The following is a 144,179-nucleotide window of genomic DNA, read 5'->3' on the forward strand; positions in this document are numbered from 1 at the left end:
TGGGTTTTTGTTGTTGTTTTTGGCTTGTTTTGTTTGCTGCTATTGTTTTTGTTGTTTGGTTTCTTGTGGTTTGGTTGTTTGTTTGTTGATTGACTGATTGATTGATTGATTGATTGACAGATTGAATGAATTCCTGATATCCTATTACTGATTTGGCATGGATAGAAAATCTATGCCAGACTTAAAAATAGGGATGCCTCTTAGAGATAATTATCTGTGCTCAACTTTAGAGCTAAAGACACAAAATGAATGTTTCAACAATGCCACTAAATGGTCCTAGGTTAGTTAAGTTAATCACAGCAAAAATAAGACTGTTGAGATCTTTTGTGGAAAAAAAAATGAAACTGTGGCTTCATGTGTGTGTAGTAAATGTTTCCCAGACAAATGCACTGAATACCAAGGGAGGTACCACACAAAATACTCCTCATACCAAGAAATCGGGTCACTTTGTGTTGAGCCCATGTACCTGAAAGAAGTCACACAAGATTTACTTTAAATTTCTAAGTTTTCTTAAAAATTTGGAAGATTATTTTGTAGTCAACAGCCTGAATATTCTCTCTGATTTTTCCAAATCATTTGTCTTCCAAACCATTTGCTGCCTTCAGCTCAGCTCATCATCTGTTGCATACATTGATCTCACAGCCAAATCTCCTTAGTCTGCTATGAAAGCAGGTTTATTTCTTCCCTTCATTTGCTTAGGATTTCCCATGTGTCTCCGTGAGTTCCACCTTGATTTCTTTGATATATTCTTTTCACTGAGAAAGTTACTGCAAAGTATACTGTTGTGAATTTATAACACAGTCATTCTTCTGCACTAAATCCCTCACAATGCTGATGCTCTAAGGACAGAGGCAGATCATTTCTTTTTACAGCAGCTGTGCCAGAGGAAGGGATCCCTAGGTACCAAAACTTTCTAGCTATTCCTCTGAATGAGGCGCTTTCATGAGTATGTCATCCTGCTCTTGCAAAATGAATGGGAGCGGGTTATGTCTAAAATGTGGTTGTTTTGGGGCTTTTTGTTTTGCAATTCAACCTACTGATCTGGTGATGGTAGGTATCTGTCCTTATGGTGCAGTTGTATCAAATGGTATAACCCAATTTCACGGTTTACTGCAATTAAAAGGGGTTGTCTTGCGCTGTTCAGGCCTCAGTTTCCTTGCCCTCACTCCCACCTAAACTGTATGGCACCGCTGAGCTCCTGAAGGGGTGACAAATTTGCTCCTCTCTGACTGCAGAGTGCACTCATTCAGCTCGCTGAGCAAGCAGCAAACCAACCCCACAAAACAGTCAACAGTTTTTGTTGGCTTAACAAACTCCACCGACTCACTTAGGGGTCAAATGACTGCCACATCTGTGCAATGGAGAGGATGAGACCACACAACTTGAAGGGCTGGAGAAAAAGTGGGAAACCCGGGCCTTAGAGAAAGGAACTTCCTCTCTTGGCAGCAGCAAGCTGTTAGAGCAGCTGAAGTGTCTGTCTGAACTGCACCCTCACCGCGCACAAAGGATGCCCATACGAGAAAGAGTGCGGTGGTGTGCTGTAAAGTCACACCCCTGCATACTTTGCAGTAACTTCACTTGAGCCGTAACTCTTTTGTTCTGTGTTTGTTCTCCAAATTCCCTCCCTGCAGGCAGGTAAGGGAAGTAGCTTCAGCTAATCCCCTTAGCATACCTTTTGTCTGTCTAAAGTACAGTCATTATGTTCAACAAGCCTCCATTGTAACGAGTCTGGGAGAGAGAAGACACGATCCACGTGACCTGGATACCCATTTGCCAGGGCATTCAGAAATACAGAAAACCTGCAAGCTCACCACACCAACCAGAAATCCTAAATCTTACCCGTTCACCCCATCGCTGCATTATGTCAGAGTTCAAATTACTAGACATTGATTAGGTGGGAGAAAGGTTTGCCAGAAAACTTTTCTGGCTGAATGCACATACATTGCATAGCAGAACATGTCGGGCCCCTCATCTAATTAATTCTGTAATTAACAGACATTGCCCTGTTTTGGAGAGATCAGCCTTTTTGTCAACGCAAGTAATGTCAGAGACTGGGACAGAAAATGTGGGTTTGAATTAAATTTTCAGTGACCAGTTTTAACCTATTCCCTTCAGTAATTAGCAAGAATATTCTACAAGAATCAATGGCTGAAAACAATAGAGGCAGCTCCAGGATATGACTACTGGGCTGTAAACAACCACTGCAGATGAAATAGAGTTATTTTCTACGTCTATTGTGACTTGTTTATCACTGCACTCCCATGTCTCTTCCTAGAAGTAACTAAATAGCATCTCTTCCAGGAAGAGCCCCCTCTAAATCACTTCTGGCGAAATGGGTTCGACTGCTTAAGCAGTGGGGAAAATAGTTTTGCTAATTTGCCTCATTTTGGTAGAAATGATCTGGAGAGTGCTCAGGTGGAGGGAATAGGATGTACTGTCCCCAGGCAGATGATGAGCTGTACGTCTTCGCTGGCACAGCTATTTGCGGAGTATATTGTTTATCTCCACTGCTGCAGCCTCCCAGGGAGACAACAGGGATATCTTCAGAGTAAGAAACTTTTAAGGTGCATTTAAACATACATCGGATAAACCATGAAAACATTATTTCATTTTAATGATTTGTATCTGCAAGAGGACATAAATTAGTAATGGCTTATCAAACTTTACAGTCAAAGTTATTTTAAAAGGTCTCTGAATAGTAGGTGTTAAAAAACCCCATATATATATATATATATATATATATGTGTGTGTGTGTGTATATGTATATGTATATGTATATGTGTGTACATATATGCATATACATATAGTCTTACACTTATATTACTACAGAAAGAGCTAAAACCAGCTATTTTTTTTGTCTCTCACAAAAGAAATGGCTCGCACATGTTGACCAGTTTGAAAGTTTCCAAGAGAGCTGATTGCCAGCAATTATTTTATGATGCATTCTTTCACTCTATATTTGGTTTTGCTCATATGGAGTGCTCAGTGCAGTACAAAGGTTTGTATAGGTTTGGAATTCCTAGATTTCTCTTCAAGGCTTGCTACTGCTATCAGAGATTGCTTAAAAAAACCTTTTCCATAGCTACTGGCTGCTCCTAAAATGCATAACAAGATTTCAAGGAAAAAAACTCAACCCATAAAGAGAAAAAATAATGAGAGGACACTAATTTTACTCATTCTGAGTAGGAGGTATAATGTCTTTATAAAGTAATAATTAAAAAAAAAAAAATACAAAACAATGACTGGTGGCTTATCTGGACCTTCCAGCTGTACTTCCCCCTTTTGCATTAGCAGTATGTTTTCTAAGGTTATGAAAAACCATGAAAATTGCATCTTAAGAGGAGTTTTATTCTTTTTCCTAGGATTTGATTGAAACAGACAGCTACATTTTGTGTATATATAATTAGGCAGTAAAATAGGCTTTGAAGGCAGATTTCTGTTTAGTATGTGAGTCACACGCACAACAGTCTTTCATTCAGCAAGGAAAGACTGATCTTTTTAATGCCTCAACTCGCTCAACATGTTTTCTGAATGCTACATCTTGCAGGAAAGAAAAAAAAAAAGGAGAGAAGGAAAAAAAAAAAAAAAAAAGACAACCCAAGCAGCTTTAAAGCCATATTTCTCTCTTTCTTTCTGTTTTTTTTTCCTTGTTTCCCCAAATGAAAAACAATCTGAAAAGCCAATCTAGCTAGTCTCTAGTGATTTAACCTTATGACAAACTGATTTTTATCGTCTTTCTTTCCAGATTGTTGTCCAGGGCAGCAGTGAATGCTGCACCAGCTCTAGGCGTATCTAATCCCTCTCATAAAAGGCCATTGTGGTAGTAAAACTGAGACCAATGGCTTTTTCATTCTCCACATCTCAGCTCTCCAAAGTAATGGCAATGGGGTCTCCTCTTCATGTTTTTCTTTTCAGATGCATAATTTCTCCTTTTAATAAGGCTAAAATAGAGAGAAATAAAAGGAATACAATCACATTTTCCTCAAAGCTCTTTCTATAAATACCTTCTGGGTAACTGAACTTAGGAACAATTATCTGTATTCTGAGTTGTCAGGACACTGTGTGAATATAGCAAACTATTCATGAAAGTTTCTGATCACTATGAAGTATGTGAACATATTCAAATTTTGGGCACTATGACTTAGGGCTTAATATTTTCTGATCAAGGTCACCCTGGCCTTCTTCATCATCCTAAAGCCTAAAGACACAATAAAAGCAGTGCTCAACACCAGGACAGTTCTTGTACTTATTCCTTGCAAAGTAATAATGTAAAAGCAATTACCCACTGATTTTGTGCATTTGCAATGTATTCCTCTCAACAATATTTTCCCTAAACCATAATCCATGTATTTTTATGAAGAATAACTAAGAAGGCTAGACAGCGAATATTCTCTGGGGAAAAAAAAAGTGTATTTTCCTTTTACTTCCCCCTCCCCTAAAAAGCCTTGACCTCGGTGCTAAATGTTTTCATTAACAATATGTTAACAGATTATATTTCAGAACTAGTTCACCATTTTGAACAGCAGTATGAGAGAGTTGGTCTGCATTTGATTACAATTTTTTATTTGACCTCAGAGGAATGCTTTTAACCAGCAAAATACAAAGTGCTAGATAAAAAGATTTAGAAACAGAAACTTTTCACATAAACTCATTTCTCCAAATAAAAAACCACTGCATTTTAATACACCTGATTAATTTTAATACACTTGTAGATATCTTTTTCTATTACCATTAAAATTAAAACCGAACAAATCTGTTTAAATAATATAAAACTTTGATTTGGGCATATTTATTTTTTAATTTTGAGAGCATTACGTTTGTGGTCTTAAAATTATAGAAGTGTAAAGTGGAAAAGTAAAATTTTATAATAAAAATCATATAATTTATTCCTAAATTTCAAATCGGGACAAAAGGCAGGAGAGGTATTTAGTCTGCAAAATAATATTCCATGGGCCAGAGCATGGAACAATTCCTAAGTATCCTTGTTGTTTAAATAAAAGAAATCTTCTGGGCATTCTTGATGAATATGCACTAGAATACGCTCTGTCGAAGCAGAGATCCTCACAGGATTTCTTCCAGGTTCTTTTATAGTACATCTGTGGGAAGATGGTTGAAACAGCAGTTCCGGCTCCGGGACACCACAGGTTTAGGCTCCAGAACAATTCCTAAACATCTCCTAAGGGCTCAAGACTTCTTTCACGACAATTACAAAAAGCACACCAGGTTTTTCTTTTTTTCCACATCCCCGGTGGAAGTTCAGAGAACTGGACAAAAAGTCTGCTTGCATCCTAGCTTAAGGGCTTGAAAGCACAGAGGATCTTTACATAAGGCAAATAAAGCTGACACCCCTGTGTGATTCTTGGGACTTCTTTTCTCTGGTCCTAAAGAAGAGAGAAGTTGCAGTCACTGGAAAGTCTGCCTTAATAGCAGCTATTTGCAATACAGGTCTAAATCTAATGCAGATGTTCTTAATCACATTACACTTGATCTCAATATGCTTAACAAACACAGTCCTCAGGGCACCCTGTAAGGTAAGTAATCACTGTTACACTAAATTACAAGTGAGGAAGCAGAAGCTTTGTGATGAGAAGACCTCCAGATTTCAAAGTCCAGATTGTGCAGAGGCTCATCAGCTAAACAGACTGCCTCTGCCCTGTTGTCTGACACAAACGGTGCTAGGTGCTACGTTTAGTTCACACCACTGCTCTAAAACAGACAGATGTGAGGAGCTCAGTATAGCTACAGTCACAACTTCCTTCCATTAATACAAAGAATGATCAAGCAGATATGATTATATCACTTGGTGCATTCCCTGGAGTTTTGGTTTGTTGTCCTTCGCGGTTTTTTTCAGTTTTGGGTGTTTGGTTTTGGTTTTGTTTGGTTTGTTTTGTTGTTTGTTGTTGTTTGTTGCTGTTTTGTTTTTTCATTTTCTCTTTTATTTACCAGGCTTCTTTTTAAATTAAACGTTTGCAACCATACTCCTAAAGAAAATGTCTAAAATCTGGATGGGATTTCTCTTCAAATGTCAATAGTGCAGTTCAGCAATGTTTCAGGTACATTTGAATGTAATGTACCTGGAGAATGTAAACCTTGAAATGAGTAATGTCTCACCTGATTGTATTTCATCATCCACTAAAAAACATAGCTGTGTTACTTTTGGCTAAAGGAATCCTTGATGCTTTTACATTCACTTGTTGCTTTACTTAGTATTTCAAGGCAAGATGGCCAAATCACAGAAGTTGTCACATAATGATTGAGACAGCTGAGACCAGACTGCCCCAGTTCCCCATCTTCTGTACTAATCTTCCCTTTTTGTATTTTCATCGCCGCCTTTACTGCCTCAGTCTCTTGGTCTCATCATCCCCTCTCCTTCTCTCCTACTGTCTCACTCCTGTTTCCTCATGCTGCTTTTAGAGCAAGTCCCTTCTTGTGTAGCTGAGGGTACAAAGCTTTCTTTGTGTTCCTCTCCTGCCCCAATACAGCAAAGGAAACAACAAAAGAGCAGCAAGGACAGTCAGGAAAGCAAGAGGTCACAGTTGCTTGCTCTGGTACACATAGAGACGTTCCTAGGGTTATTCTCTTCACTTGCAGCTCTAGCAGCTAACATATTTAGTTTGTTTAAATGCTTCTTATCAGGATTATCAAAATCTTTGGTATTTGTGTTGTCCCAGAGCATAGGTTTTCTCCTTCCATAGCTCTGCAGTTTTTAAAACTACTGGGTTCAAACCTACATACAAACAGACTCTTATTCTTCTCTCGTGGGTTTTCAAGGGTCATTCATCTTCGAGCTCCTTTCTGTCAAAAATGTAGCAGCATGTTTTCCTCACTCTTCCCGTGAGGATGATACCTAGCCCAACCTTGGCTCTGAAAACTTTCGGAGTCATTCCTCACTTTACCAGACAGTGCACATTCTGACTGTTAGTCACCTTTATCTTATTCCTGGTATATGCTATCAGATCTTATATCTGGCCTATTCCTTCTGCTTATTCAACATCATTCTTCTTGCTCTCCTTTCACATCGGGAAAGTCCCTCTCAAACCTGCTTCTGCTGCAGACTCCTTAAGCCTAACTGGCTACTCCTCTGCAAACTCCATTTCAAGATTCATCTTTCCTCTCCCTGGCCTATGACTCCTAGCCTTTCCTCTAAAAAACCAATCCAATCCTATTCACTAAGGCTCAGTTTCATTTCCCCACACTCATTTGTTCTCTCTGAAAATGTGAAGTACTGTACCCGGCCACTGGCCTTTTGTACATTTTTCACCTTGGCAAGACTAGAACATCGACACACTGTCCTACTAAAATACTGAAACTGCATCTATCATTTCTATTACAAATTATAATGGACTGTGAAACATTAAGCTTAGGCTATGACAAGACTGTAACAGATTTCAACATGTATTCCTTGTTTCTCAGAACACACTCTTTATTATGAAAGAAAAAAATATTTTTAACATTATCAGAATGTCTGCACAAAGCATTACATAAATAAATATGCTGTTTAAATTACTTGAAAAATTGACCATCTATACAATGAACTGAAGGCTATATTCATGTCTAGGTAAAAGGTTTGTAATTCAAATTCTACAGCAGAACCTGGGAGAGCTGTTAATTTATGGAATAGAAAAAACTTACTGGGTCATTCAGTCCACTCTAATGCCAACATGGAGTAATTACCCATATTATTTATTTTTAGTGCTCTTTCCAGCCTAATTTTTAAGTTCTATGCTACGGTACTTGGGAACGTCTCATTTATTCCTTCTGTATTTATTTCACTGATTAGCACATTACACTGGTAGGATATTTATTTATTTTTTGTTTCTGTTTATTTATTTATTTATTTTCAACTGTTGCTTTTCTCTTTTGCTCTTTTATTTTTTTATTTTCCTTTCCTTTTTTTTTTCTTCTTCTACATTTCCCCCCACTTTTTTCAGGTTTGTTCTCTTTCGTCTCTTTCTTTTTTTTCTTTTCTGCCTCTGTGCTCTCAGAAGGAAAGTTTTTATCTGTTTACTTTTTACACTCTCTCCGTACTCCAAAATAAATATACACATGCACATAGAGGCTCTTTCATAAATCATTCCATCTAGTTGTCAGGTCATCTTTGTTGCTCTTCAATAAACAACATAGCAGCACTTTGCTTCCATGTAGAAACTATATTTGTATGCTGAAACGTCAGAGACACTGACCACTAGATTAGGTATCAAACTGAGACTCCTTGTGAATATGCAGATAAATGTAAAAGAGTCTATGGACTGCTCTAAAGAAGAAGGAAACATTGTCAGCGTTGCCTTTGGGAAAAAAAAATTGTATCTAACAGAAGTATCTGCCAAGTGTATAATGACTCCTCTGTAGTTTGTATCATCAGTTCCCACACTCTGGTCTATGGATCACTGGCAGTCAGCAATGCTGTAATAAATTACCCACAACTAATCTGCAGAGCCAGTAGTTTGTGCACATCAACTAGAAAGTTCGCCCATAATACTGTGGGATGCTCTGAAGGTTCTAGGATGCGCTAACCCAAAATTTTCGAATCAATACAATTTCCAATGCACTGCTTTCAAGTCTTGTTATGAGAAAACTTTTATGCGCGAAACGTTGTACAGGAGAGAAACGCCACTCATTGTTTACGTAATTACTGTGACAAGTAAGTGCTGATGAGAAATGGATTTTTGCCCTCTCTTTGGTGCAAGTTGAAGAGAAAGAGAACGATGGGTTTATCTTTGCAGACAGGCTGTCGATAATGCCGAGATCGGAGGTACGGACCTGTACCCGTGCTCCTGCAACACCGAACACGGGAACAAAGGGAGAAGTGGAGACAGACTGAATGAGGGGAGGCAATTAAGGCTTTGCTGCTAATGACAGTAAGCCTAGGTGGCATTACTGCGGTTCTTCTCGACAAGTTTAACCCCGGCGCTGCCAGCGGCGCCGGGCCAGAACGCCGGGCCCGCCCCGCTCCCCTCAGGCGCGGAGCCGCTGCTCCCCCACGGCCCGCGCGCGGGGCCCCCGCCCCGCCCCGCGCGCCGCCGGCCAATGGCGAGCCGCGAAAGCGATTTCTCGCGCGCTGATTGGGCGCCGCCCGCTCAGCGCTCGGGGAGCGGGCAGCGCGCGGGGCCCGCGGCCGCGGGAGGGGCGGGAAGGCGCCTCTCTCCCCTCACGGCTGCGGCCCGCCCGGGACAGCGGGAACGGCAGCGCGGGCCCTCCGCCAAACAAAGAGACCTTCGACGGCGATCTTCGTAGCGTGTGCGATGCATATGTCTGGCAAGGTTAAAACAAAACAAAACAAAACCGACAAAAAACGAACAACCCTCCCAAAAAACCCAAAACAAACAAAAAAATCCGGACAGAGACCAGGATGGGTGAATGGTGATCTCTTGGTATTATTAGCGGTCCACAGCTGCACCAATTAAGTACGGATTTTCTATTTTAGACAATCACCGCTAATTTATTGGCCTTCTGTCTGTCTTGTAAAATGCACAGAAATACAAAGTTGTAATCTAATTTGGAGAGCAGGTAGAAATTAAGGCGGAAAAGTCACTAAATCACACACGCCGCTTTTTGAAATACCGACATTCTTAACCTGACAAGACAATGTGAGTTCAGTGATCCTTTTGCATCCACTCATCGGAATCTGCGGCTGCAGATGCACCCAGGGGCCGGCAAGCAGTCTTGCTCTAATTTCTGCCACAGAAATGGGTAAATAAAACCCTTCTTTGGCAACCATGTGGTACACTGGGCAGGCTCCTTCCCTGTAGACTCATACACAAATGCCAGGAGGGAATGGGGTGAGAGGCTCCCCTCCAAAATTTGTAATTTAAGGAGGTTTTTAAGGATACTTTACCCCCATCAGTTGGCCTCTGTAGTTAGTAACCCTCTGTGGCTGGCTCTTCCCCTGACCGTTTCTTTCAAAAATTAAAATGATGGTGTAAGGCAGATAAAGCAGAGGCATTTTTGTAATCTCTCCCAGCGACTGTTCCTTGGCTAGTTAACAGACCATCTATTCAGAAGCAATTTTCTTTGGGCTGAAATTATGTGCTGACCGTAGCAGATCACTTCCCATAATACCCCTTCCCCCACCCAACGCTAAATACAAACCGTCTCCTACTCACTGTATAATAATGTGAAAATGACTGTAATTTTGCAGACGAGAAGCAGCCCAAAGTGAAACGTGTCTAAACAGAGGTCAATACTGAAAAATTCAGGGCCATTACCTAAATCTGAAAAATACATACTGTAAGGAAACAGGAATAGTGATCCATGACTAAGTAGACCAAAAGCTTGGTGTTGCTGATCTTAAAATTTTGCTAACCAGTGAGTGATATCACTCAAGAGCTACCCCCGGGGAAACTGTGATTTTCGGTACCTTGTGACATTATGCATGCCCACTCCTCCACAAATTGCTCATGCTGGGCATAAGTGTCCCCTCCCTGGGGTGAGGGTGCCAGTGACTCCAGCCGTGTCCGCTGCCACAGCGCCTGGGAAGTGGCCGCTCACAGGTCCTCCTTGCCATTATCCCTGCGCTGTCCCACCAGCCGGGCGGGATGGCAGGGATGTGTTCACTGTTCACACCTCAGCATTTCTTGTTTGTGCTGCACATATGCCATGAGGTGTTTTTTTGTTTTGTTGGTTTTTTTTTTTTTGGTTTGGTGGGGTTTTTTTTGTTTTTTTTTTTTTTGTTTGTTTGTTTGTTTGTTTGTTTTTGCTTCCTTCTCCCACTTTTTAATGGCTTAAACATTTAATGTGATCAAGGGCCTCCTTGACAATGAACATATCCCTGCTAATAAACCTTTCATTATCAGCCCTTGAAGGGTAAGTATTTTTACACACGAGAAACGGAGCAGCCTCAAGGCCTCCCAAGGTAGCTTATGTTGGTGACCCCAATGTCCGCGGGACTCAGCACCTGGAGCGCAGCCTTTTCTCCTGGGGCCCCTGGTGACCGGCTGGCCATAGCGCGGTCGAGTGCCACGCCACGGGCGGTTTTTACCCCCACTAGTCCTGTTTCACCTTCCGCAAAGCCCCCGCAGCAAAGCCGGGTCTGGGGGGGTTTGCTCCTCTGGTACCTCTGCACTAATCGCCCCTTTCATTGGGAAGCCTGCAACGCGGGCACGCTGACGAGCGTGATTTGCTCAGCTGGACGAAATCCAAAGAGGTATTTTGTCACCCTGTCATGGGTGTGCAGGACATCGTAAATGCCACGCTTTGACTTCTTGCCGGAAATCTTGACTTGGGCGTAGCGTACGTTTGGCAAGAAAAACATCCCGTATCGATTTTCACAGGGAGATCAGTCCCAGCGAGATCAAGGGGAAGAGGAAGGGGGGGGGGGGGGGGAAAGTCAAAGACAGGGAATAGGGGAAAAAAAAAAAGAAAAGAGTAGATCGTGCTTGAGGATATTAAAAGGAACAGGGTGTCTGCGGGGCTAGTGCCCCCCACCTCCCGACCCTCCCGTGCCCGCGGGCGGCGGCCGCCGCCGTCCCCATTCCACCCCCGCCGTCCGCGAAGGGTTAAACGCAATTTAACGCAGTGGTGTAGCATAATGGCTCCCAACGTAAACAAAAGGAATGATTAAGGGGGATATTTTCGAGCTACACAAAGCCCGATAGGGAAGATTTGTGTTACTAATTCCTGTGAAAGGATGTTCACGTGGTAGTTATAGGGTCGCTGGCATTCACACTTCAGTGCGTGCGGCAGTAAATCAGCAGTCTGGAAACAAAAGGGTTATTTTCTGCTCCCCTTCCTTCCGAAAAAGAGGAAGAGAAAAAAAAAAAAAAAAGGAGAAAAAAAGAATAAAACCCGACCTGTCTAACTTAAGCCATATTGTAAAAATGAACATGTAATAAAATACATGAGGAGCTGTAAAAGTGAATGCAAGAAAGAGGGCTGGTCGGGGAGCGGAGCAGCGCCACGGTGACCCCCAAGCAGAGCTGGGGGTGCTGCCCTACCATGAACCTCCCCTCAGCCCCTTCCTCCAGACACTGTTTGCTTTTCTCCTCCACTAAGCACGAAAATAATCGCACATGTGTATCAGCAACCCTCTCTCGCTGGCTTCAAGCTGTTATAATTTTGAATGAGGGGGCATTTAAAAATTATGACTGAGATTCTAAATTGCCTCTTTGAAACCGGCACAGAAAAATCATTCATCATGGCTTCGAAAACTGCCCTGAAATTAAATTAAAACGAAATGAGGGAGTCTTCCTCCCTACGTGTGAGTCTTGGCAGAGCTACACTCCACCTTGGTTTTCTATTTTTTTCCTTCCCCTCCTCCCCCTCTCTTTTCTCTTTTTCTTTTTTTTTTTTTTCCTTTCCCTCCCCTCATTTATTTTTCTCTCCCTCAGCTTTAAATGTTATGTAGGATAATTGAAATGGGAAACACGATTTTGTATCTGGCTGCAGCAAGGAGGCTCGGTGTGGGCTGCGGGCTGCAGAGCGGGGGGCTGCGTGCGTGTGCGTGCGAGTGCAGAACGTGTGAGTGAGTGTACAGTGCGCGCGGAGGTGGGGGCGGGGGTGCGGCGTGCGCGGGGGCGCAGCGTGTGCGGGGCCGCAAGGCGCGAGCGGGTGCCGGGGGTGTGAGCGAGCGAGCGGGTGCGTGTTTGTGTCTCTCGCCCTCGCCGGCAGGCAGGAGGAGCGGCGGGCCAATGGCAGGGCCCGGTTTCATAAAAGCTGGGTGCTGATTGGCCGGCAGGGAAAGGGCATCGCGAACAAAGAAAAGTCCCTCTCAGGTACCGCGCGGAGTGAGGCTCCCACTCCCCCGCCTCGGCCGCTGCTGTGGGGGCAGCGCCCCTGTCCCCTGTGCCTGTGTGTCAGCCTGTGAGGGGACAGACACACATGCCGGGTTTGCCTTCTCTGCCCAGTTTTTATTTTATTTTCTTTTTTTTTTTTTGGCGTTGTTGTTTTAATTTTGTTTCTAGAAAGAAAGAAAGGAAGGTTCATGATATCTGGTGCTCTCTTCCTCCAAACACAATAAATCTGTTGAAGACATTAGATTTTTTTTTTTCCTAAAATAAAAAGCGGCTGCAACAAAAACACACTCAATGCAGTTAGAAGGAAAAGGTCAACTCGATCCAATACAGACCGTAAGTACGGTTGCGTGGTGTGTCTATAGCACTTAGAGGGGATTTTCTTTTTTTTTCTCTCCAAACGGGAGTGTTAAAGAGTTTTGGGAGTTGAAATAACTAGGGTTCTTGGGGATTTTTAAAGGAGGAAGAAAACCCCAAAACAACCCCCCAGACAGGGTGAGTTATTTGAGGGAAGTAAGAGGGTGAAAGCACTGTAGCCACACAAATCATACTTGACGGTGCACTTGGGGAGCGTTAAAGCGTAGTGCCTTTTTGGGTTTTAACTAACCCACGGTGGGGGAGGGGGGGGGGAAATAAAAGTGACACCATTACAGCCAAGTCTGCATTGCTTCCCCGCCCCCCCGGGCCCCGAGAGCACTGCGCTCGTTAGCAGGAGCGACGGGGCACCGACAGACCGGGAGGCACCTCGCATGTCACACCGAGACACCAGAAACGCGAGGCTGGAGCCGGGGGACGGGGGTGGGATCGTCCCTCGGCGGCTGCCCGCTTCCATCGCCGTCTCGGTTCTGCCTGCCCTGAGGCACAGGGAAGGGAAAGCCCTGAGGTAAACGGGCCCCCCCACCCGGGGAGGTGGCGGGGGGCTCGGCGAGGCGCTCCTGGGGGGCACTCCGGGACTCCAGCCCAGGCGGCGGGCCGGCGGCGCGGCGCGGGGCCGGGGCAGGGCGCGGCCCGCCCCGCCGGGTGTGTGAGGGGCGGCCCCGGCCCCGCTCGGCGGCGGCGGCGGCCAATGGCGCCCGGCGGCGTCACGTGACGCGGGCGGCGGGCCCGCCGCGCCTCCCCCTCCCCCCGCCCTCCCGCCACCGGCAATTCATTACGGCTTTTAGCTTCCCATCGCTGGCTAATTAAAAATACTAAGCTAAAGCTCCGAGACCGTCTGACTTGGAGAGGGGGGAGGGAGGCATCGGGAAGGGGGAGGGGGTGATAACGGTAGACTGCGAGGTTTGCTGAGACAATAAGGTGGGAGCGATCTGTCCTGACAAAAAGGTCGTCTGCTTTATCTCCTCGGACTCTAATTACTGAATTACTTACCGCATGACTGACTAGCCCAAGCTCACGGGTTTTTCGTTGTTATTATTTTTTTTTCCCCCCGAGACAGCCATTCGAAACTGATACGTGCCTATGCTGGTGGTTTGCTTTTTTTTTTTTTTTTTTTTTTTTTTTTTTCCCCTAATTCCTATTTTTAAAAAGCGCTGATCTAAGGCTGGTGGGGGAGGGACGGACAGACGAAGGGACGGGGACAGGCACCCCCCTCCCCGAAATCTTACCCCTGGGAAAATTTAGTTCGTTTGAGAGTACGCAGTCCTTCCTCCACTCCCACAAAATGTTTTGATAACCGGTTTATCAGATCAGTGATTCCCCCCTCCCGCTCCTCCTCCTCTTCCTCGCCCCCCTCTTCCCCCTCCCCCCGCCTCCCCCGCCCGTTTCCCCTCAAGTTACTTCAAGAAATCAGATCTGTCAGGACGGGCGAAAAAAATGCCACTTCCCAACTAACAGGCGGAATCCAGCCCAGATTTTCAGTCCTTTCTTCTTTTTTTCCTTCCTCCCTTTCACTAATTTATCCCGATGTTAGCACATTCTGTCTTGTAACACCCGGGCGCCTGTAGGTTTGTTTCGTGGGATCATTACTTACTGATCGGGATGGCTCCCAGGTCCGGGGCTGAAGACGGAGTGTGAAGTTGGGGAAACATTTTTTTTTCTTTCCTTTTTTTTTTTTTTTTTTGTTCTTTTTTTGTTCTCTCTCTTTTTTTTTTTTTTTCCTTTTTTGCTTTCTTTTTAATATTACTGTGGTGTTTATTACCTCTCGGTGCTTATTCAGGAAAAGCAAACAAACAAAAATCTGGTCCTTGATGCTTCACTTCTGAATGTGAAATATTACCTCCCAGCTCGTAAAGTTGTGAGGCACAGCATTTTTTTTTTTTTTTTTTGCTTTTTTTGCTTCTTTTTCTTTAAGCAAGGACGAAAAAAGCCTAGACAAACAAACAAAAAATGGACTTCTGATCCGTGTGCCAAAGTAGGGGGAGATATGTTATTGACCGATTTATACTGGCTGAGATGATACTTGCTTTCTACTTCTTGATCACTTGCTCTTTAAGTAAAATGAGGCACAGAGTTGTTGCTGAGACGAGTGGGAACAGCATTATGATTTGCTGGTTTAATTAAAAATGATAAAGGATTAAAGGTAAGCATTATGCGTATATATGTATAAATATTTCGGCAGTCGACTGTAAAAGGGAGAGATCCCTTTAAAAATCGTTTTAACTAAGCTTTGTCAAACACACACTCATTTGCGGTCACTGAGGCCACCTTGGTGCAGATCACTTAAAGTGTATGTCTTAATCAGTTTCCTGTACAGTCAGTAATACTATATTTAACAGACCTAACAATTGTGTGACCTAGGAATACATTAGAGCTGCTTTTAGAACTGTTATCTTAAGAATATTTTTTTAAAGGAATGAGAATTTTTATTTATTCTCACTTTTTTTTTTTTTTAATTTTAACCTATGGATTTTAATATTTTCCAGTAAACATTTGGGTTTGTAGGCTGTTGTTTTTAATAGAAGGTGTATTGTGTCAGGGAAAATGAGGTTTCCCACTTCCCTTAGCACTCTCCTCCCCCACCCTCCCAAGAGATTAAGGGGAAGGGGGCTAAAAGATAATACAGGAGAGTCACAAAACTTCAATGGTCTGGTTTAAAAAAAGCCACAAAATCCATGGAATGCACTGAAGAGTGAATCCCTGTCCTTCCTTTTCTCCTTTTCGTGCCTAGGTGGTGGTCCAAGGGGTTAGATTACAACATGTGCTCCAACAGCTAGGCACCACTTCTCTCACTGTATTTCCTGAACTTTGTGGATTTAAATCATGTAGATAAATTTTTTCTTCCTTTTTTTTTTCTTCCTTTTTTTTTTTTTTCCTTCTTTTTTATGGGCATGGCTCTTAAAGAGAGGTTGTGGATGTTGGTATACAAGTAGAATAAAAGTGCTCATTGTAAAAACACAGCCACTGTCTCTGGCTTAACAAACTTAAGAGCGTGGCAATGCTGAATGTTTTTGCTCCCCCCTACCTTGCCCCCTCTTTATTGAGTGACGTTATATTGTGGTAACACCCAGACAAGAAATACTTGACTATTTCCCTCCTCACAGGACAACGTGGATGTGGACTGCAGGTTGTGAGCCTAGACACACCTAGGGGAGGGAGACAAGAAGAGTTGAACTTAAGAGAGAGCCCAACGGAGATAAACGAATGTCCCCACATCTCCAAAGAAAAGTTCATCGGATTTTTACTCTAGAGATCTTATCTTCAGGATGTCATTGAACACTTCCACTGCAGGAAAAGGTGTGGATCCAAACGCAGTTGACACTTATGACAGTGGCGATGATTGGGAAATCGGTGTTGGGAATTTAATAATCGATTTGGACGCCGACTTAGAGAAGGACAGACAGAAATTTGAGATGAATAATTCTAATACCACCAGCAGCAGCAACACCAGCTCCAAGGATTGCGGGGGTCTGGCTTCCAGTGGGGTTAATGCTACCTCAGCCTTAGCTGATGGCCTAAAATTCGCTTCTGTTCAGCCCTCTGCTCCCCAGGGGAATTCCTCTCACAAAGAGACTAGCAAATCAAAAGTGAAAAGGAGTAAAACTTCTAAGGATGCTAATAAATCTCTGCCTTCTGCTGCCTTGTATGGGATTCCTGAGATCAGCAGTGCTGGCAAAAGGCAGGAAGTCCAAGGGCGCCCTGGAGAGGCAACTGGCATGAATTCAGCACTGGGTCAAAGTGTGAGCAGTAACCCAAACGGCAATAATAACAACACCAGCAACACCACCACCGTTGCCTCTTGTGGGAAAAACAAAGAGGAGAAACCAGGTAAAGCCCCAGGCAGCAGAGGCTCCAAGCGGGATAAGGATGCAGGAAAATCCAGGAAGGACAAGCAGCATGACCTGCAGCAGGGCCACCCCAATGGCAGTGGGGGTGGCAATAGCCAAATTCCCTCTGGGCACCTCTATGGCTTTGGGGCCAAGGGAGGCAGTGGTGGAAGCACCAGCCCCTTCCACTGCACCTCCTCTGCTGTGGGGGAAGTGAGCAAAAGTACCCCGGATTCAGGGTTAATGGGGAACTCTGTTTTGGTAAAGAAGGAAGAGGAGGAGGAGGAGAGCCACAGGCGAATCAAGAAATTGAAAACAGAAAAGGTAGGACAAAGCTCCTCTCCACCTCTTCTGTGTTTCCCCATGTCTATAATAAGTGTCCCATGAGTGTATGTCTGGCTCCTCTGTCCTCTCTGCTGTGTATTTGTGACATGCGTATGTCCTTCCTCCTTCCCTTAAAAAAAAAAAAACCAAACCAAAAAAACCAACCCAGAGACCTCTTCCCTACATGGAAGATACCAGTATGTTTCCAGTATGCTGCTCTTCCTTGTGATTTCCTCTCCTGTCATCAGACCTGCAGAACCTTTCTGTTTTGTCTGTTTGTTTTAATTGCACTTGCCCAGAAGGAGAAACGCAGCAATGACCCTGCTGCCTGAGCTGTCCCCAGTTTTAGCAGAGAGCAGCAGTACCAGTGGGATGGCATGTGTTCGCAGGCTGGGGCTGCAGAGCTCAGGCTCCAGGCGCAGCAGGTCTTGTATGTGCTGACTCTTCCACAGCAGGCATTCATGGCCATTCCTCTCCCAAAGTCTAAAGGAACCCCTCTCCCTTTCTCTGACCCTCTGCCTAGAGCTGGGATTGTGCCTGGGGAGGAAGCAGGAGCTGTGGGCAGAGACCGGGGCTCTGCCGTGGCGCTTGGTGGAGACGCGGGATGCTCATTGTGCTGGGCGCTTCCGTGGCACTGCAGCCCAGAGGCCCCAGAAGCTGGTGTGGTGACTGGGAGGAAGGAGCCAGCAGACAGGCAGTGCCTCTTGTCTTCCTGGAAGGAGGATGCTGGGAGGAGGGAAATGCACCTTGTGCTGACAACTGTGTGTGCAAAACAGCTTTTGGAACAGAGTGGAGCGGTTTGTCTCGTGTCTGGAGGAGTTTTCCTCTCTGAGCCATGCTGGCTCTTGGATTTGAAGTGCTTGTTTGTTGAGAGGTTGAAATGGTGTGAAAGAAATCGGATGGGAGCGTGTGGTTTTATTCCTTTCTATTTTGGATGCTTTCTGTATGAATAGATGGCTGCTACTCTATTATTTGTGAAAGGTGGAGTGAGACAATGTTGTCTTTGTCAACTGCTGGTTCAAGGATGTTCTGGTGTTGGTGGGAGTTCTGTCCATAGGGCAGAAGCCATCTTCTGGGGGGCCAGAGGGCGAGTGTTGGCCCAGGATTACAAGTATGGTAAATTCTACAGGTTGTTAAACAAAGGGAACCTGCTCTGCTTGAAAAATAAAGCAAACCAACACCCTCCAGATGAACAATCTCAGGGTGTTAGTATTGTGACTGTATTGTCAGCTGTTTGTCCTAAATTACCTGCTTTTACAACTTCCCCAAGTGAACATTGCAATGGGGAGACTTTCGGGAAGGCGTTAACTGTATGGTCTGCAAGTGCCTGGGAGGGCTGAAGGTCTCAGGGAGCGGGAAGTTACGTCTTATGACTGGCTAGTAGCTTTTTGTATTTCAGTCATGAAGGTTTTTGTAATACGAAGTAGACTGGAGGATTAGATTTGGGTGTTTGTGATAGCAGATATTTGTTAGTACTGGGAGATAATTCCAAGGGATTTGTTCAAGGCAAGGAACAAATTAAATTTTATATTGTATGCATATTATTGCTTTTAAGATAGCATATCTATGGATGAATTTGAATGAGCCTTATGACCTTGTCTAAATGCAGATGAGAAAACCAGATTGCTATGTAATTCATGTGTATATGTTTGCATTTTGATTTATGGAAAGTGCTGTTCATGGCAGAAAGGTGTCCAAAAATCTCATGGTCTCTTTATTATCTTAGTACAGTAGGCATTTACTTCTGTTGCCAATAGTCTTCAAATTGCAGTTCTCTAATCTGTTTTAACTATCTAGATAAATTGCCCTAATCCGGTCCTCACAATGGCTGTGGTTAAAGAGTCAGAGCCATTTGATTGGATTCAGTGGCTGCCTGGAATGTGGGAGGTACTGCCCTTTTGCAACCCCCTTAGCCTTTTAATCTCTCAGCCAAATGTTCACATTCAACAATTTTGTTTAGCTGGCAATCTGAACATTTCAGTATCTCAAAGGCTGCTGCCATGGCAACGGAGATTAGAGGGTGGTGTGGTTTCTCCCGTTTTTTGTGTTCTTTCAACTCTCTAGTCACACAGGAAATTGTATGAAGAATCTATATATACGTGCGAGTAATCTTATGTGCTATGTAAATGGGATGGCATGCAAATTCAGAGCAAACACGTATGGAGGAGTTGAGCGTCAGTGGCACACTCTGCGTGTTGTAGATGTCGCTCCAGGAGGAGGTTGGAGCTTGCATTTCCAACAACAGCCGCTGCTGTTGGCACACACCGGCTTTAATACGGGCTCTGCGCACCAGAGTCGTGCAGCCTTGGCCATTGTCTGGCACAATGGTGTGCTTGCTTGCTATCTCAAGTAAAGTCCCTTAGCGTTTTTCTTAGCCAAGGATATTCCCTTTAAATCATGACAACGACAGCAACAGCAACAACAACAATAATAATAATATGTAGCTTGTTGCTGATAATGGTTGATACTTTCCAAGTCCAGCCAGTGGCAACATTAGCAACATTGTAGTTTTTATGTTTGTTGTTCTGCTTTTTTTCTTTTCTTTTTCCGCAAATGATTAATCATCATTGGAAAGAATTTTTAAAGGCTTTAGATGGTTGAAGTGTTATTGCTTTGACTGTTTATATGCTAGAACATATATGCCATACTTGCACGAAGCAGCTTGTATCTGTAGATAAATACATAATTTGCAGCCTGCATGTTGAAATCAATATTCAGTTATCTTGCTGTTGTGCAAGACATGCCTCACGAATTTGGAAGCTTCCTTTTAGAATCAGATGAGTTCATTTCTGCTGATTAAAAATCTACATGTTTTTATATGTGGTGTGGAATATAATACTGCATTTGTTTACTATTTGTGGAAAGCTTGGAGCAGATTCCCAGGAGTTGTAGTCACTGTTTAGCTTTCACAGCATGCTTCATTCTATTTTTAGTCTATTTATTATGTTTCCTTGCTGCAGAAAGTCATGTAAAACATGATAAATTGGATCTTACGAAGCCTAATTAAATAAATGACTCTGTTCTGCTGGCTCTTTTATGCAGAAACCACAAGTATGTTGTAAAAGTCGCCACTCCCCTAATATGTGGATAAAGTCAAAGTGTGCTGTAATTCTAAAATGTTTGAGCTATACTTGTGCAGTCCATTTTGTGGCTAAGCCAACAGTGACATGTCTGAATAAGTAGCTTTGACAGGTAGGCTAACCACTCCTAAGATTTTTGGTGTTAAAACCTGTCTCCATTTTCCATTTCTTATCCATACTGTTTTTAGCACAGTTGCTGATTGTTTGTCAGCATGAGCTCTTCATCTGTTCCAGCTAACATTTTTTTGTTTTTTAACAGCTGTTACATTGAAAATTGTTCAGAATAGCTACAAAGTTTGCTTTGTATGCTTGTGAGGAGATTTTGGAATTAATTCAGTCATAATTTACTCTGAGATACAGGAAAACTTCATTTGGTATGTGAAAAACAGTATGTTTACATGGAATTAATGCAGAAGATACAAAGCTGCAATCAGAAGGGTTTAGTTACAGTTCTAAATGTATCAGTCTAGTGATACTCTAGAATGGAATTTTTGTCCTTTTTTAGCTTAGTGCTTCTCATTAAGACTGCATTGCATGTTTGAAAGTTGTCTTTAGCAAATTAGCATGTTGGCTACTATTATTTATTTTATCTTCACTTTCCTTGTTGTGTTTTAGTGTTAGGATTTCATAGTGTTTTGTATGCCATCAGGAATCTCTGGGTGAAATTTACCTATTGATGTAAGTAATTTAAGTACATGCTTTGATTAATGATGTTATGGAGATATGCTCTTCATGTACTTTTCTTGCTGGCCTTGTGTGTAGTTTATTCACTGTGAAATAAAAGGGCAGGGAGGTCACTTGCTGTAATTAAAGAACAAAGTCTATTGTTGTTTGACAGCAAACTGTTTTGAAAGCTACATAAGGGATTTAGCTGTTAAAAACATTGATAAGTATGGGTGTCTAACAATAAGCACAGCTCAAGGTTCTTAAAGTTCTGTAGTGCTGTCTAGTAGTGTGACGGTGCTTTTTGAGCTGGGTGAAGAGGTGTTGCCCTTTGGCCGAGGAAAGCTTTCCGTGTGAACCTGCTGACCTCTGCCAATATGTATGACCAGATCTTCTATTGAATTCCTGTGCAAAGCAAGAGTTAGTGTAGCACAATGGAGGCTGGTCTGGAGCATCTGTCAAACAAAGCAGGGAAGCTGATAGCCATATTCGGAACTACAGGAAAAATATTTCACTTTGGGCATTAGTAATTTTACAATTTTAATAACTTCATAAATACCCAGTAAAGAGGAAAGGATTGATTGTCCAGATGTCATGAGGTTAACCGTGTTCTCCATGTTAAAGGGCTTTCCTGCAAGGCTGTTTTAATTATAGCTATATAAAGACTTGTTTTTCCAAAGTAGCATTTTATAGTCCAATAAATGAAATGTATGTTAAAAGTGCTAAGCAAAATCTCCCGTAACCATAGAGGTGTTCAATAACCAGATTCAAGTAACATGGAAAGTACCATCTGTTTCTAGTTTTCAGCATAAGCCCAGGAATTGAAAAGCTGAGATTTGCTCGTATTTTTCTGACTCTCTTTCTTTTTTTAATTATTATTATCATTATTTTAAAAAGTTCACCTGGCACTTTATAGAAGCTTTCTGAAATGCAATAATACGGGAGAGACTGTGAAAACACATGTTCATACATACAGTTAACCAGTTCCACTTTCATTTAAAGAGGTTTCCAGAAGCTCAGTCATTGAAGAATTTATAATAGTGAATCACCTCCTGCAGACAAACACAATAAGGGTCAGTTCTTCAAAGGTCTTGCTATTGAGGTAGAACCTGATTTACTCTGTCTTTCCTTACGAAGTAAAATGAAGGAGGAAAAAAAAAAAACCCCACAACCTCCCAACAACAACAACCAAAAAAACCCACCCCAGCCTCTCAAAGGATAACTTTAGCAAGCTCTTATCAGGCACCTAATTGCATATGATAAAACCATTGACTAAAATTTTCCATGCAGACTTTGCTGCTCTTCAGAGAAGTGTTCTAGAATTCTTGATAGGGAGAAAAATCACTCTTTTAAAGATAAGTTGTTCTAAACTGTTAGGCAATGAGATTCTTGGCTGCAGCCTATGAGCCCTGGATAAAACGCCATCCGGCCTTTGTTTGAGGTCTTTTACTGAAGCTAATGACTGGTCTTGTGCCGCCCTGAGATAAATGACATTATCTCTGAGTGGTCTGACAGGAAACAGACATGTTAATGGTGAAGCTGCGGGGAGGATCTGCTGTAGTTCTTACAAAAGAGTAAAGCTTGGACCCCTGGTTGTGATCATTAACACAGAATGCATTCCTTCATAATTGGAAAGCTATTTTATCGACAACAACGTAAATCATAAATCTGAAATCTGAAGGGTTTTTTGCGTGCTCAAACTAGTGCCTTTTTTTCTCCACCGTAAAAAAAATGGGTTATCTCCATAGCACTGACACTAGTGAGAGGGCCTGGGATCTGCTTTCTGTTAAATGGACACATCCTTTGCACGTTGAATGCAGGTTCCCCTTTATGTGCCCTGTGTTATCCATGCTATTTGCATTTCTAAAAGAATAAAAACCCCTGTTTTTCTTCACGTCTCACACTATTACTGATACGTGTGTTATTGAGCATGTTTCTCAAGCTTCATCAGGAGTATCGTGACAGAAGTACTAACATTTCAGCTATCCTTCACCTTTACTTCCATCTTGGATAAGGATGTAGTTATATTTTAGATTTCTGTCACCCACCCTTGGAAAAGGTTGGATTTCTTCTGCAGCAGTTCAGGCCGTTTTGTGCTACTGCCACATGGTCCGTATTTCTCAAACACAGAATTCCCTTTGTGAGTGGCATGTTCCAGATTTGTTGCATGGTATGCAGTTGGAATTGCTGAATGTAACCTGTCTGCTGTGGTCTGAGCTAAGATACTTTGTACAAATGATCCAACAACCAGGTTCTTGTTTTTATAGTATTCTTAACATTGTACCTTGTGTGATGCTCTAATTCATAATTCCCTGAATGGCTGAGGATTGTCCGACTTCTTACGTGTCCGTCATTTTTTACACCAGAAATACATCTTGCCCCAGTCCTCATATAGGCACCTGTGGATCTGTGGATTGGGTTCAGCTGGCCATATTTTTTTGCTAAAAACTAGTGTTTGTTTTAGTGTGCTTACATATCAAGGAGTTCTTTTCTCTCTTAACAATCAGAGAATATACATGGATTTTTTTTTTAAAAAAGTGGTCTGTATATAAGATTTCCTATTGGGTGGAAGATGGCAAAGCAGTCTTTCATGAAAATTTCTGATGATGTCATAATTGCAGAAAGTAAATACCTTTCTAAAAATAAAGTTATATATATATATATATATAAAATTAATACATTGTATATATATAATATATATAGAAAAAAATTATATATATATTCTGTTTCATAAACCTCTTTCTTTTTCTATTTTTGTAGCGCTATTTCTGCCCAGTGCAGCTTTTTTCAGTGCAGCCTATCATCAGAGTGAACAGTAACACAATCTATCATTTTTTAATTTGCTTAAAAATATGTTTGAAATGTGATAATTTTAATAAACATAATTACCACTTGTTACCACATGATTTGAGGGATTTTCTTAAATGAGATTTTAAATCATGATTTAAAAAAATTATTATTACATCCTTGATTTAATATGACAATTTACTGAAGGCAATGAGTAGCCATTTGGACAAAGAGGAAGGTCAGAGAATGACTTTTGGTTGTGCAGTAGGATTTCAGTAAGCACCCTCTGTTGCACTTTCTCTTTTAACTCTTACAAAATGGTCTTGGCAATTGGAACAAAGCCTTTACATTTGAATGAAAGGTTGTAAAACTATTCAGAGCAACTTGACTGACAAGCAGGCTCTTTGTAATTTTTTTTTTCCTTTTTTGAAAAAGCTGAGAGAAACATCAAGGAGTGGAATAGGTAGCTTGCTCTGACACCCACCCCATGTACGTGCAGGGTTCCATAATATATATACTTACATATGTGTAACGCTACTTGATTAAGCAGTTCAATTGAGTGTTCAGGGGAAGTTGCATGCAATGAAGTAGGAATCGTGTCTGTAAAGATTGGTTTTCCAGCTCTAGGGCTACTATGGTGTTGTTCTGAAATCTGAAGCCAACACTGCAAGTGAGAAAGTTGCATTTAGTGACAGAGATTTGTAATATGTCTGCTTGTATGGTCAGTTGACAAATACTGCTAAATCTTAAGGTGAAAGGATCAACTTCTCTAGCTTCTGCCTGTAATACCTGTTAGGAATTAAATGTGAAGCTCTTCGTTTCACTAATTTTGAAGTGAAATTGTGCTACATTCAGTTGTATATCCTTTATGATAAGTCTTCGTCAGCTGATCTTCAGAAAAAAATACCAAACTTTTGGTTCCTTTCTCTTCTCACAGCTTTTGATTCTTCCTAGCCTAAATCTCACATTTGTACGCAAACACAGTTTGAGGTGTTTGTCTCCAGAGAAACTCCACCAAATAATACTGAAAGGGAAATAACCTCATGAGGATGTTCGAAGCATATGTCAGTAGTGGCATGTGAATGCAGTTTTTGCAGTCAAAAGAGCAAACTAAAATCTATTGATTGTGGTTACTTGATGTTTTCAAAACACTAGCATTCTAGTTGTTGAGTTGTCTTGTCATGTTAACCAAGAAGCAGATGGCATAACACCACAAAAGTGTACTTTTACTTAAAGAAACTTTAGAGGTTTTGATGTGTTTTCTTTTCCTCTTATTTCCCCGATGGCTTCTTTTTATTGAAGAGTAACATGAGGAAACCTGGTAGCAATTTTATTGCGTTCCCATAACAGTTTGAAATAATAGGTTGGTCTTTGGTTGCCAGTCAAATTTCTACCAGTCAGCTTGATTCTGTTTTTTATCACGTGGCACTGGAATATAAAAAGTATATGTTTGTAGTTTGCCCTCAGAAACTGGCTTTTTTTTTTCCATGCTTCAATTAGCAACAGAAGACTAAGCTCCAATTGGTCACACTTTGGTAAACTCTGAGAGCTTGCTTTCTTCATTCTGATAAAAGAAAGCGCCAAGTTTAGGTTGTGTTTCCCAGGAAATTTTGAGGCACATCTGGCCTCTTTAACTGTGTTCACTAGACAGTTTGATTTTGCACACATTTAGTCATTTGCATTATCCATTGAATTAATTCAGGGGTTTTGTTAAGCCCATCCCCCCTGCAACACAAGTTCATGCTATTCAAGTGCCACCTTTATTGATGAATTTCAGTGATGCTGTGCTGAACTCTGGTAGAAATAGGTCTGTGGGTACCATCATTTCTTGTTACGTAAGCATAGCCTTCATAGTTTTCACCACTTCCCTCAACCAGTAAGAAGAGTGAAAAGCAAACTGTAATCTCCTTTCTCATAGTGTGCAGGGCCAAACCAAATTATTTTTGGATTTCCTGTCACCTCCTTGGCTGATTTCTGTGGATGGCTTATGTTAAAAGTAACAATAATGTTTGAATTGGAAGGGTTTGGTCTTTGGGTTTTCATTCTTCATGGAGAACTGTTTATTTGAATGTGGTTCGCCGCACTACACGGATAGGACTATCAAATCTGTGCTTTATTATAGGCTTGTAGCAGTGAAGTAATGGCAGTATTTGCATGTTTCAGGGTTTCATGTTCTTGCCAATCCTTTCTTTTTGAAGGAGTGAAATGAAACTAGATCTGTATCTCTTCAACAAAAGGTAATAGTTAGAAGCAAATACAATTAGAAATGGACCTCGTTACTTCATTGAACTTTGTTTTGCTGGTAGGAGTTTTAAATCTGATTTAGTAAACTTCGAGGCATTTGTTTAGCTATCTTGTCCTGACTACAAGGATCCAATATTCCAGGAGTATTTATGGATGTAATGAACATATTTGACATAAAGTTTTGATAGTTAATTTTTGCTCTGGGTTTAATGTTAGGCGCTATATGTGCTCCAGAACTCCAGTATTGCATTGGAGTTCTGTAATTTGAAGGAAAAATACTGCTGTGTTTTGAAAACAATGAAGGTGGTTGTTCCACACCCAGTTTTACAGAAAACATAAATTGATATTTTTGTCCACTTCAGCCAATAGTAAGGTGCAATATTATGTAATAGTGTTACTAGTTGCTGTTTAAGGAGAGGATTATGCAAACACATGCATGCACACATATATATCAATATAAATATTCACAGATATATGCTGGAGGTATATATATATATGTGTATATATATATGTATATGTATATATATACATACATGTAAAGAAAAAAGAGCTGCTACTGTTTTATAAATACAGCAACTGAGTTTTGGCTAATAGTTTTATTTACATTTCATGTCCAGATCTTTTAACAGTCTTTCCTGTGACGCTGCAATGGATGCCAAGCACTGAAGGAGAAAGCTAGCAGCTGTTTCCATTACAGCATTGGTACATTAGCCTCTGCACTTTATTTTCATTTTATGATCTCCTCCAACCTTTTCCTAATCACCCCCTAAAAAGGCTTTTCCCCTTCTGCCTCTGATTTATCTGTCTGCAGGGTTCTGTGTTTTTCTTAGCTTTAAAAATGTAAAAATCTGTGTGGTTTTTGTTTTTTTTTTTTTCCTAAGAGCCTAATGCTTTGACTCTTACTCACACTGAGCAAGGGCTTACTGTCCTTTTTCAACTCAAGTAAGTAGTTCCTTGTGTTATGTCTCTGTAATCCCTTACTTGAGATGAGTCCAGGTTGCAGAACTGTACCTACTATGACCAATTATATTATTCTTGTAACAACTTGAGCCACTGTAGGATTTATAGGTTTTTTTGCACGCCGCCTGAGTAGTGTTTTGTTCACTCTTGCTCTTTCCTTCACCATCTCTCTGAAAACAATTGTTTCATGGCTGTATGCTCTTATTGCTGAGATATGACTGAAAACTGCATGCAGTACAGTGAAGCACATTCATTTTCATCTAGTACCCGTTTATTGCCTTGAGCACTGTAAATCTGTCAGCTCTTCACGATGCTTTCACCTCTTTCTTCATTTGCTCCAGCTTCTAGTTTGACAATGTTCCCCTGAGGCAGAATTCTAATCTGCTTCCAATTAGTTGCAAAATGTGACTCAAATTTCCACATTATGGCTGCTGTTTTACTTGCACGCACACATCTAGAAACAAATTAATGCTCTTGAATATTTATTTTTGAGCCTTCAGATTTACTCTAGGTGGAAAATTTGCCAACTACATTCAAACTACATCCAAGATTTATATTTTTTTCTCAAAGTGAAATATTTCTTGAAAGGCTTCAAATGCCTCTTACTGCTTCATTTTCACAAACCCTTTTCAACTGGTTGGTAATCATTGAGGGTACTTTGTATTGCGATAAATTAAACAAGTTAACAGTACACATAATTAACATTTAAATATGGATGTGACTGCTGTGTCAGTTCAGGATAAGAGGCATTTCTTTTCTGCAGGGTTAGCACAATTTTTTTTGGAACCTTTAAGTAGTTTTTCAGGATGAGCATGCATACCTGACACCTGTCTGGCTGCCACCTCTTATCTGCAACGTCAGAAGTTGTGAAGTTGTCATTTGGATGTCGGGGGAAGGATGGGGACAGAGCCTCATTTGATCTCTGGTGCGTGTTAATAGGTACAGCTCATTAAAATCTTTTTGTGTGTCCTTTTGCATGGACCTGTGCTTGTGTATGCATCCATATTCATGAGTGCATGGGTGTACATTTAAAATAAGATACCTTAAATTAAGAGGGTTTTCCTGTAGCGTTCATTCTCCCATGAGTAGCTACAGTAGGAGTATGTTATACTCAGTGGGGAAGAAGTGAGATTTTGAGTGGAAAGTGTGGAAATCAGGACTAAAACCCTGAGGAGAGGACTGGAATCTAAGGGGAGTTGGAACTTCATTCCTTATTCAGGCAATACTAGCATCAGGTGCTCTGTGTCAATTCTGCCCCATTGCCCATCCACCTCTAATGCCTTATGTCTATAGTTGCCTATACAGAGAAACACTGAGTATTTAAGTCAAATATACCAGTGGCTAAACTTGTAGGTGAAAATCTTTAGTAGAGATTAGCACTCTAAAGCCTGGCAGATTGATGTCAGCAGCCGTAATAGACTTTAAATAGGCTTGCAGAATTTCATTGGAAGTATATTGCTGAAATTGAAATGGCTAAGTACCTGTCATTTCTAAATGAGATTTACACCTGTAAATTTATCTATCTACTTACAATACTTTACTTATTTAACATATTAAGTATTGAAAACATACAGACATGTTTTTTAAAAAAAATATTTAATTGTCTTTACTGTCGCACGTTGAGGCAGTAGCCTGCTAATCCTGTGTTGTATATAGAAACATCTCCATGAAGACAAACATATACACGTTGTGTTCTGGTTTTAACCTGAGAATGTATTTTCCAGAAAGAACAAAAGCTTAAAAATAGAGGTAAATGAAAATTATCTCAATGCTATTTTCTCTTGAGTCGTCAGTGACTTTTAACTGCAGCAATGAAAAAGCTAACATGTTACTTACTTCTCTGAAGCTTTCACTTACTCTGCCAGACTCTTGTGATTCCCAACATCATTCTATAAAGAAACTATATTTGCAAACATTGTGAAATGCCACAGTAGCATGGCTTTTTTTTTTTTCTCATACAACATCAAAGTATTTGAGGTTCAGCTTTGTAGCCATGGTGAATCACAGTTCCTGTGATTGTCAGTTGTTGATAAAAAAAGTACACAGTCAATTAAAATTCGAGGGAAATATATGTATTTGTAGTTTACAATAACTGACTTTTTAAAGGCATGCTGAGTGAATTACCAGGCCAGTGCATAAAAAAACACCCCCACACATCATCCGCATGTACACACATATAAGCATGCAACCACACATTATTAATTTTTCAGGCAAAAAATCACAGTGCTTCAGAGAAGCATTAAATGCTTTTGTTGATAGCTTATAGTTTTATAAACTCTGAATGAGCTTATTGCCTTTTAACCAGCACTAAATAATAGAAGAACCTATGAGCCTCCACATTGGACAGCAGCCAAGCAGCCAAAGAAAGAGAGGGAGGAAAAAAAAAGCAGTGAATGGCTTAATTGTAGAGCAAATCATTTGTTTACAGATTAAGACCTATTTGGTAGCTAAATCCTATGGACAAGGAGGTGAAAGAATGAGGCAGTAAGGTACAGGAAATGAGCTTTATATTTTGTGCCTAAGTCTTGCTATTTTTGCCTGCTCCTGAAGCAGAGGAGGCAAGGAAAAAAATGAATTGTTTAACAGCAAAGACTGCTGAACAAACCACACATATTAAGTAGGAACAAAAGAGTGGGAGAAGGGAAGTGTTGGTGCCCTTCCGTGCTGACAGGAACCTGACAACTGGGGCTGCTTCCAGCTAAGGGGCATCACTCTGTGGCAAGGGAGCTGCCCTATTCTGTTTTCCGTTTGAATGGCGTGGGGGAGAAATGCTTCTATTAATTTGAGCAAATATAATACATTTTCTTGAACCTCTCTCCCCAATATGCCATTTGGTTTGCTCACTAGAACTGCCTAGCCCCTTTTTTTCTGAGTTGCTTTTTGTCCTCTCTCCTTTTTTAGAGAAAGTTTTTTTAATAGGCTTTTGTTTCAGTATAATAATTAATTAGTTGACAGTTCAAATGGTTAAGAAGTGCTTGTGCTTCCTGCTTTATTGTTGTACAACATTTTTTTAAAGACCCACTTACTGGTGGCCTGTAAATTTGAAGATATCATTTTCATGAGTCATTGGTTTAAAGATCAAAGCCAAGAAAGCATTATAGCAGAAATGGAGTAACCTCTGCAGTAAACGTTGTTTAAGCTTCTTCAGTTAAAACTCACTTTTTCCGTAATTTATAGCCTTCCAAAATTCTTACCTTCTGAGTTGAATTTTATATGACTTCTTCTCTTTGTCACTGCTGTGAAAATGAATTTACAGAGTTAAAATAAGGAAATAGGTCCATAGGTCATTGAAAAGAAAACATATTATTTTACAGAATATCCCTGCTGTTGGTATCTTGGTTGGCAAAGCCTTCTGAGAAAACAAGTCATGATTACTTGTGTGGAAAGAGGCTTTGATTTGATCTGATTATGAACCATCTGAACATTATGTTTGGCCTCTGTAAAACAACTGTTCCATTTTTTGTCTTCAGTGGCTGTAGTAATTTGCATGGGGAAAAGAGTAGATAAGCTAAGTTTGGTAAGTTGTGTCTGGTCATCTCTAGTAGTAAAATACATTTTTAATTTGACTTAACTTATAATAAAAACTTAGAATAAAATGGACAATTTTTTTTCCTTTGGCTAGTGGAAAGTTTGTGTAAAGAAAAATCAAAATATGCATAAAATTTTTTTTTCTCAGTTCTTTGAAATCCAGTATGAGAACAGGAGAGTTTTTAGTGTGTAATTATACTGTGTAACTTTTGTAAGGAGACAAGAAAAAAGTTAATGAGTTTCAGGTGTGACCTTTTTAAGTGCTTGGCAATGCTGTGCCTTGTTTCTTTACATATTGCTTGATTGAAAGTCACTGATGGATATAAAATGTTGCACTCTGCTTATGTTTAAACAAATGCAGAGTGTATTGCCGGTAGTTGTGCTATTCAGAATCTATCTCCCTCAAGCTAGAGTCTACTAAGCAGCAACCTCCAGGAAAGTATTCTTAATAGTGTTTCTTGTTTCAGATTTAGTTTCTGTTGCATTTCCTGATCGCAAGAATGAGAGAGAGAGCACTGAAAAGTGCTCCTAGCTGCATTCCCTACCAGCAGGCCACTTCACCCATCCCATTTTTAGGCATAGAAGGCGATGGCTTTAAAATGAGCAGCAACATAAGCATTGACATCTCTGCAAGAAGAATGCTGCTGTGGAGGTTATGGAAGAATTGTGTCTTTTATATGCAATATATTAATTATAAACATATTTGTGTATGTTTACGCCCCTTTGGATACTCCCTAGGCTCTGAAATGACTGTGTCAGTGGGAACATTAAACCAGGCTGTTATCTGATATCTGTTTGGTAAAACGAGCATTGACATATTTGAAGTGATTGAAAGCAGTGTTCTTAGTGACTATTAAAGAACTTTACATTATGTGCATGGTACTGTGATTTTGTTCACACTGTACTTTAAAACCTGTATAATTGACTGGCAGAACTATAAAACCAGTTTGTAATAAGAAATTTTCTGTAGGAAAATTTAAGGCAAAATGGTAGTAATTTTTGCATCTACTTGCATGTATAAAATTTCCTTATTATTATTGCTTCTATTAGATACCCTGTTGGTAATCAGACTACAACTCAAAATTATAACATTGAGATAACAAATGAAATTTCATAAATTTTCAAAACGAAAGTACTCTTGTGTGTGTGTGTGCGTGTGATGTATGTCCGTATGCAAGCTTAACTACCAGTAGACAAATTCACTCCAGGGTAATCAATGCAGTGAAGTAGGACCATATTTTTTTTTTTTTTATCAGTAGTACCTTACCCAAGTGCTTGATAGACTTAATAAACTTGTTTGTCTCCTTGGCAGAGTAAAACAAGTTTATTAATTAAACCAATGATTAAGCAATGTTGCCCTGAATGTGAGTCTTAGTAAATTCAAAAGGAAATTTGCATTCTAAATCAACAATTAGACAAAGAAATAATTTAATCTTAGGATTTGGAGAAATTTGATAGAAATTAGTTTTAATTTTTCCGTTGTTGTTCTTATACTGGAAGCCAAGGAGCTGGTAAAAAGGAGCTGCTGGCACTTTAGCTCATTAGGATAACAATAGCTCTGGATAATATTTATGGTGTCATAAGAGCTCATCTTTCTTATAATTATGTTTATCAACTTTTAATTCTTTCTGGAAGGGCCATGCTAATACAATATTACTTTCAAAATGGAATAGGCAGTGAATGGTGTAATTTGCACTACCAGATTTCAATATTTTGTAGGGAACAAGCCTTTGCTAAGTTTAAGTGTAGAGGTCAGAGCAGAATTTTCTCTGTCCTGTTTGTCTTGCCATTGTTGCACAATAAGTCACTGTGTTTGCTTTGTGAATAAAACTCAGCTCTGTGGATGAGGAGTGTGAGGCTTCTGTTGTTCATTCCTGTACTCTCAGCATTTTCAGCGTTTTGACTTAGAGAAGGTCAGTTGATATGGAAGCTTCAAGTCAGTGTACCAGGTTTGTCAAGTAATTAGGCTAATTTATTTTAGTCATTACTAAATTTGTAAAGCTTTTCCTAACAGATCAGGCTATGAGAAGAGAGGAAATATTACTTAGAGGTCAGATTATTCTCCTTTAAAATTGCAGCTTTATTTAAAATCAAGCTTGTAGCCCACTTTAGAGTTGAATTACTGCATTTGTTGGTTTGGAGTGAGAGCAAAGCATCATTACATGTCTTTAGAGTAAGAAAAGATATTTCCTTTGATTTGATCTAAGTTAGGCTGCACTCAGAGGAACCAGTATATCCAACAGTAACTCCTCTTACAGCACTACAGAAGTTCTTCAGTGTGGCTTTTCCTCTGTGGAAGTGGGTTGTAATAAATCTTGTTTTCTTCAGTTCTGGACAAAAAACATTGTGGTTTTGCTCAGTTCTCCCACAAAAGGTTTTGCATAGTGCTCATGCAAGAGTGTCTGCACCGGTCTTGGCTGTACCTTAGTCTTTGCATCTGGCTAAGCAGTGAAGCTGTATCTGTGGTGTGGGTAGAAATGGAACAGTACCAGGACAAAACTGGAAGCTGATGATCAGAGCATGCCTCAGCCTGCAGGTATCAGTGGAACAGTTTTGTTAGGTTTCTGAAAATGAAACTTGAGCTATAATCCCATGTGGGGTTCTGACAGCATCTTCCCAGAATACTACCAATGCATATCACTTAGGAGTATTTCTAAGAGGTGGAACAGTCCCTAGACTGCTTCAAGAAAAGGTCCAGGTGATCCACAATAGTGTGTTTTCTAACCTAGTGTCCATGTTGACTGTGGTGAAAGGGGAGGGTACACAGACAATGTGAAGGGAAAGGCAATGATCTCCAGAATAGGTGTGGTGGGGCTGGTGATAATTACCTGGCTTAGATACCCTCACTTCTATTTACATCTGCTGTTAAGGGATATGTGACTGCAACTTAAGTCTATTGAGTTTATCTGGGCATTTAGACTGAGGTTTGGGATTTCCTAGATAAACAGAAATTTACTAAAAAAGCAAGCATTACATTGCATGCTTTCTTCATGAAAGGCATCACTACTTTGTGTATAATTCTTTCTCCTCTTTCCCATAAGATGAATGATTATTTGGCCTTTTTCTTGAATTTGCAAGATACTTTTGTTCCTTGCACATTGTAGTACCTTTTAATATTTTTCCTATCTTATTCTACATTCAATGTTAGTAGAAGGGGTGGAATGTAAGGTGAAAAGTTTCCTCAAGACTCCCCTCTTCATTTGACAGGTTGTATATGGAGTAAAGTCTCTGGTTCTATGTTGTACTCTGTCTGTCTCCCCTGTTGTTTCTGTGAACTTATCAGTTGGTTACTGAGAAAAGTATTTCCATATTAATAGGAAAGTGTGTTGTGAAACCACAAAAATGTACCGAAGTCTCAAAGGTAAGCTGTGTATCTGGAACACTTTGTCAGGGCTTTCCTGTTTTAAAAGCTTTCATTAATCTGCAGGGATGGTACTTGTAGAAACCTAATTGCTGAAATCCCTGTCTCTGTTTGCTGTCCTGCTTTGGGACTCTCCATTTCTTTAGCATCATCTCTTTAGCAACATTTGAAATTCTTATCTGGCTGTCTGATGGCTAGGTGCTCTGGATGTAACCAGGAAGAATGTCACAGATGGCGAGAAGGACAGATTTTTTGGGCATAATTGTTGGAGCTGTAACTAAGTCACTTGAGTCATTTGGTATAAGTGAAGCTCACTCAGATGGAAATTCACACTAAGTTCTTCAGGGGAACCTTTTTTATTTTTTTTTTTGGCAGAGGTGGAGATTGAACATCCGGTCATGTGGAATTTGGGATTTGTTATTGTTGTTGTTTGGTTGTTGTTTGTTTTGTTGTTGTTGTTTGGGTTTTTGTTGCTGTGGCTTTGTTCTGTTTTTGTTTTCTGGCCACTGTTTTCATACCACCAGACTCTGGAAAACATTTGCTGTAGCTGGCTCGAGATAGGAACAGCCTTTTCTTTATGTTTAACAGTCTGTTGCTCCTTCATTGGTCTGTCGACTGTCTTCTGTAGCCAATGAATTAATTTATGATTAACCTATGGAAATAGGTAAGCATACAGTTACTAGCACAAGGAACTGCAGGCTCCAGGTGTGACATTCTTTTCCTCTGCATTTAATACATGTTGGGTAGCTTTTCATAAGGTATTCAGTGATGAGGAAATTAAAAATCACCTCTTTGTAAAGGAATAGGATGCAAGTGAGTGTAAGCCTTTGGCAAGGGAAAGAGTCTCCCCACTGACTGTGTTGCCCATCTTGTGCAAAAGCACAAAAATTACTCTTGCCTTATTTCTCTCTGTGGCTGAGGCCAGATACTATTGATGGTGCTGTGTTAAATGCTGAAATGTAGCTTCTCAGTAATGATTATAAATCAACAAACATTTGTAAGTTCCTTCCTGTTAGATGTGTTTTCATAGTGCAGAAAAAGCTATGGCACTAATTTCTGAAGAGTTAGTTTTTCCTTCAGTATGCCAGCCTATAGAAGCTTATGGGTGTAATTACCTGGATTTCAAGCTACTTTACTCAAGAGAAGCCTAAGAAACACAAGAGATGTGTATTGACTGTATAAGTACTGGGAACTGAAATCAAAACATTATCTTTCTTTCCTGGCTACAGTTAACCTCTGGTTGAACTCTTAACTACTCAAACTGGCACCAGCCCCATTTCTTCCAGTGCTTCCTTATCCAAATTTGTACATACAGATATGTGGGAATTACTAGGACGATGACAGATGCCATTTACAGGGCAGCGGAGGGGTAGCTTGATTGACCTGATCTGAGAAATGCGCTTTAAAGTAGTTGTAGAGACAAAGGTATTTAATGCGTGAGCCAAACAAGCCTAGCAAGCACTGACAGCAGCTTCCAGACGGTTCTCCTTTGTCTAGCCTAATTAAAGATCCAGAGAGTCGTTTTGTACGCCGTATATTGTGCTGAGAGCCACAGTTACTTCCATAAAACTAAGCTTAAAGAAGTGTGCATAATTGCAGGAAAGATTTTCGTGGGATGGGTGTGGCTGCGAATCTTGAGCGCAGGGAAAGGGAGGCTGTCTCTGGTCTGCCTGCAAAATCTGTGGTTAATCTAGGGGATAACAATATAGCCTTTGATTATCAGTTTCAAAGTACGGTGACGTACTGTTTGCTCCCAAGCTGTTAACTTTCTGAAAAGTCGCTGCATCTCAGTTAATTAATGATGTTTATAGGATCAGCATGTTGTTCAATAAGCAAATCCTTCACGTTAATTAAAATGTGAGTGTTATAATCTTAAAATGCAGTTATCTGACCTTTTGAAAGAACGGCTCGTGTGCGCTAGTCTGTGCCACTGTTATATTGAATTAGAAATCAAAATCTAATAATGAGTATGTTTTCTCTCTAGTGAAACTAGATGTGGAGCTCTTTTCCCTGTGTGTCACTGCTGCTGCAGTCAAGCATGTTGTCAGTATTAAATTTTAAATACCACCTCCTCCTCAGCGTGATGACCCACCCTTAAGGGGAAGGTGGGTCATCACATTCACTCATCACCGCCGAATAAAGTTGTTTTTGATTGTAACTTTACAGATTAGCAGTTCCTTAGTTCCCATATTGCACTCCAAAGCACAGGGGTAGCCTAAAATGGCTGCAGATTATGATGTATGACTGCTCTTGTGAAGCTGCAGCTGTGAATCTCAAAGAGGATGTAACCATGCAGAATCGCTCTTTTAGATGGTCATTAGCGCTGCATAAGTACAAGCCTCTTTTTCAGACAGCATTTATTCTTCACGGTTCTTCTACTAGTATGTGATGGCAATGTCATTTGCCAAGCATTGAATAACAATGAATGTTTTATTGAAGTACAGTATTCTGTACCAGTGCTTTTTTTAAGCTGTTTAAGTGCTTAATTTTCGTTTGACTGCTCCTTTTCATGCAAATGTGAGTGTAGCAGAAAAATCCAATACATCTTTCTCTCTTGTGCTTGTGATGTATTGGACTAAGCTGAAGGCTTGTGTGAGGCAAAAGGAAACACAGCATAATTTATCAGTTATCCATTGGCATCCTATCCTATTCCAGTTTAATTGTCTTTATTTTGTTTAGAACAAACACGTGCAAAAAACCAAGCGGAACAAAAAACACACGAAAATTTTCTGTGGGATACTAAGGAAAAAAACAAGTCAAGGAACAGTCTCTTCCTTGCCCCTAAAATTGCCCTCAAACAGAGGGAAAATGAAGCACAATATTCTTTTTTTTGGAGTGAAAAGTGGAATTTGGTCTAAATATTTCGATGCATGATGATTTCACTCGTCTTCCAAGGACCAAATTGCATTTGGAAGCATTATGACTTCATTTATGAAAGACAGGTTTTTAATGTGGTTAACACCTACAACTTTGGCAAGATTTTTTTGAACAGGCTAGCACCTCCTTTTGTCATTATGAGGATCTGAGGGAAAGCTCATGTACCCAATGTGCTTTGTCCTTTGGAACATCTGGCGCCTTGTTTTGATTTGTGAGCTATCTTGAAAATCTGGCATCAGTTCTGGGGTTTAAGTTCTAATTAAATAAAGTACACCGTCTGGCCATAAGCTTTGCAATACACTGAGGAAAGGAAGAAGGGGGGGAAAAGTTATCTTCATTTTATTGTCAGTGGAATTGAGATGGTGAGACCATAGAGGTATTGAAAATGGTCAATATATTTTGATACTGAGTATTTCCTTCAAAAGTAGCTTTTAATGCCTACGTACAGATCAAACGAAATGTGTCTGTGATCTCAGAATTCCTAGGTTTTAAGACCACAAAGCAAGTTCTGGCATTACCCATTCATGATATGGGCATGAATATTAGCCATGCCATGCCATAGTGCAATGCATGATTGTATCTATTCCTGTATTATCATGACTCTTTACCGTGATTTGGGAATGCAAAATCATTTTCAGCTGTTTGAGGGCAGAACCACAGATACTTTGTTTGTTCTATGGAGCAGTAAACAAATACTATCAGAATTCAAGTGCTGTTTTAATTTTACACTAATTTTAATAAAACACATGATCATTCTCTTCTAATTATAAACAATACCGAAAGCAAGTGGTCAGTCTTCAGGAAATATTCAAATTAATCCAGTCTAGGGTAGCTTAAATATATATTTCGTTACTGCGTAAGAGAGGAGAACTTTCTATATCATGCCTATTGAAATCAGAGAAGGTTGTTTGTCCGATTCTTTTTGCTATTTTTTCCTCTATAGAAAAGTTAGGTTGAAATATAAGAATGTGTATGAAGTTCTTTGTATTCAGATATCCACTAATTCTACCTCTGTATCTTGGGCGTATGATCTTTCCAATATCTGTATGTGTGTGCCTTCTTTCTCCTCAAACAAGCAATGCATCTTCAGGTATCTTTGATCCAGTCTTTTGTGGTTGGCCATTAGTCATATTGATTCTCTAGTGATAAAGGAAGCTTTGTTCTCAATGCAGTTTTAACAGTTCAGCATCAAGGCCTGTCACAGAAACACTGTTGACATCAAAGAATTCGCAAAAATGTGTAATTTTGCAAAAATATAAACTCAGTTATGTGTTGCCTTTTATATTTGAGATAGGGAAAGGAAAACTGAGCAGGTTTGTTTTAATGTCCAAGAGGAAGGAAATTCCAGAAGCAAATGAAAAACTAGCAGCTCCCTCAAAACTGAAAAATAAACGTCCTCAATTTCAGTACCTGAAAGTAGTATTTGAATTACTTTGTTCACAGGTAGGCTTTGAACTAAAATACTGTTTACACACATACCAAGAAGTGTTGTCAACTGGAGCACTTTTTATATTCCTGCTTTAATCCATTTAATCCATCCAAGAGTCAGTCCAATGAGAAGGAAAGCAAAAACAGCAGAGGTGTAATAAACACTGATTTAATTTTTACAGCACAGTACATTATAGAACTATAAAATTGTGTGATTAGCCAACTCATTAACACTATCTTAAAGCAAATAAGTGTTTAGAGCTTGACACAGTTAGTGCTGAAAACCTTTCTAATAGTAAATTTGAAAAGTAACCAGTGTTGCTTGGAATAAAGATTGTGCTGCTGTGCATCATCAGGAGCTCAGTATTAGGGCTGTCATCCAATTATTCCATTCTAATGCATTCCCTGTTTTACAGCACTCCTGTCTATACTTTTTTGACACTTCCTTGAGAGTGGTGCTGGGTAGAACCTGCAGAGCACTTTGTACAGGACTGCCACAAAAATAACTTAAAGTGGAGGGCAGTACTTAAATCAATTATAAAAGGGTTTCTTTTCACTTACTCTTTTATCCTGCGTTTATTAGTAGTGACTTAGGCAGCATAGTTTGAGCCAATATAAGAGTCATTGTGGTCACCTAAAGTCTGCTTTTCTGGTAGAATCCTATTGATCCAGATGCTGTGTTAGTTGTTTATGCTCTTAACATTTTCGGTGATAATTTAAGAGATATAATCTGAAAATTCCCATATTTTTGTACAAAGACTGCTCATGGACTTCTTTCTGAAAATGATGTATTTTAGCTGGAAATTTAGAAAGTCTTGGCTCCTTTTGAAAGAGTCTAAAAATAGATAAACATTGTCTTTTTAATTTGCTGGATATGGGCAGGCCACTCCTGTGAAACTAAACTCATGTCACTTGGTGCATTAACTTCAACATTTGGTATTGGTTTGTATTAGTTCATTATTCAAATTTGAAGGCAATGTTAGAGGATACCTGGAAAATAAATTTACTGTGTCAGCCAGCTTAACAAAAACATGACCTCTTAATAAATTTAACTTCTTTGAATCAGATCTTTTTTCTGGAAATTAGCAGTTATACAGTGGTTGAATCACTTTCTTGTTTTAATGCTGTCCTTACAAAGTTACTGCTTTGGAAGAGGTCTGCCTGATGAGTGTTTTCTCAGGTTAGCTTTTAAGCAATTGAATTGCAAGATCACATCATAGAATGACAGAAAGAGGGAACACACTGAAATTAAAATCTTGAGATATTTTAGGTGAAGCTCATAGCATGGTGTTCTTTTTCCCATATATTTCAGATAATTTTTTAAAACAAATCTGTTCCAAAACACATCTAGGACAGGAAAAATATTTTTTCTAAAATTGTGTCAGCCATTAAGCTACAGGTGATCCATCAGGCCATTAAAGGGCCTGGTTTTTTTTTGAGACATTGCTTTTGCTATGGGAAAATAAGTATAAACCTGAGTGAACAAGGGGACTCTTACACAACATATTAAGCTATGTGATTAAGCTCACTGATGCTTAATCAAATGAATTTAGGATGTTACATTTCCTCAGCACAGTTGCCATCTGCATGTGCTGACAGAATGGTTGTGGGAGAGAGTTCTGTGCCCTTTGGTGTAAGGCTCACATGGGAGCTGTGGTTCCACCTCTGCAGAAGCTGATTTCAGACTGAGCTGTCACTGCCACACTTTCTCATGGACCTTGTGCAATGAACTGACGCGTCAGGATGAATACCACCAAAAGCATGAGACGAGTTGTGGGATTTAGGTCAGATCATGCAAGATACAAGACTGTACCCTTAGTTAAAATTGTCATTACAGGTGTCCCTGGGGCAGTAAAACTGTGGAAGCCAGTATTGCCATGGCTGCCTGAACAGTCTGGGACTGATACCTCCTTAGTCCAGCTGTTTACCAAACGAGGAGCTCCACAATACCGATCTGTTTATTGACAGACTTGGTGCCTTTACGTGCTTCCTCGAGTAGTTAAGACCCTCTTAGCTGTGTCAATTTTACTTAAAAATAAGCCATCCTGAAGCAGGATATGAGATGTGTGGTACTCTGTGTAAGAAGCATGAAGGGAATGATTGTCTGGAAGACCACAGCAAAGTGGGAACTTTTAAAACTGGTTCATGTCAGAACAGAATATATTTTCTGGAGCTGTGCCTAAAGCTACTGGCTCTGGGACAGTGAAGAGTCTAAAAGGTTCCTGCTTCTTGCTCCCTCTTTGCTCAGAGGTTAATGTCTGGCAGTAACTGAGATAGCTTTTATAAAGGTAGCTCCCCACAAATAAATTCTCTCTTCCCTTAAATACACAATATTGGTGGATCAGATTCAGGTTGTTTGCAGCCATGCTGTGAAACCTCTCTATATTTAGACCCTTGAGTAGAGTCCAGAGAGGGAGGACAGTGAAGGGACTAAACCATCCAGCTAAAAGTGCTATATTTAAAATGTCAGCAGCAAGTTGTTTGAGGTCCACCTTTATAGGTATGTTTACTTTTGTACAGAGGAATAACTGTTCCCTTTGGAGTTACATTCTTGGCTTGTTTCCATTCATTTATATGCATGAAGGGTAAATCTCTAGTCAACCACACTCCATGGAAGTCAATAAGAAAGGCGTAATTGTGGATTTTTTCCCCCCCACATATTTGAAGACACACATAAACCTGAAAATTACTTGGTAGTATTTCTACTTCAGTTTTTCAGAATCATTAGCAATACAAAGTAATGCAGTCTGGCTAATATGTATATAATGGTAAATAGATCTGGTTTTGAGGATGAGAAAAGTCATCAAACACTTCTGTGTACGGATATTCATTTCCAAATATCTGAATAATAGTTGCAGGATTGATACATTCAGGAAAGCAACACACAGAACTTGTCGCCTTTGTCCACCAAATAGAGCTTTTCCAGCCTTTCACAACTTCACATATGTTAATGAAAAACATTTTCTGAGAAATTGGCAGCTTCATGCTTTGTAGCTAATGCCAGCTTTTTTCATGGACCAGTTCAAGGCAGAGCAAAGGGAAAAATGCCTTGTTTTAGTGTGTGAATTACTCTGACAAGCTTTCACATTGCCCCTCCTCTTATTAATATTCTTTTTGATGTGAGCTTGTAAAACAGAGGATTGGCTGTTAATCTCTGGGATCTCAAGGGCTTTTGGCAGTGGCCCATAATTGATGTGTTCACATGGCTGTTGTCTGACTACTAATGATTAGACAGCAGTGTTATCTCCCAGCTAAATCAGTGTTGCTTATAAATCACACTTGATAAAGTGCAGTTTCATTTCTTCAAAGGTCTGTACATGTCTATACAGTTTGATACAACTGCCAGAGCCATTTCATGATTTCATGACAGCTTAGATTAGGTTTATTTTTATGAGCAAGATATTTGAATTTTTACCAAGTATTCAAAAATATTTCTTTCTGTTTGTCTTTGTTTTGTTATGTAGTGGGTAGAACAGAAAGGATATGCACAGTTAGGGCAGATCATCCTAGAAGGTGCAAATAACTGGAGAAAATATCACATGAAAAGCGGAATACTTGGACTGTCAATTTCCTTTGCTCTATTTGAACAGAAAGGGAGCTTTGTTTGTAGTATGTGTTGATCATGCTGGTTCACTATAAAAATAGTCTATGAGAATGTAAGAAAAGACACAGGCAAACACAAGGTAATTCAACAATGGCGTCTGGGATTTTCTGGATAAAATGAGGGACTTTGCATGCCTCCCTTCTTTTTCAGCAGCACAAAAATGAAAAATCCTGACTAAAAGTCTTAAAATGCAAACTTCTCTCTGTGTTTGCCCTCCTAGAAAGCAAGCTAATGAGGATCTTGAGGTACTAAGGCAAAATCAACTGGTAAAAATGTTGTTGAGATAGGGACATGCAAAGAGAGATCTCAAGGTGACCTGAATTCTGAGTCACTGAAAGGACAAGATTTGTCTGTCTATTAGGTAACCTCTAATCAGATACTTGGGTGCTGATAGTATAGATGCTCTCATGAAAAAGAACTAAGAGAACACTAAATCTGGGTTTCTCTTCTCTGCCAAACTGAATGGCCTCAGAGTTGAGGCAAGAAGGTACGCAAATTTTGAAAGTCATAATACTGTCTTCTTTAAATAAAATTAGGACACAATATCCTACACTTGGTAGTGTTTGTAGCTCATACTGTGAATATTTAAGGTCTAATTAATACAGAAAAAACCTAACTGATATGGCTCCTACACCATATAAAAAAGCAAAAGAGAGAGACTTCTGAGGCAATAATACAAGAATATATTTGTCAGAGAATATGTCTTGTCTAAAAAGCCCAAGGGCTTTTTAAATTAAAAATTTTAAGGTCTGTAGATAGAAATAAATATGGGGCCATTAAGCCAAATGGTCAATTTTTGGAACATGCTTAAAATGCCATCCATAAGAATGTAGGCATGCCCATTAAAGCTTTTGGTATACATAGGTCATCCAGGAACTACAGTTCTATTTTGTAGGATTACAGAAGGTCCGTCATCACCTTTTGGAAGAGAAATTTAGACAATTTTTCTTAACAAAAAAGTATTGAATTCAGGAAGGAACTGCCTTGGTCATAATGTGTGCCGCTCCTCACTGGCAAAGTGAGTGGTCAGCAAATGTGTAAAAGGCAGCAGTGGGCTATTGACATGCAGAAAATCAAAAAAGTACAACTAGGCTGTTTCTCTTCTGAGTTTTATTGCCACTTTATTATATATTGTACTGGAGTCCTGGAAAAAGTCACAATGTTTTATTAAATGTCTTCTGTATTCTGGAATGGCTGAAATGGCCACTCTTCCACCAGACTGTGGTTGCATCATCAAGTAACTGAAACCATCAGTGGAGAACTTCTGCTTTGGAGTCATAGGTCATTATTTGTTTGGACATTAGGAATGAAAATTTGGAGTGGAGCAGTTAAATGATAATGCCATCAAGTTAAACATTATCTTCCTATGTACAATGGAGAATGAGAAAATTATCCTTGGTCTCCTGTAGTCTTGATTTGTCATGGAGCAACCATGCTTCTTTTCTCAGGTTGAAGTCTCTCATATATTATAAATAAACATAGGAAAACTGAGGATAGTATTTATTTACAATGCTATGAGACCTATTAAGCAAATAGCCTATCTATTTTCAGGCTCAGAACCCTGAAAGTTTGAGTGTAGCAGAAACTTTGGAATAAAAAGAAGTGATTGTCATTGTTAAAATGAAAAGCTTCTAAAAGCTCATATAACTTAATAAAGCAGTATCTAACCTTCACCATCAAGTGGACATGCCTTGTTTTTTACCATATTCACTTGCATGACAGTGATAGATACTGGATATCATTACACAGTTTCTATCTAGCCTTAGACAATACAGAGAAATTTCTTCCTTTACTGTTCTGAATAAATTCCCTTCTTGATTGTAGAATAGTGTACCTCTCTACACAGGACTGATATCCTGATTGAATTTTAGTACTTGTTCTTTTTGTATGAAAGCTTAGTGTATGAAAAGCTTAGTGGCTGACTGAAGAAAAGTTTGGAAGTGCAGACCGACCAGGAGAAATCAAGATTCAATGCAGTAAAGTGTTTTAGGTACAATTATCTCAACGAATGTGATTTACATAGGCTGAATGAGGAGAAATGTCTCTACAAGAAATGTGCAGCTGGTGATCTGGGCATCCTCCCAGAACTCTGCCAAGCATTAGAGTTGACATACAATTTTTCACAGACTCAGCCTTGGCAAAAGGCTATCACTGGCAGCTGTCAAATGCTAATCTCTCTCACAGTAAAATGGGTGAATGGCTTGGGAAATCCCACTCATCTGAGCTAGAACAGGAGATCCAAGAGAGGATCCAAGAGAGGACAAGGAAGTTTCCTTGCCTGTTCTTCAGCACTGTTGCGCTGCATTAGACCAGACCCTGCTCAGAACTTTGACTTTTCATCATAGTCTTCATTAATACTGTTCTAAAAATAAAATACTAGCGTTATCTGTGGAGGTGCTGCAAATCCATAATGTCATGTAGTCACCTGGAGTCTGAGGAGGTCTGGAGGTCACCATATAAAAAGAACATGCAACTGTCAAAAGATGAGTTTGCAGAGTTAGTGCTGGTTGATGTGGCTGATGCGAGTGACAGAGAATATCTTTGGTACAAGAGGGGCTATTCTTCCTTGTTCCCTGTATTGAAAGCTTAGTAGCAGAATAAGTTTTAAGTAGCTTTTTTGTTTTGATTTTTTTTGGGTTTTTTTGGGGGGTTTTTTGTTTTGTTTTGTTTTTTTCCTTAATAGCAACTGTTCAGAATATTGAAATCATTCCAGATGTGAGTGATTTGCTGCTTTACTAGGAAAAAAGTGACAGTTCTACTAATGTCTTTTTGCCCTCTCCAACTACTCAGCTGATTGAAGTGGAGAAGTTAATTTTGAGAGTGGGAAATACTTGGAAACTGCAAGTAGATGCTACTTGTGTTACTCGGTTCAACACAATCACTCATCAAGTTCCTTGCTCGCAGAACAATATTTGTAAAGCACAAATATTTTAAAAGAAAAATATTATTCTCAAACAAAGGTTTCAAAGTGTGATATTTGGATGAAATTTAGGCAGTTTGAAGCACCTTTGTAATTCTTTTATATTTAAGCTCTTGTGATTTTCAACTAAGTTCACCAAAATAAGTAATTTTCTTAGTACCTCTGACCTTCCTGAGCTTTGAACCTAAAGTGCGTAACAGATATGTCTGTCCTATGGCAGAAATTCCTTTCTACATCCATGTCTTACAGTATTTATTTTTTTCCTGTGCTGTCCTTTATGGGACTGACCTTTTTACCCCCCAAGAGTTTGATGCAGAATATTTGAAGAAAACAAAATATCAGTTCTGTTAAGCATGATGTCACAATGTTTCTGAGTTGGCCTCTGATGCAATTTACAGGCGAGAAATACTGAACTGAGATGCAAATGAGATCTTTGAGACAAAATGGAGATTCTTCACATGGTAATTCCTGTTACGTGGTAGAATATGAAGGAATAGCTTTCAGTTTTGAATATGTAAATTCTCTGGGGCAAGGTCTGTAGCATGAGGAGAGTTATCTGGAAGTGCAGACATGCTTCTGAGCACACAGACATTTTTCTCATGTCACATTCTCCCATATTTGTTCTCTTCCAAAGCAGTTAGGTTAATTTCATTAAAATTGCTTCTGATTTGTGATGCTGTGCATGAGACTACACTGAGGTCTTCTGGAATCATGTTGCTTTAGAAAATTAAGATAGAGGCAAGTATACTTTATGTATAAATAAGCTTGTCTCCTTTTCACCTTAAAATCTAAAGAAAGCAATTTGTAGGATTTTAAACTTCCAGATAAGGCTGAATTCCTTTATTTCCTGTTTTCTTTTCCAGACATAATGATTCTGTGATGTATTAATTCATAACTCTAAAGAACTTGTCAATGTAATTTTCAAGGCTGGAAGTTTCTTAGTCCTTTCTGCCTTTATGTTGCTGTCTTCTAGAGGGAGGATTTAGGTTTGCAAAGGGCCAGACTTGTTTTTTTAGTTAGATCCTATAATGGGATTCAGATCTTCCTTTCATACTCTTTCTATTAGGGCAGACATTCCCACTGGGAATGCTTACAGTAGATTTTTCTTTTTTTTTCACCATTTAAAAAGTGGTGCTTTCTGGGAAGAGCTTGTACTTAGCCTGAAACCTGCTCTTCTGCCTTCTCCTGGCTGTGTTGGTGGATGGATTTAATGGCTTTTTTGGCATGTACATTTCAAAATCACCTGGTGCATGACACTGCAATAGTGTATGACCCACTTTGGTCTTAGATAGGTAAACTATGTTATCATTGAGATATATCTTCAAAGACACACCTTCATTAAATCAAGAAGGTGAGTTTTGATACACAGAACTTGACTCCAGCATGTAAAGTGCCTGAGTAACTGAATGGCAATCTTACTTTTTAGAAAGTCTTGCCTATTTCGTGTTGGTATGTTACTTCCTTTTTCTTTAATGTGTGCTTCCTCCTACTGATGAATGTTATGCAGTCACCAAAACAGACCTTTTTTTTTTTTTTTTTTTTTTTTTTTTTTTGGTAAATATTCAGATAAAGGATTGCTCCAAGGAGCAGTGGCTATATTGCTTGGCAGGCAGCCTTCATTTTCTGTGAGCTTTCTGCTACTAAGCATTATAGCTCCCTGATATGATCAAACACTTGGCAGTGGAAAACTGCCACGAATAACACTGCAGCTTTGTAGCCTTTGTCACCAATCAGCTCTCAAAAGCTCTTGGAATTAGGTGAAAAAATATTGCTTGAATATTTTTATCTTTTTGTACTCCTTTGATTGTGTGTCTAAAGAGAGCATCTATGTAAATAGCCTTCTTCAGATTCAGATTTTCAATCTCATATTGGAATCTTTTGTGTGATAAACAGCAAGGCTGCTGCTCAGTATGTGCCAACACCTGGGAATAATAACGAAAAAATAACAGTGAGAAACTGCAGAGCATCTGTTCTTGACATTAACTTTCCTCAGTTTGACAGACTGCCACCACCAGATGTTAATCTTATGTGCCTTTTTTTCCACTGGAGATGGCGGCCTTCCTGCCTCTCTTTGCCTCTAATAGCTTACATCAGTGCCCTTTGGAGAATTCATGAAAACAATTGTGTCACCACAATGATCTCTAAGAACCACCACTTTGCAGTGCTGTTATGATTATCAAGCAAGATGGGTTAATTTTAAAACATGGAAATCTGGAGCAATGTTTAAGCTTATTGTTTTTTTTCTTGTGGCTAGGGACATACTTGTGCAATGAACCTGTATCTCAGAGACAGTAAGCGTCCACTTATTTCTCCAAAGGTTTAGTGTTTTAATTCACACAGAAGCAGTCCCATTTAGTGCAGACGCCCCTATTTGGCCGTGTCCTGAGTGAATGTTTCCAGTGGAAAACATGAACATTTATTAGCAGGTCTAAATAAACCAGAACTGAGCACAAATATTTGTAACAAAGAACTTAATAGGATACACTGTCAGATCCATGCTTTCATTAGCTCCCCCTCACTGTTTAGAATAGTCAAAAATGGAAAACGCATCTGTCAATTTAGCCTACATTCATTTAAAACATTGGCTAGTTTAGTATGACCACAGAAAACACTTAGGAATTTTCTTCCTCTGGTTTTGTGATAAGTCTATTTTATGGAAGAATTATGTTCCATGTGTAGTAGGAGGTTTTGCGCAGCTTTACAGAACACCATGTAAACTATCAAACAGGCTATTCATCAGCATTTTTTGGGTTTATAATGGGATGTGGTTTAGCTTTTCCTAAGTGCTAGGCTCCATTTACCTGCCAGCTACTGAGCCCAGTTCTCTTCTGGTTTGAGGTAAGGTATGTTAAGAACTCCTAAATGATGCGGGGGTACGCCCTGACCCGGTTCCAGTGACAGAGCACCCGTACACAGCCAGTGCCAGAGAGCAGGGCTCCGTGCCATCCAAACGTGTGCCTCCACTTGGCATCAGGGGCTGCAGAGCACAGGATCAGTGTCTGCCCACGCACAGCAGCCACAGCTGTGATTTTGTGCGATGTGTGCTATTAGATACTGCAAGTAACAGCTGCTGCGGGGGGTCAGTTGATATTTGACTTTCCTGTGTGCATCCAAGTCTGCTCTGCAAAGCTTTCTGCCTGTGCTTTAACTCTGCAACTCTCTTGGCATAAAGAGAAGAATAAAGACATAATTGCTTGAGTCTTGCATTGTTCTATGTCACAGGACCTCTGCTTTAACCAGTAGAATTTTGATGGTATTAGTAGGTTTTTACTCCTTAGGGATGCTTTCAGTATTTATGTTTTGTTTTGGTTTTGGTGTTGTGGGGTTTTGTGGTTGTTTGTTTTTGTGGTTTTAAAATTTGTTTGTTTTTGTGTTGTTTTGTCCATTTGTTCTAGGTTTTGTTTGGTTTATTTGTTTGTTTTTTCACTTCCCTCTAACCTGAAAGTTTCATTCTCAATAAAAAGAATCCCCTCTAAGGAGGAATACTTTGGAGAAGACTGTGGTTATAGGTCCTTCCCCTCTCCTGCTTAGTTCTAATGTAGTTGAGGTCAGAATCTAGGCTAGTCATACAAAGATCATGCAAAATATTTTTCCCAAAGTTACTGAGAATTATTTAGCACGCATAAGATTTGCACACATGAATCAAAGCCTTGGTGCAACCCAGAATTGTTACAAAGGCCAATGATAACAATTGTTATAATTTTTAAAAAGTTCTCCCTAATTTGTCATTTTATGTTTTCATTACAAAAAGTGTCCATCTGATGAAGTGGGCTGATCTGTGATACATGTGTAATACCTTTTAGTCTGTCCTTTTATTTGTATCCCCGTTTTGCTTTACAAGCAGGAAAATTAACTTTGTTCTGTGTTATTATACATTTGAGCAAAACCTGGATGATGTGCAGTGAGTCATTTTGTCTTCTCTGTTGAGTCTTCTTATGAGGTCCAAAATTAAAAACAGCATGGTCATGGAAGACATTTGATCCTCTATTTCAATGCAGCTAAAAAGCAGCTATTTTAAAAAAATCATTAGGTTGAAGAGTGATTTCTTTGCATGATATCTGTGATCCAATGGGCCAAATTAATGTGACTTCTGGGGGTTTAGCTAGTTGACTGGGCACTCTCATATCCTCGTTTAGCTGTTTTTTATGGGACAAGGGACCTTAGAGCCAGAGTGAAATATTGAAAGCCCTAATACAGAGAATCTGCTCCTGAGTAGATTGGAAGTTGAACGGGAGAGATCACTTTGTCAGTTCATATGTTGATATTGTCTCTGTGAATTGTCTTGTGTTCCAACTGATTGTCTGGCAAGATGCATTCTTCTAAATATGCATTTTGGAAACCCTGAGAAATTACTCTTGTAAAAGTCCTCTCTGTTATTCCAAGTAGAAAGATCTAAATGTTATCTGTAATGTACTAGGTGGGTCATCCTAATGTGTTTTAAATGATCAGATGATAAGAGATTGTATTTGCTGCCATATGGATATTAGAATTGTTCCAACTACTAATTTATCTATGATATACATGAAAGAATAGCATTTATGTCTTTGTACCTTTCTTTATAATTTTTTTTCTGTAAATAGAAAATGAAGTTCCTGGTTCACAAAATTAATTTCCATCCAGAAATCAATCTCTGTCAGTGCCAAGAAAAACGTAAACTTAATTCTTGTTTTAAAATTTTATTACTATTTCATACTAATAGTCTATGATGACAGGGAATAGTCTAGTAGAAACTTAGCAAGTTGCCTTGTTTAGCATGTATAATAGATATTTTTGTACTTAATTTTTCATGTGCGGCATTTGGGCTAATGCCAAAAAATTTGAGCTCATAAGACTCAAATTACCTGTGATACACCAAATCCCTACATGAAGAAATGCAATCTTGGCAAACTGGACTTTCTATTACTTCTTTTTAAAAAAAAATAATTATGTATTTTATTTCATATTATTTTATTTTATTTTTATTTTTTTTAACTCTCACAGCACCATTATAGTAAGTTTGTCTGTTGTTTTCAGGTTGATCCCCTGTTTACAGTGCCTGCACCTCCACCTCCGATTTCCAGCAGTATCACACCTCAGATTCTGCCTTCCTACTTTTCCCCATCTTCATCCAATATTGCAGCACCAGTCGAGCAGCTTTTGGTACGGACACGTTCAGTGGGTGTAAATACTTGCGAGGTTGGAGTAGTAACAGAACCCGAATGCCTTGGACCCTGTGAGCCTGGGACCAGCGTGAACCTGGAAGGAATTGTGTGGCATGAAACTGAAGAAGGTAAATTATTTTTTCCATTAGGTTTGTCTCTGAGATGTGTTGGCAAGGGCATGTATGCTCTATCTGCCTGGGTGCTGGCTAAAGGCTTGCTAATCTGTTGGGACACCATTATATTCTATGGCAGGCAATGCTTTACAGTTCACTTAGTGAGCTTTCATTTTAAAAACAAATGGCAGGTCTTTTTATTATTTAAAGCAGCTGTGTTTTCCAAATGACCTACCACATAACCCTAGCTAATAATAGAATTGTTTCCTCTTGCTAAATTAAGAAAAGCATATGAAGAAATGGCTAATAGAAGAGCATAAATGTCCTATTTAAATGAACATCATGAGGGGGTGTTTATGTGATGGGAGTGGATATATGAATAGTTTAGATGAAAACTTAGCTGAATATTTCAGCTGATAAGAAATACCATTATTACATAACAATAGAGGCCCCAGAGACCCTGCAAAAATTCAGTTTAATGTGATTATTTTTGCTTTTTGGTTATCTAAAATATGCTTTAGGAGGAAAGCTTTCAGCTTTGAAGAAAAGTGTTCCATGTGGTGAGGAAGTGCTATCAAAACCAGATTGATTTCTTTAATATACTTTGAAGACATTTGTCCGAATAGGAGTATTGGAGAGCTTTGGGGAACACTAAACATTGATTTGCTATGATTTGCTATGATTTAGAGCAAAGTAAGTAGGAAGAGGATTATGCTGTGATATGCAGATTTTTCCATTTTGGATTTCAAAAGCTCTTTATTAAAATTCCAGCTTTCTCCTGCTAAAAATACTGCATGTGTACACTAAACTTCTGCAATTTTTCATATAATAATAGCAGATGTTTTCATTTATAGCTGTGTGAAAATCTTTCTTTTGAGGATTATTTTATTTTTAGTGATCTACCTCCCTCAACAGTGAAAACAAGATTATTTACAAAATGATATAATGACAGAATACAGCGATGCAGTGCTTCATGATAAATCCTGACATGCTTCAAACCGTATGCACAATGGCATTTCGTCCTTTGCAGTGATATATAAGACCTCACCAAAGTGCTCTACGCTGTCCTCTCAAAAATCAATAGAAAGAGTCAGATTTACTTGCTTTTATATGCTTTCATCCATCCATCTTTCTCTCTGTGTATGTCTACAGCAGATTCATAAGGCAGATTGATCCTTTTAGATTGTTTTTAAAGCACAGTATAAATTCTGGTTTAAAATATCCCTGCAGAGATGACTGCCCTTAGCAACTCCAATCTTTCTTGGCTGGCCTGTATTAACCAGAGTTGGAATGTGTGGGTGTTAACTGTGTTGACATGAAAGAGCAGTAGCTGTTAATAGTGTTATTCTTGCTGAATAAACTAAACTTCTGACCCCCACTGAATTTAAGAGGCCTTCCTTGCGAAAGGTTTGGCACTAGAAATGAAGTATTAAAAAAAGTGCATTCTGGTCAGGGTGACATTCCATTTACCAGTATCTCAGCACTCTAGTGGTTTTAAAACTCTTGTTAGTTAATGGAAATGAACTCCCTTAGCCTTTTCCTAGTTTTGTCTAAAACAATTTTCTGAACAACTCAATTCAATAATGGTATGTTTGAGTGAAACTGTTATGAGGGTGCCTGTTTTCATAGCTTTACAAACACTCTGTGTACACTATGAGTGACTACAAATATAGATAAAATGGGATTCTAAAATACTCTAGAAATATAGCTAGAATGTAGATTAAGAGACTGAAGATAGTTGATATGATATCATATTGTGTTGTTTGTACCATGCTCTGTTTGAGTGTTTCAGATCCTGCTGACTGAAGAAAATAATACAAATTTGACTGTTTTATCCCAGAGTCCACAACCAACACTGTATTAAGAAAAATGAGTCATAATGATGATTTGCATTTTAATTAAGTTTTTGATGTTTTGAGCACACACATAAGTACATATTTATGTGTTTTCAAGCTTTATGACATGTTCAGGAAAGCAGCTATATAAAAGCTTGCATGGGGCCATTTCTGCCAAATTCTAGGAAACAGCATACAGATGGCTCTTCTTTTTACCTTTAATAGAAAAAAAAATATTATCAGATACTGATTTTCTCAAGTTCTGATTTTGACTTTAGGGCACAACACAGCCTTTCCTGAACTGGTGTAAATCCACCTTACTTTAACCAAAGTCTTTGTAACTAGGCACATCTAAAATCATCTGGACATTCATGATGACATACAAATTTTTTTTGTGATTTTATATGTTTCTTTAGTTTTTACTCCCTTTACTGCTTTCCAAAAGTAAATAAAAAGGCCCATGCAAAATTTCTCTGACTGTCTATAATATCTTATAGCTCTTAACATAAAACAATTTAAACAAGCTAAGGAAGGTATGAACATTTCTAATCCTGGCTTGTGTTTTGACATATTTGAATTATTTTGTATCTAGTTTAGCCACTCTGTAAAATGAATTGTGGTGTGACAAGGAGAGGCTTGTAGGCTGGCTGCATGAGTATAGGAACCAAGTGTGCTGCTGAGCAGCCTTTGTGTGCTGCAGCAACGAGTTGTGGGAATGCAAATACAGAAAGGATGTGGTGAATCACAGTTATTACAACAAGAATAGTAGCCTGAGTGGAGAAAGATAAAATCAAATAGTTTATGCAGAACTCATTATTAGCATAAATGTAAAACATACTTTATAAAAGAGAAGGTATATACTGAGAATTCCTGCCATGAAGCCATCTGAAGTAACCACTTTTATGTATGTTGAGCAAGTTGTCACAATCTGTTGCATTTGTTCTTTGAGGTCAGAAAAAGGATAATGTTCAGGCTTATGAGTCGTATTTTTAAGATAATATCTTCAAGGGTAGGGGGCAAGGGAAGAAAGCAACACTTGATTTCAGACAAAATTCTGAACGATCAAAAAGGGCATTGTTGCAGCTCTTTTCATTACTTCCACACCACTTTATTTAGTTGACTTGATTTAATAAATTAGACCGACTATTTTTCCCAGCGTGTTTTAATCTTTAGAGGTGTAGAGGGCAGCTGGCATCTGAAGCCTGTGATATTTAATTACAGGGGGTGGTAACAAACCATAGGTGGTTACTCTTCAATGACTGAGTTATCACATGGTTTTCACACGGGCATTTCTCAGCTGCTCCACTAAGCTGTGTAGTGTTTAATTGCTTGTATGTACGCCATAGGCATTGTCATCTGCATAACAACCTTGTTTGGATATAACTTGGTAGTGTGTCCAAAGTGGTGGTAAAGGCTGTGAAACAGAGCACTGTCTGAGGCTATCCTGTGGGAGAGGAAGGAGAAATTATTATGTGGGCAAGTCAACCTGAAACTGGCAGCTGATGTGGATATTTGACAGCAGAAGCTATCTGCAGTAAAAGTCCTTCACGGAGAGCAGCTTGGTAGTGTTAACTGGAGTGTGTGTTTAGGTTTGTTTGATCATTCTGATGTTCTGGGAAACAGCTGCTAAAAGTCTCTATTGCTATACTGAGAAAAAAAAGTTTATCTTGAATCAGGTACTTGCTAAATTGTGTGATTATCTTCTGGGAAAACAATTTCTAAGTGAGCAATAATTGCTTCTTACTGCCTGGAGGAAATAAAAATGACCCAGAAAAAAGGGAAACCACCAACCAACTTTCTAAATTGCTTAGAGCCCTCGGTTTTTTTCGGCTTCTCACACGCGGTTGCCCTGGGTCACGTCCTGGTTTTAGTTCTGCATCTAGTAGTAGAGTCTGCCTTTAGGTGGGAACTAGTTGTTCTGATGGTGTCTTTTTTTTCCTGAAAACTGCGTCGGAGACAGCCCTTGCTGCCTTTGTGTGCAGAACAGGCTGTCTGCATGTGGTGAGATTCTTCCTCTTTGTGCAGAACAGGTGCAATCTGCTGTTGTACAGTAACAAATAATGGGGAAATGACCTGTGTTTTTTAATCAGTGTTAGCTTGTTGGTCTTTATGACCTGAAACTGATTGCCAAATAGAAGAAACAGGAATCTGCTGGATCTCAGAAGCCTGATGGGATAATTGATATGGTATTCCAAATTTGTCACAGCATCAGTTCTGACACTATTTTGCAGAATTTTTAGAGAAATTTAGTAGAAAGGAGAAGCCTTAGATGACAAAGAGGCATGCTGGTATTTGTTGTGTGTACAGTTTTCCAACCTGCCACTTTTGCAACTAATATGCATGGTTTGTTTTGAAAATGGTATCTGTTGCACAGAGCTGATGTGGATTCCTCTCTGCCTTACTATGTGGTCTTAGTTTTGCAAAGACTACTTTAAAACAACAGTCTGTTTTAAATATCTTTGTTTAGATATGTGTTTGTACATGTGTGTGTAAGTAAGGGTGTGTATGTGTCAACAGAAATAGAATTAGAAGAATGAGTAGTCTGGCTGTCTGTTATTCCTGTTAGCAATTTTTGTGGTTTAACAACTTACTTACTTTCACAAATACAGAGGCGTGATCAAACAATGAAACTTGTAATGGTGAAAGTCATGTCAAATGTGTAAGGAAACAAATGTAGAAATTAGAGATTTTTATCAAAGAACATTACAACTATTCGTAGAAATTTAGAGAAACATATTAAATCACATTTTTGTCTTGAACTCAAGCAAGGTTTATTGAGAGAGGCAATAGGCTTTATTAAACCAAGTGATACAGTTGTAAAGAACAGGTTTGCTTTTATACTGGGTGCATTTACATTTCTGTCTGATGTAGACCATTGACTTGCTGGGTACAGGGGTAGGGTATTGTTAACCACTATATTTAATTCAGAATTGTCTATTTTTATGACAGAAGCATAAAGATAAGTACTGCTTAAAAATTAGGCTTTATTATGTCCATGTTACAGAGAAGTGGTCTGTGGAGATAAGTAGGGTTTTTGGCTACCTACATGAACAGAACACCTAAAATCCAGTTGTTTTCTCCTGCTGCATGGGTTGTCTGCTGACCCAGTATGAATATCACTCACTATCAAAATGCCCTCTGTCAAGAAAAAGCCTTTACATGTATTTATATTTTTACACACTATTTTTAATTTTTGCTCTTTCTACTGTATGTGATGCCAGACCCAGTAAATCGGTGGATTTAAGGAAGCCTTAAATATGTGATTTTTTTATAGACTTCCAGCTGTCTCATTGTGTTATCTCAGGCACTTGGAGTCTGACATGTATTATGTGTTACATAGAAACCTGTAGCAGAAGAGATATGCTTTGCATCTCACAATGGAAAGCCACAGTCTTGCATAAAAATGTTTGTGGTTTGTGGGAGCTCTACCTACTTTACAGAAGGAATCTGGGATGTACACAGACTGTCTGAAACAAGTTTTAAGAGTTGTAGGATTCTGACCACAGGATGGATTTAGCTGTAGTTAAACCAAGATTTGTCATGTCTGTAGGGGCCATTTTGATCATCTTAGCTGTTTGTGTGACCTTGTGAGAGTATGCCCTTGTTTAGGGATATAAATTCAGGCATTGTCCTCTAACTGACTTCTACACTGTTTCTTGTGTATTTCTTTGAAACATAGAGTGCTGGCCAGTGTTAGAGCCAAGGAGTGCCTACTACTTGTAACCTGTTTTATGCCATTTTCATCTAAAATAAATGAAGAAAATAGTAATTTTAGAGTATCCACAAAATTGGTTTTAAACCTTTGGGACTGACTTTATGAACCAGGTGCACATGGCTGTGATGTGGCTTCAGTGAGTTGCCCTGAATCAGCTGGGTCACAATAACTAAACCTTAGCAGCCTCTTTGTTCTCAGCAAACAGTACATAAGTCGTGTCAGTATAAACATCAGTGAAGCAGAAATTCAGAATAGGATATGGATGGTCCCTGCTGGCAGAGGAAGGGAGATAGAAGATATTTTTGAGTTTTAATTTTGATTCTGTTGCAAAGAGCTCCTTTCCCCAAAAATTTCAATTAGTCATTCATATAAATTTAAGTTTGAAACTGTTTGATGTAAAAGTGATGTAAAGCATCATAGATTAGTGAAGAGCTGTTTAAAAAAAAAAAAAGGGGGGGGGTGAAAACAGAACCTTTATTAATTTTCAGGCTTCCTAAGTACAGCAGAGAAGTCAAGGTAGCTCATCACCCTTTCCATTTCTTCCCAATACCATTGCTTCAGATTTTTGAAGACTGCAGACCAACATAAAGCACTTAGGAAATTTGTGCTGTTAAACGTTAAATTTGGTATTTAAATGTCAGCATTCCTCCTTGAACATAAACACCCCACAGGGTCTAGCCAGTGCTAGTCCTACGGATTTGTTTAGAGAGGCTGTACGCCTCTGTTGCATGGAGGAATGTGTGATTTCTGTACTGCCTAGTGCTTCTCTTGTTGGTCCACTCTTAATATACTGATGTGATGCTAAGCAAATTGTAGCCACAGTGCAGTCCCAATAACTGGCCAAAAACATCAGATGTGGCTTGTTTACCCTGGATACTAACAGGCAGCTTATCTAAAGGGACCCGGCAAATGCTACATTTTGCAACTGAGTGAGGATCTGGGTGTAATTCTCTTGGTATAACCCAAAGCAGAGAATGAAAAAACTTAACAAATTCCAGACAGTGCTTACATAAAACTCTGCGTATTGCCAGACTCCTACAGAGGAAGACTCCCTGCGCTTCTTGTACATACATAGAAAATTATCCCTTTTACAAACAAGCATATGGGGGCAGGGAGGGTGCCTAGGAAAAAGGAAGGAGAATAATTGAGATTGGAAACATTTGCTTGGAGGTATTTGAATGTGAAACTGAGCCTGCTCAAGCAGTGAGGTTATGAACACTGAAGGAGCTGCTTCAAGAAAAGCAACAGTTTTGAGCATTTATTGCTCAAAAGCTAAGTCTCAGTAGCAGCAGATTGCTTAGAAGTGAGAGTGTTCCAGTATGAAATACTTGGAACATGTGATGTTTGGATTTGTAGATAGCAGGGGGAGAGTTGACTGCTAATGAAGTGTGTGTGCATCCAAGTGTTTCCTTACTGAATAAATACCATTGGAGTAGGGAATGAAAGCACAACTGTAATGGTGTCTTTAGCTGGTTCAGGGATTAACCCACTTCTTTGAAGATGTTCTCTCAATCAGTATTAATTTTATACGTAGTTTAAATAGTTAGAACAAGCTGTTGTATTCCAGTTTTTCTACACTCCTAACCAGCACCAATCTTGTACAGTGGTGAATGAGAGGTTCTCTCAGTTGTAAGACTGTGTGTTTGTACTAATACAGATTAATACAAATTTAAAAAATAATCCTTTTTCTACTGTTTGAGGCTATGTCATGAAAAGCTGCTTTTGGCATTGGGACTAATTTTCCGGAGTCAGATCAGTGGCTGGCCGAACAAGCAGCTTTTCATTTTTTAAAAGAAAGAGTGGACAGTTAAATTTTGGTATCCTCAGGCATGTTTGTAATTCTTTCTAATTGCTACTGATGTAGTAGTAACTAGCTACTAATCTGGAATTTTTGGTGGCAAGTAGCAATCCAAAAAGCAGAAGGAAAAACTCAATTAAAATTTTTGAACAATGAAGAGCCCTTTGACCTTCAGGGTTAATAAAAGATTATTGCTTATGTTTTTGTTCTAGAAGGGGGAGGCAGGAAACACAGAGGTTGAAAATGTAGAGAGTGAGGGAGAAGAAAAAGAATGTATATAAAAAAGAAAAGCTCAAGGGAAATACCTTTCTTGATTTACTCTGAAAAAGTAGGTCTGGATTTACAAAAGCTGGTGTTGCAATGGAAAGCACAATTGAAGTTCATCACTTTTATATCCCTAAGTGCTATGAAATTTAGGGTAATAAAATCCCCTAGAAACATCTGGGATGAAAAACAAAAGACCAGTATTAGAGCATTTTGCTTTAATTTCGGTTTTCAGGGTTGGTTTCTTTTTTGGTGTTTTTTTTTAAGGAGTATCAAGTAAAACAAAACACTTACACATCCATCAAAATTAGCACTGGTTTGAGTATACTCAAACCAGTATAGTATATTTGAGTATACTAGCTGTAAATTTAAATCTTAATAGAACCTAAAGGGGATATAGCTATGGAAATAAAAGACTGTAGAATTAATTTTTAAGGGCAGACTTTTGTTACCATGCTTGTTAAAGATTTAATCAGAATCAAGAAGCATATTTAAGAAAAGCCTTAAGAACCTTCTTTCCCCTTACTACTTTCTTTTCCCTCTGGTTTAAGATGTCAGTTAAGTTTATTTGGGATGTTTACTAGGCCTTCGCTTGGGTCAATATTTCGTGTGTTTAAGTGATTTTGTTCTGTTTGAGTTTTGTTGTTTCTGTTTGAGTGTTAGAAGAAGATCAGGCTATTCGCTGTTTCTGTAGTAATTTCGCTAACAGTATGACGATCTCCGTTAATAAAACGGAACTGACATTATTTGTTAGGCGATGGCAGTTCTGTCGCCAGTCCCTAACACTGAGGATAAGTGTTGTAGAAAATCAGTTTCAAGCGGGGGCAGTTCCAAATCAATTTTCAATTAATCTAGAGTTGGTGGGGTTTTTTTCCCATCACTTAAAACTTCTTCATTTAAGTCGCTTGAAGCAAGTAATTATGTTTTACTGCCTGTTTACTTTTCCCTGCAGTGACCAAACCTGTACTTCTTAACCTTGCATTCATATTGAGCTGGCTTTTGTGGATCTTTGAAAGCCCTGAGGCTATGTGACCCACTCTAGCTGGGATTTAGAAACAGTAAGAAGAGTCTCAGGTTTCACTAAAAGAGCTGTTTTCCTTAGGGAAGAGAGAAACTGATGCCAGCTTTTAGCAGAGTATGACTTATAGTGTGTTCCAGATTTTAAAAAGAAGCTTAATTTTGAGGTTATTCTCAACAATTTTTGGAAGTCCTAAAAGTTAAGACTGTAGGTTCTGTGGAGAAAGTTTTGCAATAAATTAATATTGAGGGATTTTGTTCTCATGTCACTCTCACCTTTGACAGTGAAGGCAGTACAAGTTTGTCTGCATCCAGGCCAATTTAATCCAGAAGAATCACTGTCTGTTAATAGAATTCATAAACCTTCAGACTAGGAAGAATCACTGGTTACAAGCCTGAGCAATTAAAAAAAGTTAAGAAAAAAAACCCAACAAAACCAAAAAATGGCTCATGGGTTCCAGCAATTTCCAGCCAGATACCTTTATTTAGAGGTGATATAACCAGACGGAAGGCCAATAGATGCTACTAATGTTCATTCTTTTAATGAAGATCAGATTCTTTTTTGCTGAATGCTGGAGAGAATGACATCCTCACATAGTTTCACACATTTAAAAAAGTCTTTCATTTTTCTGCTATTGTGTGAAAGAAAGAAAAAATTTTCCTTGATATTCTTATAAATACTTAAAATTCAGCATTTTTAAGCACATATGACTCTTCAATGGAAAAATTATTTAGTACTTTGACAGTATCTAATTTCTGAGATTCTTCAACTTCATTAACTTTTTGCAGCGCCCTCCCGGGCCCCATTTCTTTCAGGGTGCAGATTACTTAAGATGGGAGTGAAAGATCTGGGGTCTGAAACATAGTTACATAGAAGTTTATTTGTCATTAAACTGCATAGTCAAGGTTTGTTAAAAGCAGATTTGTCTGGGAAAATGTCCAAATATACTTCAGGGGTGGGAGAAGAGGTGGCAGCAGGGTTGGTGGTGGAAGTGTTTCTGGAGATACATACATACATACACACATACATACATACATTTCTGTTGGTGTTGGGGATTTTTTGTTTAGTTTTTGTTTGTTTGTCAGTTTGTTTTGTTTTTGTTGTCGTTGCTTTGGGTTTTTTGTTGGTTTTTTTTGAGGGCGATGTGTGCATCCTAAAAGCTGGACAGACTGGTTTCCTTGAACTTTCTTTGCTCCAGCACCTAAACTTCTGTGGGCCTCAGCTGCTGTGCTGTTGTGCCAATGTAGTGCCACTTGCTGAGCAGGGAAGCTGTAGGTGCCAGCTGACTTGAGATGGGTTTTGAATGACTGCGCCCCCCCTGCAAACGCCTTCCCGTTGGCAGTGGAGGTGAAGTTGTGTAACATTTTAGTAATTTATTTGATGCTACTCACTGAAGGTTCTTCTGCAAGAGCTGACAGCCCCTTTCTCCCTCAGATAAAGATTAAAGGCAGCACAGAGGTTTAGTAACTGATGCATTATCATATGAAATATGAATGGATAGGATAATGCCATTTCTTTTTACTTTGATTCTGCCCACACAAGTGCCATATGAAATTAGTATAAATGAGGAGGAAGAGGGGCTCTTGAGGGGCAGGAGTAAATCTGTAGTTGGTTTTGCTTCAAGGCAGTAGGTGGTGATTGCATTACAAATTATTCTGTTGGTCTAGACAAGCAAGTGACAGGAAATAATTTAGAGAAAATGGTTTTGTATCCCCAAAGCATTATCTTTGAGAAGCACAGTTAGTAATGCTGTTGTGAAAAGAAACCTCCATTTGGACAGACAGCTTGATGTGGGCAAAGCTGCTAATTTGTTTTCAGCTTCAAGGAGATTTAGAGTCTTTGCATCTTTGGCAGTAACACACAGTGTAATTGTCTCCTTTCCCCTTAATCTTCAGTCTAGATGCATTGGTTTAATGTGGCTAGGAGAGGACTGGAATGTTGACTGAATTAGCTGCACCAGATAGCTTACCCTAACAGGTGAGGAGAAGTTATTTCAGCACTCTTGACTTTGTAGTCAAAGTCAGAGAGAAGAACACTGGCTGTTCTTTTCATCATTGCATCTAGTGGTAGAAACCCTTTTAAGCAGAATGGAAAATAAATTGTGGGGTATGAAAGGGAGGTGACAGAACTAATGTTCTTGCACTGGCAACATTACTCAGCTATTAGAGGCTCTCTGTAAATAACAGCTTTGCTTTCATCTATTTTCTGCCTCTTTCTTTCACAGAAGTAATTTTGTAACACTACAATTTTTAAGTACTGCAAAAAAAGCTAACTGTGCGCCAGGAGATTTGTTTGCATTCCTATTATTCAGTTTGGTATTGTTGGTGGGCAGCAGCTGCTTATGCTTTTGGAATACGTGCCATTAATATATCACTGGTTTAAAACTAGCTCAATTCACTAAAACTACAGTCTTCAGTAAAGGGATGTAGCACATCATTGAGCAATTAAATTATTTAGTCAATCCAGTGGTTAAGCTCGGGTCAGCTTTGAAGGGTAAATTTCATTGCTGGGATACATTCTTGGCTATGAATGAATGCATGAATAATCTGTCTTTGAACCTTAAGATGCACAATAGACACAATAACTCTTGAGTTGAACTCTTGAGAGTGGGCTGATTTATGGGCAGTTGTTGAAAGTGCTCCTAGTCAAATTATTTTTTAATCTGTGAAATAGAAACCTGTAGTATATTAATTACTTTATACCATTCCAGTGGTAGACAGAAAAAAGCTGTGCAAGTTTTTACGACGGGTTTTTCATTTATAAATTAAAGATTAAAAGGAAAAAGTAATGATTTTGACATGGTACATTGCCATAAAATGAAAATCACTTGTCAGGGCTCCAGCAGACAAATAGCTGAAGGCATTGTTGACCTCAGCTGCTCAGCCAGTTGATCTGTGTGAGTTGCCTCCCGTTTAGCAGAGGCAGCAGCGGGGACTGTGCGTGCTCCCGGCGCCAGGCAGTTCACCGCCCTGCCTCAGCCAGCACGAGTTTCATTTACATCAATGCTGTGATTGCAGGGGACCAAGGAGCTGACACACATTTATTTCTACCTTCAATTTCTTCTACCATTTGACACACATTTATTTCTACCTTCCCTGTTTCAAGGTCCAGAGCCTCAAGCGAGGGCAGCGCCGATGTACAGGAGGGTGTAGCATTCCCCATGCCAGGATTTGGCCACGTTGGTTGCAGGATGGCAAAAGGTCCCTCGTGACCAGCAGTAGTGTCTTGGCATGGCATCTTTTCAATCCTGGGGAAGATTGAACTCTCCTTGTCTCAGTATCTCTTCCTGAACTATTGTGTTTGCATTACACAGTGCTTACAAGGTTTACTGGTTGTTGTAGGGCGTTCTGAGTTATTAATATTGTGTCATGGAAGTTGGGTTTTTTTGGGAGTTCTGAGAATTAGTTACAGAAGGAGCAATTTGGTTTTATTTTCTTTCAGCTAACAGGCCAAACAGATGGGGAAGCAGACCTGGAGTGGTTTTGCTGGCTGACTGCCACGATTCTGTAAATTTTGATTTGTATGGATATGTAACAGTTTTATTTTTCCCTTTTTAGAAATGTATGCCTGTAAGTCTTTGGGAAATTAATCACTGGCTTCCTGTGAAACGTGCGCTTGTAAAACAAATGTTGTAGCAGTGTGCCATGCAGACCCTGTGTTGTGTCAATTAGAAAATGTGACATCAGCAAACTCCATCGACTGTCAAAGGCTAAAGCACTTTTCAAAGCATCGTTCGTTCACAGCTCTCCAGAGAAAGAATTAAAAAATGACAGAAATTTGAACTGCAGTTCAGTACAATTTTATTGTTTTTCTTTGCCATTCAAAAGGTACAGGGCTTGTAATTCTCCCCAAATGAGATTTTTAATACCATTTGACCTTGCACTGCTTTGTATTTGAAATTAACAAGACATTCGTATTTTCAAAATCTGTAGTAATAACCAAGTGTTAGGTGATCAAAACTTGGGTATCCTAAATTTAAAGTAGCGAGGGAGAAAGAAGAAAAATACAACCCATGATTCACCTTTGGTCTGTCCTTCACCACTTCATGCTGCTCTTGGCACCTCCTCACCAGAACAGCCTGCAAGAAAAAGTTACTAAAGCTTTTATTAACTGTGGTATTGATGATGATGTAGCCACTAATTACATACCAAGAGGGCTACATTTAACAGTTAAAAATGCTAGAAATTTAAGCACATGACTGACAGCCTGGGTCATAGTCCTTTTTTTTTCTGCTTTTTCCCTGGAAATTTTAAGAACTGAGTTTTTTACTCTCACTCAGCATTTGGATCTTTGAGATCAAAAGGGTTTTCCTTCAAAGTGTTCCATGTTGTTATTTAAATGGTAATGGGATCTATCCTCAGTTTGACTGTGAGTATTTTAACTTCAGCAGACTTGGGATTTTCATTCTTTTCAGTTCTGTGCTTCTAATGGAGGAGGTGATCTGGGCAATGACTAAGATTATTGTAAATTTGGAAGCTAGTTGGTAGTGACTAGAGTTTAGGAAGTCACATAGACTATTTAAGCAATATCTGCTCCCAAATGAATAACTTTGCTGCTCTAATAATTTGTCCTTTCTTTACTGGTGACTTTTGCTTCTAGAGTACTGCCTTACTGACAGAGTCATGTTTCTGTATAGTGTGGACTGTGAAGTATACAAAAATTAGGGGATTTTTTAAACTATTTGCCTGCAAACCTTTGGTTTAATATAGTACACTCTCAAGAAAATGTCATGGCCATGAAGTGCTGATCTTCAGAGAGACAGTGCTTGAAGACTTATATAAAGCTCTGGTGTGTACCTTCTACAGTAATCTTCAATACTTTATGGTGAAGAAAAAATTATTTTTACATCATTTCTTTGGAGGCAGAGCCAACATTTTGCTTTAATCCCTCTCTTCGCTGAACTGGACTTCCTCTCTTGTGAAGCCGTACCACCTTCAGCTGTCAGTGCAATCAAGCAGCATGAAAATTGCTATCATTGTTATCCAGGAAAAACACTTTCCCAAGGGAACATATTGCTATATGATATCACTATCATTGTAGTAAGTAAAGTATGCTGAAGAGCATGATGAGACACAATTGTATTTGCTGTGCTTGGTGACTTGGTTTTCATTCCTCTCTGGGGAGACCCCAAAACACCCTCAGGTATAAATACTGTTAAAGTGGCTAAACTGTATTCAGGATTAAAATGTCCTTGTGCTAAACATTATACAAGAACCTGCAGACCTGAGTCAGAGAAGCAGACAGTTGAATGTGACAGTTTTCAAAATGCCACAGTACAACTTCCATGTGTCAAGGAAAAAGGCATCTGCAGAGTCAACAGTGGTGCCTTTATATTACTGCTGTAGCACCACAGACTGCGTTAAAAACCTCTGGTGTTCTCTAATAATATTAGATGTACCTTCCCATTGACAAGCTCATTTTCTTTAGACCACCCAACATCACATCTAACCTGCAGCCTTTTTTCCCCTCAGTCTCCTTCCTACCCTCCCCCAAATGTATGGTGCATGTGTATTCATGTTTTTGCTTTCTGCTCACGGAGGTATCCAGCTGGGAAAATATAGTGTGTACAATACTTTCTGCCTTCAACTGACATTTCTCATAAATTGCAACAGAAACACTGCTATCAGCAGCTAAATAGCAGGTATAATACAGCTCTACATAGCAAGTCTCAGCAGGACACAGAAACTATGGTTACCAGATTTCCAAAGAGAAAGGGTTGGGAGGCAGAGTTCTTATATAAGAATAACTGGGGAAGGGGAATGAGAAACATTTAAAATGGATTCATTGAAAGCTGCCTTAAAAAAAAAAAAAAAGGCTTATGGGGCTGACTCAGTGGCTTCACATTCACTTTTTGCTGAATTGTTGTTTTAGAAGACCTCACAAGAGGTTTCTATCATAAGCAATGCAAAACAGTCTTTGCTAGTTGGCCCTTAAAAACACCCCTACCCTCCACACACATTCCTTGAAATACTTTTTGGAAAATATGTAATACTTAACTGCTGCTGTAGTATAAAATGTTTATGACAGAATGCCTGGGTCAGCCACATTGCATTTATGGTTTGGTGGAAATAGACTAGTAAATATCATTATGGTCCTAATCACAGGATTTAATAAGTTTGATTTTGCCCTCAGCTCTATTCAAGCTCAAATCTTGACTGGAAAAGGCTAGAATAAAACCTCACAGCATAGATTAGAAAATATATCACAGTATTTATTGGCATTTTTTTTTTTAGTTTTTTTTCATGTCTTGGGGTTGTTTTTTTTTTATTTGTTTGTTTGGGTTTTTTGTTTTTGTTTTTGTTTTGGGAGTTTTTTTAGTTGGTTTGAAGAGGAGATGAAGCCAGATGAGATCTTGTTTATCACAGGTTGGTCAGTTCTTTGTGATCATGGTAGAAGGACAGCAAACAATGATCTTAAGTATTGACAAGAGAGACTCAAGTGAGATACATCAAGGATAATGAAGCTGTGGAGTAGGTTATCTAGCTGCTTGTGGAGTCTTCCATTAAAGGAAAACCTACATGAACATTTTTCAGGATGTTTATCATAGATGCTGATACTGCTTCAGAAGTAGGAGGGGGTGGACTGGGCAACCCCTGAAGTCCTCTTTGCTCTGTAGTACAGTTCTGAGAGCAGGATACTTTTGGGTCTGGTTTTTGTTTTATTGTTTTGGTTTGGGTTTTTTTGCTTCTCTCATGGAGATTTCCTAGGAAATTAGGACATAGTGTGTCACCTTCCTCCTTTTTTTTTCCTCCCCTTAGATTAAAAATTAGTTGAACAGCATTAGTGAAATATTTTTAAAAGGCCATAATAAAGAAATTGTACTGCCTAAACAAGGACTATATATAAATTATAGCAGACAGCTATTAATCAAGGGCTTGTGGGAACCAAATATGAAACAGACAACAACTCTCTTATGGACAGCCTAATGAAGACCAACTGTTGAATCCCCACAGCTAAAGGAAGAATAAGGAGAGAGTGCAGGTACTCTTTGCGGGGAAGTTACCCTTGTGCTTGGCTCTAGCTTTAATTTTTCATACCAGTACCTAACTAGTAAATACCTCATCATTTTGAAGGATGCTTCTCCAGTAACCTTTGTGTTTTGCAACATAATCTTTCAAGCTGTCTTAGGAGGAGTGAGGGAAGGCAGTGTTGTAAACATAGTACAGCATATTGAGATACAAGAATGCCATCAAGTGTGAGGGAGGCACGTAAATAACACTAATCTTCCATTGGTTTCAGTTGTAAGAGTATTGAGGATATACTGCTCTTCTTCAGTTTATCAAACTATTTTCAATTGAATGTTTTCCAGCAGTAAAACATTCCATTCTTCATTAGCATTTTTGTTCATTTCTTCAAGTGCTATTTGTTGTATGCTGAGTTTTGCTTGGAGAGAACTAAAAAAAAACAACTCTTCAAGGTCTCAAAGACATGGCTAGGTCTATTTTATTTATGCTATCCATTAGGTAGTTGGCAGACAGCCTTCAGAGACAGAGTTTAACTCTTAGTCTTCCCACTTTTCTCATTCTTCCTACCATCCAATGGTAATAGTATTTAATGTTTTCCTATTTTGTGTTATTTTCCTTGCAGCTGATTTCCCTCTGGCAGAAAAAGAGTAATAGTGAGCTTTACCACTGTCTTCATTTGAAAAGACAGATATCTGCTAAGGAGGGCAAGAGCCTCTCTTGAAATGGAAAATGTAAACCTATTCTTATGATTTTGAAATTAAAGGGCTCTCAGGCAAAGATATGGAAATATGAATAACAGTTCTTTATTAGGAAAAAATAAAAAAATGCAGTAATGCAAAGCAACACTGACAGAGTGAGACTATGACCTGACACCCTGTGGGTCAGGGTGTTGATAGCAGTCCCATTAGATGGTGGCTGCACCCTCCTGCAGTGACAGGTGTGGTTCTGTTGGAGCAGGGATCCTGTAGAAGGGTGGAGCTTTCCTCTGAAGGTCCAGTGCTGGTGCAGATGGGCCTGGTCTTCCTCAGGGAATCCAGTGGAAAAAGGCTCCCCTGGTGTTCCAAATCTCTGATTGTATCCAGGTAGGAATCCTGGCTTGGCTCCTCTCCCTGTGGGATCCCATCTCCCAGTGGGATGATGTAATTTTATCAGTCATGCAGAGAGACTCAGTGGCCCATTAAGAGATATTTTCTGGAGGGAGGATGTGTTTGTGGAAGAGATAAAGAAAACTGCCCAATTAACAGAAGATAACTGCCCCACCTCTAACAAATGGTAATAGAATATGCAGCCCCAGCCACATCTTGCATTACAGCCTAAGACAACCACTAATGTTCTCTTTGATTCATCCTTCATTAGGGTTTTTTCCACAGTCTTCCCTTACACTTCTGAAGTTTTAGGAAGTCGAAGTATCTCATTAATTTCTCAGTTGGTCAGCCATATAGTTTTGTCAAAGAGCTGTCATTAGACATTTTGTTATCTAACCATGAATCTCCTTGGCTGTGAGCAACTAACTTACAAATACTTTACCTTTCTCTCTGTCCAGTCTCCCTAGAGGAGGATGTTATCTCACAGACATCAAGAAAAAGCCTCGTACTTCTCTAACTGTATAGGCAGATTAATTTATTAATCTCCCATTGTGAAGACCTTTAAGAAAAAAAGTCTTTAACCAATAAGCAAATAACTTTTACTTGTGCCGGCTACATTCTCTAGGCAGGACAGGTGAAATGTGGAGTCAGAAAAGTAAGTTTAAAGCTGTTTAGATTCTAGACACAATTTCATCCTTTATGTCTCAATGATCCTTATGATCATTGTGAATCTCTGAAATCCAGATAAATTTGGAAGGTTCTTTAGGAAATGCATTTGCTTTCAAACATGAAGACTGAAATTGGATTAAATCTTACTAGAAGTGTTCTTCCTTGACTGTCATGTGATGGTTAAATGTTGTGGACAATAAATTATCTTTTTACTCTCTGAGTGTCTCTGACAGCCTTCTGTGAAGTATAGGCCCGTATCCTTGGAGGTCTATGGGCTCATTTCCAGCAATTCCCAAAGACACTGAGAGTGGGTATATTAAACCCCTTAAGAAAGACATATCAGAGAAAAAAATAGGTCTTACTTTTCTAAAACACTGGCTGTTGACTTGGGAAATTTAAAAGTAATTGAAATAAAGTCAGTGGATGTAATTTTACATGGAATCATTTCTGAACTGACTTAGTCTAGCTACTGAAATAATCCCTTTGCAGTCTTTTGGTTTAAGGATGTTTTACTTCCAGTTGCCAGTTTTTCAAGTTTACCAGATTTGCCTTTTGTCTTTTTTTGTCTGAAGTATAGTCGAGTCTTTGGACTAGTCTATAGGTGATTAACAATAATAAAAAAATTCAGAAAAAGTACACAAAACTTTTTAAAAGGAATAGTTGCTAAATTTATATTTATGAAATACAGATGGTTTCATGAGCATGCTTGTATCTTCAGGACCGTATCAGTGTAACAATGTACATACATACAGTCCTTATGAACTCTTTGGTCAAGTTTTCATTTCTAATGGAACAGATGCAGATTCTGGTGTTCTTAGAAATAGTTCTTAGTCACTTGGGAGTTTTATCAAGGCAGAAAAGGGCTTTTTCAGAGGACAGAAGCTCAAAGTAATAAAACCTTTCAAATCTTACAGGAAAGTTAGAATGCATCTGTTGGACAACAGAGGATCTTTGCCCTAGAGGTTTTTTGATGGAATTCTTCTATTTTAAAAACATCCAAATGAGGGGTAAAGGTAGCAGCATTCTACCAGCATACCAATCCTCGACTGGAAAGAGATCACAAAAACTTGATGTGGATTTCTTTTGGCGTAGCTCTTGTGTGTCCTCCAGCCTTCTTCCTTGGAATCTGATTCCGTTCACCAAGCCGTCTTTTTATCTGTCTATCCGCAAAAGGTTTCCTACTAAAAAGTGAATAATTCTGATTGTGCATGGGCCTATGCGAAACTGATGGATTTGGGCAAATGTGATTGATGAAGGGAAAAAGACAAACCCTCCACAAATGTATTCCATTAACATATTAAAATCCTAATTTTTGGGGGGTTTTTTAAAGCAGTTTGCTAGCCATTTTATGTAGTTTCAGATCTTTGTTAACAAGAATATATCAGTTCCTGTTATTAAATCTGCAGTCTTCAAATCTTCACTAGTGTTCCTTGTTTCAAAGGCAAGTTCCTTCCTTCCTTATAGTTTTCATAGATAATTGTAATTTTTTTTCACAAAATGCCGTTTATGGAAGATTGGAACTGGAAAGGTGTTCCAGGAGAAAACATCCCTTTACCAGTAGACACCAGTCTTAATTTTGTTCAACTTCCAAAAGAGGCAAAAGACATCTATATTCTTGTCCCTAAAGAGTTGAAACAAATGTGTGGCCTTTAGATTGATCTCTAGTTCTCTTCTCTAGGTCACAGGGGGAAGTCTGCTAGAAGAAATGCAGCCTCTAAGCAATTATTTGAATAAAACACTCAAAGTTCATTGAGAGAACCTCTGAACACAATGAAACTGTGAGGAAAAGGTGCCACAGCCTTGGCTCCCGTCTGGGTGAGGAGAGAGGCTTCTGCCAGAGATTTGAAAAAGGCAGCCAACTGTCATTCCTTTCACACCTTCCTGAAGTGTTACAAACTTCTTGTTGTGGCATCTGTTGTTACTGCATTTGGTTGTCTACTGCTCAGAGACGCGGTTCATCAACAGGGAGATCATGGGTGGAGACATATGGAGGTCTGACTTCTTCTCCCCACTGCCACCCTTCCTTTGTCAGTGCTGCTTTTTTTTTTTCACCTGATGAAATGCCCTGAATCTGAGAGATTCTACTTTACCCTTTCTTTTAAGAGCTCTTAATCTGATGGTGAATATTGCACAGGAAGCATAAGAGAACAAAATGCAAGTACAGTATCAGTTTTTGCGGATTACTTTTGTGGTTTCAAATGGTCATCTTCATAAAATCATAGAATATGCTGAGTTGGAAGAGACCTACAGGGATCATCAGGTCCAACTCCTGGCCTTATGCAAGAACCCCAAGAGTCACACCACATGCCAGAGAGCATTGCCCAAATATTTCTTGAACTCTGTCAGGGTTGGTGCTGTGACCCCGGTGAGCCTGTTCCAGTGCCCAATCACCCTCTGGATATTTTTTCTAATAGTGAACTTAAGCCTCCCCTGAAACAACTTCAGGCCATTCCATCATGTTCTGTCACTGTCACCACAGAGATCAGTGCCTGCCCCTCCTCTTCCTCTCATGAGGAAGCTGCACCTGCAGTGAGGTCTCACCTCAGCCTCCTCTTCTCCAGCCTGAACAGACCAAGGGACCTCAGCCACTCCTCACACAGCTTCACCCCAAGGTCCTTCACCATCCTTCTTGCCCTCCTTTGGACACTCTCTAACAGCTCAATGCCTTTTTTGTGTTGTGGCACCCAGAACTGCCCCCAGTACTGGAGGTGAGGCTGCCCCAGTGCAGAGCAGAGCAGAGCAGGACAATCCCCTCCCTTGCCTGGCTGTGATGCTGTGCCTGATGCTCCCCAGGACAATGTTGGCCCTCCTGGCTGCCAGGGCACTGTGGGCTTATGTTCAATTTGCCATTGACCAGGACACCCAGATGCAGGACCCTTCCTGCACTCATTTCTTCTGTCAGCTCTCATTCCTGTCTGTCTGTACATCCAGGGCTGTCCTGTCCCAGATGCAGAATCCAGCACTTTTCCTTGTCAAACTTTTTTTGGAGAGTGATTGCCAATCTCTTCAGGCAACCTTGTCTTCTGAAATACAAGACTCCTCTTCATAAGACATGTAGGTAGGTGTGTTGAAAGATCCTAACTCTATAAATAATGTGGAGAGCCAAGAGGAGAAGAGCAGTCTTACCATGCAGTTTCCTCCCAGCCAGTAGGAGGGTAAATATCTACCCCATTGAACCCCCACAATCTTCAGGGGTATAAGAAAAAATGCATTGGTTAAATGTACTTATGAAACCACATTCACATAGGACTGAGGGAGGTAGATTTTATAAGGATTTGACACATCACACTGGCATTTCGCAAAAGAGGAGGTCCATTTGAGATATGCAGATTATTCCATGTAGTAAATGATGGCATCATTTCCCTTGCTTCCATCCTGACAGAAACCATTAGCTGTAGTGGATTAGCTGCTGTCTGAGTGGAAGTTGTTCTGACAAGGACGATCATGTAAGAAGGGAGCTGTAGTTTTATATTAGGAGGGAGATCAGAAAACTAATGCATCAGAGGATTTGAAGAGAAAGAACAAAACACTCCCAGAAGCCTTGCTTTTGTGGCCTGTCAGAAGCAGCTTTCTTCGTGTGGCCAGAAAGAACATAAATGACAATAAAACATGGAGTGAGGAGTTGTACTTAATCTGACTAAATGCTGTACATAAAGTCTTTATCAGTCTTTTCTGCTCCTGCTGTTACAGGCATATATTTTCAGGCATTCAGTTCATTTCCCCCTCCCTCTTGCTACTAGGCAGGGGTTGCAAAAATTCAAATTCGTTGATATTTTCAGTATCAGAAATAGAGAGTGAAGGATAATACTAGTATGACCCTAGTTCAGACATGACATTTCTTTCCTTTCCCCCCTCCCCCATCAGTTTTACTGCCTTACTAAGCACTCACAGTGTGGTGGTGATCGAGTTTACAAGCACTGTCATCATAAAGATGGGAAATGAAAATGTTTTTTGCCAAAATTCATGAAGAAGTAGCAGGTGAGGTATGGAACTCAGAATTAAGCCCTTGGGGCTTTTGGTCAGTGCATGCTGTGCTCTCCAGTACAAATCTGCATAACAGAATGAAGGGAAGGATTTTCCTCATTAATTCCTGTGACAAGGAAGTGAAACAAACCACACAGCTTGTATTGCAAAGTATTTATTGCTTTGTAAATTTTACTGAGGTAGAAATTAACCAGTTTCTTCTGCGTTTTAAACAGAATCAGTTTGTGTTTTTTGACACAGGGGAAGCTCATCTGTGTTTGAGAATAGATCTGTTTTCTGTTAGAAAAGGCTGCACTTCAGAGAATTCTTTAACGGTATAATGTATTAACTTGACACACCATGTTTAAGAATCTGTGGTTTAGGATTTTTAATTTAGCAACAACAGTTTTTTCTACCTGATTGGTTTTATGATAAGCAGTGAAGTATCATGAAAGAGGTACTGAATAATAAGAAAACCACTGAGCGGCAACAGATGTGCCAAAGTTAAAAAATATTTATCTGCATTTCCAAAAATTTTTCAGCACTGCATCCACATTAGGTCTGTTGCCATGTTTATTGAAGCATTTGAACTATGTTTTCCTGCTCATTTAGGGAGGGCTGTTCAGTCATGGGCATCTTATGTTGTGGCAAACACATTCAGGATTGTCTTTCATTTAAGCTGTATTATTCATTAACGGTTTTAAGCTGCCCTAATACATGCAGAATTTACACAGCTTTATTTGGCTGTTTCAGTACAGATATGTCCATATTTGAAATGGAAGCTTAATGATCTGTGACTATCTGAAAAATGAAAACGTATAGGCAGAGCCCTTGAAACGGCACCCATCTTTTTTCTCTTATTTTTACAATAATGATTGTACAAGATGGGATTTGCATCTCTGAGCAATGAGTTAAATACTTCCAAATCTCCTTGAAATCAATCTTGTGTGTTCATGCATGCAGATTGAAAACCATGACTTTGAGATTTACGTTCTGTGAATAAAATTTACGTTCCCTGAAAGGCAAAGAAGGCTGTCATTTCATGCTTCCTAACCTTCATTGTCTATTTCACTTCAGCAGAAGCCCCGTGCGCCTGCGCACAGTCTTGAGGAACAGCTTTCTGCTCTGTCGATTTTTGTTTTATAAAAGCCCTGTTTTCTTTATTGCATTTACCTATTACATCTGTAAAACTTATTTAAGCTGTGACAAATTTCTCTTTTGGGCCCAGAGTATGAATGAAGAACAGCCGTCAGGCTGTTGGTAAAAGATTTGTTGCCTATAATTGTTCATTAAATGGTAAGGGTCTGTAGGTGAGGTTAGCTGTCTAAAGCTGCTCTGAGTAGGTGGGTTATGGGCTGTATTTAGTGAATATACATCATCAGGGAGATAAATGTGCTTCAGCAGCCTTTTGTTTTGTTCAGCTAAAATGGGTGTTGATTTTGGAAAGCTCAGCAAAATCACTGTCATTTTTCCAAATTAGATATCATTCAGAGTGCCCATGAAAAACAGCATTTAGCTTAAATATAGCAGCATTACTTGTCGGCTTTGTAAGTTGACAAGAATAGCATTACATTTATTTCCCTTAAAAAAAATGCTCCAGCCTAACACAGTGCCTGGGAGTGAGAGCTAATTGACAGCACTGTAAATAGGAATCCTTGCACACTAAAACTCCTCTACAGTCCCAGGTGCTGCAGTGCTAACCTTTTCACACTGCTTGGTTGGTTTTTTTCAGTTATGTTTTATGTTCCTGTAGGGACAAGAAATTTAATGTCAGTACTATTTAAAAGATGGGAAATAAAAGAACATTTGTAAAGATAAAAACTTGAGTTACTAATACTATGACTGTTTGATCCACAGTGTCTACATAAATAAATTGAAAGGCCCGCTATATTTTTATTTTTTATTGGGCTATTCCAGCACCACCAGTGCTTACTGCTCTGTTTATTCAGATGTCCACCAAAATAACTATGAAACTTCATTTTTACCACAATCTGAAAACAAGCTATTTGATGGACTGTGAATTATGAGTTCTTCTCATTCTTCAGGGCGTAAATATGCTTTCAGCTGAAAGCCAGGGAGGGAGTGGAATCCTTCATTTGAAACAAGCTTTTAGTCTGCACTTGATCTCCTCTGGTTTTGTATGAAAAGCCACATTGGACTGAATGACAGCTGAAAAGGCAAGCTGCTGTGTCAGAGGATTTAGCAGAAGGAAACTGCTGTTCTTTCAGCCAGCACCTTCCCAGAAAGCTCTCTGGGTCTTATACCAGTTCAGTGCACTTGTGAAGTCAGAGCACTAAAAATATGTGGAGGAAACAGTTTAATTGAAAATACACCTCACTGCCTTAGTACTGGTGTTCAGATTTAAGAAAGTAAATAATTCTTCACTTATGGCTACCAGTTTCTTGTCTGTAATTTAATACAAGATGATCCTGAAGTTAAAATGGCAGAATCATCTAAGGCTACAGCTAAGTTAATTTAAAAAGTCCTACCACCACACCACCCCCCTAAAACAAAAAAAGAAAAAAAAAACCAAAAAAACCCACCACAAACAGCCTAAAAAGAGAAGGAAGACTTTGCCAACTGCAAAATCTAATCATGTTATGCAATTGTTGAAATTCTTATAGGAAAAAGGTTTTTGTGTATGTGGCGACAGCACCTGTTGGTGGTATTAAGATTTATGCACGCAGCTGAAATCATACAGAGTTGTTTAAAATTGAGTAATAATGAAGGACAAATGTTTTCAAAGATAAGTCAGTGTACTTCCACATCACACATGTAGAAGTCCCACTTAAATGGTCTTCAGACCTCGGAACAACACTAGGAAAAATGGCATCATGATTAGTTCTGAAAGTGTTTTTCCATTTTGAGGACAATGTGATATTGATGTTGAGATACTATGGGGTGACTAAAGAAGAAAATATCCATTTGTCCACAGTTAGCATGGCACAACTCCACCAGGGGTATTTTTAATCAAATCTGTTATGGTCACTGGTTTTCTAATACACAAGCTATATTATGGTACATGACAACATATGTATGACAGTTCTGTGTGACTGAAAGGTTATTTTTCTTGGTGTGCACAGAATTACCTTCCAAAATGTTTCTTTTTAAGGAAAGATGATAATTCCGTCTCTTTCAGTGGTAAGCCTTTCTTTCACATAAGTCTGAGTCTAAGGACTGATCTTTGTTGCCTATGGTTATTAGCAATTAGTAATATATTGCTTTCAAGAAAAAGGCTTTGGGGCCATTGTTGTACAGCTCAGAGTCAATAAAATCTGAGCTGCTCATAATAGCCCTTCTTTCTCATTGAAGCCTTGGACTTGCTCTAACTTCATCAGAGCAGAGGAAGAAAAGAATAATGTGAACAATAGGAGCCCTGGAGTTTGACTTAGGCCTAACGTGAGGAGGCTGTGAAAGCTGTCAGGGAGCTTGATTGATTGGCTCTTGGGCTGCAGTCCTCAGTGCAAAGCAATAATGTTCCTGCCTCTTGTGAGAGGGCTGGATGTGTCACCTGGGGTCAGAGCTTATCAGCCTCAGGGGCCAGCATTTCAGATGAGGCCAAAGTATAGTCAATAATTTATACAGATATTTGTGTATAGATTCTGGAGTAAAGCAAGCTTTATCTTGAAACTGTTTGTCTGACCAAAGAAATAATTAAGTTATGTCTGAAAGTCCAATCCTTCCCCCCCGTCCCTTAGCGACATGGGAAAAAAATCTCCCAGAGTAGAAATATGTTTCTGTCATTGTGCTGGTTGTACTTTTGATGAGGGAGAGCATGCCTATGATAATCCTTTATGTGATGTTACTATGCCAAAATAAACAGAAATCTTTAGCTGATTATATTAGGTTTCCTAGCGTCCTAAGTCTTTGCCTACATTTTATGCAACACTGGGCTGTCTTCTGTGTCTAAATGGTTTTGTTTCTAAACCTACGAGGGTCAAAGGTTGATCAGCTCCAGTGCATGAAAAAGCCAAGAGAAGCTGCAGCAGAGACATACATCACGGCAGGCCTGAGTAAACTATCCAGGCTGCTGTTAATAAGTGGAGAAACTGGGACAGCACGCACAAAGGACACTTACGGGAAAATTGTTGAACCAGTTGCTGATAAGAGAAGGAAAGTCTCACAGCAAGTATACTCATCTCTAGTGGGTACTCATTTTGCTGGTAGCTTGCCTTTGCATTGCATCAGTATTGTCAAGCACCTGGAGAAAGCCAGCTGGTGAACTAGATGCTTTACTAGTTTGCCCACTTGGAAGATAATTTAAAACATAGGAAAGAAAATCATGGTGAACTTCTCTGCAGAATTTTGACACCACTGAAATAGGTTATCTGACAAGTAGTTCACTTTTGTTCTGTCCCAGCAAAATTACTACTTCACTTCAGTAGATGCTAACAAAAGCCCTTTTACCTTACTTCTGCTCAAGGAGAACACTATTAGTCACAGTTCATTAGGCTTGTTTACAAAACTGAACTGGTATCTTAAGTGTGTAACTGAAACACTCCTGACTGCTGGGGGCATCTTTTCCACCACAAAGTTGCAAGGATTTCATAATGGGGAGGATAGCACTGCCTACTATTTTTCAAAGCAAATAACTAGTTTGTGATATAAGAAGTGCAAAAAATTATGTAGTTTCGTATTTTCAAACCTAGAAGGTGAAGTTTCAAGCATAGTTTGGTTTATAATCTGTTAGCTATAGTAAGAAAAGACCCTAAAATTAGGTTACACCAAATCCTAAACCATAGCAATTGTGTAGGAAGAAGAGCCCCAGATTTTTAAGGTTCTTTATTTGCTCTTTTTTATACAGAGGAAAAATGGGAGTGCTGGGCCTCACCACGCCAAACTGATTCCTTTTGGGTGCATCAGTGGGAAAGAGTTAGAAGGAAGAATTTATGATTCACACTTGGAGTTTTCATAGAACTCCTGTGTACACCTACTGCTTGCCTATCTTTTTGTATTTTGCACACTTTCATCTTTTTGTATTTTGCCATGAAGTTTCTTTGTGACATATTACTGTATTAAGACCTGAACAGAGTTTATATCCCCAAATACAAAGGATGTGTCCCTGTGAGTCCCACAAACTAAAGGAAAGAAGAGTTATTTGTCTCCCGTTAGCTGTTGCAAAAAAACCTGAGGGAGTTCTGCAGACAAAATCCCAGATGTTTTTATTTCCCTCCCCTTTGTCTTGGATGTGTCTGTTGTAGGTGTTTACTTACCCTTTTCCCAGGCTGAAGACATGAAATCTTCATGAAATCAGTGAAGCTTAATACAAAGAGAGAGAGAGAGAGAGAGAGAGAAAGATGTAAAATGCAGTTCAGTAGATTTAAATGTTTTCAGCCACTGCTTTAAATTGCTGTTTTAAATTCTAGTGAGTGGAATAATAGAGAAGTTATCATGTCTACTAACTGCAGTTGGCCTTTGTAAAGAATGGCTTGTTAGGAGGCTTTATGATTTACTGAGGCCCACAGCTGGCTGCCAGCAGAGCTACAGGAGTGTGGTCTCTCTTGGGCCTGGAAGCTAGAGATGAAAAGGATCCAAAGCTGGCACAAAAGCAAATAAATGCTTTGACTTTAAATAAAGCATCATAATTTATAAGGGGCTCTGCTTCTCAGTCCCAGTGAGGTACATGGATCAGCAGCAGCTCTTTGAGGTTGAGCAGAATTGTCTGTCTGGCTCGACTGCAGTTCTGGTATCTGCAGTCTACAGATTTGGAAGAATTTTCATGGTTTGGGATTGGAATTGTTTCTTTATTCATGCTGTTTATTTTCCATAAATTGTCTCTCTTCTGTCTTCCATTTCTTTATGTTTCATTAGCTACTCTACTGTTTGATAAATAATTGTACCAGTGTTTGCACCTGGCAGCTCTTTATCATGATGTACAGTGCTGGGAAACAAATCACCAAAGACACCTGAAGGTTTATAGGTGCATTTTGGCATTTGTTGCTTGCTTGGGATTTACTCATCAAATTCCTACAGTGGCAGAGTTCAGAGCTGGGAGACAAACATCTACTGAGATGCCCTAATACTTGCCTCAGGAAGAAAAAAAAATGTCTGAGCTCCTTAAGAGGTTTTGGGGGTTTTGTCAGATTTTTTTTTAATAGATACACACACACATGCATACACACATAAATTTATACCAGCTTCCCCATTTCTGCAGCTGTTTCTCAACAGTCTGCTGATGAAAACAGTATTTTTGTGGTCTGGTGTCTGAGAAGAAGAATGGAAATGAGGCAGATAATTCTTAAAAGGAACTCCTGAATGCTTATCTGGGTGAGAAAAAATTGTTTTGGTTTTCCCTTTTTTTGGCCCTGCTTCTTGTACTGAAACAATAGCTCTTTCCACCATGCTCCAGACTTGTTTTGCTTTGCTATTTACTTGCTCTTAAGGGAGAAAAGAGTTTGTGAGAGAAGTAAGTAGCTGAAGAGTTCCTGTAATTAATATAAAGTGCAGGAAGCGAGTGTGACAGATTAGCTGAAAAGCCCCGTATTCTGTTGCTTATCTCAAGTGACATATGGTCCTGGAGTATGAGCAAAGGCAGTGGATTGTGGGGCTTCTTTTTCTTTTGCTCCACAAGAAGTCAGAAGAGTGTCCATGTGTTCAACAGGCCAGCAACATAGGAGCTGAAATAACACTCCTTGAGAAGTGAGTGGGAAGCTCAGGGGATTACAGAACATCTAAAATTGAGACTGTGACACTTTTCAGTGTCAGGCTATGTGAATCACAGTTATGATTACTGAAGAGAAAGAAAAAAGAATCTGCTAGAAATGGAATACTTTATTTCTGAAACAGATACAGTTTTCTTCAGAACACACAGATGTTAAATTATTTTCAAACTGCATTTTTAGTATCAGCTGAAATAAAGACTGCAGTTTTATTCTCAAGCTGCAGTGAAACATTGAAGTTGTTCAGTTACTCTGGCCAAAGAAAAGGTAAGGGCTGCACAAAAACTAGCTCTTTAGTTGTATTCCAGAGGTCAGAAGCCTATGGTTAGTTTATAATAACATTAACTGCACATTTTCTTGTAAACACTGCAATCATGTGGTCTGACATTCAAGAGGTTTAACAGCATTTTATTCAAAAGTTTTCCTAATCCTGCCAAATTCTAATCACTTTGATAAAAATCTGGCAGGAGAAAATTATGTGGGTTGCTGTGGCTTCATAGTTTTCAAAATCACCACTCTAAGTAGCTCATATTTTAGTAGAACTATGTAGTCGTTGATAAATCAACAAGCCATTTGGGACCCAATCTGATGTATTTCTGGGGTACTACCCAGTTTTCCTTGAGACTTTTATTGGTCTTTTAATGAGTGTGAAATTTAGCTTTATATTTGATTAGGACCATTCATATTTCTTTTGGCTTTTGATTTGTATTTAGATCTTGGTCACTGGTTATTTGTTAGGCAGACCAGCTTTAGAAGAAATATATGCACTGAAAAAAAATGTAACAGTTATCATTATAACTAATAAGGGACATGAGCTCTTAGATTAGATGCTGTCCTGTCTTCCAGAACTAACCTGCCCCCAGCATTTCAGTTATAGCCTTGTCCAGAGAAACTGACATTTCAGCTAACCTCAGCTACATGTCTTCCTAACATGATGGGGTTTTTTTATACTAAAGCTGGAAAAGGGTAATGTTGCTAGGGAGGGAGGAAAAAGAAATTAAACCAGAGCTTCTTTTAGCTGCCCGTTCAACTGAATATTGACCAGCTGTCTTCATGAGAAAGAAATAGATGGCGGTGAATAAGCTAGAGTCTAGTTTTCCAAGAAGTTCAATGATTTTCCCAAATCAATACAGCCCATGAGGCTTCAGAACAAAGGATGCGGGAGACATGACAGTGATGGAAGTAGCTTGTGTTCTTTTGTGTATTAGGCACATGGGCTCATGGGGAAACAGGATTTCTTCAGTTATTGGAGTGTTTATTCTTTTATATGCACTGGGATAAACTTCTAGATTAAGAAAATCTATTACAGTAATTATTAGGCGGGATTAAAAAGTTGTCTGCTTGATGGCCCAGCTCCATGTTTCCAAGAGCTACTCCTCACTGTATAATTGCTGCTTCTTTTTTGAATGCAAATGGGAGTATGTATTGCCAGTCCAGGGAACAGGTTCTATAAAACGGCTATTTTTAAACCAAGGTGGTAGCTCCTACTTTCAATATTACCTTTATTTTACCAATGACTTCATAATAAAAAGAAAAGAAAGGGTATGACATTCAAATAAAGTATCCATGAAATGTAGGTTGTCATTACTCAGAACTTACTGGAAATCACACAGATGTGATCTTACTCTGTTAGGCTATTGCAGAAGATACTGTAGTTTGTAGTCCAGCTTTAGCCACCAGCAGGGCAACATTAACTAAAATAGCAGAGTTTCACCTCTCAGCCCTCTAACCTTTAAACTTGCTATGCTTTCATAAAGTACAGAATGCAGAATTAACACCACTGGTAAGCGCCTCAGTGGTTTATGATTACACCAGCAGTATTTCATTATGCTTCTTTTCCTTGATGCTATCCAATCTTCTCATCTTCATTGCTGTACAGTATTTGTTCAGATAAAGTCCAGTGCCCAGGATGACTAATTGCAGATCTGTGCTCCAGATGGTCTGATTACAGGATGTGGTTAAAGTGACTTTTCAAACATTCTGTGCTGCAATAGGGCTCTTGGGGAAAAAAAAAAAAAAAAAGCCCAAAAAATCCCACCAGCAAACCAAAACAAAAAAAAGCAAACCCACCAGTCTTGCATTTCCAGGCCACCTGACAATCATTACATCCTCAGGCTGGCTGGTGTTGATGCCGGTTACATGTGCACCTGCTGTAGATGTAGTTAAGTTCTTGTGCCATGCTAGACAGAGCGTGATTAAAGTAGTATATAAACTGTACATCTTCCAGATCAGCATTCAGTCTATAAGATGTGGCTTCATACGGAGATTGTTTACTGATCATTTTAGATTACTTTCTGGATGGAAGTAATCAGGGAGGAATAAGCCATTTGCATTGCAAGTCTAATATAAAAATTGTTCTGTGTTTTTTATGCCCGGTTGAAATGCAGGTGTATATGTGGATGTGGGATTGATGATGATGTGGCGGATATGGTGGTTATGAGGCAAATGAGTTGTACTGCTTTTACTAAGCCAGTGGCAACAAAAAATCTTGAGACAATACTAAGAATATAGAGTTTCATCTTTCAGCTTTTTGCATTTCACATATTTTAGCTATTGTTATGGAGTGATGTCAAATAGATACAGGTGGGACCAAAAAAATTGCAATGCCAGATGTGGAATAAAACATGTTTAATCGGTGGGGGTGGTGTACTCACTGATGACAGATATGCCATGGTTTGGCTATCCCAGGCATGTCTGTATTATTTGTACTTGGCATGGCAGGGACAAGAGGCAAATCAAATTTGACTTGCAAACATATTTGTGGATTCACTAATCATGAAGATACAAGGAATTGATTATGCTGTAGTGTTACAAGTAATACTTGTAACAGTAATCAAGTAATGATGTGATGCTTCTCTATACCAGGATTGCATCTCAGCCTTGAAGAACTACTATGCCACAGAGATTTTTGCTACAAGAATTTATCATATTAACCTTTTAAAGAAGTATTCTTACTAAAAAATTATGGAAAGTGTAGTCTACTTTAGAGATCTTTCTCTGGCATCAGGAAAAATTGTTTTTAAATGATACTCAGGATAGTAAAGGTAGTAGGCAGAACTTAATTTTGGAATTTTGACAACAGAGGCTTCCACTTGTGTTTAAGGGTAAGTGACTTATGTGACTTTTAAAATATATGTGACTTTTTAAATATACATGACTTCTGATGACTGAAAAGTAGACAAATCATTCCTAGTTTTGAAAGATCATATAAATATTCTTCAACAAAGAAGTGTTCAGAAAGACTTTGTGCAGATCTGGTTTCTCCAGAATTTTACAGATGCTTTCCGCCAGATTGTCCACTAAGAGCAGAGGGAGCAGCTCCTTTTACAAAAATGAAGGCTTACCCTCTCAGATAACTGGTCTGCTGAGTTCCCTGGTGAAATAATCAGTTTGGACTAAACCAGGATTTTGTAGCATTTGCTGGGATCTGAACACAAAAGCAGCCTATGCTGTAAAAATTAAGTCAGGCCTTCCAATCTGATTTATTGAGTAGCGCCTACTTGTATTGGAATTTGAACATGTTTGTTTTCTAAAGACAGTATTTTAAAAAGCTGGGGCCCGCATTTAAGGTAGTGATGTGATAATTTGATTCCTCATCACATGAGCTCATTTTCAAAGTTTTGGATACAAACATAAACATTCTTGGCTTATGATCATTGCAGAAAACAGAGTCAAGAAAACAAAGAAATTAATATATTTTTTAGACTAGGTACTTCAGGGGGTTTTTGTCTTTAAATGAAGGAATGTCTGCAAGAGTGTAGATGTGTCTGCTAAACTTGCAGTGCCAGAGTAATCCATATGAACAATACTCTTACTTGGTACTGAAAATGCCTTTGATTCTGATGTTTACATGTCAAAATAGCACATCTGCATTTCTTAGCAACAGGGTTATTTACTTCATTTCCAACTTGTGATGACATATTTCATTCTACAAGATATAGTTAATAGTAAATAGCAAGTTTTGGTTCTGGCCTTTGTTAGGCAGTCACTGAAAAGCAGAAGAAGGGACAGGGGAAGAAAAGATACATCATATCCACAGAACTCATAAAAAGTGAGGTTTTTGCTGTAGATTTCTGAAATTACATTCTTACATACTACTTTAGTGACATGTGACTTTTCATTCCATAAGAAAATTCAAGTAAAAATTGTCAGAGTTATTTTGTATGTTACCTGTCAGAAGCACTTATGTAAAATGGCTTTGTATTCCTATAGGCATGCATTAGTTTTTCCTGCCTGAAAATTTTTGCCATTAACGTTGTGGTTATGATTATGATGAGTAAAGAAAAAGATCTCATAATGGTACACATACTGTGAAGGAAAACAGCAAAATACAAAATCTTGTCTGGTTCCTAAAAGGCTGACAACATTTGATGTTAAAGGAGGAGCTTCTATTGACGGTGGTGGGCAGCAGATGACATCCTGGGTGTGCCATTGTCATACATTAATGCTTTTGGATATGATTGTGCCTTGCCTAATAATGGATTTTGGCAGAAAAACTACAGTAGGTGAACTCTAAAACTTCTGGGTAATATTACCCCATTTTTTTACATTATAACACCATTTTGTAATTCCCACACATAAAACATTCTGTACTCACTGTGTTTAGTCTTTAATGATAAAGAGTAGCATGGGTGGTAACTTCAGAACATTTAATTCTCATATTCTTTTTTTGCTTTAATGTAGGACACATGACACGGAAGGCTGCAGAAAGTATTGTTAATTTCGGATATACTGTAACCGTGAATAGTTATATAGTTTGCAAATGGAATGATCAACCAAATTAAACTAATAAATTTATATATTATATATTTTGGAGAGATAAGTTTTTCTTTGCTACATTCAACTCTTGTGAACTGTGTTCTAGTAACTGGTCAAACTCTTTAAGATGACACCCCTAGTTTCTCAAAGAAGCATTTGTGTGTGTGGTATATATTCACTGGTTTTTGATCTAACCTCACAGGAACAGAATTAGATATTTGGCTTAGTTTCCTCCTGAATTAGAATCTCAGAGAGTCCAAATATCCTCAGGTACATTTCATTACAAGCACCTGATTTTTTCCCCCATTCTTCAGTAAGGTATTTTAAAAAGTTTAGCCTCTTGGGCTTTTTATAAGGTGAAAATGCATCTCTTGTTTCAGACAGTATGAAACCTGTGGGTTCCTTAGACTGTCTTTGCATTTTCTCTTTTGTTCAGGCAATGTTAAATAGGTTATTGCTACATTATATGTTGTCTGATGTGATAGGAAGTCTCATTACAGGAACTTCTTATGATTTGGCACAGCCCTCAAGAGGTTTGGTCCTGTGTGTGGTGTGTTCCTTCACAAGAGGAAGGGGGTACGTGGGCACACAGGTGCACAGAGAGGAGCTGGAATGACCCAGAGAGGGGCTGCTGCATCCCTGGGTGCATGGCCAGTGTACTCAGAGGTGATGCTGGGAGTGAGCCAGGCACTGCTCAGCCCCTGGGACACAGCAGGCTCAGCAGAGCTTCTTGCTTTGAGCTTGAATGCTGTGCCAGGACAAACAGCACACCCTGATTTAGAAGAATAATCCTTTCTCTTCAGCACTGCATCAAGTACATTGTGTGGATCACTAGCTCAGTCATCTCCATTTTCATGTTCCGGTGCTTTGTCCTAGTAAGCCTCTCCCAGTTACACATTTCCTTAGATCCCTACCTCCCATGTTACTTATATTCTCCTCACCCATTTCTGTGGTAATCTTAGAAGAGTAAACGAGTTACCTTCCCTGCCAGTTCTGTGGAGTCTTTTGTGTGGCTGAGCAATGTGCTGTCCATTAAGGAAAGAAAATGTATTCCTTGCCACAGCTAACACAACATGGAGATTAATATTCTCTCCTACTTGCACAGGACCTTTGCTAAGCCTAACAAATTTAATGACATGCTATATGTAGCAGATTTAAGGGAGGAGCTTACTTGTGTTTGCTTTTGAAATACTGACTTTCTTACATGGGAAGGTCATTTAAATGTCTTCATAGAATTATTGAAATATGTATTGATTTCAGGGGCTTTTATTATTTTCACTATTCTGTGCCTTCTACCTTGCCCTCTTTTCTGTCAATAGGTAAAAAACTATCCCTAGGTCTGGTACATAAATAAATTAATAAAGTGCACATAGAGATAGGCAAGATTACAAATATCAAGGAAGATAGGTGAGACTAAACCTTTATTAAGACATCCCCCCCAAAAAACCCAAAACAAAACAAACCAACCATCCCCCTAAAAAAATAATAATCTGTGGAGAGACTGGTTCATGCATGGCTGAAAGAAAGAGGCCATGAAGGTATACAGTAACTCAAAAAATCCCCACAAAGTAACAATTACTTTTTAAAAAAAGGATAAAAATTAACTAGCTGGGGAAGAATAAAGGACAAAGTTAGTTCTTCAGTAATACTCCATGGGATGTCAGAGAGCTCTCTTTGCTTGGTATTTTTAGGAGACTGGACAAATGCTGGTACGTGGGGTTGAGGGATCAAATGTGCTGCTTGCAGATAGATGGGTTGCCTGCCATAATACAGTTTACCAGTGGAAAATACTCAAGATTTTCACTTGGAGCCTTACAGAGTCACAGATGACAAGCTGTTATAGTGGAAGAAAGGCATCAAGGCTGCCAGAGAAACACCTGTACAATCTCTTTTCTCTAGACTGTGAATGGCAAGTGGGAACATAGAGCTGTTCATTGTAAGAAACCCCGTTTCTACCAACAGATATTTCCTCTTGGATGTACTGTGTTGTTCTCCTCTTCCTCCTCCTCCTCCCTGGACTCCAGCACTTCCTGGCTGCCTCCATGCCTAAGCAAGGGGCAACATAAAGCAGCCTTGGCGTCTTTGCAGCCTTTGCTTAGTTTGCATAGGTCATAAAAATACAGCATGGCCTTTTAACCCTGATCACAGAATCACAGAATCAGTTAGGCTTGGAAGGATGTCTGAGATCATCGAGTCCAACCTATGACCCAACATCACCCTGTCAAGTAGACCATGGGACTAAGTGCCACACCAAGTCTGTCCTAAACATCTTCACCATGGTCTCTCTAGGACCTGACTGACACTGGCTGGAAGTGCAGTTTGTCTTTCATGCTTCAGACCAGTTCATTCCAGTGCGCAAAATTCTAGAGTTGCCTAATTGCAGTGAAAAACCATATGGGGGATAAATTTCAAATCTGTTACAGAGAATTTTCAAGGAAATCCCTTCTTCCTTGGTACCTCTGCTAACAACATTTAAAATATTTCCCTGCTGCTAAAAGACCCCTGAGGAAATAAGCTGCTGCTTGTGTGTTAACTTCGCCTCAGAGCAGCAGAGAGGAAGGTTTCATTGCAAAATTAGAAATTGCACTGGTAAGACAAAGCAAAAGATGGGCTGGAAACATTCTGGCACAATGCCATAATCATTTCTATTACAGAGATGCCGCAGATAGAATAAGGGAAGTGCAGAGGAAAAACAAGGCTGTCAGCTGCGAGTTGGTGTCTTCACGCCTCTCATAAATTTGGAACATTTTGTACTGTGCCTTTCTTTGTTAGATAAAATGTATTTCTTATTTCAGTGTGTGTTCTAATGAGAAGAGATGTCTGGCTCAATAATACTACCTTCTGTTTATCTGTGGCAGTTAATGAATTAAAGGGGTCATTATGCTGGCTAGTCCATAAACATGATGATAAATTATGTGAAGAGCGTTTGAGGGCAACCTGAAAACATTTGAATGACATCCCCTACATTTATTCTCTTGTTACTTACAATAACCTTATCATTCACAAATTTTACAGGGATAATTCAAATAAAACGAAATTAGAATTCTGCTTTAGGCAGGCAAATTTGCATTTAATAAAAGTCATAAGTGGAAAAGCAATTAAATTACAGTAGGTTTTTGAAGGATCCCTTTTCCTATATAAATATATATTGCAATTACTCCTACCTTAACTGTGGTATGGTTGAAGTTTCATATCTAGTCTCTCACTTTCCACAGAAGCAAAAGCAAGGCAAATAATACATTTTTTGAGCCATATCTGCTGAACAAGACTTGCAGTGCATACATCTATATGTTTGTGTGTTTGGATATGAGTAATTTCAAGTAAATAGAAGCATCATTATCATATTGTTCAAAGCAAAGCAGATTATTCTTCTCAGTCACCTTCTGATTTAAACACTGTAACTGGCGCTTAGTTTACGCTGGCTGGCTGCCAAGTGAAAGCAATTATGTGCAATAATAGCAAAATTAAGAGGTGAGTGTTGCTGTTTTACAGCAGGACATGGCAAAACCCATTTCCTTCTGTCAGCTGTATCTTGATTACACACACACCGTCACACAGGCAAGCTGTCTTGCACACACACACATAGGTGCACTAATTCTTGTTCTTTGTCATTTGCAGTCTTTCCTGTGGGTTTTAACTTGAGGTCACTGAAACCAGAAAAGAGGAACAATATAGACCAGAGTGTTTGAAAGCAAATGAGAGTAAATGTCTTACTTTGCAAGGAAAGAACAGGAAAAAGAAAAAAAAATAGATAAAAGAGCAAAACAAAAAGCCTCTCCCAGTTATTGTTCTTATGTGTGATAATACTTTATTTTTTGCTCACTGACAGGTGTCCTGGTAGTAAATGTTACATGGAGGAACAAGACTTATGTGGGAACACTGTTGGACTGCACAAAGCATGACTGGGCCCCTCCGAGGTAGGCAAACCTTCTGAGTCTATTTTTCCTCTGCTGCATTTTAACCCTCAGTCTCAGGCAAGAGACCATACAGAGATCAATAAAGCACAACTGGTTATAATTGAAAGCATGCACGAGTGAATTGAGTAGTTCTGTCTTCCAGAGTGAAACGTGGGGTGGAAGCTCTTCTTTATTTTACTTTTGCATTTTTGAGAGGGTAGAGGAAATACATGGGATTCAGTCAGAGAGCAGTTAATTTCAAAATGCATTTCTTTAAGTTAGGAAAATGTTTTGCTCCACTGTTCTCACCAGGTGGATATGTCCTTACCATTTTTGTCTTTTTTTTAATGACTTTGCCTTTGACACTGTAACATTCTCACTTGTCAGAAGGACATCTTTCCTTTAACATGTGTGAAGGTTCTCTTACGGGACATGGCGGTGGTTGTTATTTTTTCAGTTGATGGCTCCTGCTGATGGAATCTATTGTTTGTACAGGTTTTGTGAATCGCCAACAAGTGACCTGGAAATGCGTGGAGGACGGGGCAGGGGAAAGCGGGCGAGGTCGGCTGCAGCTGCGGCTGTACCCGGGAACGACGCGAGTTTCGCAGAGTCCCGAGGACTTCAGAGTAAAAATCGAGGTGGTGCCAATGGGAAGGGGAGGAGGGGCAGCCTTAACTCAAGTGGGCGCAGAACACCCCCAAACTGCGCCATGGATGAAGTCAAAGCCAGCCCCTCGTCCACAAACAAGAGGAAAACTAAGCCTCCTATGGAGCTGGATTTGAACTCCAGTTCAGAGGACAATAAGTCTGGAAAACGCATTCGTACTAATTCTAGAAGCACTCCCACCACCCCACAGGGGAAACCCGAAACTGCTTTTTTGGACCAAGGCTGCTCTTCCCCAGTGCTGATTGACTGTCCTCACCCCAACTGCAACAAGAAGTACAAGCACATTAATGGATTACGTTACCATCAGGCTCATGCACACTTAGACCCAGAAAACAAACTGGAGTTTGAGCCTGACAGTGAAGACAAAATTTCAGACTGTGAGGAAGCACTGAGTAATGTGGCACTTGAATGCAGCGAGCAAAGCACAAATTTGCCAGGCTTTGATCCACTAAAAGCACCGACATCTCCTTCCTCCATTGCTACCCCAGGGACCCCCAAGGGAAAGAGGGAACTGACCAGCAATGGCCCTGGTTCAGTTATCAGTTCCAAAACTGGCAAGAATTCTGGCAAAAAGAAGGGTCTGAACAGTGAATTGAACAGCCTTCCAGTAATTTCTAACATGGCAGCCACACTGGATAATTGCTCAGTAGCAGATGGCAATTTGCAAACTGAAATGCCGAAATTGGAGGCTGAAGGATTAATTGACAAGAAGAGTTTAGGTGATAAAGGCAAGAAATCAAACAATTGCAAAGTGGATAAAAACCTTTCCAAGCTGAAAACGGCCAGGCCCATTGCGCCAGCACCAGCACCAACTCCTCCCCAGTTAATAGCTATACCTACTACAGCCTTTACAACCACCACTACAGGGACAATACCAGGACTGCCCTCTCTAACAACTACTATTGTTCAGGCTACACCAAAGAGCCCTCCACTGAAACCCATTCAACCAAAGCCCACAATTATGGGAGAGCCAAGCACTGTAAACCCAGCTCTCACATCACTCAAAGACAAAAAGAAAAAGGAGAAGCGAAAGCTGAAGGACAAAGAAAGCAAAGAGACGGGCAGCCCTAAGATGGATTCTAAGCTGGGGAAGCTGGAGGACTCAAAAGGGTCTGGAAAAGACTTATCTGGACATTTTTTAAAGGACCATCTCAACAAGAACGAAGTGCTACCTAATGGACTGTCAGAATCTCAAGAGAGCAGGATGGCAAGTATTAAGGCTGAAGCTGATAAAGTTTACACATTCACAGACAATGCGCCCAGCCCTTCCATAGGGAGTGCCTCCAGGATGGAATGCAGCACTTTGGTGAATGGACAATCTGCTATGGCCCCACTGCACGTGTTGACACAGAATGGCGCAGACAGCACGGCTGCTAAAACCAACAGCCCTGCTTACTCAGATATTTCTGATGCAGCTGATGATGGTGGCTCTGACAGCAGGTCAGAGGGCATGAGGTCAAAGGCCAGCTCTCCGTCAGATATTATTTCTAATAAAGATGGTGTTGTAAAAGGACATTCTTCGACCACAGCACAATCAGCTCAAGGGAAAGAGTCTCATTCTCCCTATTACCATGGCTACGATCCTTACTATTCCCCAAGTTACTTGCACTCTGGACAGGTCAGTGCCCCAGCAGCTGGGAACAGCGGTACCCCACAGGGGCTGAAGATTAAAAAAGAGACTGAGGAAGAGGCTGAAAAGAAAGAGAAGGCAGAATCGTCAGATGCCAAGAAAAGCGAAAGCACTTCCTCTAATTTGCAGCCGCAACATCAGTCAGTAATAACTCAAAGACACCCTGCACTTGCTCAGTCACTTTATTATGGACAGTATGCCTATGGGCTCTATATGGACCAAAAGTCCTTAATGGCCTCCAACCCTGCTTACAGGCAGCAGTATGAAAAATACTATGAGGACCAGAGACTAGCAGAACAGAAAATGGCACAAAGTGGGAGGGACTGTGAAAGGAAGAATGACCCCCCCTTGAAAGAGATTGGGAAGGATGACAACAAGCAGAAGAATATTCCATCTGCCACTATTTCAAAGGCCCCTTCAACTCCAGAGTCCAGCAAAAATAACACTAAAATAGGGTCATCAGTTCCTAACAAAGGTGAGGAGACAAGCAAATCACAGATCCTTTCCAATCACCAGCAGCAGCTTCAGTCGGACACTTTCAAAGCCAAACAAATGGAAAACCACCAGCTTATAAAGGAGGCTGTGGAGATGAAATCTGTTATGGATTCAATGAAGCAAACAGGAGTAGATCCAACCACAAGATTTAAACAGGTGAGATCACAGGAAATGGAACAAGAGTGTCTTGGTTTATCTTTTAAGACATGAGATTTACTTTCTGCTACATTCTTCTACCTCTGCAGCCATATAAGCTCCACCATCATTTTTTCATGCTGGATTTTATTGTAGTCTGTGAATAGACCAATAAGCCTTCTAGTTGAGCTGTTTGAAAAGAACAAAAAAAAAATACAATTAAAAAGTCTAGTAAGGTGGTGACAGAGCACAGGCTTATGACCTGAACAGACTATTTTAAATTATATGCATGAATAAAGTAGAATTAGATTTCTCTTTTAGATGTAAATGGTAAGCAGTTTGCTTAGTTTAGAAATAAGAAATTTCAAGCAAAATAAGCAGCTTTCATTGTGAGAGGACTTAAAGCAGATTGAAACATGGTTTGAAGTATTTCTTTTTTTTGTTAAATAACAGTTGGCATTTACTAAAGATGGGTGAGCTGGTTCTTTGAAGAGTTGCCTTAAAGCATAGCTCTTTATCTTAACCCAAGGTGACCTTTCTGAAGCAGTTAAGTTCCCCTTCTCTCCTCAACCAACCTCAAGCCCCTACAGACCTACACAATGGATGAAATCCTCTCCCCATTGAAGTCAGTGATAGTTTTGCAATTGACTTCAGTGGGACCAGAATTTTATCCAGGGGCTTCATGCTGACCCTCGTAGATGTCACATTGCCTTCATTTGAGGCAATGCAACTGTCTCCGTGCTCTGAACTAGAGCCTCAATTCTTCATACTTTCATGTTCTGGTGTATGGTACATCCCAGACTTCACCCTTACAGGCTGTCTTTCAATGTACAGTGGGATCAGGGGAGTGGGAGTAGAGAGCTCTAAAGGAAGTGGGATGGTACAGCCCTAAGTAGGAGAAGATTTCTGCTGATTCAAGTGATTATTTGAACCAGACTGTCCAAGCGTTTAGTTGTGTGCTTATATTTCTGTGCCATGTGCCATAAATGTCTGTCAGTTGGAGAAAATGTTGACAATTAGCTCTTGCATATCCTGTACAAGAAAAAGAAGTCTTCCTGTTACTTCTCCGTAGCGATTTGGTGTAGCATTGTGAAGATCTCCCCTCTCCAGTTCTGTAACATGTTTATAAACTGGTCTGTGTAATACATTATTTTTAAAAGTATTTACAATGGCCAGTATATGTTCTTTAAATCATGTGATCCTGATCCAATAAATACCTGCGTATCTGTAACTTTACAAACTTAAAATAAGATTGTCAGCTGAAAAAGTCTGCTTTAATGTTTGACTTCCACTGATTCCTGGATGTTTGTATTACCAGAGGTAGCATTAGAATCTTGCCAGCTAGATCAGCTTTTCATGAGCATTGTTCCAGGTATTCTAAGTACTCTGGCATATCATTAGCCAGCTCTAATTTTGTGGTTCACAGATACTTTTTGCTCTCTAGTGGGAAAAGTCTCTCTGTGGGCTTTAATTAAAATGTGTTATGAATAACATAGTCTCAGAACTTCATTACATTGCACATGTATTTCATGATTAAACTAGTTAAAGGCATGAAGAAGGATATAAGATGAAGCAATTGAATTAAATTTTGATAATAGACTCTTGCTCCTTCATGGGAATATTGGTTTGAGCTCAAGGCACTCTGTGGCAAGCAAACCTCTCCTCCATGTAATGGGGATATGGTATTAAAAATACATTAACCAAAATGTGGGAAATACCAATAACAAACTTAGTTCTACATCTAAGTTCAGAACAATTTTTTTCTCCTCTTTATTAGGATCCAGATTCACGAACATGGCATCATTATGTCTATCAGCCCAAATACCTTGATCAGCAAAAATCAGAAGAACTTGATCGTGAGAAAAAGTTAAAAGAAGACAGCCCTAGAAAAACACCTAACAAGGAAAGTTCCCTGCCTAACCTTCCTGTCTCATTAGCAAGCATTAAAGAGGAGCCCAAAGAGGTCAAGCGTTCTGATTCTCAATCAGTGGATGAGAGCAAGATAAAAAACGATGATCAAAAGACTCCTGTAAATTGGAAGGACTCTCGGGGTGCTAGAGTAGCAGTTTCCTCACCAATGAGTCAGCATCAGTCATACATCCAGTACTTGCATGCTTACTCGTATCCGCAGATGTACGATCCCAACCATCCGGCCTATCGCGCAGTCTCTCCTGTCCTAATGCACAGCTATCCTGGTATGTATTCCAAAACCTGCCTTGTGTGCTAGTTAAGATTTGCATCCTCAGGTTCAGTAAAGTCTGCATTTTAATATTTCTGTTAGTAGCTAGGCTAAATTAGAAGCTTCATGGATGACGTTGTGTTGCTTGTACTTCCACTGGGGAATGTTCTGTAGATGAAACTGGTTTAATACAAGATGTTCCTTTTATGAACTCTCAAGTTTCTCAACACTTGACAGTCTGCTGTTGCTGTTAGACTGACAGATAGTTTATTGCCTATAAAAATATTCTAAGCACTTACTGTCAGAACCATTATAGTTACTATTCCTTTTACTTAAATAGGACCCATAAATGTCTGAAATGGTTATCAACTCAACCCTCTTTATAACCTCCATTCATCAGGGCAAATTAGGTGATGAAATTGAAGAGCAGTCGTGCCATTTGGTAGTCATGTGATCTACTTTTGACGTAATTGTCAGTTCTGATATTGTCTCCTCCTACCTTGATTTAATCAAAATGTAAAAACAGTAACTTGATGTGGTATTTATTGTTTACCCGCAGGGGCCTATCTCTCTCCAGGATTTCATTATCCAGTTTATGGGAAGATGTCAGGGAGAGAAGAGGCAGAAAAGGTCAATACCAGCCCGAGCATCAATGCAAAATCAACCACTGAGTCCAAAGCACTGGATTTGCTCCAGCAGCATGCCAACCAGTATCGCAGCAAGTCACCTGTTGTAAGGCTTTGTCTGTTCTTACTGGAGAGTGTCACATACAGGAAGGGGTAGAGGAGGAACATAACTGCAGGAAGCACACAATCTGGCATCAAGCTATGAGTGCATGATTCTTCTTTATAGTACAGCTTATAATAAAAGCAGTTTATAGTCAGAATGCTTCTGTGGCATAAACTGGAAGTAACACATCTAACACAGTTCTGTGCTGAGGTTTCCTGTCTTGAATAGACTAATATAGAAATACAGATTCAGAGATACCTTCTGGTGCACAGATTTTTGCAGTTAAACAGGAACCTCTTGTTCAGAAACATAATGAAATGAGAAGTTGGGCTATAGGATTTGATAATATCCCCTCCTTGTATTTGCCAAGAATTCACATCTTCCGAGTAGCTGATTACCGTCCCCAATTTCTGAAGATTTACAAATGAGATTTACAAAGTTGGAACAATTACTGTTATTTCACTTTCAGATAAGTTGTTGCTGGTTTTAATTGTGAGCAAGTCACTGGCTCTCATTGTATTTTCTAAAAGTAGTTTTTCTGCTATTCAGTCAGACTTGATCCCCAGAGAGCTTTAGAACAGTGAGCATTTGCAGCGGCTCACCCACGTTGTTCAGGCATTGGCAAGCCAGCTGAGCTTCAGGGAGCCCAAAACTAGAAGTCACCATGGTGTCTTCAAGATGCAGTGTGTTGCCTCAAAATCTTCTGCCTTGGGAAATCTTCCATTATCCAGAAAGATTAGCTTGAGATTAGAATCAAGTGCAAATACTCCAGTAGAGGTACTGCTTCAGAAAACGTGTCATTTGTATACAAAAAGTTTTTGACAGGTAGTAACATGGTTTTATTGTGATTTCATCCCTTTTAAAGTTCTCATGTCAGTTTTCTTTCACTTTCTGTTACTAGCCTGTGGAAAAATCACCAGCTGAGCGTGAGCGGGAAGCAGAGAGGGAGCGAGACCGCCATTCTCCTTTCAGCCAGCGGCACCTCCACACTCACCACCACACCCACGTTGGAATGGGCTACCCCCTTATACCTGGACAGTATGACCCATTTCAAGGTGAGCAGAAAATTGTCAATGGGTGGGATTAGCTTGCCTCATGGAATTGTTGCCTTGACGCTGGAAATTATGCCTACATGAAGCATTTTGAATAGAGATCGCGCTGTTAGAACAGATGTGCTTTACGTTTAGGGGGAAGGCTTGAAAATTCACAGCAAGTACTAGCAATAGATTAATACCTTCATGTCTGAGAAATACCAAGTTTTGTTTCCAAAACTGGGTGTCAGAGCATTATTAAAGATGTACCAGTTAGGCTGTCATCCACATGAATGTTTTGATTCCTCCTGCAAACTGACATTAACTGGCTGAAAGGCAGTAAAATATCCAAACCAAACAACCTCCTTTTTGTATAATTAGGGTTGTGTAAGCAATGGAGGAAGTGTGGCAAAGACAAAAGCTTTTTATACTGAACATATTTTATGTACAAGGCATTCCAGTCACAAGGGTTTGTGCTTGTTATAATTTGACTGTTTGAAAGAGGACTCTTTGTATTTTGGCAAATGCCGTGCACAAAGTTGCAGTCAGGGAAAAAGCAGCACAGTGAGATACAATTTATTCTCCCTAGGTTTTATACCCGTCTTTGAATATTTTTTTCTCTAACCGTGGACTCTAGCTGAATTAAAAGGAGGTTTCCTCCCATGCAGCAAAATATGTGCTACCACAACTGGTGGCTAAATGACATTTCTTCTTTCCATTGACTTGTGTCTCAGCATTTATTTTTCCTGTGTAAAAGTCTTGACATTTCTCAGTGTGATTCAGTGATTCCATATGCCTTTTGGGATGCATTATGCTTGTTCAGTAGCAAAACTGTAAAAATGGTAAGTTATTATGAAAGTATTGTATCCTGAGCAGCTGGCATGTCGTTTCTGTAATTCACTGTGACTTTTGATTCTTGTTGTTTCCTGATACCTATTATTTCTACTGAGCTTCCTATTCATGAGCTCTCATACAACCCACTTAGCATCATGCAGTGCAGTGTTTGGAAAGGAATGCAGTAAGTAGAAATGCTGTAATTTCTTGTAGAATATCTATCAAAGACAGTTCACTTTATTACAGAAAGGTATATTGATCATCCTGGGCAGATTGTGTTAACAGTGTTGCCTGCAATATTTGTTATTTATGTAGTGATAACCCCCCTACATTTTCTGGTTGTTTGCCTTAGAGATCCTTCCTACCGTTACTCTGACCACAAAAATCCATTAAAACCAGAGGTACATCAACATTCCTTTGTTTCTTCTTTCTTGCAGGATTGACCTCTGCTGCCCTTGTTGCCACTCAGCAGGTGGCTGCACAGGCATCTGCATCTGGTATGTTTCCTGCACAAAGAAGGTAAATAGCCAATAAATTATATATTGTAACATAGAGAGGAGAAAGTAATCACAGATTTTTTTTAGCCTGCTGGTGTGCGTTTCCTTGTATGACACAAGTTTTTAAAGTTGAGGAAAAACTTGGTACTTTGGATTAATTGCAGTTTTGTTCTCCTTAGAATGACATTTTGTCCTTAGTTGTGTTCTTTAATCATAACATAGGTCAGAACAAGTAGTCTGTCTTCTGAGATTTTCCATAGAGTGTGTTTTAAGCACTGGTATTAAGATAAAACAAGAGATTGTGAAATATAAGATCCAAATTTTTAATAAAATGAGTTTAAAATTAATGTTCAATTGGTTCCATGCATGACCAGAAGAACTTAGGATTTTATCTATTCTGCAAGGCTGCCTGGCTTGCTGCTCTTGCTTTTAGGGAGTTTTGTTTGGGAGCCCATTAGAGATGGTTTTGTATTTAAGTTGCACACCCATGTCATCATTTAAATGCCTGAAAGCCTCTCAGTTATTTACTAGGTTGTCAAGAGGAAAGCTACTGTATTATGATGGTTCCATATCAAGTGAAAATTCCAAAGCATCTTTTAACATTAGGGTTTCATTCACTGCCACCACGTTAAGACTCAGAGTTTAATGTATCAAATAGAACCATGAAGTTCCATGTTACGGGTGTCTGTCTGAAAGCTGATGCTAAAACAGGCTACCACTAGCTATAATTATTTGAGTAAGAAATGTCTGTAGCCCTGGAAGAGCTGATGGATGATAGGGAACCAGAACACAGAAAAAAAATCCTGACACAGGTTACTTCTCAGGATGTTGTTTTTCTGGCAGGGGAGGGAAGAGGACAGGGCTTGCTGTCTTTTCTTCTTGGGTTTTAGAATACTTGTACAGATTTCATTTTATGATGCATTCAAGGTGCAGAAGAAAAAGCGTGAGGAAAGGATTCTGCTTACTAAAACCTTCTTTTTTCTCTTTTCAGAGAATGATGAATTTGGGGATGAACATTGTCATGTGACTGGATCACATGAGGAAGCGCTTTATTACAGACATCAGTTCCATGGTGTTAATTTGAAATGCCTTAATGGCAGGCAAAAACCAGTCATTTCATTTTTGTAAATTGCAGATTTTATCACAGAGTAACAAATGTTGCTGTAATTAGACTTCTGTTTTTATATATATATATATATGCGTATATATATATATACATATATATATAAAAATATATATATATTCTTTACTTTTTTTGTATCAGTACCAAGGCTCGCACACAGGGTCTGCTGCTAAGTTGCGAACCACACACTAAATGGAGATATGTACTTGTCATGGTTAGAAGGCGTTAACCGCAAAAGGCTGTTTGTTTCCTTTTCTCTCCTTCTTCTTCTTCCTCTTCTTCCTTTCCTTTTTCTTCTCTCTTTTTTCCTTTCCAATTGTAAATAAATAATGTTATGTATCAGTGTGCCTGAACCTTGCATACCCTTCTGGTATTTCCCACAAGCTCTCAGAGAGGCTAACTGTGATGACACTTTGGTACAATGTAGATGTCTATTTGGTGGTTCCTATTAAGATGCATCAGTGTAAAATGTTACTGTACTCACTGTTTCATTGTAATTGTGTATTGTGAAAAATATACCTTTGGAAGGCATGGGGATTCTAGTACCACAAAAACTGTGTTGTATATAATGTATAGATTTTAAATGGAGATAATGAGCATCTGTGAATAATGAAATGTCTTTTTTGATAATCTTGAATGGCAGATAACCTAATAGCCTGCATATGAGAAGACATCTGTGATTGTTCTATTACTTGAATAGTCCTGCAGTCTTTTTTTTAATGTTTACAATTACCCAGATTTAGAGGAGAGACTTTAATGCCATTACCTGTTTACTTGTTTTATGCTGTAACCTAGTTTATTTTATGTAAAACCTATATCAAATGCTTTCATTTTTTTACTTGCCTTAAATAATTTGGCAATCAGAATAATGAAAAAACTTTGATTTTTAATTTTTTTTTTAATTTTTTTTTTAATTTTTATTTCTGGGTGTTCTTGAGCCACTTTGAAAGATGTGTCATAGCTGTAGATAGCAGAGGGTGCAGCAATGGCACAGCTCCTAGTTGTGCTCCTGCTGGGCCTGTGCCAGTGTCCTCTCCCAGCGGGCAATGCAGGGTCCAAGCCAGATGGCAGATGGACCTCTTTCTGTTGACCCTGATAGGCGCAAAAAAGGCCCATGGTAACACTTTGGATGGTATTAGTGGAACTGAAGTCTCTAATACCTGTTTTAGAGCAGCTCTGTATGCTATAAATTATAGGTAAATTTATTCCTATTATACCTGTATTGCCCTTCCTCCAAAAAATTAATAGATTCCTAAAAACAGAGAACCTGTCAAGTAAAAAAAAAATCCTTTGCTGTGTCTAACCTGCATTACCACAAGATAAATATTTTATGTGGCTATACCACCTGCTTTGTTACAATGCAGTTAATACAGTACACAGTAACATGAAATCACTAATCGTGATGTGAAAAAAATCAAATTTACTGGTCAGGTTTTTGAGGCTTTAATTTTTTTCTTTTTCTGCATATCCCAGTTACATTGATTGTCAAAACTGTTTTTTAAAGTTTTACTGGTTGTTTTTGTTTTGTGTTTGTTGGGTTTTTTTTTGACAGGGTAAATTACTGCAAGTTAAAGATTGTTCTTGGAGTTGGTTCCGTTTCTTCTACCTTGTGAATACTTAGTACAGAAGGATGAATTAAAGATTCCCAACAGACAAGCACACTTGGACTTTTATATTACTATGATGAATCTGCCATTAATATTGCTATAATTGTTTTATTTTTATAGGCATAAAATCAGTTCCCTTAGTGAATAGTTATAAGGTTTATTGATTTTTACTACACATCATTCATCTGTGGCTTACTATTATTGTCTTGTTCTGAACACATTCAGAAGTCTCACAGTGGTGACATACTACAAGTTAGCCTCATAAAAAAATGGGAAGGAAGGGGTGTTTTCTTTGAAAAAGGGGATATTGTGAATGCAGGGCTCTTGAAATAATAAATGCCTTATTACTTCTATAGTAAAGGCTCAGATGGCTTTTGTGTTGAAACATACCACTGACTTTTGTTTTTTTCCGCCTAAACAATTAATGCTACCACAGTAAAGTAGACGTTATAAATTCACACTATGGGTGATTTTTAGTGTGGTTTGAGTGTCATAAGTAACTGGAATTAATTACTCTGATTGATACAGGGTAAGCAACAGTTAAAATTACAGTTAACGTTATAGTTTTACTGTATCCTTGAAGTCTGTAAGAGTGGCTAACATCTCTTGCCATATATTGTCTTCCTCCATTTAAGACTATTATGTCTTCCATCTGGCTTCATATCCCTCTTTTTGGTTTAACACTGGTTTAACATGCTGACCTCCCTAAAGGCTGTGCCACAGTGAGTGTCACTCTCTGGTTCAGCACTCCCCAAAGGGTGCTCACCCACACATCTGAGCACTGATGTGCAGCTGCCAGGGTCATCCACCACTGTGTGAGCATCCAAAGGAAGGGCAAACTGAAGCAGTAATACAAGGAAGACAATTTATACACTGGGAACTAAGAGCTGCAGAGGCTGGTCACTGAAAATGGGCCACAGAATCATCATGATACAGATACATTTGCACTCTGTTTTCCACAGGATGGGATTACACTTTTGGCTACCTCTAGCTGACCTCAACCACCCTGCCCTTCCAGCAGCAGCTAACAGTGACCTTGCTTCAGTCTTTCATCCAGATATTCCTGGATGTCTTGCAAAGGTGGATCAGGGCTTATGTAGTACACTCATTTGAGTTTCTAAGTCTGTCCATGTAAATGCAGCTAGAGAAATGAAAAGTCTGTCAGTACAAGCCCATCACAGAGACTCAAAAACCCAGCCAGGGAGCTACTGCCTGTGATGCCTGCAGAGGGAGGAAAATGGATGTGAACAGTAAAGGAGGATAGAGTGCTTTCTGAGGGATCACATAGCTCTAGGGGCTGGAACAGGACAGGGGTCTAACCAATTGAGCTGGCTGGCTAGCAGGACTAGCCTAGAGCAGGTGAAAATGAGAGCTAAGAGAAACATAATTTCAGTTTTGTCATTTTAGAATTCCCTGTGGCCTTGGGGAACACCTGAGAAGTCACAAAGCTAATTCCTTGCCAAGCATCCCCTCCTTGCTTCTGGTAGGTGCAATGGTTGGGCTTAACCATTTGGTCTTGAGTTACACTTGTCACTCTGCTGTCAGGACAAGGACTCCCAAAGGGCATGAATTTAGAGAATCCTTGAATTCATCCTAAAACATAGACATTGTTGATATTGGCATAAACAAAGGACACTATGGTGCCCTTCTACAACTCTCCACCCTGGCTCTTCTCAGAGAACCAGCGAGGGTCAGGCAGGGAGTCTAATTCATATTTCATTCCTGATATCAGAGTCTTGTCACTGTCACAACTGACAGAAGTACTGTCCTCATGTTTCTGTCTCAAAATCTCACACTAGTGTTTGCTTACCACTCCCTCTCCTCTTTGCTCCTCTCCCCTCTCTGTGCCACTTGCCAGCTTAACAAGCCCTCTTATGTCTATCTGATACCATCAAAACTCTATTTGCACATATATATAAGCTTTCTGCACACATTTGTGAGCTTGACCCTTGATTAGTTCTCTCTCTCCTTTTATCACAATTCCTCTGTTGACCTGCGCCTTTATCTTAGACTGTGTTAATGTATCCTGCCTCTCTTTAGCCTACAGTGTTTGGGACAGAGAACATATTTCACTTCAGATTCATACCCTGCAGTTCATACTTAGAGCTACCTCTTAATAATAGCAACAGCCCCTACACAAGATGCCATGGGTAGTTAGGACAGACCACTGGTTAACAAGGAGCCTATGGTAACTGACAAAAAACGTTACAGTTTTCAAAGATATTTTGAAACCATCCAATGATGTGAAATTGTGAATGATACGAAGCCCACATAGGAAGTCTGAGCCTTTATCTCCCTGAATCAGAGGGAACTGGAGACATACAGTCATTACTTAATTTGCCAGCTTTGTTCTGCTTTAGAAAGAGAGCTCTGGTTTCACTTTTAGCACTTCATGTAGCTTCCCGCACTAAACACCCTATAGCATTACTGTGCACTACAGTTCTCCCTCGGGAAGTCTTCTTTTTTCTAGGCCAGTATTTCCTAATTTCTCATAGCTTTAGCCTTTTTGACAAGGTTGGCTATTTTTCCCCTCTGTTTTTCCCCTCTTTTTTGCCATTCTTTCTTTTTTCTTTTCTTTTGGAGGGGGTCGAATCTTACTGTTACTAAGAAATACAAAAGGATTTTATTAAGGAGAGGAGACATCAGCTGAGGCTGTGTATGTTCCAGTGGTGGGGAGACAGACACCATTAAAATTCTTATACTGGCTGTTAGTAATTTCTGTGCAACATACACTAAATACAGCTTTCAACTTCAGTTGCAACTCTGAAATTTCTCATCTGGACAGATAAATTAGCAAACTTAAAGGTTTAGCTAAGGTAATTATTACTTGCAGCCTAGAAATATTTGTCATGAAGAAACCTTAATCTTCACCTTAACATGATAGAAAAATGTTCTAGGGCTATGAAAGTGTAGATTTTGTTCCAAACAAATGAATTCCAGCAGACCCAGCTGATACCTGTAATTCAGTTCCAGTAGCCTCACAGATATTTCAGCAGTATTCCATGGCCATTTTGAATGGTATAAAGATGCATGTTAATCAATTATATGATATCTATCATTTGAGTTCCCTGACGATAGGATAGTGCTTGCTTACTGCTTTGGGCGGTAATGCTACAGGATTTCCTCATGAAACAGTGCAGCAATGCCTGATAAAAAGTAGAATTAGATCAGTAGGCAAAGGCTCTCTGAAAGCCTCTTTAAACCCTTAATACAGGAGACTAATTTTAAAGCATCCATCTTGACAAGGAAATGACTTGGGTTCTTTTAACTGTTTCCAAGGCCCTGAAGGCATTACCAAGCCTTGCTCTCCCTGCCCAGCCTCCCAAGGAGCTCCCCGTCCCTTCTCAGCGGCCCAGGACTCCCATTTCAGCCCAGGCTGTTCATCGCTGGCTCAGGGATACAGATGCCTTGGGCTGGAGCTGTAGCCTAGCAGTCCTTCCCCTTTGCTGGGGTCAGTGGGGTGGTACCTGCCAGCCTCCAGAAGCCCACAGTCCTGGCTGCATCTTTAGGATGACTAAGGATGCGCAGTTTCTGCTCTTAAGGGATTTGTGTTTAGGCTGTTTCTTACAGAACGCTATGTAGGGAAAGGCCTTCAGTAAGACCCCTGCCAATATTTTTTAAAATAGACAAATATAAGGTTAAAGAGGAATTTTGTCTTTATATGTTTCAAATGAAACAGTGGAAATGAGATGTGGAATAAAAAGCCCCAGATTGAAGAACCCCCTGCATAGTTAACGGCCACCATGAAAAAACAGTCCTTTTTTTTAACTTTAATTTTTAATCCTTCTTTCCTCAACAGTATAAACTTTTATTTGAGAGTCCAATGACACTAAAAATAACTTGAGGATACAGGAGCATTTTTTTCCTCTCTCCTTCCAGTGAGAGTGACTGAAAGGGACAATTAGCTGTAAAAGGAGCTGGCTCTTAATACATGTACTCAAACTGGGCACCTTCTGTATACAGAACATGTTTCTCATTAATGAGCTCCCTATTCAGCAGTGGTCAGCTCTGCTGCCTGCTTCAGCAAGCTGACTGCCTTCTTCCTTTGGGGCTCTGTTCCCCAGAAGAGAGTGGGAGGAACCACATCAAGGGCTACATGGACTGCAAAAGCAGCAGAAATTTCTGCTCTTCCTTTGCTTATAAAAGCCAGATCAAGGCTTGCTTTTTATAATTTCCTTTTGTTCATACCTTTCCCTGCTCTGTCACTAAGTCAGCTTAAGTATTTGCAGTGATGAGCCTCATCAAGCCACTGATTTTCAAGTAGAGCTCCAGACAGAAAAGGTCATTAAAATGTCAATGACAACATGTTCCATGCCGTGCATTGGAACATAACAATTTAATACCAAGCTTTGCCACAAGTATCTGCAGCCCTAATTCATTATCTTCCTGATTGAAAAGAGGCTGATTTCCCTGAACAGAGAAATCACCAAATCCTTAGACTCTAAATGACTTGTGGCTTTCCTGAAACCAATTGACCACTTTCCCTTTGATCTGTCAGGAGTCTGTTCCCATGTTTGGATTTATTTCCCCAAAGAAAGTGTAGAATAAACTGCTAGAGAAAGAAAACACTAAAAATAGCAAGACAGAGTCCAGTTCTTTATGCTAGAACACCTCTCATTAGGCTTAGGCAGACTCTTCTGCAACTCAGATAAGCATTTGGTCCCTTGAGGCAGAGCAAGTAATTGCTATTTGGTATAGCTCCTTCCTTCTTCCTTGAGTACATGTGCATGTATTCTCTCAGATGCTCATGTACTCACTCTCCCCTTTATTACAGGGTCACATATATATGCCATATGCATGGTTTGATACCAGTTTGCTTAGGGGTTTCTTTTGTAGCCCACTGGCAATAAAATAGCTCTCCAATAGCAATGACTGCTCAGCTTTGGAGTTTTATATCTGCACTTCACACTAGATCACAAGCTTTTAAAACCTGTCCTACTTCTAAAAGGGTTAGTGAATATACACCAAAATCCAGTTGTATAAAGGAGAGCGGGATATGTACATCAGTGTTTTGGCCTGGCAAGTTATTCAATGTGCACCCAGAAAGGGGAGGGTACAATTAAATCTGGCCCTGATATGTAGGGAGGACAGGAGGCATTGACAAAAAAGGGACCTCGGAGAAAACTTCTGAGTCTGCTGTGAAGCCTTTGGTGGTGTGCTCTGTAGTGAAATACAGGGCTTTGGAGAGTTGTGGGTCCAGCAAGGTCACCCAAGCAGCACAAGGAGCAGTGGTGTCACACAAGTCACTGAGCAGGAGCAGGTGAGTGCCCAGACACGGACACTACAAACTGCAGTGAGTCCTAACAAAGAAAGCTCTGGCATTGGACAGGCAGACCTTCACTGTGGAGTTAACGTGGAGCAAATGCCCTCGGGGCAGATCTGACTGTTCTGAAGCTGTTGAGTGCTTGCTACATGCCAGCAGTTTATAAACTGATGAGCTGCCCTCTCTGTGGCTCTGCTTTCCTCAGTGGCACAGCCTGCAGCATCAAGAGACAGGGTGTTTACTGTCTGAAGAGAGGTGAGTTACCCTAATGCATCTGGGAAACTTACAGAGGATAAGATGGGATAAAGCATGGGTCAGCCTTAAAGTTCAAGCATGGCCTTGACAAAAAGTTGTCTTTAGAGAGCACTACACCTGTCTCATTACGGAAGTGCCACTTGCCTGCCCAAAAGGCCATGATTTCTCCTGCTTTGGGATGCTATACAGCAAGAATACACCTTTTCTGTCTGCCATCTGAAGGCAGGAGTAAATTATAGAGAAAGAGAACTTTATTGCAGAGTAGAAAATTAGCAGTCAAGGGATTGTATGTGGCAAGCCAGAAGTGTGTGTCTCCAGTTACACTTCCTCTCATGGCAGTAAGTTGAAACCTTTGGTGCGATTCTCTTTCATTGCTTGTTACCATTATCAATTCTTACATTCTTTTGGGCCCCATTAAATGACAGTATTAGATTACTAGTCACCAGTGTAAAGGGCCCATGTCTCCTCATTAATAGGCTTATGTTTGTTTAAGAAGTCAGTTTGAGTATTTTTCACTGTAAGAAGGATATTTCCATCATGGGATATGTTGCTGTCCTTGCTTTTGTACTTCCTTTTGTTTTGGCTGCTCTAGTTTTAAATATTAGCACTTCAGTGTATAGCTTAGATGAGCTCAGCTGAATCTTCAGGATGCAGTATTTCATATGTTCCTAAGCTCCAAATTGGTACTATACTTTCATATTAAGTGACCTATATATTTAATAATGTTTTACAGTCTTGTGGTTTTGTTCCTTGTTGTGGTTTTGTTTGTTTGTTTGTTTTAAACCTTGCTCAACTGAAAGAGGAAAAGAGGCTTGCAGGAATTCAACTTTGACATTCTGGGGCCTTCCACCCCATTTTTTCAAAAGGATAAAATTAATTCCCAAATCATTCAGGATTCAGTAGGATTTGGTAGCTGACAGGGAAAGGAAATTTCAAAATAAGTCATTGATTTAATAAAGGCAACATTTATCAATAATATTATCACCACTCTGACTCATGCTAAGACTCATTTGACTAGTATACAATGATCAGTAGGATGTGAATTGAAAACCTTCTCAGTTCTCTGAATCTGCAAGGCAAACAGAGGACAGATTTATCAAGGTGGCTAAGAGCAGTTAGGGATGCAGACCAGACCACCATCTCCCTTTCACAATCCCGCACCCCTTTTAGATTATGCTTTGCCTCTGGGTTGCTGCTTAAATTTGCTACCCATTAGTCCCTAGTGATAACATCAAGGTCGGATGCTATACTCGAATCAACAGCTGAATTACCCATATCTTCTGACACCATCAAAAGCAAATTGTTAGCTAATCACTAAGGAAAGGAGACAACAACAAATAGTTCTGTGACCAGTGAGGCTAATAAAGACCAATTTTCAATGGTTCCCTTTTCTTTTCAGACCCTCAGACACTTAATAAATCATGGTCTTCTTAATTTTTTCTACATGAGGCCAATAACAGGCCATCTCTGCTTTGCCTTTTTTAGCAATATGTGTCAAAGCAGAGACTGTCTTTGGAGTATGCAGTTTGTTTGCAACTGGTCAATGGCTCAAATGTTTTGTGGTAGGGAAAGGTTGTAGGCTTGGTGTGATCACAGGAACTGTAAATGAGAGCTTTGCAAGGCTCTTCTCTGCATGGCCCTATTGTGTCTCCTGAGCACTTAAAGCTGAAAGGTGGCAATGTATTCGAGAGCATCTTTTCCCTCACAAAGATGGGAGGTGCTCAGGGCCAGGACCCTTTCTGTGGAATAACTCCACCCACTGCCTTGCACCACGCTCTGCACCATGAGTAAGGTGCAGAACATCTGCGGCCTAACAGATGCTGTAAACAAAAGCAACTTGTTCAGAATTCACTTCATCTTAGGGTAAAGTTATGAAAAAGGGAAACTGAGAAAAGCCCAGGTCATGGCACTGAGTCTTAAATCCATCAACAATCATGAGAATATGTAACTTGGAAGTAGTCCATTATATTTATGTATTTAGCTATACGATTTTTGTGTCATTATAATATATACATAGGCAAAAAAGGAGCCTGGATTTATGAAAAGCTCTAGTCTCTTTTAAATGCTTTTGGGTGCCAGCAAACAACAATGAATTTTTCTAGGTTAATAATAAGCTAGTTAAGGTACAAAAAAAGAACAAAGTTATTTTTGAAAGCTCTGGGTATTAAGCACATAATGGTTTCATTATCTAAAGTTCAGTCACAACAAGGACAAAGAAATCCCTCTTATGTATGCTGAAGAGCTTTTCAGTTTTGAAAAAAAATCAATACTATATTCACACTAATGTTAGCTTGCATAAAATATTGACTGTAGTCACACTGGTGGTTTTACATAAAGACTTAAAAGCAATTTTGGACGTCTGAAAGATTCTAATTGTTTTTTCCTTTTCCTCAAAGAGTAATGAAAAGACGACTAAAAAGCAGAACTATATAGTTATTTTATAACTGGCACTAACAAATTTCACCAATTACAGAGTCCATTCTGTAAGCAATGAATGTGTGGCTCCCAATTAATCTAGTGTACCTCCAGGCAAGGTCTAAATCAGCTGGATACAGCTAAAGCAATTTGCACACAGCTAAAAGCAAATTGGAAAATAAGTGTTCCACGCTACTGCCTATCTTTTCAAGCCAAATACACAATCAGTATTCTGGCAGCAGCACTCTGTCATGTTATTTGCAACTATCAATTTTAATTATAACAATTATTGATTAGTTGGGAAAGTGAATAATCTAATGTTCAAATGAGCTTGGCGCGGCTGCTGGGGATCATTTTTCGCTTTCATGCACTTGTACATTCAGTGTTAGGAAACACCATGCAAAGAATATACATGCAAAGAATATGTCATGTCTCCACCACTGTCATGAGCTCAGAGAACTACCATTGAAGGTGCAGCTGTGATATTTTTTTCCCCCCAGTTTGTTTACAAGCATCCAGTTTTAGGATTCGCCATTCTGCTGTACAGAAAAGGTAATATGAATTGAATTAGAGTGTGAGAGGACTGAATGAGGAACATAGGCAAATACTTTCAAACTTGGGCACCTAAAATCAAACTCTTATTTTCTTACTTAACCACCCAGAGTGCTCCTGTTGCCCATTGGCATGGATTATTTTTCTAACCTCTTTACTTTTAGACTCAAGCTGTTCTTTTGTAGAACAATGCTTCTCTTGGAACAGAGAAAAAAGAAATATCCAGCCCTAGCTGAACTAACAAGAACATTATGTGTTTCAGCTAAATAAATAGCTGGGGGAAGAGGGCATCCTGACTTGAGCAGTTACAGCCACAAAGGCTGAACATGAATTCTCTGAATCCAAGTTCCTGGTACAAGTTCATCTCCACTGCTAATCAAATGCCCTGTGTAGTGTTTCTGAAGACATTCTGTTTCCATTTGAAGTGACCCAGTAAACACTCCACTAATAATTACTGTGCTCCAGAGAAGCCTTTCAAGGGCACTGAGCCTTCCTCTGCTGAGGCTGGGGGAGAACAGGGGCGTTTTCCTGTCACACGTGCTCTGCTTGCCTCATGGCTGAAGGTGCCTGCTGTGCTGGGGACACGTCCTGCCCATGGCACAGAGCTGGCACTGCCCCTCCTGGGGCAGGCTGGGCACAGCCACACCCCGTGCCTGGCTGCTGCTCACACAGACATGGCTTCTGTGCTTTAAAAGGTAACGAGGGTTACCTTTTTAAAGGTGGTGGTAGCAACATCCCAAAGCTCTGGGCCACCACTGAGCTCAGATGAGAGGGATCAGATCCAGCATCACAACACTGCCCATTCACCTGCTTTTGAATTTAAAGCGGTGGACTAAGTAAATGGCTTTTGTGCAGTTTTGCAAATAATGGTCAGTGGATAACTGGCATAGTAGGTGGTGCATTGCACTGTTGCTGGGAAACTGTGGATGGATGTGAAACTGCGAAGGTCAGCTGCTGCAATTAGTTATCAAGAGAGAATAATTCCAAAGACCTGCAAAAGGATATATATCTATGCAACACCCACTGTCTTGGCAAAGCCTAGTCGAGCTAATCATCTGCTTTGAAAATGCGAGGGAATCCGTCCTTGGGTTGGACAAGAAGATCCCTCTGCCTATTCACCAGCCAAAAAAATTGTGCTTACAGTGCCTTATACTGAAATGGAAAACAAGAAAGGGAAAAAAATACTAAAGGCATGGAAATGAGTCCTGCGTGTGCCAAACATGGGAATGCCAATGTCTGATAACAAAAGTGCTCTCTGAGAAAAAAAAATAGTGAGATGCTTAGAAAAGTATGCATGCATGTGAGATCATCTGGTGATCGGGTACAGCTTTGGCACACATGCACACACAGTTAGTGTAATTCTGTTCTCTGACATGCTTCCTGCTCAGTCTTTTGTCTTTCTGAACTCTTTTCTTTGGAGTTTAAATTAATTTATCCTGCCCATCAGAGCTTCCAGCTGCTCAGCTTAGTGCTGCACAAATACACTTGCAGGGAGAGGCCTGTCCCCAATAATTTCATTCTTCTTTTCTTTCTCTTTGTTTTGGTAAGGAAAACCAGCCTACATTTGGAAATTTCCTGTCTTGTAGAATTCTTGTAGTATTATAAGTACTCTTCTAATAGAGAATCATGAAAAGTTATAGACTGCAATCCTTTAACCTGCTGTAAAACAGTGTGATTTGTATTTTGTTAAGCCATAAATTGATAATGTCTCACCTTCTCTATTATTTAAAACATAACATTAATATTAAAATTGCTGTGCCTGTCCATAACTTTTGGATCAGGTATGTACCTCAAGGGATCCCGCTCCATCTGCAATAAGTGCTTTTCACTTCAGATTAATATATTTTCATTTGCCCTGTCAGCCTATGCAGATGGAGCAGGCCTCAAACCACACAGGGTCAAGTAGGAGCCCAATTAGGCAGAGTTATTTTTAAGTTCTGGAGGGCACAGGGTCAGCACTCTGGAGAGATTTAAGCACCTAAAGATGTAGATAGGTGTCTCTGTATTTTCAGAAGTGCTATCACTCTGCAGTCAAGGGGAGCTAGGCATCTGGTAACTATCTTGCAAAGCACTTTTTGAGATTCCAGCAAAGAGCTTGAATTCTTTTGGGAATCCACCTTCTCCTGACGTTGGGAGGTTCAGAACACGTAGCGGAGGCCACCAGTAGTTCCATGTTCCCAGTCTCATCATCTCAATTGAGCTGATGTTTATCCTGATGGCCAAGGCTCCTCAGCAACCCCTGGACATGCCTAGGCTGTTCAGGAGGTGACACGCGCCTCTCTGTGCCTCGGCCATCCCAGGAACCCAGGGCGCTGCCTGCAGAGCTCGTCAGGACACATGGGTGAGTCAGCTGCACTCAGGCACAGCGTGGGGATCTCTGAGGGATCTCTTGCCTGGCCAAAGGAAGGTTTGAGAACATAAACTCAACACTTTCCAGCTAGTCCAGTCATCAGAAATGGCCATGATTAAATGTCTGGAGAAGAGGAAGAGTAGGGAATGTTTCAATGCTAATGTTCCTCTGTCTTCTGACAATTTTCAGTCAGGGAGTTTCTAGTGTAGTTTCTCTATGCAATAATTAACAAACATTTTTTCTTTCTTTGCTGCCAAAGGACTTTTTCAACCTCCTCTTGAATTCAGTGTAAGCTTTTTGTATCCACAATGTTCCTCCTTTGCCAAGGATTTTCCCACGTGCATTGCCAATCACAGAAAGACTCTCTCTGTGTCCTGGAAAAAGTCCTTCTTACTTTTTTTTTATGACCAAGGATTCTTGTACTGGAAGCAACAGTGAAATAACTTCTTTCCTCATTATCCCTCTATACTTACCATGATTTTATAGTCTCCACATATTTCACCTTAAAGCATCTCTGTTCCACACTAAGGACTCCCAGCCTAATTTTTTTTCCCTTTTACCTATATGGAAGTTATTAAACATCCTTGCCATTCATGTTTGAAACTTTTCCATTTATAATATATCCTCTGAAGATGCAGGGATTAATATCTATCTTTCTGCTGTAGAACATCCCATTTATTCCTGCCTTTCACTTCCTAATTTTAGCCGGGCAGTCTTCCCTATATGTGTTTTATACATCTTTAAAAGTCACAGTGAAGGTGCCTGCCAAAAGCTTTGTGGAAAGCCAAATAGGAGCAGTCTGCTTTAATCATGCTTTTTCAGATACAGGAGTCCCCTGACTGTCAACAGGTTTGTGAGGCAGGACTTCCCTTGCCAGAAATGGTATGCAGGAACCAAGCTTAAAATGTTTCCAGCATGAAAGAGAAGTAGTCCCTTAGAGCTGGAAGCACTTTGACATTTTAATCTAATGCTGTGAATTGTCTTGGGATTTTAGACACACTTGGAATACAGCGGATGACACACAGTCCTTAGGGTTCTTTTTAGGAAACAACTTAGGAAGATGAGAAACATGTACCCTCAGCCATATTTTATTAAATCTACCTCTTTATTTTGCTCTTAGAATCACAGAATCATTTCTCCTGGAAGACACCTGTGAAGGTGTGCAGTACAGCATCGAGCTTAAAAAAGTTTTGATTAGAAAGATTGGTCAGAGCTGAAGAAATTTATCTTAAAGGATGGAAATCCCACTCTTCTCTAGGCTTCTGTTCCAGTATTTAATGGTGAAAATTACCTAGTTGAAATTCCCCATGTTCCATCTTGCATATTTTTTCTTTTCACCCTCCCTTGTCTAGCTTTGGGAAGGGTCTGGCTCCAATTTCTCCTCATCCTTTCACCACGTAGCTGTAGCCAGCAGTCAAATCTCCCTTCCTCCTTCCTTTCTCAGGGCTGAACACACTCAGATATTTTTTAGCCACTATGACCTGATGCATTGGTTTGACAGCAACAGCAACAACAGCATGTTTCAGCTCTTGTTCCTAATAATGAATGGGACAGGACCAGGATGTAAATGTTACCCACACAGAGTTGGAATAAATCCTTAACAAGTTTTTTAATTAGGTTCCTCAAAAACAGGCGGTTAGATCTAAAGAATTTCACTAGAAGTCAGCAACTAATTAATTCCTGAAGCACTGGCTGAATGTAGTAATATGTACAGTATGTACGAGGGCAGAGGGCATGTGCACTACAAAGTTAAATCCTAATAGAATAATCACCCCAGAGGGGGTCATCAAAAGCTACTAGAAATTAAAGCAATGCAGAATGCTCCAGATTAGACTAAAGTGATTTCCATCAGAGCAGATCTGCAAAGACCAGATGAGGTTTTAACTGCTAGTTTGCAGTTACTTTGTATACTTGGAGTCTTACAATATCCAGCAGCTGTGTGTGTTGCTCTTGATATTCCTGTGGTTCCCAGGAGAAGGGATGGAGCTGTACAGCAGGGAGGCAGAGAGAGCCTTCACCACAGTGCTGGGAGTTTCTGTGTTAGGTACTATCCCACTCAGTTTTCTGCCATTACATTATTTCACATCTACAACCTTACCACAGAGCGAAGTGGCAAGGTGAAGCTTTTCAGACTGCTGGTGATACAGATTCATCTCTCAGTTGCTCCACAGAGCACACAGAAGTACATTTCCTAGAGTCTGAGTGTAGTATGGGATAGGTAAAGGCAAATCAGCTGAAATCAATCTGGAGGATAGCAAAAAAAAAAAAAATCTCTCCAGAACAGCTGCTTCCAAAAAATTCCTGCTATTTTTATAGGAAATACAATTGGCAACTCACAAGACACTGACGACGGCAAATCCAATCTTGACTGTCTCCTTAGACTGGAATCCAGGTCTGAAACTGAAAATATTCAGAGACAATAAGTTTATTCCAGCTGTGTCCTCACATCTGCAGTTCTGAAATTTATTGTAAATCTTAACCATTTCCAGAAAAGTGCATTTAGTGAGTGTCAAAACAGGAGCAATGCTGCAGATTGCAGACCAAGCTCCAGTTCCAGATTTTTTGGCAGTCAGATGCACAACATCAGCTAGGCGCTTGCTCCAGACTAGAAGGTCTGCCTAAATATATATTGATAGCTATGGCAGGAAATGTGGGTCAGTACTCATGTGTTTGGCATACAGTTTGGTGACCTTGATACCTTTAGGTGCTATCATCCTTTTCTGGCTTCTTCTCAAATTCATTTTAGTCTTGACAGAAGTTTTGTGAGGCTCCTGGGCACACAAACTTCATTTAAGAGAATATTAGTGTGAGATGCATGTATATATGTGTGTGTGTGTATGTGTGTGTGTGTGTGTGTGTGTGTGTGTGTATGTGTGCAGAAGAAACACTTCTGTGTAAAGAGACCAACTAGAATCTGATCCACTAAATACTTCTAGTGTTGAATATGGCATTGTTTCCAAACTGCTTATGCTTCACATTTTTCTTTGTTCATATTTCAGAGAAGATAAGATGAATCTGGTATAAAGGTTCTTCATTTTGGTTTTCAGAGATAAAAGTGCTAAAAATGCAAAACAATATCAGTCAAATCTGGACAATGTGAAAAACAAACAATAAAAAAAGAGCAACCAAGGCTGACCTTGAGAACATTACTGCTGAATGTGACCCAGTCTGAATGATACATCCATCCAACCCAAGAATTGAAGTCTCTTACAAGTGGGTTTGTAATATGACAGAGTATTGGTAAGACCTTTTGAAAAACAGAGGAAAATGGGCTCTGATGTGAACTTTAAATGACAAAAGGCTCATAAAAAAGTATGTAATTCAACAAAATTTCACAGTCAAGTGTATTTATTTCTCTGTTTTTCTTATTTCTAATATTGTATGTATGGATACATATTATATATAAGTCTACTTTTAAGACTTTATGTGTATAGATATTTAAGTATATATACATGCACATAAGTATGTAAAACCTAAATGGATTTTCAGACATCTAAATACGTCTAAATATTATACTTTCAAAGACATAAATGAAATAAAGTTCACTAAGTTCCCCTTAAGTGCAGAAGCTTTAAAGACTGTTCTTGAAATAAGTCAGTTATTTTTGAATTAAACAGAGAAAGAATGTGGATGTAAAAGTTACGAGCTGTTGTTGACCACTAGCCCAGAGTACACCCCAGCCCTGGCTGATATCTGTGTCAGGTTTCCCTTCGTGCTGCAGGAGCAGTGGATGCCACCACCCTCATCACTGCAGTGAGGGGGGCACTGCCAGCACCCTCCCTGGCACGCCAGGCACAGTGATCCTCTGGGAAGGGGATCAGACGGCACAGGCGTGTGCACAGCTGTGAGGTGAGTCTTTGTTTGGTTGGAACACGTTTTTTAGGTTTTGGGGGCTGTGTTGGGTTCTCCTCATTCATCAGTATATTTAATTTTTCTAGAGGACTTTAATAAGTGTAAAATAACATAGAACCCTTTAGCTAACATGGTTAGCGAATACTCCAGAGATGTCCTGCTGCTTTTCTTCCCTCAGAAGTATCACTCAGTCTGGAGGGGGAGTGCCAGGAAAGGGCAGGCTTTGGGACAGCAGGAATGGCATTTTCTTGCTATGCACAGCAGCCTCCTTTTGGGTGCTTTATGTCCTGTTCTCCCAGGCATCTGCTCATCATTTCCTTGAGTGTTTGCATAGGGTAATGCAGTGCACCCTATTTTGAGAAGGTAGAAGCTGCCACCACCAGTGAAGTTCAAAGCGATGGTGAAAATGTTATGGTGGCTAAGTTTATTTTCTTATACTGACTCTTTCTTTTTGCTGCTTCAGCTCCACTCCACTCTCAGCAGGTAAATCGTAGAGATTTATATTCACTGTGCCAGAGATGCTGACCTCTCCAATAAATTCAAATTCATAACAGTGTCAAAGGTATAGAGGCAACTTGGCACAGTGGATAAAATGGAGTGTAAAAAATATTCTATTCCCATAGAAATTAATGGAATTTGTTTATACTTAAAGCAGGGCTGACTGTGGTTCAATGACACTGAATTTCACAGATTTGCATTGATTTGCTAATGAGAAATTTACACCACTGTTTTCTTGCCTTTAAATTTGACCCTTTCACTTCAGCTTGAATTGATGATTACTGTGGGAACAGAAGGAACTGGATTCACTTCTCTGGAGTGAACATAATTCAGTGAGCAAACTATAAAAGAGTTTGACAGGAAAGTAATCCAAGGATTAAAAAAAAAGTCACCAAAGAAACAGCAGAAGAAAGACTGTCTGTCTGGCAAATGGTCATGGTGACTAGTACGTGATCCCTGGCATCCCAAATGTTGGGGTGCTGCCCCCTTGTCCAAAGCGAACGCTGTGGAAGAGGGCTGGCGGGCACAAATGTGATTTTAATAAACTCCTGAAAGGTGCTCTGAAATCCAGCCCGGGTCCCCTAGGTCCTGCGGTCCTGTCTTCAGGACTCTTACGGGGAGCGGGGGCGCGGGTTCCCGGGCGCAGGAGGCCCCGGCGGGGCCTGCCGGGCGGGCCGAGCCGGGCCCAGAGCCCCGGAGCCAGGCCCAGCCCCGGAGCGGGCAGAGCGCGGTGCCGGGCCCAGAGCCCCGGAGCCGGGCCCAGCCCCGGAGCGGGCAGAGCGCAGTGCCGGGCCCAGAGCCCCGGAGCCAGGCCCAGCCCCGGAGCCGGCAGAGCGCAGTGCCGGGCCCAGAGCCCCGGAGCCGGGCCCAGAGCCCCGGAGCCAGGCCCAGCCCCGGAGCCGGCAGAGCGCAGTGCCGGGCCCAGAGCCCCGGAGCCGGGCCCAGAGCCCCGGAGCCGGGCCCAGAGCCCCGGAGCCGGGCCCAGAGCCCCGGAGCCGGGCCCAGAGCCCCGGAGCCGGGCCCAGCCCCGGCCCCGGAGCGGGCAGAGCGCGGTGCCGGCGCCGCGGGAGCGAGCAGCTCTCGGCCCGGACCCGCACGGCTGACCTGCTCCGGGTCTAAGGAAGAAAGCACACATTAGCATGTAAGCAAAGGAAGTCAAAGTGATCTCATTCACAGAGCTTTCTCCCATCTATGTCAGGGGAGTTGGTCCCCACAGAATAGCCTTTCTCTAGGCCACACAGGGCTGTCTGCCTAATTTTCCTCATTCTTAACCTTTGCCTCTCCATAGTACTGGAGTGCAAGACAATGCCAGGATGCTGCATTCTTCCCTTATATCTTAGCTACAGCGCCGACGGGATGGCAGGGTTAAAAATGTTCGCACAGCCGTGGGACAGCTTGAATTCAGGGAGCCGTTCTTTCTGAGCTACAAGCACTCACCAGCTCGAGTACATGCATCTCTGCCTAAGCTCAACTGTAAGCTATCGAGTTTCAACTGATGGTAAAAAATAGCTTCTAAATAATAAAAGTCCCCAAAGCAAAACTTTCATCTAATACTACTAATTGCCTTTGAATTAGTTCTTCTCTATAATGCCACGTTAGCACAGCGGCACATTAATTATTAAGCAATATTTAAATCATTCTGAACTAAGTAATGCATTCATTTACCACCTCTATTAGCTAGGAAATATCTCTTGTAGTATGTTACATTTTTAAAACCTTTATTACTTAAAATAACATTTTTTGTTTGTCTTTCCACTTTAAATAGCTGTGAATTTTTGTGAAGACAATGCTGCAATTGACCTGTAGGTTCAGAAGAAAAGTATTTCTCATATTTTTAATCTGGTAAATAATATTTTTTAAAATTATGTCTCTTAGAAAAGTATTTTTTGCTGTATTGTTGGACAGCTTAGCAAATTGCTTTTTAAAGAAGTCTAATTAATTATATATGACACTAATAAACTAAGTATTCATAAACTGTATCGATTGTGCCAACATAGGCCTTGACTCCATCTTACTATTGAATAGCTAATATTTACATTCCTGTGGAAAAGAATGTAGCCTTGCTGTGACTTTATGAGCTAATTGTACAGTGCAAAAGGTGAAATAGCCTTGCCTACAAGTAAAGGCAGGAATGTACCACAGTAGAAATATATTAGCCACAGCTTAATTCCTTTGCTATTATATTATTCTACGAAATCTATTTCTTCTTTTAGTATATATTCAAAATACAGCTTTGTTGTTTTGTAAGACCTCTTTTGTCTTGTCTTATAGAAAATGCACCCAGGTATCTGTTCTATTAAATTTATCAAACAAGCTTTCCCCCTGGGTCTTTAAGGTGCTCAGACAAGAGATTCAGCTCCTGAACAGAGACACCCTAAGGTGTAAGCCAGTAGCCCCTGCCTGCATAAATAAAGCCTCCCAGGCAGCTGAGCCCCCAGGAGATGTGAGCGTGTTCTCATGGAGGGCGGGCTGGTGAAGGTGCTGACTTCACAGCCATGCAGGGCCTCGCAGGGAGCAGCACAGTGTATGGAGTTCCTGGGAAAAGGGGAGAGGCACAATCACTGGTTCTTGTCCTGACACATGGGCTGAAGACATTATTCACAGTTCAGACAGGATTTCCCTTCCCTTCCCTTCCCTTCCCTTCCCTTCCCTTCCCTTCCCTTCCCTTCCCTTCCCTTCCCTTCCCTTCCCTTCCCTTCCCTTCCCTTCCCTTCCCTTCCCTTCCCTTCCCTTCCCTTCCCTTCCCTTCCCTTCCCTTCCCTTCCCTTCCCTTCCCTTCCCTTCCCTTCCCTTCCCTTCCCTTCCCTTCCCTTCCCTTCCCTTCCCTTCCCTTCCCTTCCCTTCCCTTCCCTTCCCTTCCCTCCCTTCCCCTCCCCTCCCCTCCCCTCTACAGCTTTCCGGTTGTTTCTCAAGCTCACCTGTGGAATGCTGTAAGACCCAAATGAATGGCTAAAGGGTTTCTTAGGTGTTACAGGAGCAACTGATTTTGCTGTGCCATTTCGCGTGACTTGCTGAGTGCTCCACACAAACTTTGGAGGCCCTTCCTTTGTGTCCTTCCACTGCATGTGGTGTTTAAGTGAAAGCACATACAGGAAATCACAATTAGATGAAAGCAGGTGCAGATAGAGGATGTAACAGGCTTTGCTACTGTCCCTGAGAAAATTATGGGACAGGTCCTCTTGCAACTATTTTATCCAGGCATGTGGAGAGCAAAAACGTGACTGGGAAAGCCAATACAGATTTACCAATGATAAATGGTGCCTGACCTCTCTTGTCACAATGTCTGGTGAAACAACTTGCTGAGTGGTGAGCAGAGAGCTGAGGATATCACTTACCTTGATTTTAGCAGCGTGCTTGATGCAGTTGCACCATTGTGTCCTGGCTGGCAACCCATGGTGTTACGGGCCATGAGGAGCATAGAAAACTGCCTGACTGACTGGTGGTAGTCAGTGGCTCAAATTGTCTGCCACTCATAAACGGAGCTCCTCAGGGGGAATGCTGGGACCAGCTGTGCTCAACATCCAAATAACTGGCCCTGATGATGGCACTGAGTGCGCCTGCTGCTCCAGGTTCGTGTGTGACATGACAGGAAGAGTTGTACATACTCAGGAACGAATAGCCATTGTACAGAGAGATGAGATTGGGTTGTAAAGAGATGTGCGAGATTCAACAAAGGGAAATGTGAATTCCTGCTCCTGGGATGCAGTAATCCAAAGCAAAAGCACGAGCTGAGATCTGTCTGGAGGAGCCCTTTGGTTCCTGGTGGGCAGCCTGAGCATGAGCTAGGGGTGTGCTTCAGCAGCAAGGCAAGTTAGTCCTGGGACGCATCAAGACAAATTTTATGCTTGCTGTCATACCAGTTTGAAATATGTGTAGTCAGACTCATATACCATGTCTGACAGGACACTATTTCTTCATTCTCAGATTTCTCCTTTTTAATCACTTGTTCCATTCTGATGCTTCTGATGTTTATATTCCAATTCTGCACCCTTGCAGGACTTTACTGTCTTCCTTTGGATTCCTTAGTTCATGCTTTTTTGCATCTAGTTCTATGAAAAGCTCATGGTTTTCCACTGAGATGGTATTTTCCCACATATACTTCTGACATTTAAATCTTCAGGACAATATTCCCTTTGTGAGAAAATCCTTTAACTTAATAACCTCAGCCTTCACTAATATTTGCATTCATGTTGGAACTATGCCCTTTCCCCCAAGCTGTACATTTCCCAAGGTGACTAATAACTGCAGAATGTCCAAGTGTTTGATGGATTACGAAATTGTTTAGTTGACCCCCTTGTAGGGCAGGATTGCAAGGAATACATGGAAGGATATCTGAATCTTGTGTGTCTAGTTTGTGATCCTTCCATGAATTTATTCGTCTTATCAGAACTAATGGAAGGCATCACGATGTTGCCCAAACATAAAAGCCCTCAGCAGAACTTTCCAACACTAAGTGGTAGATTCTACGGAGCAATGATGTGTAGTTTTGATGGATGACCTCAACACAGTTGAGAAATCGTCTAAAACAGGACTTATGATTGTGAAGCATGAAATTTTTAACAATATCAAGATAGTAGCATCCAAAGAGTGTCCAAAGATGGATGTCTTTGTAAGCACAAAGTATTACAGTACAATATTAGAAATGTCTAAAATCTGTTTCAAGTAAATTCTAAGGCCAATGATTTTTTAAGTATGCTCACACTCTTCAGCAACAGAAGGGTTTCTGTGTAAGTACAGCTGGAAATCTTTGCAAAGCTTTAAATCGATGCTTTCAGATGTGGAGTGTGGACAACCAGCTGTTCTGCATTTGGCACTTTCAGAACCACTGTAGCAAACTGCAGTTTGGGTTTGCTGAGATTGGTGTGAGGGGAACCCACCTCTGGATACAACCAGAGCCTGGGTCACAGTCCCTAGCCAGGTTTGCTTTTTTTGTTCCGTTTTGTTGTTTCCCCTACGCTCAATTAGTCATTTCAGAGCTGGTTTTTCACTTTTGCCTCATGACTATAACCAATACTTTCTATGGGCATACTTTCTAGGTGAATTTTCAGTCTTTTGTTTCCAGGGGGTTTTGAGAATTTATGCCTGCTGGGACTTTGATTCACACCTTCCACTTTTTTCATATCTGAACTGCCTATGATCCTCAGCTGCTACTATTTTCTGAAAGGTAGCTTGGAAGTTGGCACTATTCAGCAAGGAGAGCAAAAAGAGCAGCTGTGTCACTGGAACACTTAAGAGTTACTATTTTATTCAAACTGAAGTATTAGTCTGAGGAGATCACCTTTTGGACTGGAGAAATATTTTTCAGGCATGTGACATGCTATTTCCAGTGCCTGTACATCACTCATTAAATAATGTCTATACATCACTGTGAAAGAAAACATGAAATTTTGTCTGTATCTCATTTCAGGCTGGGTTTCAGATTCACTGTCCATGACACTTTCCTTCTGGATTGTTTTATCCAGCTTATGCTATAACAACAGATGCCTAATTATTTTTAGCCTGCATCTAAGAAGTGGAAGAAGATGTTTTATTTGCTGTCTTTGCCAAGAGCAGTTAGACTGCCTAATGGAAGCCAGTTGTCTCAGTCTGAGAATTAGATATGAACATTTCGACCAGGGTAACAAAGTGGTGAGTAGCATGACAGGTGAGCAAAAGTCTAGCAGGAGATGTGTATCTTCTCCAGACCTACCTGCTCTTTGTCCCTGCTTCACTGATAAGATGATCTTGGAAAAACTGAGAGTAACAAAGAAGAAGAAAGGAGTACAGCTGCCTGAATTAGGTATTGAGCCTGCAGAGTCACTGTGGGAGGGACAAACTTTGTGAGAGACAAACACAGGTATTCTTGTTTGTGATGTGGTTCCCTTTATTGTCCAAGAATAAAGTGTTTTAAAAATTCCTTCCTCATTCTTTTCTTTAACAATGGTTTCTAAGGAGAAACACTTTTGACAAGAGTGCCATGAAAGAGGATCTCTTAGAAGATTATATGAACTACCAAGGAAACTTTGTGATGGAGGGCTTCTTCCCTGACTTGTTCAAGACCCTGTTCCCAAGTGAGAAGGAGGCTCCCGAAAAAGCACATGCAGCCTCATTACACACAGGGGGCTCACGAGTAGAAAATATTCAGTGTCATTTGTGGGGAAATCCCAAGATCCAGACCCTGGGTAGACTGACTGCCAGGCATGTGGTAAGACTCAGCCTCTGCTGTAGTGTAAATAAAGTAAGAGGTGAAAGGGTAAGATGGGAGAATAGCATTTCTGTCAATGTAAATGTATCCTCTGAAGCACTACAGGAAAAAGGACCCCATCAGGAATGGGAGGGTGGGAGACACCATATGCTGGGTAGGAAAAGATGTAAGATTAGGACGTAGGGAAATCCCCTGATGAGAAAGAGATAAAGGAAGGGATTCAATGGCAAGAAAAAAGAGACTTTGGGGATAAAGGATAAAGAAAAATTAACGTGGTCGGGAAAAAAAAAAGAAAGAAAAGTGGAATGCAATGAAAGGAATTGGACAAAAGAAAAAAAAAAGATCACAGGAAAAGGAGAGGAAGTGTGTGAGTCAGTAAAGGGTGATAGGCATAAAAGCATTAAAGAATGAATGGAAAAGAAACACTCCTTTCAGAGACAAAAATAGTTACTGAAGAGAGGCAAGAGAACAAAATGCAGAACAATAAAAATCTAAGATAAATAATACAGATGCACATTAAATTAATCATAACTAATAAAAGAGAAAAGGAGGGGGAAAGACTGAAAAGAATAAAAAATGACTCAATATTCAGGAAAAATAGATGTTGGATTCTAATTGTATTTATTTGATTCTCTGTATCTAACAGTCTTTCTGTAAGAGGCATATCTTCTGAGATTTTGATATTAAAATCAGTAGCCATCTATAGAATTATATGCTGCATTTATCACATTTTGTCATTATAATGCTCATGGAATAGCTTTTTTTTTTTTTTTGGTACATTAATGTAATCTAAGTAATAAAGGGAATATGTAGAAAAGGTTATCTTATAAGAAAAGTAGCCCTCCCCCCAGATTAATTACTCTAATTATTTTTTCAGAGTAGAATTGAATTTAATTTGGCCTCTTTTAATTAAGGGGCCAAAAAAAAAAAAAAGCTTGTCTCCTTTGAGTCACATTTTTTTCTTACAAGCCCACTGTTTACAGTTCATCTGAAATCTGAGGGTCACATGCCCTGCTCTTTTGCACACAGCAAAATCAGCAGCTTACATTTCAGATGTTTTGCTTCTTTTCTGAGCCTCTTGCTAGTGTACTTAGCAGAGAGTGATTAAAACCTGTGCTCTGTTAGAACTGTTGCAGTGTTTAAACAAGGAAGTCTGTGTTTGTTTAAGAGAATGGGGAAATGGTTATCTTGACAGATTAGACTGAAAAAACAGGACAGCCACAGTCTAGCACAGATGTCCAAATTTGCCACTTGGCTGGTTTTTTGAGGTCCTCTAAACAAAACTTGCTTGTGTGTTTGTGCTTTTGCTCTGTTTGACACCTGACTGAGGAATGTGATTAAGCACTGCTGCCAGGGATTACATGTCCCTCTTGAGCAAGTGTTCACAGGGCTGAAGTTTCCTCATGTCTGTCTAACTGTATCCTAGCCTGCTATGGGAATACAAGAGAAACATCTCAAAATGGATTAAAGCCCTTGAAGAAAGGTTGGAGTGCAATGAAATGACTGCTTTGGACAGAAATTCGCTGCACATTTTTTTGAGCTGAAGTTTCTAACATCTCCATTCTCTTAGTGACAGAACACATAGAAGTGAAAAATATATAATTTGTGTGTGAAATACTGAAGCCATTTGCTAGACACATTGCAGCCTCCCAGACATAAAGCACATTTTGGTGGAAAAAAATGTTGCATCCTTAATCAGTGTGAGATGATCATTTTCTAATACATTTTTTCTAATACATTTTCTAATCAGTTTTCAAATACATTACTTCCATGATAGAAAAAGCGCTTGCAAAGCCACTGCCACTTAATTTCTTTAAAACATGCTTATCAGTAAATGAAGTTTTGCTTGGTTCAATTAATGTTAAGCTGAAAACCAATAACAAGTACTTGATGGATAAAGGCCATCTGCCTACCCAAGGAGCTCAAAGCACTGATCAGGCTCGTGTGTGTGTTGGGGTTTGTATTTTCACAGTGCCACGTGAGAAGTGTGTGCGTGTTCTGTGTATCACATACATCCTGGCCATGTACCCAAATTTGGTATACACTATAGGTCCTCAGAAATATGTCAGCACGCTGGGCCAGATCCCAAAAAAACCCCAGCTGTGCTTGGGACCTGACAGTGGAGATGTATAAATAGCATTATAGCAATTGCCATTGATTCCAGCCTTCAGAACCACTCTGAGGAACTCCATCTTTATATGTTTGTGTGATTACAACAGGTTTTTTTTAACTATTAATGGTGAATACACTGTTAGAATGAGAAAGCTCTTTTTTTTAGAAATTACTAGAGATATGTTGATGAGTTGTTCAGACTCCTATTAGCACAGTGATGTTGGGCAGACATTTTATAAAGCCCCTATGGCAGAGCAATTCATGCAGATCTTTTGTCCTTTTTTCCAGGCTATCCTATATCTAGATTCAAGCAGTGTTTTACCAAGATTAAAGATATGTACCTAACATAAATATTAAGCACCTGATAAACACATAATGCATGATGAATGTGAAATGCATGATAAATATGAAAACAGAACTTCTTTGGAATTCGAGTTTCCATACAGCTAAAAGGACCCTGTAAGCAATTGAATTTTATGCCCTGTAGAGTTGTTCTATGGCTTTGATGAAAGATCTTGGTACCTGCTTTGATAACAGTTTAACTTGCTTCAGCATCTGCTGAAGTATCATGACACTATTTAAAGCAGTCATGAAATTGAAGCCACAGTCTAGTTCCACCTTGAAACTTATAAGGTGTTTTAACTTTTTACTGAGGAGCTGTGAGAATTTTCAGCCTGACATCAGAAGAAATGTAAGGCCAAGGACCTTAAGGGAGAAAGTGTTTATGCCAGGAGATTCTTATTTAGTTGCTGATAGGCTTTTTTCTGTTTTTTTATCACCACTTCCTGATTTTTGTTTTCTTTCCAAACCTTGAAAGTTATGATGGTTCCGAAGTTATGTGCCAAACGTGCTGTGAGATCAGAGATGAGTAAATTCCCTATGGTATAAATTTTGGCTTGAAACCTCTGACTTGCCACAAGGTGCTTTAAAAGTCTCTGAATTTTTATTTTGTGTCTGTGCAAGTGTGAAAAAAGGGATTCTTTGCCAAAGCAAAATGGGAAACTGTATTAGTTGGTTTTCTTTTTTGTGTCATGGTGGAGAAATAATTTAACCACCTTTGCATGGGGAAGAAAATGGGATTCAGGCTAGTGCAGCTTGTTAGCTGAGGCTAGGAGGCAAGTTCATATTTAAATTCACAGAATAATGCTACAACAAATAGTAAAACACACTGTATGTAATTACTTGGAACAAGTGTTGCCTGAAATAAAAACTTTCTAAATGGTGTTAAAATAATAATAAATATAAAAAAGTATAAATAATATAATAAACAATGATAATATAAATGTGATACTATAGTGATTATTATTAGAATTATAGTGATAATATAAAAAAACAACTATTTAATGAAAACTTTTGGAGTCCCAAATGTGGCTCTGCCCACACATGATAAAGTATTTCTACAGTTATCGTAAGGTTAATTAGTTAATATATCTAGCAGGTACATCCAGTAGGAGATCAGTGGCCCAAATCACCCACCCTTGGGCCAGCCCCTTGGAGTTCGTCCAGGGGCTTCTTAGCCCCATTTCTTGTTATGTCTCTTAGGTTCTGTTGGAAAACAAGATGTCCTTGTCAGAAGTTCTCTTCTGAAGAATAAGACTAAACATAAGTTTGAGAATGTGATAGTAAGGATTAGCTTATTGGGAGAAAGGGCAGGAAAAGCGCTAGAAACCATACAACTATATATTAAAAATCTACAAAGGTACAAATATTTTAAAAATATATGCAAAGCTAAAAATCATTAGTCATCACAAGGAGTAGTGTAACTGTCAACAAAGAGCAAATAATTTCAAAATAACCGTGTTTTCTTCTCTGATAGGGTGTTGGGACAATAACACAAGATGATACCTATTTTGACTGTAGTTAAGAGACAAACTATGTAAATAAATAGTTTGGCTGTGTATTACACAACACTCCCCAACACAAGTATCAGAATTGTGGTGTTGTTAAGCTGTTGTGAGTAGGAAAAAATGTAACTGGTAGTCTGTATTTGGAAAATAACTATCAACACTTCTTGGTCAAACTAGTGTGTGGACTGAGAAGAGACTCCCATTCAGCTGCTATGAGACCACACTTAAATATATTAATCAATAAATTCCATATTGAAATAGGGTATATACTCTTTAAAAATATATGGTTCCTCCCAAAATGGAACGGAATGGGACTGGACTGCTGAATAATCTTCACAAGCTGGAAAAGTACAGCACAAAAGATATGTGAAATATATCATGCATGTGTGAGGAAAATAAAATGTATGAGTAGTGGTTAGGTAGTGACTCTGTAGGGGTTTATCATGGATCAAAGTGAACAATGTCAACAATGTCATGCTCTTGTGAACACATCAACATATCATGCTGGGATATGAAACAGCATGGAACACATTAACTAACAATCCCTCTCCACTGAGCAGTGGGGAGAAGTCAGCTCTGTGCCCTGCCTGTCCTTTGGCCATTTACACTTCAAACTGTGGTCTGAGTAGAGTGAGTCTAGAGGAGAACAGAATTGCTAGAAACAGGGGATTTCAGTTTTGAGAAAATCTGATCAGAGACAGAAGTCTTAAAACAAAGGAAAAAAACCTCCAAAATAGGAAAACAACTTTACTTCATGGCTGCTGTAAGAAGATTAAGAAGTTAAGGCATAAGGTTCCAGCAAGGGAAGTTTACATTACTCTTTAGAAAGGCAGAGTGTTAAGGACTGTCCTAGAGGGTCTTATAAAAATTCTTGTAAGCCAAAATACTGGTCATATAGGCCATCATATATAGATGATTCTTGAACCATTGTTAAAGTGTAAGGTGTAAGCTCTGAAGGCTATTTAGTGATGTGATCCAGCCAGCATATATATCTACTGTAAATATATATATATATAAATATTATATATATATATATATATATATATATATATAATATTTATATCTTTATATTAAAAATGGTGATATCTACATATTCCTGTGGAGGCTTTTTAGTTTTGCATGACTTAAGCATGTGAAAACACCAGGGTTGCTTGCTTTAGTACACTAAATGATGATGATGATGATGATGATGATGATGATGATGATGATGATGATGATGATGATGATGATGATGATGATGATGATGATGATTCTCTCTTAGCAGGAGAGCGTTTTTCAAGAATGTTGGGCATGAACTTCCTGCTTCCACAGAATCTTTTTGTTATGTCTGCAGGTTTCTGGAATTCCATGGGATGGACAGGGCAGTTTCCCTTTAGCTTGCTATGCACCTATTGGAAAAACATTTCTGTTCTTTTCTAGTTTGTTTGTTTGGGGTTTTTTTAAATTAAAATCATTTGTCACAAAGATTTACACATGCTGAGTTCCATGTTTTTTTGTTTGCAGTCCATAATTGGAGATTGTTGGGGTTTTCAGCTCTCCTGAAGTAGAATGATCTTTTAGGAAAAATATTTTACTGTTGAATTGCCCAATGGTACCTTGTGGGACCAATTAATTAAGCTTTGCTCACTTTCTGTAGCATTTAGTGCTCCTTGATTTGCCATAGATACAATCCTTTTGTCATCCTGCTCTGGACACAAACAGCTCTCCACACAATCAGGTTAGCTAGGAGTATCTGAACTGATTGGATTTTTCTCATCTCTTTTTTTCAAATTAATAACTGGATACAGGTTGCAGGAAAAGCATAAGGCTGTGAAAGGAATATGTTAGTTGAGCTGGAACAATGTGTAAAATATTATTTGACTTACTCAGATGCTGATGTAGTGACCTTTCTTGTACTCTCTGCAAGTTTTCTAAGTAAAATTAATGGAGAAGGAGTGGATTTACTCCTCAAAAAGTTTCAGAATAACCCTCCTGCTATTTCTGTACTGCTAAATTAGGGGACCTGGGGACCATTCTGGGCACTAGCCTTACCTTTCCATACTGACACAATGCCAGGGCTCCTGCATCCCTTCAGTTTTGCCCCACACCATCTGCTGGGCAAGAGATGGGCCTATACCCAAGGTGTAGGTTTGGATTTGGTTGCTTTGTTTTTAATGACAGTACAATTTAGAGGAAAGGATGTGTGCTGTTCTGTGTAGGTTGGCTAGAGACTGGCCTTGGGCACACTGAATTTAGTACCATGTATTATCTGTCCTGGAAAGACAGGAAGGAATTAGTGTTTTACTTTCAGCAAAGAAGTTTATACTTCATGGTAGAGGTCATTGCAAGGTCACAGTGAAAACTATTGTCCTCTAATTGTTAGCACAGTGACTACCCTTCCAGTCTGCACAAAATCCACCATCTCCCAACCAGTGCTTTTGCTGTTGAGAGCACAAATATTCACTAATGATAATGGCAGGAAAAAAGACATGGAACTTTGTTCTTTTGCGTTCGGCACTTTTGAACAGCACTAAAGACAAAGGCTGAGAAATTATAGCTGATCTTATTTCTCAGTAATCACTAGTATCCCAAAACATAGGAAGAATAACCTAGACAAAGTTTTCTGGCCCAGACATCCTTATAAATTCTAAGCCTGTTGTGAGTGGTGACCCTTATACAGCCACTGTCCTTCAGCAAAAATAGCTGTCAGCATTGTGCTATGCGTAAAATTTTTTATTTCTTGATTAGAACATTATTGGAAACATTTACACCTTACAGAGAGAAAAATACATTCCTCATGAGATCTGGAATTTAACCTTGAAAGAATACACTGTGACTGAGTAGAAATCTGTCTGCGCATCTTTCTAAGTAAACACAGAGGAGAAACAAACAAACAAACAAACAATTTGAAAATAATAATTTGAATATTTCCCTGCAAGATTGTCAATATAGATGTTCATGTACTGGCTCCAAGGAATGTCCAGTATGCTTGCTGGCAAAAAATTTAATTTATGGCAACAACTGTGGCATTTATATTGTTAGTAAAACTTCAAGGAATTAAGTTAGAAAATTTCAAATGAACTACTGAGGCAACCTTGGCCAATTATGCCTTGCATAACAGTGAATACAATGCCATGGCATTTATTTTATTTAGCAGCCTCCAAAAGATCCATGATAAAAAATGCAAAAGGTGTGACTCTTACAGTAGCTTTGGCCTTGCTCCTCTCTTGACCATAACCCTAAAGTTATCTCATACTGAGACTCACACAGGGCTGCCAGGTAGGTCATCAGAAAAACTTTTGCTTGTTTTCTTGAAAAGAAAACAGATTTCAGTTTTCTGATTGTCAGGGAGCACTTGTAGGTAGCCAGAGCAGTGGTTAGGGGTGCAGGCTGCTGCTGCTGGGTGTGTCGGTGCAGGATGCTGGGCCCCAGGAATGCTGCTGCAGACCTGTTGGGACACCCGGGCTTGGAGTATCCCAGGTGATGAGGAGCTGCAGCACCTGTCCTCCAGCCACAGCCCATGGACTGCTCCAAAACCCTGTGGCGCTGAGCCAGGGCAGTTCCAGCGTGAGCTGTGGGGCTGAGCTCTTGGGGTGTCCCAATGGATCGAGGTGCTCCAGGTGGAAGAGCTGTGTGAGGAAGTTGCACTCACTGGGATAGTGGGGGATCTTCCCTGCAGTCATGCACTGTGTGCTTGCAGCTCCCAAGGTGAGGGGGGCTGGAAATCTGTGGTGGCTAGCAGCAGAAGGAAACCTTTCCCACCAGCAAATGTGTGTTTGCAGAACATGAGTGGTGCCTTGGTGTCAAAGAGCTATTCTGAGGGACAAGGCATCAGAGGTGGCTGAACTAAAGCCAGCAGCATGAGTTGCTGGACCAGCTCCCACTTCTTCTTCCCAAGGGTGTACAAATAGTGGTGACCATGGATGGAAGAGGGCAAAAAGGTCATGGAGAAGAGAGAGGAAAGGCTCGGTGGTGCTGTGAGGACTGCTCATGCATCCCACCCAGAAGGCTGCCACATAACTCATGAAGTGTGAATCTTTATGCTTGTTTCGAAATCTACTCAAGTCTATCAGGCTCCAAAGACCAGTTCAAAATCGTACCATGTTTACGTCTGAGCTGGTAGCTTTAACAAAATAATCAGGGAGAGAGGGAAGGAGAGGTCTGTTGAAGGAGAAGAGGGAAAAGAGTGGAAATGTCCTCCTAACTTGTCTCATACCAAGACAGGACTCAGTAAAAATAATAGGAAAATGAAATTTTTCTCTGCATAATTAATGCTCCATTAACTCTGAATTCTTAAATAAATATGATTCACATTGCTCATTTGCTCATGTCTGTAACAGTTCTGCTTCACAATGCTTCAGCACATAGGCTGCTTCATAGTCCAGTAAAGAAAACCCAAACCATATGAAAATACTTAAATGACTGTACATTTTGGTATGTTATTGCCTTTCTTTGATTGACGATGTGAGATTGCACACCTCATTGCAAAGTAATGCTTTTAACTTAAATCAAATTCTAAGTGAACATGTTTTATGCATTTATGCTTGTAGTTCGAAAACAGTGTGTCCTAAAAAACAGTACTGGCTTTTAATTATACAGGGAACAAGTCGCTGGAGATACTTGCATGTCTCAACCAGTGAGCATTTACCTGTATTGTCATGCAACTGTTACAAGTTTAGGGCTCACAAAGCTGCTGCAGTCTTAATGAAGCAGTTAATGATGTGTGAATTATAGATCCTGACAGCCTCTTTTTAATAAAATCAACAGGACTGCATCCACACTTTACCATAGCTGCTAAACAATGGCAATACTGTCTGCTCAACTGTAAGGCAGTATCTTTTAGTAAAGTACCATTCTTGAATGCTCATGCTGAAAAATTCTCATCAACATAAAGAGGAATGTGAGCAATGAAGAACAAGCTGATACACATGACACTTCATTTCTTTCAGTTTGGGAAAGAAACGCACTAGCCACAAGGAATTCGCAAATGAAGCTTCATGTAAAGCAATGTGTTTCTCATTGTTATCGTAACAGCATTTCTACGAGATCCTTCACTCAAGTAAAGAACAACACAATGGATAATGTCAGTCTTTAACAGTCAAAAGTTTTCGGGGCGTTTTTTGTTTTGTTTTGAGACTTGTTTTGAAAGCACTTGAACTTTATCTTCTCAACAGCTTTCAATGAGCAATTGTCCTCACACTGTGGCTAGCTGGAATGTGATGGTTCCACACCTATATGAAAATAGGTACTATATATAAATATATATATTTCAAGGGATTATTTCCATACATTCAGCTAATAGAAAAAGAATTGTTGTTGTAAGAATGAAAGGACTCTTTTGAATTTTTTTGGTGCTGCTTTTGCTGATCAGTCTTACAGCTAGTCAACAATTCAGGGAAATTTTTATGTTCTTCTTGTGTATATTTTCCCTAAATAATCTTTAGTGCCTGATAGGTTGAAACTAAGCACCAAGGATTTTTTAAAAAATTAAGGCTATTTAGTGTATGTGTTTGCTCTTGTTTATGGCTTCCCTCCTCCCCCCAAAGATTTCAACCACTGTCTTTCTCTCACTAATTTAGTGGATACTGAAGCGAAGAAAAGGGAAAAGGTCCAAGTCACATTCACTAGCTCGTGTAATCACTTCATTTGCAGTCTTGGTCCAGGCAATATCAGAGCAACAAAATAACAAGCTAGAAAGAAACGGACATGTAAAAAACCCCTCCAACACAACCCAGCTACAAAAGAAGGAATCACCTAGCCTGTTATGAACTTGTGAATATATTCAGGATACAACAAACCTGGTCTGCTGAACTGAATTTACTCAAGTGAAATTTTTGTTGCCAGTAAAGAAGCTACAGTCTGTAAAGCCTGCTGCAATTACTGTGCACAAACAAAGCAGGATGACTTGCTTAGGGAAGCACAGCCAAACATACCCCAGATGTTCAAAGTCTGTTTTCCTGTGCTGCTGCAGCCATTTGTACAACAAGCATTGGCCATTGCTGTACTCTTGAGCAAAAATCTTGGAAGTGCTTCCTGCATTTGCACCTTGCCATTCCTCTTTGCCTTCTTTCAATCTATGTGTGTACATCTGTCTGCTCAGTTCTGGGAGTAGACAGATGTGCACACATATTCTTTCAAGCAGGTGTTTTTATGTCCTTTCTTATGTGTATAAGAAAGGACATAAAAACTTCTCTTCATTTCCAGCCCTTCATGCCCCACCTCTCTTCTGTAGTCTTTGCTTCATGCTTCTCAGTTAACATCCTCTTTAGCCACCCCAAATAATACCCTGTATCCTCTGGTCCACTCAGCTACTGCAGGGAAAATCATGATTGCACATCCCTTATGGATTGGGAGACCACCCCTGCCAGTGGATCCATTTTTCCTCCCTGATCCACTCTGGATGCATGGGGGCAAATTTGCTGCATGGAGCAGATGCTGGGGAAGATGGTGAAAAGAAAGGCAGACAAGCTGTTAAGACCATTCATCTTCTTACAGGTTACTTTTGGATGATGGCAGACCTTTCAATCATTTCTCTCTTTCAAAGCAAACCAAATTTTGTATGCAAGAAAACCAGTGGAGACAGTGGATGTACCTCTTGGGGAAAAAAAATATGTATCCAGTGCTCTGGATAAAGTAGAGATGGTGAAGTAGTGAAGTGTTTTGAAACATATACATGGCAGGCTTAGCATCCTAATACCACTCACTATTTTTGGTATTGCTAGAGTAATGAAAACCCCAGTAGTTGAGATTCTTTATAAGGCAAAATCTCATTCTAGTAGCTACTGTACAACTTCTTTTACTTGTCTCATTATTAGCATCAGTGGAAGCATATACTTGAAAAGCAAAAAAAAAAGTAAAGTAAAAAAGTAAAGTAAAAAAGCAAAAAAAAAGTAAAACCACCATTGGAGAGAGGCTGGGAATGTGCCTGCCCAGGAGCATGCACAACCAGAGCTGCAGCAGAGTAAATCTCCCTCCAGTGCAACATGCCATCTACTTCAGGCATCCTGAGTGGTGCCATATGCTGCCAATATTCCTGGTCACAACTGCCACTTCCTTGGAGAGTAAAGCACCTCACCTCCTGGGAAGTATGGGAAAGGCACAGGTCTTGAGTTGCTAGTCTCCAGCATTAGAAAATCAGTAACAAATGTGAAAAACCTAATCTGTGGCCAAGATTGAAGCTAGCTTTATCTTTTTGATGAAAAAGCAAAAATGCACTAACATTTTACTTATTTAAGAAATATTAATTTAATATTAAGATAAATATCACAAGTAATATTGGTTTTTTTTCCTTTTAGACTACCTACCTAAAAAAGAATAAGGGGTCCAATCATGCAATGAACATCTGCTTCATTACCACACAAAGGAGGTTTAGAAAGGCTTAGGATAAGCGGTGGGATTTCTAAACATGTTTCTGAGTCAAACCTTAGAGATTTCTGAGGTTTGCTTACAATCCCTTGCCTTTTTCAGCAAGCAGACCTTAGAGGACCTTTGAGAAAGATAGGTCATTAAATGATTCAGTTCTAATCTATAATGGCTTCTATTGATGTCAGCAAAACCTGTGCTTTCCATAAACCATATCTCTAAGCAAGGTTCTTTAATTAGAAAAATACTGACCGATCATAATTTTCAGTGTGATTTTTTTTTTCATACTGGTACTTTTCTTTTGTTTCTCAGTAGTTTATGTATTCTTCTGTTGCAGCATTCAAGAGAAAATAATTGTGAAAATGTGTCTTGCACTGCAGATTGCCTTAGCAGCTTCAGAGCTGGCAGTGTGATGTATCTGATTACAAAAATGACAGTATTTTATGATCACAACAGAAAGAGCTAAAAGTGAAAATCAGTAACATTCAGTAAGCTCTTAAAATGCATAGGTGCTTTCATTGCTATTAGTGTTTTTCAGGGTTCAGAGGGGGCCAAGCAGATTTCCTATGATTTATTTTTGAAGTGGCATCTCAGCAGCCTGCACTGCTGTTTTTGTCATAGCACAAATCTCATTCAGGCTGGTGCTGTAGGGAGTGTAAACTGGCATGATGCCACCAAAATGAATGCAAATCTGCTGCTTTTTTGCATTGAGAAGTTTGCCTTGAGATAAAACAAACTCAGTTCAGGTCCCATAATGGCAAGATTATGCACCACATAGAACCACTTTTAAATTTGCTTTGAGTAAACTCAAATGAAGAAAAGTGTGTATCAAAATATATATCTAAAAAAAAGCACCATTGAAGGGTTTGGATGAGTCATTCAGTCTCACCTGAGAATACATGTAGATAAAAGAGTGAGCTTTGATGGAGGCACTAGTGAATTGGTTATGTTTTCATAATGACTTCTTTACATTATTGAATACAATGGGAACTTTAAGGCCAACTGCAATAACAGTTTCTCATGAAAAATTAACAAAGAATTTATGGAAATGTAGCAAAAGTCCCAAAGCAATTAGCTTAGATTCCTCTAGAGTCTGAGAAAAGCCTGGATAATTGCAGACAGAAACTGCATAAAGTGGCTATTTTCATTATCACAGGATACAGAAAGTCCATTTTCATCACAATGGGACATAATGATGTTAAAGCTAACATGGAGATGTGTTTAAAGAGGTTGGAACATAGTTTACAGAATGGTTTGATTTACATGGCATTCAGATCCATATTAAAGATCCTTCTCCAAGTGATGCAGTGTTTTTTACCTGGGGTCTTCAAACCCTTCTGCAAGGAAGGAAAGTAAAATAGATTGCAGCCTCAGGAAGCTAAATGTACATTACTAGTAGAATGCACAGGAATTAGTTTAATTTAACTTGAATGGAGAAAAGGGAAATTGGGATTCAAATCGGTAGTTAAATACAGATATGAAAGTACTCATTATATATGTGTTTATAAGCTAGGGCTCCATAGTTTTGAAACAGAGGATTTGTGAAGGTTAAGGTCATGTAAAAATCACTCTTAAAATCATGAAAACATTGCTGAGAGCACCTGTAACACCTCCTCAGCCCTATTTCCTGTTTTGTCTGTGAGATCCATCGATGCATTTTATTTTATTTCATTTCACTACTGTGCACATGGTGTATTCTCACAGATCTAATTACTCCTCACATGAACTGGAAAGTCATATTCTGGATGGATGCCCATGCTCAAATGATTTATATTACATAACACAAGCAGCCTCTCATAATCACAGATGTCCTTTGCAATGTCAGACACTTTGATCTACAGAGTATTCCTGCAAAAGACCTCCATAAATGGCTGTAAGTCCAAGTTTTCTGCTAAAGCACAGAATAATTTCTGCACTATTACAGTACAGCCCTGTGGTTGTCGTGTGGGTGAAGTTTGCATTGGTCTCCACAGGGATTTTGTCTGCACATTCAGGCCTTATATGTTATCACAGCTGAGTAGCACAAATGGCATACAGTCTAGCTATTAGGCTTGATTATAATCTTGCTCATATCAGTGTAAATCAAAGCAGCCTTGCCAATGTTTTGCATCAGTGAAAGTCTGAAGTAGACATGGGCTAGCTTTTTTCCCCACTAGTATGCCAGTTTACCTCTCTGAACACTGGTATGTATTGCTATAATTGTAATTTAGATCTGTTTTACAATAGACTAAACAGGATTAATGTAGGCTAATGCATGATCCTTTTTCCCTGCATGAATTTTTTGCTAATCTTTGTCTCATATGCGAGTGAGAAGGATAAATGGTTTCAGTGCTTTAATTAGCAGGGAGTTAACATCATAAATCAGAACTCATGGGTAGCTGCTTATCACCTGCATGTGTACAAATTAATTTATCTACATACCTATCTGATCAATTTTATCTGGCTTTCTGTTTTCACTGCTTTTTAAAAAATAGTAAATATGCCTCTAAAAAGTTATTTGCTTTATCCTACTGTACAGTTGCATTAACTGCTGTATGAGACCAATGAGTAATAACGAGGCAATGCTTAAATATTGCAAATAGTTGTGATCTTCTTTTTCCCCAAAGACTGCTTCACAAAAGAAAAAGAAAAAAACAAAAGAAAGAAAAAAAGAAAAACCTACCACATTAAAAAATAAAAACCCTATACAAAAATATTCCTATAAGCCTGCAATGACCAAAACCCAATTTGGATTCACTGAACTAAAAGCTTACTTGAAACTGTGCTGAACACAAAACTGACATTAAAGACCCTTGGATCTGAAACTTCTGAATGGTTTAGATACCAGGTGGTCAAATGAAGTCATTGCTCAAGGGCTAGTTTAAAACTACTTGTAACATGTTTTGATTTACAGATTATCAATTCAGCTGAGCAGCAGAGGAACATATTCAGGGAATCACATAAACAAATACATTCAACTGTACTGCGGATTAACCTAAAGTGACACATTTATTTAAAAATCTGCCTACTACTTGTCCTCATTGATTAAATGCCCTTAAGAAAGTGAGTCTGATGAAATAGAGGCCATTAAGATTCAGCACACCTCCTCCACTCCTTTTGATGGTTGACACATTCCCTGGAGTGGGAGATTGGACGGCTGATAAGCTAACACTGAATTATAAGCACTTTGTGCAATGTCACTGGCAAATGAAAGATCTACTGTTTTGCTTGCAAAGCAACAGTGCACCTTAACAGCACAAAAATATACGTGGTGCAGAATTATTCCATCTGCTGTGCTGGGAATATAAACAAATGTATGTGTGTGCATCTATATACATCCTGTGTGCATTTTTACAGCAGAGACCAGCTCACGGTGCAATACAGCTTGCTTGGAGGCGAGTACCATTGATCAGGAAAAGAGGAGTGTCTGTTTCAGTGTTGTCAGAAAGCCAAACGAGCATAGTGTGATATCTCCATTGTGTGTGCCATGAGAAGATTTTTCCGAAGCCAAGTCAGGGAACAAGGAAATGGAGAAATTTCTCACTGGGCTCAGGAGGAGATTATGCTTGAGTTTTAGAAGGACCAGATGAAAACAGTCTAGAGATTACTTGGAAAATGAGCTTTGGCATTTGCTATATGTCTGCATAAACAAAGAACTACAGTCTCCAGTTTTTTCCAGAGCTTGGTGTGAGCTATGTCCTCTCTGCCACAAAAACCCCAAACCAAAACTAAACTACTGGACTGATCTCTAAATTGTTTTAGCTTACTGCTGTTCCAAACATTACATAGATTTTTTTTGTAGGTAGCCAGTTGTGAGGTCCAACACCTGCTGTCAGCCCCTGTGTTAATACCTTATTGGTTTCTCTTCAAGTTGTTTATTCAGTTTGTTGTTTGACACATCTGTGGTGCTGAGCCAGTTTTGACAGTTCACCTACTCATCTGGGTTGTTTTGGGCTCCAAATCAGTCAACTGTACTGAGCAGTATACATATTTTGAGTCAAGACGTGGGACTCTCATGATTAATAGGAACAGTTGTTGAGGAAAACATTCCTAATAATTGTGAAGATCCTGCAGCCTGATAAGTTCTGCCCCTAAAAGCATCAGTCTAAACTGGCAGGAAACAGAAGGGCTAGAGTTGAAGGTGTTTAGACAAATAGAATAATCAAGTACCACATTATTGCTAGTTCCATGAGCTTACTGGTGATTTGCTACCGCTCTTCATAAAAAATAGTTTTTGCTGAATAGCAGAGCTAATGAAACCCATTTTTCCACAGAGCAGCATGCTTTACCCTGCACAGTGCCACTCACACAGTCAGTCCTGCCTCTCTACCCTTGTGCTGGCCCCACAGCAAGGGGAGCAAGGCTGGCTGCTGGGCAGGCAGCTCTGCTGTGATGGGAGCAGCCACTCTTCCCCTTCTTCTGCACAGGCTCTGGGGGTGCTTCTGTCCTCTACTCAGCTCCCAATTTTCACACAAGTTCTAGGAGCTTTATTATCCTAGATTTCTGCTCTGCTTTTAAATTCAATGGAATCGGTGGAATTACAGCATGTCTTTTCCTCCTTTATTATTCTACCTGCAAATTTCCCTTCTCAGTTTCCTCCTGGCAGTTTTATGCCTCAGAAATATATGAGGAAACACTCAACATACCCCCCCACATACCCTATGCTAAGTACAGCTATTTGGCATAGCTGTAAACCAGGACTGTAAATCATGACATTTTGGTGTTCATGGTAGGGAGGACAAATATAGAATGGACTAGCAGTGAAGTTTGTGCAGGTGAGGAGGGTTTAGGGTGGAGGGACTGATAAAAATCACAGATAAAGGCATGTGCTAAATCAAGTGGGTGGCCAGGTATGTGCCACAGGATGACTTTTTTGAGGCCATCACCTTTGCCTTGAAAGAGACAAAGCAAGTTGTTAGGATTGATATTCAGGATTCAAGTATCTCCTAGAGTGTCTTTCTACAACAGAGTACTGATGGAGAGACTCAGCTGCCTGCACAAGGATGTCAGGGGCATGGTTTTCCAGCTGCCACTCCAGAAAGCCACAGGATTCTCGAACTCTGACTTCACCCATGCACAAAGCTAATGGATATCTCAGACACATGAGGATCTGGGAATGGGCATCTCTTAACATGTAGGCAGTGGATCTCATGCCCAGACTTGTCAGCAGTTCCATCATTGTGGAAGAAGAAAGTGGGATTGAGGCTGGTGGGTAAGTGTTTCACTTGTGGGGCTCCACTTGTGAGACCACACCTGGAATGTGTGTGGTCTTGTCTTATTTTGGTTCCTCAGAGTGTGACAGACACGGGCCCAACAAGGTGGTGAGTGGGCTGCAGCATTCAGCATGCTGTCAGAGCTGGAGGGAACTGAGTTAAAACCAGTTGGTCTTGGCCCTGAGCAGCCTGATCCAACAGGAATACATGTGACCTCCCTTTATCCCTTTTCTGCCATGCAAGCATATGAGACTCATTCCAGAAGCTCAGCACCTTCAGGCTGGGCTTGCTCCTCGTCATGTGGGCCAGAAGAACGTGCAGAAGGTTCTGGGTCATGAGCAGAGGCATCCAGAGACGCTGCTGAGCCCTCCTCACAGCAGCCAGGTGGCCTCTGGTCTCCCAGCTCACGGTGCCACTTGGCCTCTGCTGTGGGGAATGCTTGGCTGTCCTGAGATGACAAACATGAGGTCACTTGGGACGCAGAGCTTTAGCATCTGAAGAGCAGTCTTTTCCTCACATTTTGACACTATAATATCTTGGTTTCAAATGTAATATCATGGAAAAGCTTTTAAGAAGCATCACTATAATTCCTTAGCACTTGCTAAACATTCATAGGGGGGAGTTCTGGCACTCAGACCATTTCTTATCTAGTAGCTGTCATGTGAGTGAACCTTATAATAATTTTCATTCAGCTGCTATTGCTGTTTTGAAAAGTCCAGATTTACTCTGTCTACCTCTTATAGTTTCTGAAAGGTATTGGAATATAATGACAACTCTATAATTATTTCTTTGCCATAAAGAAAATCATGCTCAGCATAAAAAATAAAAAGCAGCAAATAACAGACTGCACAACTCCAGCATGGTAAGGTTACATCACGTACTTGGTTGATCTCAGAAAACCAAAGCCATTCATGCAAAAAATCCCAAACCAACCCCACCAAAAGAAGCCATTATTGTCTAATGATATGTCATGGTCCAACCCCAGCCAGTAGCCAAGCTCCAGCCAGCTGCTCGCTCACCAGCAGGACTGGGGAGAGGTCTGGAAGCTGGAAAATTTATGGATTGAGATAAAGACAGTTTAATAGGAAAAACAAAAACCATGTACACAAACAAATTAAAATAAAGAATGAATTTACTGCTTCCCATTGACAGGCAGGTGTCCAACTGTCTACAAGAGAGCAGAGCCCCATCATGCATAACACTTACTTGGGAAGACAAATGCCATTTTTTCCCCCCAGCTTTATGTCCTGAGCATGGTGTCACAGGGTCTGGAAATCCCTTTGGTCAGTTTGGGTCACCTGTCCCAGCTGTGTCTCCTCCCAGCCTCTCATGAACCCCCAACTTCTCACCAGTGGCAGCACAAACACAGAAAAGGCCTTGGCTCTGTGTAAGCCCTGCTGAGCAACAACAAAAACATCTCTGTGTTATCAACCCTCTGCTCAGCACAAATCCAAAACACAGCCCCATGCCAGCCACTGTGAAGGAAAGTTAATTCTATTCCAGCCAAAATCAGCACACGACAAAAGCCAGAATATTCCAAAAATTACTGAACATGCATTTCAAAAGTCCCCTTTTATTGCAATGCACATTGCCCTGCTCATGATGTTGACTTGATGTCTTTTAGCACAATAATGAGTTTTCATCGGTTGAAGCCTTTGTAGATAGTGTCACAGACAGAAAAGATGACCAAATATTATTTTATTTCTTCCTTCATTTGACTATATCTTTGATATATAATCTATAAATGCTGCTAAGAAAGTATATTTTTAGAGAATAAGGGTTATATACATATTTATTTGTTCAAGAAACACAATGAAAAACAGTTTATTCATTTTTAATAAGTCAATATGATTTTTAATACTTATCAGTATGAGTTTCTGTCAGAATTCTTAGGATTCAGAAAATAAGACCGTACTTTGTAAATTTTAGCTTGATAACTGAATGTAGGTGTAAACTACAAGAAATTTAAAAGGAAATCTTATCCACTTAACTAGTTTTACCGTACAAGTTGAAACACCTTTAAAATAAAACTCATAGTAAAGGAAAAAATTCAACCCACATGTTTTGCACCTTTAGACCAGAGTAAAAATTTTCAGCATGTTCATTAAGTCTTTGGAACAAGACCAAAGATTTTTCATTTGCATAAATATTTAATTACATTAATTCATGCTCCTCCTCACCTGTGTGGGTTCCCTTGATTAATCAGTTAAATCTTCCCTAAAAACATGGGGTTCTGTGGTTATGTATAAACAAAAGTGATGCTTCTACACTTGTAGGTTTACCAAATTTACCAATAGGTATTACTTGACCCTTACTGATAATTTTAGTTACCACAGGCCAGATTGTCTGGAACTCGATCCACAAAAATAAAGTCTTGGTTGATTGATACCATTTCCCTTTGCTTAGAGTGCCTTGATAAGGGTTAGATTAAAATTATAAACCTTTCAGAAATATTAAATACTTCAATATGGCACTGTCAAATTCATCCATCTAAGGACGTGGGGATGGGAAGCCTGCCCAGTCCCCCAGCAGACAGTCCTAAATAGGGCAGTGCTTCTGCTCTCTAAATCTTCACCAGTATTTAGCACTGCTCCGGGAAGGTGTTTGTCATTTCATTTATTTCAGGTACATGTGTTCACAGGGCACTGTGTAAAGTAGTCCTAGTCCTGCTTAATGCCAAATTTTTGCAGCTGTGATGTAATAAATCATGAAAGTAAAGTCTAGATTGTGAGCTTTCAAAATAAACCTGACCTCACATTACTCAGATTATAACATACCATAACTAGCTGGTTGTGTGCTGTTACTTACACTCAAATCTGAAAATTCTGAAAGAGCTATTAGAAAGATCTAATGAAAGACACAAGTGTTAAATATTTATTGGCTCAGTAGAAAGGCATTTAAGGTATATTGCTAAGAAAGTAAAATGGGAGTGTTTTTTAGGAGCTGGATATGAAGTTCAAGGTTGATACAAATATGAACATCAAGAGCATTTAAATGAATCAGATATTCAAAGCTATCTGCATGTATTTGACTGTTGCTCTCCATGTGGGATTGTTTATTATAAATTCAAAGATACATGAAGGCCTAGTATTTGATTTTGCCTTCAGCCAGAGGCACTCATATTTCTTCCCAGCTGGACTATGTATATACAGCAAGAAAATGCAGGCAAGACCTACAGGAAGCGTGCATGTTATAAAAATATAACTCAGAAAACAGTGTCTCAAAACTACATTGATGGAGATTGTCTTGATATTAATGAGATTCCTTTCACCAGCATGTATTTCCATAAATGCATATTAATATTTAAAAATGCCGTCTACAGCTGGAGAAATTATTTTATGTTTGCTTCAATTTCAGCTTGTTCCAACTGAAAAATACATACTTGAAACACAGTGCTGAAGAATAGATGCTGAAGAGGGGTGCAAATGAAAGACCATGGTTTCTACCAAAAAACCCAAATAAACAAACAAAATGTACTTAAAGATAGTATTTGGAAGAAGGCTCTTTCAAGAAGAAAAGAGCTGGCCATGAAAAGAGAAAAATATTTGAAAAGGCATTTGAGTTGTGGTGTGTTATAGCTCTTTGGCATTGCACTGCCTGGGTGAAGAGAGGTGATGAAGAAAGCCCCACCCATGGGAAGACTCTGAGTGTCTCATCCGTGCTCCACTGCAGCCTGTAGTCTTGTAAATCAATGACAGCCTCTCTAAGTGCAGCATTTTTTGGACATTACTCTTGGACATGATTTGGTAGCCTGCATTGGTGGAAAATCTGTGATATTGTGTGTTTATTCTCCCTATCACTTAATAGACCGTGGTAAAGAGAAACTTATTTATCTTAGGTGGTTAAATATCCTAATGGATTTACTGGAAGTGGTATGAAACTGGGTGTGTGGCAATTTTCTCCCCTTTCATCTCCTTTTATCTACCTTTTAGCTTTACCTTATTGTCTGTCTTCAGCTTTTATTATATCTGTCCCTTGGAGGATCTGATTCAAAAGGTACTGATGTCAATGGTAGCCTCTCATTGACTTCAAAGGACTTTGGATCAACCCCCAAATGACTCATTTTAAGCAATTGTATTGCATACACTGGTTTTTTTGTTTGCTGTGCAAAATTATTTTCTAAACACAAAGATGTGAGATATTTGCTGGAATGCTAAAATGAAAGATGAAGAAAAATAAATAATTCAAAGGTATTTCCTCTAGGCCTTGTCCAAGTTTAACCAGACACAGTCAGTTTCTATAAATTCAGTTACATTAATATGGATGCAAAAGCTACTCCACATATTAACACAATGAGTTTCACTGATATAAGTCCCACAGCAGCTTTCACTAGGAAAAAAAAAAAGCCCTGTACTTTTCCCCCCTTCCCTCTGTAAGACAGTTTTTCATAGATTGTCACTGTGACAGGGGTTTAATTACATTGCAGTTGCTGTTAAAGCAGCATTATCTAATATTTTGTTCTCATACACAATGACACCCTTCAAAGCACAAGAAAGAGGTGACCACACAGCGTAGTGGATTAACTGTGGGTTAAACTGTTTCATATGGATGTCATGGGCTTGAATGTAGTGCATTTTGGCACAAATCAACAAGCATCTGCTCTCAGAAACAGTGGATAATGCAGCGATAAAAATTTGGTCTGTGAGACAACACTTACTTCTGCCACTGCTACTTGGTCAGCAGTAGGAGATCTCCCTAAAACTGGAGAGCCACTTTGCCTTAGCTCCACAGATTTTGGTGAGATATGCCAGAAGCCTGAAAGCATAACAAAGCTATTTTCACTCACGGTTTATTCAATGCAGGGTTTAGTGCACGACAGGGATTTTCACAAAGCAAATCTGAGACCTGCTTAACAGCATGGGATTGCTTGGGCATTTCTCTCTGCCCCTACTCTCCTGGAAGAGAGGATGCATGAGGCTGAATTACATCCTCACATGCTACAACAGTCAACAATTCTCCACAGCTCATGGTATCCAGTTTAAAAGCAGGTGATAGTGTGAAGGGGGTTCTGCATGTGCTAACAAGACATCATGAACAGATACTACGTCAATTTTCAAAAATTACAGTAGCTCCTCTCTTACAGCTATAAACACTGCCAAGAGGGAAACAATATACTGCATTGCATGGTTCTTAGGGTAAGCTCATACACTGTAAATAATTCAAATTAGTAACATGAAAATCTGAGCAGCTGGGCAGGGTTAGACAATGTGTCTTTCATGTTGGAAATGATTGATAGGACTAGCAAGTGTGTATGGCAAAAATGTGAGGATGGATTCCAAATAAACCATGTCATGCAATCAGTAACAGTAGTAGTAATAACCCAGTAGTCAGTGTATGCTGGCAAACTGCATAAAAAAAAAAGGTGTACCGTATCTGCTGGAGGAAAATAGATCTACTTATGTAGTGTATTTCTTGGCCTGAACTGAAAAATGAATATTCTATTTTTGCATTATTATTATTATTATTATTATTATTATTATTATTATTATTATTATTATTATTATTATTATTATTATTATTATTATTATTATTATTACCACTACTACTATTTTCTTTGCATGCTCTTGTTTTGAAAGAAATCATACTTGGTTTGTAACATTTCCTTCTGTGCTAAAATTAAGAACAAAAACTAGTGATAGTCCCCTATATTTATCTAACTTCTTGTCTTGGCTATTTGTCAGAGAGCCCTCACTAAATTCAAGTTTATTTTCACCTGCCTCTCTAGGGTTCTCTTTTTCATTTTTAGACTGTGTATGGTCTAAAGCATACTTTGACCATAAAGAGCAGCTAACTGTATGTTTTTGGGTCAAGCAACATCAAGACTAAAAAACTCTTAAAACTAAGTGAACCAGTAGAACTATTTAGAGTTTCAAGCTAGAGAAAAGAAAAGTTGCAGTGTCCCCATTCCCATGCTTTCAGGACCACTACAATTACAAAACCCCACACTGTTCTTCCTCCAAAGTACCACAGAATGTTTTGGGTTGGAAAGGTTCATTGAGTTCCAACCTCCCACCATGGGCAGGGACACATCCCACTTTTTTAAAGTAATATTTTTAAAACATTTTTTCACAAGTAAAAGCGGAAGTTATAAGAGAGGCAGTTAAAAACATATCCTTCATAAAAAGAGTATAGAAGAAATATGTTAAAGAACCAGAAAATATTCTTAGCCCTGACAAGACAAATCTGAAGCCAAAACAAAAAGCTAGAAAATATTTTGAAAATTAAGTTATCAAAAGCAAAAAAAAAAAAAAGCCTTTTCTTGCCTTTTAAGTGCATCAGAAACCTGTCTAGAGAGCTTGTGGAACTAGTACATGATTAATGTGGAAAAGAAAGATAAAAACCATGACAGAGAAACAAAATGAATTATTTTTATTTTTTCACAAAGGAGAAAATACTAAAGGCTAGTGCTTGGTTCAATCTGCATGACATGATTCTACAGAACAGCGTAGGCTGAATCATCAATGAAACCTGCTTTTGGCAAGTCCAGGGGTGGAAAGAGGAGCAAATTACTGAGCTGAACTGCCCTGAAATGGCCTGGATATAGATTGGTGCTTGGTTTCTGTGCCTTATTTTCATTCCTGGCTTCTTCCACTGTTCATCACATATTGCAGACTTACAGCCCCTTTGTGGATTTGGCTTTACTGACACTGCTATCCGGGGAAAACTCCAAGGAGCTGATGGAACTCGGGCACTCGGATGTTCCCTTAGGCATCTCCCAAGTGTTGGGAAGGTGAACATTGCACTCATGCCGTCCTTCCCTGTTGCTCTAGCCTTGCTGCCAGCATTAGCTCAACACTTCCAAAACAAATCAGAACATGAACATGATGAACCACCAACTGGGCAAAAGGAATGCTTGCATATGAAGAGCTGAGAGCAAAACAAAAAATTGCATTATGCTACTGTATAAATCCTTGAATACACTTAAAAACACCAATCTTGATTCCTAAATATATATATGGTCACCTTGTCTGAGGAGGTTTCACAGGAAGAGTCACCAGGGATTCTTAGGCACGTGGAGCTATTTCTAAACACAGAAATTTAATTGACTTGGAAGGTTCTCTGGGATAAGAGACAAGTCTGGAGCAATGAGATGAACAAGCATCTGTAACATAATAAACAGTACTGAAAATGCTAAAAGGAAATGCTTCCTTACTTTTCTGGTAATACCAGGAACAGGAAGCATTTAATGGAAATCCTAGGCAATAACTTCAGGAGAAATAAAAATTACTTTTTTTTTCTCTATACCATTATAAGTAACATTGTCCTATTAATTGCTGCAGAGAACTGTGGAAGCCTTGAGCATAAGGGAATTCAAGGAGAGATTTGAACAAAATCACAGAACTAGGTTACTCAGTGACTATCAAAAAGGTGGATTTTGATTCAACTTCCAATGAGAGTCTCCAGTCCATGAATTGCCAGAAGCAAGGTCTGAGGTGCTAAAATTTGCTGTATCCTGCTCTGAAGCACCTCATGCTAACTCTGCTTGTTGGACAGATGCTTGATTTGACCAGTTGCCATCCTTATTATTTCCTTACATGAGTAAAGACAGAACATGGAGCTAGTGTTTTGGTTTGTGCATTTTCATTTGTTTGTTCTATACAAAATGACTTACATAGGATAAAGTATGGCACCAACTCCAACCTTGCTACATTCAGTTTCTTTAATGAAGAAGCTAGCTTCATTCTAACCTAAAAAAAAAAAAAAAAAAGAAAAGGGAGAGAGAAAGGAGCAGTGTACATAATAATTGTGCTATTTATAATGAATAACCTTTTTTCACATTTTAATTGGGACAAATTGGCAAGCAGCTACTCACAGATTCACAGATATTAATCACAGAATTCAGGCGTTCTAAACATTTCTGACAGCATGTTTATTATCTTTTCTTTCACCATTTTAATATTAAAAAGCTCTTACAGTTAGTTATGCTGTTAACAGCAATTCAATATACACAGAGAACTTATAGGTTATGTGGGAAAAAACCCCTGAAATATGGAGTGACTCTTGCTTTATGTAAAGAAAAGATAATCAAACAGTAATAAATAAATACACTCCAAAGTATACAACTTTTTGCTAATCTAAATTCTCCATAAAACATACTTTTAGGTGATGTGAACTTTAGTAGTAGTAGTAATAGTATTTCAGCATATTGGAAATCACATTGTAGTTACTGCTTCTGCCGAGAAACATGTCAAACTTAAAAATCCTCCTTCAATCTGTGGATCAAGGAAGGTAAATATCAGATAGTCCATAAGAATATCTGACAGAGATGACGAAGCTTGCTGTATATGTCTCCTGGATGGATATCCTGCTTTTGGAGAGGCCACCAAGAGACCACCTTCTGCTGAGACCACCTTCATTTTGAGTAGAGTCTGTGAATAACATCAGCAATCCAGTTTCTACTCCTGCAAAATAGCTTAGAGACCATTACAAGTAAATAGGTCAAAATGTCCTCACGCAGAGCAGCGAGAGGGGATGATTAAAATTAATTGAAGCCCTACCAAAGCCGTGTTTCCTACGCAGACCCAAAGCACTCAGCCACCAAGGTCACAGGGATGTTTTTTGGGGGGGTTGTTGCCATGTGTGCAGGTGAGTCTTACCCTTGTCCACAGAGGCCCTTTCTCTCTCTCTGCATGCGAGTTGGTGATGGGGAGACGCAGAGCAAGATGTGGAAGCATCCCAGCTGCAGCAGGGCGCAGTGTGCAGTGCTCTCCAGGCCGTGGAGGAGCTGAGGAGCAGGAACTTTGCAGGGAGTCATGGCTGCGCTGCGGAGGGCAGACGCGGAGATGGCTCACAGCGGGGCTGGAATT

The 144,179-nt window shown here is 39.7% G+C and overlaps 1 protein-coding gene across 3 annotated transcripts; it reads left to right on the forward strand.

Annotated features, from left to right (window-relative positions):
* Nucleotides 1-12,742: 12,742 nt before the first annotated feature.
* Nucleotides 12,743-97,879, forward strand: ZNF608 (zinc finger protein 608). Of its 3 annotated transcripts, none has more exons than XM_063180024.1 (10): nt 12,743-13,064; nt 16,208-17,254; nt 49,720-49,975; nt 86,519-86,606; nt 87,081-89,532; nt 91,289-91,706; nt 92,250-92,422; nt 93,321-93,474; nt 94,722-94,803; nt 95,773-97,879. In XM_063180024.1, exons 2-10 carry the CDS (start codon nt 16,370-16,372, stop codon nt 95,777-95,779), a joined length of 4,515 nt encoding a protein of 1,504 aa, XP_063036094.1. In that variant the 5' UTR covers nt 12,743-13,064; nt 16,208-16,369; the 3' UTR covers nt 95,780-97,879. The 3 variants fall into 3 exon arrangements, with proteins under 3 accessions (XP_063036094.1, XP_063036093.1, XP_063036095.1); XM_063180023.1 differs by lacking the exon at nt 12,743-13,064 and adding an exon at nt 14,501-15,246; XM_063180025.1 differs by lacking the exons at nt 12,743-13,064; nt 95,773-97,879 and adding an exon at nt 14,501-15,246 and having other exon boundaries at nt 94,722-94,807.
* Nucleotides 97,880-144,179: the final 46,300 nt, after the last annotated feature.

The sequence above is a fragment of the Melospiza melodia genome, chromosome Z (assembly GCF_035770615.1).
Source record: "Melospiza melodia melodia isolate bMelMel2 chromosome Z, bMelMel2.pri, whole genome shotgun sequence".
Lineage (NCBI taxonomy): Eukaryota > Metazoa > Chordata > Aves > Passeriformes > Passerellidae > Melospiza > Melospiza melodia.

Bases quoted from the DNA above. Each gene is read 5' to 3' on its own strand.
- ZNF608 (XM_063180024.1), top strand. From the start codon at position 16,370: ATGTCATTGAACACTTCCACTGCAGGAAAAGGTGTGGATCCAAACGCA. The intron at 17,255-49,719 runs GTAGGACAAAGC...TGTTGTTTTCAG, and splicing joins AGAAATTGAAAACAGAAAAG to GTTGATCCCCTGTTTACAGT. The intron at 92,423-93,320 runs GTAAGGCTTTGT...TTCTGTTACTAG, and splicing joins ATCGCAGCAAGTCACCTGTT to CCTGTGGAAAAATCACCAGC.